General features: G+C 34.6%; 9 protein-coding genes and 3 long non-coding RNA genes across 28 annotated transcripts in view; 8 read left to right on the top strand and 4 right to left on the bottom strand.

Moving 5' to 3' along the window:
- The window catches only part of LOC145059220 (uncharacterized), an 8,581-nt gene extending 819 nt beyond the window's left edge, over positions 1-7,762 (top strand). The window contains exon 2 of the long non-coding RNA XR_013686711.1: positions 6,644-7,762. This is a non-coding gene — a long non-coding RNA (uncharacterized LOC145059220). The remainder of the gene's footprint in view (positions 1-6,643) is intronic.
- Positions 1,035-4,310, top strand: LOC145059219 (receptor-like protein EIX2). Its single transcript, XM_079007069.1, has one exon. It carries the CDS (start codon positions 1,504-1,506, stop codon positions 4,207-4,209), a length of 2,706 nt encoding a protein of 901 aa, XP_078863195.1. The 5' UTR covers positions 1,035-1,503; the 3' UTR covers positions 4,210-4,310.
- A 26,986-nt stretch (positions 7,763-34,748) lies between the features above and the next one.
- Positions 34,749-44,195, top strand: LOC145059215 (uncharacterized). Its single transcript, XR_013686705.1, has 2 exons — positions 34,749-35,244; positions 43,077-44,195. It is a non-coding gene; the product is annotated as an uncharacterized LOC145059215 (long non-coding RNA).
- Positions 37,535-40,744, top strand: LOC145059214 (receptor-like protein EIX2). Its single transcript, XM_079007067.1, has one exon. It carries the CDS (start codon positions 37,863-37,865, stop codon positions 40,641-40,643), a length of 2,781 nt encoding a protein of 926 aa, XP_078863193.1. The 5' UTR covers positions 37,535-37,862; the 3' UTR covers positions 40,644-40,744.
- Positions 44,196-46,902: 2,707 nt separating the features above from the next.
- On the top strand, positions 46,903-48,507 carry LOC145059930 (receptor-like protein 41). Its single transcript, XM_079007690.1, has one exon. The coding sequence runs from the start codon at positions 46,903-46,905 to the stop codon at positions 48,505-48,507; it is 1,605 nt and encodes a 534-aa protein (XP_078863816.1).
- A 40-nt stretch (positions 48,508-48,547) lies between these two features.
- Positions 48,548-48,940, top strand: LOC145059929 (receptor-like protein EIX2). Its single transcript, XM_079007689.1, has one exon. The coding sequence runs from the start codon at positions 48,548-48,550 to the stop codon at positions 48,938-48,940; it is 393 nt and encodes a 130-aa protein (XP_078863815.1).
- Positions 48,941-74,492: 25,552 nt separating this feature from the next.
- LOC145059211 (uncharacterized) lies at positions 74,493-90,318 on the bottom strand. Of its 5 annotated transcripts, none has more exons than XM_079007063.1 (13): positions 89,603-90,318; positions 77,351-77,950; positions 77,160-77,267; positions 76,890-77,033; positions 76,441-76,809; positions 76,287-76,358; positions 76,115-76,198; positions 75,907-75,990; positions 75,685-75,822; positions 75,469-75,596; positions 75,343-75,401; positions 75,085-75,264; positions 74,493-74,983 (listed from the first exon to the last, which is right to left on the bottom strand). In XM_079007063.1, the coding sequence occupies exons 3-10, from the start codon at positions 77,211-77,213 to the stop codon at positions 75,480-75,482; spliced, it is 1,062 nt and encodes a 353-aa protein (XP_078863189.1). In that variant the 5' UTR covers positions 77,214-77,267; positions 77,351-77,950; positions 89,603-90,318; the 3' UTR covers positions 74,493-74,983; positions 75,085-75,264; positions 75,343-75,401; positions 75,469-75,479. The 5 variants fall into 5 exon arrangements, with proteins under 5 accessions (XP_078863189.1, XP_078863190.1, XP_078863191.1 ...); XM_079007064.1 differs by lacking the exon at positions 89,603-90,318 and adding an exon at positions 78,896-79,522 and having other exon boundaries at positions 75,343-75,397; XM_079007065.1 differs by lacking the exon at positions 89,603-90,318 and adding an exon at positions 78,896-79,522 and having other exon boundaries at positions 75,343-75,397; positions 75,474-75,596.
- On the bottom strand, positions 86,749-89,269 carry LOC145059928 (uncharacterized). Its single transcript, XM_079007688.1, has 4 exons — positions 89,099-89,269; positions 87,902-88,960; positions 87,581-87,844; positions 86,749-86,943 (listed from the first exon to the last, which is right to left on the bottom strand). The coding sequence occupies exons 1-4, from the start codon at positions 89,267-89,269 to the stop codon at positions 86,749-86,751; spliced, it is 1,689 nt and encodes a 562-aa protein (XP_078863814.1).
- Positions 90,319-113,344: 23,026 nt separating the features above from the next.
- Positions 113,345-114,625, top strand: LOC145059927 (receptor-like protein EIX2). The gene has a single exon (XM_079007687.1). It carries the CDS (start codon positions 113,345-113,347, stop codon positions 114,623-114,625), a length of 1,281 nt encoding a protein of 426 aa, XP_078863813.1.
- A 541-nt stretch (positions 114,626-115,166) lies between these two features.
- LOC145060574 (protein CHLORORESPIRATORY REDUCTION 42, chloroplastic-like) lies at positions 115,167-118,058 on the bottom strand. 3 transcript variants are annotated; one of them, XR_013686818.1, is made up of 5 exons: positions 117,808-118,058; positions 117,456-117,625; positions 116,772-116,989; positions 115,666-115,803; positions 115,167-115,586 (listed from the first exon to the last, which is right to left on the bottom strand). XR_013686818.1 is itself a non-coding variant. In XM_079008219.1 (5 exons), the coding sequence occupies exons 2-4, from the start codon at positions 117,564-117,566 to the stop codon at positions 115,933-115,935; spliced, it is 336 nt and encodes a 111-aa protein (XP_078864345.1). In that variant the 5' UTR covers positions 117,567-117,625; positions 117,808-118,058; the 3' UTR covers positions 115,167-115,586; positions 115,666-115,932. The 3 variants fall into 3 exon arrangements, 1 of the variants encoding a protein (XP_078864345.1); XM_079008219.1 differs by having other exon boundaries at positions 115,666-115,939; XR_013686817.1 differs by having other exon boundaries at positions 115,666-116,984.
- Positions 118,059-119,166: 1,108 nt separating this feature from the next.
- On the bottom strand, positions 119,167-131,403 carry LOC145059210 (uncharacterized). 11 transcript variants are annotated; one of them, XR_013686701.1, is made up of 10 exons: positions 129,371-130,093; positions 122,150-122,216; positions 121,966-121,994; positions 121,753-121,836; positions 121,531-121,592; positions 121,124-121,212; positions 120,834-121,004; positions 120,252-120,619; positions 119,697-119,846; positions 119,167-119,420 (listed from the first exon to the last, which is right to left on the bottom strand). It is a non-coding gene; the product is annotated as an uncharacterized LOC145059210 (long non-coding RNA). The 11 variants fall into 11 exon arrangements; XR_013686700.1 differs by having other exon boundaries at positions 119,167-119,846; XR_013686694.1 differs by lacking the exons at positions 119,167-119,420; positions 119,697-119,846 and adding an exon at positions 130,975-131,403 and having other exon boundaries at positions 119,929-120,619; positions 129,371-129,433.
- Positions 131,404-139,907: 8,504 nt separating this feature from the next.
- On the top strand, positions 139,908-142,958 carry LOC145059208 (receptor-like protein EIX2). The gene has a single exon (XM_079007060.1). The coding sequence runs from the start codon at positions 140,111-140,113 to the stop codon at positions 142,859-142,861; it is 2,751 nt and encodes a 916-aa protein (XP_078863186.1). The 5' UTR covers positions 139,908-140,110; the 3' UTR covers positions 142,862-142,958.
- Positions 142,959-144,179: the final 1,221 nt, after the last annotated feature.

Below are 144,179 nucleotides of genomic sequence, written 5' to 3'. Positions count from 1 at the left end.
TTGCTATTCTAATTCTACATCACTTTTAGATACAAGGGTAAAATGGCCATTTGCTCTTATTTGAACGGTTTATTCAGTGCAAAATACAAAAACAATTAGTCTAATTTTATCCAAAAACATTCTCTGAAGACACATCATTTATCACTCAGCACTTAGGCCCGTAGAGGCTGATTATTATTATTATTATTATTTTTTCCCCACTTTGAGTTAAACATGAGGACCAAAAGATATCAGAAAATGAAAAAAGATATGTATAAGAAAAATACAAATTTCCAAGACCTGGAAGTCTTTGAACGTCTAATTTGGGGCAAATTATTTCAATTCTTCATGTCGAATTTGTCTTATAGTTTGGTTATTATGATGCAATGGGAATTAAGTTTTGTATGCTCTAGATAAGATATACGCCTTTGAACGTCTAATATGGGGCTATTCATTTCAATCCTTCATCTTTAATGCTCCACATGATGTATAAGTTTTTGAACATATGATTTGGGGCATTTTATTTCAATTCTTTTTTTTCTAATCTGCCTTATAAAATGGTTCTATTTTAAAGGAAAATAAGGGTTTTATGGCCCACACAATGTATAAGTCTTTGAACGTTTGATTTGGGGCAGTTTATTTCAATTCTGCTTTTCTAATTTTTCTTATAGTTTTTTCTAAAAATGAGAAATAACAAAACTATTGTTGATGAATATGCCTATCCTTTGATCTTTTATTTTTTTAAGAATACATTTTTTTTTTCGAAAAATAAAAACAAAAATACCCAAATTTGTATATTTTGTAGATTATATAATTAGATATCCATATCGATATACAAAGTCTTTATTAACAGTTTGTTCATTGATGAATGTGCTTAATTATTTTTATCTTTTTCGAAAAAAAAACAAATATACCAAAATATCTTTTTATGACGTAAAAATAGACATTTATATTGATATAGGAAGTGTTTTATAACACTTTATTTCATTGATGAGTATGTTGTTTTCAGAGATGAATGTTAATTATTTATTTTTAACAAATATACGAAAATCTCTATTTTTTAGGCCTTACAATTAAACATCCATACCAAAATAAATTTTTTTTTTTTTTTAAAACTGTATTCATTGATGAATGGTGTTGATTTTTTTATTATATATTGTTTTACTTTATTAAAGAACACCAGAGTTTATTATTTTTTAGCCTTAAAATATGTTTCCATATTGATGAAAAAAGAGGAAAAAAATAATTTTGTTCCTACGCGTTCTCACGAGAATTATTGTCTTTACTTGAACCATTCTCTCTGTGTAATTTACACTGATATTTTATGCATTGTACTTTCACTTGGCTGGATAATATTTTATCTTATTTCCTAAATAAATGACCCCAAGATAGGTGTGCAGTTTGAGGCCATCCACTTGAATCCTTCATTTTCACAATTAACAGCACTATATAAAGCTGCATGGAGCATCTTTAAATTTTCATCCATACAAACAAAAAAAAATCACCAAGATTTGCATTTACATCATGAGTCCTTGTGTTTTTATAATATTCTCACTTCTTTTCTTTTGTCTTGAGACTACAACTGCCAACCAATTGGCAGCAGTGGGAGGAGGAGATGATAATGGCGGTGTGAAGAAGTGTATTGAGAAGGAGAAAGACGCTCTCCTTCATTTCAAATCTCTCCTTCAAGACCCTTCTGATCGCCTCTCTACGTGGACAGCTGAACAAGACAACTGCTGTCAATGGAGTGGAGTGACGTGCAACAACCAAACAGGTCATGTCACAGTACTTGAAATTCAGTCCTGTGGTCTTGTAGGTGAGATTAGCCATTCATTGGTTAACTTAACCTACTTGAATCTTCTTGATCTTTCCGGAAATTCTTTTCATGGAACCATTCCCACGATCATTAGTTCCTTGACTCAATTAAGGTACCTTGACCTTTCCTACAACTCTTTTTATGGAACCATTCCTTTAGAGTTCGGAAACCTCACCAACTTGGAAGGGCTTTACCTTTCATATGTTGGAAGGTGTACAGTCGAGAACCTCGAGTGGTTGTCTCCTCTGTCTCATCTGGAGGGACTTGAAATGGATGGGATTTCACTGGCCAAAACAAATCATTGGGTAGATGTTATTCTCAGTCTCCGGAAACTCTTGCGGTTAACTTTAGAGGGATGTGAGCTGTCACAGGTCATTTATCCATATTCTTCTTCATTTCTCAACTTTTCTTATTCCTCATCTATTGAATACCTTTCTCTTAGAAACAACAGTCTCACCTCATCCATGTATCGTTGGTTGTTCCCGTTGACCAGCAATAACCTTTGGATTCTTTATCTCTCTGGCAACATGTTAGATGGGATACCCAAATATCTTGGTAACCTCTGTAGTTTGGAATGGTTGGACTTCTATAACAACTCTGCTGCTGTCAAATTTCCTGATTTTCTCAACAACTTGTCTGGATGCACATCGCTTTCATTACAATGGTTGTCTGCTTCAGGAAGCCAATTTACAGGGTCATTGCCTGATGACATCCAAAAGTTCACATCCCTAACAGAATTGTCCCTCTATGAGAATCAGTTAAAAGGAACTATAAGTAAGAAACTGTGGGAACTGCCCAAGCTTGAATATCTTCATCTTTCTAAAAACTCACTCCATGGATTTCCTTCCTCAGATTACATGTCAAACTATTCTCATATAGAATCTATTTATCTGAGCTCTTGCAAGCTAGGGCCTCTCTTCCCCAAATGGATTCATAAGTTGAAAAATCTTACCAGTATTGATATTGCAAATAATGGTATTTCAGATACAATTCCTCTTGAGTTTCGGGACTCGTGGCCTTCCCGGTTAACATTCCTGAATCTTTCTTCCAACAACATAAGTGGGAAAGTACCAGATCTGTCATCAAATTTTGACAACAATTCAGTGATAGATTTAAGCTCCAACAGCTTTAATGGTCCAATAACTAATGTCTCTTCCACTGTGGCATTACTAAATCTTTCCAGAAACAAATTCTCTGGAGGAATCTCCTTCTTATGCCAGGTTGTCCATGGTTTTTTAGTTATTCTTGACCTCTCTCATAACTTTCTAAGTGGACAAATTCCAGACTGTTTGTGGCATTTCAAAGAACTAAAAGTTCTTAATTTAGAACACAATAATCTGTCTGGAAGTCTTCCTGCCTCTCTTGGATCTATGATTAAGCTCGAGGCATTGGATCTGTACAAGAACGATTTCTCTGAAGAATTTCCTTTGTCTGTTAAGAATTGCACGAGCTTAAAATCATTGAATTTGGGGGCCAACAAGTTTTCTGGTAATTTGCCTGTTTGGATTGGGGAAAGCTTATCTGGGTTGTATGTTCTTATGTTAAGATCAAACAACTTCTTTGGAACCATCCCTTTACAATTATGCCAATTAGCAAGTCTTCAAATTCTAGACTTGTCGGTTAACCATTTCCATGGAAGCATCCCCTCATGTTTGAGTAATCTTACGATCATGGTGCAACAAGGATTCTCTCAACTACAGAATTTAGATCCTAACAATCCATTAATAAGATATTCTTATAATGTTGACCATGTGATGATCCAGTGGCAAGGAACCGAACGTGAATTCATCAGAAGTAATATGAAGTTGTTGAGGAGCATCGACCTCTCAAGCAACAACTTAACAGGGGAAATCCCATATCAGATTACCAATCTTGATCAACTGATTGCACTCAACTTATCTAAAAACGCTCTACTTGGAAAGATTCCATGGAAAATCGGTCAGATGAAAAACCTTTTAACTTTGGATTTATCTAGAAACAAGTTTTCAGGAGAAATACCATCAAGCATGTCTCAAATGACCTTATTGAGTTACCTAGACGTCTCAGATAATAGTTTGTCAGGGAGAATCCCATCCAGCACACAACTTCAGACCTTTGACCCTTCAAGATACGAAGGGAACTTAGGGCTTTGTGGACCTCCCCTTACCAAAAAATGTCCTGGAGATGAAGAATTAGGAATACAACACATCATTGGTGAAAGTGAGGGTGATGGTGAAGGTGTAGACGAACTTGATGTATGGTTCTATATTGGTGGGGCCATTGGTTTCACTATTGGATTTTGGATAGCATGTGGTGCTTTCCTTCTCAACCGTCGTGGAAGATTTTCTTTTTTTATGTTTCTTGATAGCTTCGAAGATTGGGTTTATGTGAAGGTTGTGGTGTTCATTGCAAATTTGCAAAAAAGACAAACATAAATAGTCATGTAAATCCATGTTTCATTTTTGTATTTGGCATGGGTTTTTAAGTCCCAGTTATCAATAAAATTGCCACCAACACCACGGGTGGCCATTTTCTAGTGTTGTGTGAAATAAGGCATCATGAAAAGTTTATATTTTCTATTTATATTTAAGAAAGTTCAAAAAAAAAAAAAAACATTAAGGAAATAATAAAAAGGGAAAATGACTTATGACAGTAACCATCTATCACATTTGTTCACATTTGGTCATCTTTTTTGTACACGTTTGACTATTAAACTTACCTAACATATTCGAAAGGTACCATTATGAACGGTAATTAAAGGTTATTTCAGTTTCCAACGACTTCTCCGGTGCCGGTTAAACTTGTGACAGTAATGAAGTTTTGTAGTTGTACACATACAATCAATTACTTTTTTATCCATATTTGACAAATAAACTTAGGTTAATGAAGAAATTTTGTAGGAAATATATTCCTCAAAGGATTATCCATCCATATACGTTGCTTTTCTTCAAGACTATATAATAATATACACCATATATGTTTCAAAAGGCCTTATTTGTTCATCAGTAAATCAATGTTGAATCTCATTACTAGAAATTGCCCGTTCCTCACTTTGTGCGGGGTAATTTCCAATTGGGGTTGTGAAACTCATAATTTCCAAATTTTCTATTAGTTAGGGACCATTTTTCTAATTTTTTTTAACATGTGAACCATTTGCTTTTGAAAAAAATTCTGCACATGGACTTTAATAATCATGTTTCTACTTGGAAAACTCGATCCAGAAGCATAGCATAGAATTACATTATGGTACTCGTCGAGTAGTAGCGGGTTTGGATGCGGGGGTTTAATGATCTACTCGCCAAGTTCATTATGGTACTCGACGAGTAGATGCTGGCAGATGAAACCCTAGGTTCCAGGGCCTTGCACCCTATTTAAAGGGGTCATTAGCCTCCCTTGGCCTCCCCTTTACAACTTTATACCTCCTTAAAACCTTTATTCGAGTGTGAGTGTGTTCTTGGTGATTTTGAAGCTTGAAGGAGGGATTTGGTGAAGGGATCTCTTGGGGAATCAAGCTAGAAGAAGCAAAGGCTCGTGGGGATTCTAGATCTACTCCTGTGGAGCACTTTCTGAAGGTATTAAGCTGTCTCTTAGCTCATTTCCACCCAAAACCCTCTTGTGTTTGGATTCTAAGAAAGGGCTTTTGTGTTTAAGCCAAGATCTGAAGTTGTAACTTCAGATCTGAACTCCTTTTGGCCTTAAGATGCATAAAGTTAACAGTTGAGCTTAGCATGTACCTTCCCTCAAGTGTATGACCCCATTCCAAGTTTAGATTTGCTATTTTAGGGCCTTAAAGCCTTACATGCACGTAAAGTTTGCAACTTTACGTGGAAAGCATGCCTTAGGAGCCTAGATCTGTAGTTTGGAAGCTTTGCATGGCTCGAAAAGGGTCTTTATGGATTGGGATCTGAAAGGACTCGGCAAGTCACAGGGGGTGACTCGGCGAGTCATTTGAAGGCAGGCATGGACTTGGCGAGTTGGAAGAACAACTCGGCGAGCCCGATGAATTTTGCCTAGAACTCGGCGAGTTGGATGAACAACTCGGCGAGTCGGATGAAGGTTACCTAGAACTCGGCGAGTTAAAGGAACAACTCGGCGAGTCAAGTAAGATTTCCCCAATGGTTGGATGTTCGTAGACGTGTCACGTGTCGAGTGTCAAGCAAGGGAACTCGACGAATGACCTTAGATTATCATTCAAACTGTATGAACTCGACGAGTCGTCTCGGTGACTCGGCGAGTAGATGTTATTCTGGGGAAACTCGGCGAGTTACTAGTCGTACTCGGCGAGTTAGGGTCAACATGGACCGTTGACTTGACCTTGACTGAAGTTGACCAGGATGGACTTTGGGAAATGACTGGAAACTGTATGACACTTTGTAGGCAGTTGCGTGGAGCAGCCTGTGGGGTACATTTGGTCGCAAAGTGTCAGTTCAGCATTCGTGACAGGTGAGTCTTCTCACCATACCTATGGGTCTAAGGCACCAAGGCCGGCCCATTATGTGACTGTGACATGTGTGTTAGATATTCTGTGTTTTGTTATGCGTTTGCATGTTTTGTATGAAGACCCCGGGGGAAGCCCATGTTATTGGATGTAAGACCATGAGGGGTAGCCCATGGCAGTCCTAGGTGAAGACCATGTGGGGTAGCCCATGGCATTAGATGTAAGGCCATGTGGGGGAGCCCATGGCAGTCCTAGGTAAAGACCATGTGGGGTAGCCCATGGCATTCTCTCAGGTTTCGTGTATGAATGGCTTACGTGATATGTGTGTGACTTTTATAGCTAACAGGATATGTGATATATGGTTTGTGTGTGTGTGGTATGCTCTAGGAAACTCACTAAGCATTTCGCTTACAGGTTGTTGATTGTTTCAGGTACTTTAGAGCCGAAGGGCAAAGGCAAGGCGTGATGACGTGACGTGCACTCTACCTCTCTTTTTGTGTGATGGGACTATCTGATGTTTTCAAAGTACATTGAAATTGTAATAATTGTGATTTGGGGAAAAACAAATGGTTTGGAAAATTATGAATTATGGGAATTGTTTGAGTAATTAAAAACGAAAAAAATTTCTTGATAAAAAATCATGTCGTTTCAATGAAAGGGATGAAGGTGATGATGAGGATGGGAAACAATCTAAAAATGAAGATCAAGTGGATGCCATAATGGATGAGGAGAACAATATAAAAGATGTTGATATGGACATGGCAGACTTCTGTCTAAATGTTGAAAGTGATGTTGAAGGAGCATGTATTGATGATGTTCATGGTCATGAACCTGAAGATATGGAAGTGATCAACAATGAGGAGTTCGAATCATTGGATGAAAGATCAGACCAAGAAAGAGAAAGTGGGAATTAATAGGAATACCTTGCAGGCATGCAATTGCAACTCTGAATGAAATGAGCAAAGACCCTGAGGCTGAGCTTGACATTTACAAGTGGGTACACAAGGTGTATTGGCTAGAGACATGGCAAAAAGCTTATTCATTTAAGGTGGAACCAATTAAAGGGAGACCCATGTTGCCTAAAAGTAATTGTCCAACAAAGCTAATCCCTTCACATCGCACTCAAGTGGGAAGGCCTAAGAAAAAAAGAAGACAAAGTGAGGGTGAAAGGTTAAGCAAAAGGCAAAAGGCAAGTCAAGGTGATGGAGTCAATGAGATGCAAGGAGAACCTTCCCAAGGGCCAACAAATGATGGAGTGCAGAAGCTATCAAGGAAACATATCAGTGTTACTTGTAGCAAATGCAAGAATAAGGGACACAACTCTAGGACCTGTAAAGGGCAATGTGGGAATCAATCCAAGAAGTGAGTTTGGTTGTTTGTTGTGGTGCAATGACTATTTAGTTGTTTGTTGTTAAGAACTGTTTGTTTTTGAAAACTTTAGTTATGTTTTGATAATGTGGTTATGTATGGTGCATAGACACTTGTATGCTTAATTTGGTAATTGTTTTTGGTTCCACTCATGTGGTTAATGAAATGTGCATTTTGGTCAATTTATGACATGTATTTTGGTAATGTACTTTTGTTACATTTTGGTAATGTACTTTTGTTACATTTGCTTAATTTGGTAATTGTTTTTGGTTCACACCTATTGCACTGTTCCTGTAACATATTCATACTTCTTACCGGTCCATTACACCTTTCCTCCAACGTATTTATGTTTCTTAGAATACCAGGTATGATGGTTTTACTCCTAACACACATAAGCAGATCAACCCACCTGATAAACCCGTAAACAGAATCCTTAGTAGGGCACGCATAAAACCTCTTTCTTGGATTCAGTGGCGTCCAAGACGTTCTTACCAAAGCGAGTTTTCCACAAAAACAAACCACAATTGTTCGATTGTAGATCAGGAAGGAGAAAGGACCATGAAACCAAAAAACACGTGGTTTGGACCAAAACCCGGAAAAAATGCATACCATAGGGACCATTTTTGCAATTTTGTCTTTTTTTTTTTTTTTTTTTTTTTTATTTATTGCTATGACCACAAATTTCTTGCAGAATTATCACTCTAACACATTTAACGAGTTTCATAGTTAACTTGGTTAATTTTTTTGCAAAATCGGTCCTAAAAAGTTTAAATTTGGTCCCAAAGGTTTGCAAAAAATTACACATGGTTTTTTAATTTTATTTTTCGTTTTTTGTATACTTTATTTATTTTTGTTTTTTTTTAATAAATATATATGCATTTTTTATTTTCTTTTTTTTATATACTTTAATTATTTTCATTTTTAAACTTTATTTTTCAACAATTTTATTTTTTACCTTTTTACCTTTTGTTTTCTATTTTAGTTATTTATGGTTTTTCTAATGTTTTTATTTATTTTGATTTATGTAAATGAACTTGAATCAATATAAATTAGTATAACAATTTTTTTTATAGAGACTGACTATTATTATTATTTTTTTGTTATTTCTTTTAGTCTATTATCAAATTGAAAAATGTTATCTTGAATTTAAACTATTGATATCACATATAGAAATATGATTTAATTTGCAAGTTATATAACATACTAAAACACTAATTCTCTATAAACAAGGTAATTTTTTTTTTTAATTCTCATTTTTTCGTAACATTAATATAATAATACTAAAGAAAAAAAAACAAAAATAAAATATGTTGGATCGAAATTACAAATATAAACATAAATGTTTTATTTACTTGAATAAAAATAAAAAAAATTACAAAAACTATAAATTATCAAAATTGTAATATACTCTAATATACTAATACATTTAACATTTTTTGAAAAAGTTCAATAAAAAATTAAAAATACAAAAAAATAAAAACAAATAATTGGAAAACAAACAAGAAAAAAAAATTAAAATAAATAAAAAGATGAAAAAATTAAAATATAATACGAAACGAAATATGAAAAAAACTAACAAAAAAAATCTAATATACTCTATATACACACTAAAAATGAAAATAAATAAAGTATATATATAAAAAGAAAATAAAAAATGTATATATATTTTTAAGAAAACCGAAAATAAATAAAGTATGAAAAAACAAAAAAATAAACTTAAAAAACAATATGGTGTAATGGTTTTCAAATCTTAGGAATCAAATTTGAACTTTTTAGGACTGATTTTGCAAAAAAAAAAAATTAACCAAGTTAACCATGAAACTCGTTAAGTGGACTAAAGTAATAATTCTGCGAGAAAATTATAGTCATAGCAATAATAAAAAAATATTAGGGCTTTTTCCAAATACGCCTTAAAAATTTAGGACTTTTATAATATTAGTCCATTTATATTTAAGAAAGTTAAAAAAAAAAAAAAAAAAAGAAGCATAATAATAAAAAGGGAAAACGACTTACCTAACTATCTAGGACTTTTATAATATTAGTCCATTTATATTTAAGAAAGTTAAAAAAAAAAAAAAGAAAAAGAAGCATAATAATAAAAAGGGAAAACGACTTATGACAGTAACCATCTATCACATTTGTTCACATTTGGTCATGTTTTTTGTACACGTTTGACTATTAAACTTACCTAACATATTCAAAAGGTGCCATTACGAACAGTAATTAAAGGTTATTCCAGTTTCCAACGACTTCTCCGGTGCCGGTTAAACTTGTGACAAAACTTGTGACAATAATGAAGTTTTGTAGTTGTACACATACAGTCAATTACTTTTTTTATCCATATTTGACAAATAAACTTAGGTTAATGAAGAAATTTTGTAGGAAATATATTCCTCAAAGGATTATCCATCCATATACGTTGCTTTTCTTCAAGACTATATAATAATATACACCATATATGTTTCAAAAGGCCTTATTTGTTCATCAGTAAATCAATGTTAAATCTCATTACTAGAAATTGCCCGTTCCTCACTTTGTGCGGGGTAATTTCCAATTGGAGTTGTGAACCTCATAATTTCCAAATTTTCTATTAGTTAGGGACCATTTTTCTAATTTTTTTTAACATGTGAACCATTTGCTTTTGAAAAAAATTCTGCACATCGACTTAAATAATCATGTTTCTACTTGGAAAACTCGATCCAGAAGCATAGCATAGAATTACATTTCTTAAGGCAATGTATTTTGAAAAATCTACCGAAATGAGAAAATATTTCAAAATACAATGTTGTAATCAGAAAAAAATGATAATATGATGTTAAAATAAATAAACTAATGGAACAAATGTGTTGTATTTTACTGAATACAAAATCATTAGCATATAAAGAAAAAATCTATATCAGTGTATGTCTGAAGTCCAAAAATGAATTTGCAGTGAGTATGTTATATTGCACTTTGAAGATAGTTGGTTAAACTCTGGTTGGACAAAAGTTAATTGTCACCCCTCAACTAAACCTTTTTTTTTTGTTTTGTTCAAAGGTACCATGCATTTTGAATTTAAAACATAGTTCAAAGTCAAAGAGAATATGCTGGAAATAGCATGTACTTCCATTGACTTTATTTTAGCATCCTGGTTTCATGTTTTCTTTTTGAAGCATGTTTTCTTATTAAAAACAATTTTTTTTCCCTAATTAAAACACACACATACACACAGGCCACAGAACACTACCCCCATGTATGTACTTTCATCTTCATCATTTGCTATTAATGTCACTTGTTAAGTAATTTTTTTAGTCACCTTTATCTAATAAGCCTCTTAAACAAAAAATAATATATATTTTGATATAACTAAGAGCAGTGCATCCAAGTTTCTTTAGTCAGCTGATGTTTAGGAAGAAGATGAAAAAAGGAACAAATCCTAAAAGAGTGAAACAAAACCTTCATCTCTTAAAAAATTATCAGCAAGAACAAAATATGGTATACCTGGAAGAAGAAAATATGTCAGTTGTGCTATTTCAAGAAGAATCAAATAAAATAAATAGATTAACATTTGAAGATGGATAAAGATCAAAAAACAGAGGGCCATTCAAGAACCAAAACCAAATTTTTTCCCTAAATCGATTGTCCAGTGATGAAAGTTAGGAGGTTGCTATGAACTAATTTGAAAAAAATGTTCTCAAATGGTATCATTAATAGGAGCACAACAGAAGACTGATATGTAGTTGGACATAACATTTTGTGATCAATTACTCAAAACAAGATCATATATTAAGGTCAGAAGAAACATGAAGAATTAGAAATCAAGATCAAACACATGAAACAAATTTATTCTTAGCAATCAGTATTCACTTCTTTCAGACATTTCATCAAACACTTGGAAGGCGGACCGACCTTTTGAAGATAATTCTTTCTTTTCATTCAGATGACACTGACTAGCGATGCAAACCTGCAATGGAGTTCAAGAATAAAAGGAATGAAATAGAGAAATTGGGCTAGAAAACGATGTAGACGAAGTTGTGGATGAAGAAGATGGGAAGCTAGTTGATTCAGAGGACGGGGTACAAGTCATTAAGCCTAATAATCCTTATATTAGTGTTAGCTCCTCTAATGACGTTGAAGTTGAAGAAAGGGAGACATGTTTGATGATGCTTTTTAGGAAGTTGGAACTTTAGAAAAAGGTTAAAAAGGTAATATCACAAGGGTGCTCAACTATTGTTGATGGTTTAAAGGAATTTTACAACTTCAGACACCGTTTGGGAATGGTCAATTACTCAAGGCTTAGTTTGTCCATCAATTGTAAATCTACCTATCTAATAAATGAAACCTTTTGTCCACATGACATCTCTCTATATCCATCTTTCGATTATTGTAAATTGACCATAATGCCCTTCGTCTTATTTTTCTGAATATAACTCCATATTTGTTTCCTATTTACTACCAAAATATTTAATGCACAATGAATATATTTGGTATACAATCCTCTATATAAGGAATGTGTATGCAATCATTAATTTGAATTTGAATTCTGAAATAAAGTCTAATCCCAAAAAATAGGAAATTATATCGGAATTAATACATACCATAATGGTCCGTATTCATATATATTTACTATTTTCTAACTTCTAACTTGTAATCCTGGTATCCTGTAGTTCCTTTAACCGCTTCCTCACAGAAAAACAGCTTCATGCTGCTGTAGTTTCAACATCATTCGAATATCATAGGTTAGCATTAGTATTTTAGTATATTTAAGAACCATCATAGCATTCTACTTATCTTTAATTCACCCTTTCAACATTTTTGATACTTACTGTTTTGGGTGTTGTGATATCAGTTGTCTCTCCTTCCAAATTTGTTCCAAGTTCTTTATACTTCATATCCATACTTCTTCCTGATATATGTGTTTTGCTATTCCAAAATCCAATATGAAGATAACCCATTTTATTAAACGAAATCAAAAAAACAAAAGACCTTTTAATTAGCCTTGAAATCTTTTTCTTTTTAATTTATTTTCCTGCAAATTCCATTTCTTTCATGAATCCCTTTTACTTATGTTCTGAATACTTATGATGTGTCTCAATATTCAAAATCGATTATTCTAACTGAAACTTCAAATTTGTGATTATTAGTGTATTTCTTAACTGTGGAATGAAATTTTTTTTTATATACACTAATAATCACAATTTTGAAGTTTTAGGTAGAATAATCGATTTGAAAATGAACTTTATTCTAATCTACTCACATTATACATTCTGCTAACATAATATTTTCTTCTTTTATATTTTGTTACAGTGACAATGACAGAGAGAAACATCACTTTAATTAAAGACTTGGACAATATGAAGGATGATTACGATTTGATACTAGAGTGCCACCATCTACGTTCATTGTTTAGATAATCTCTATTTATTAGATTTTGTTTTACAGTTTTTCTGTTTGACAATACGGTTGTTTATTGTTTAAAACTATCCTTTTACATTGTTATAATACATTAATTTCGTATCAACAAGTCAAAGTTTGAATTATCCTTCCGCTAAAAAATAATTCTTATGTCAATATAGTTAGTAAATTGTATGAGTGGTATTTTATGAATAATTAAAGTATGTAATCGGTCCAAATGTTTAACTTGTGGCACATATGATCTTTATAACATAGTCTTATTGCAATTTTTGGAAACTGCGCCATATAACTTAACTATAATTTATCATTTAATCATGGTTCTTATCAGAAAATGCAATATCTTAATATCTAAATCCCCTATTACATTTTTATATTTATTTTATTTATAACTTTTGTTACGATTCAAAAAATAGCAATGTTCCATTTGTTTACTTACTAACACTACGATACTTATGATTAACATGAAACCATTAATGAGTAATAGAAGTGCAATTTTTTTACCTTTATGGAACTCTTTAGTTTTCCCTAATCATTTGTATCAAATCCTATGCCTTATATGTGATTTTGGCAAAAAAAAAATAATAATAATAATTAAAAAGCAAAAAAAAAAAAAAAAACATCAACATCAACACCTTTATACATTGCAAATATGATTAATAAGTATATTTTTACTTTAGAAACAATTCATACATATCATTAAATAAAATAAAAAACTAATAATTCAAAAACAGTAATGGTGAGATTTTCCCATTTTACCTTCAAGCTTTATACCCTATTTTGGAGTTCAAGTTAACAAGAGAACATAATTTAATCTCATATAAAACACATTATCGAGGTTCTTAGTTATTAGTTGAATCTTCTTGGACATATCATTTGAATCACCAATATTTGTACCTGACAGGATGTATGATTGGTATTTCAACGGATAACCAGTCATATACACAAATTATGTAAATTAACTTAATTTCTTTATATCGTCCAAACATAAAGTCTTGCTAATGTTATTTTAAGTAGCTTCACCATCGATTAATGGAGAAAATACCTAAAACAAAAATTTCTTAATAATAATTATAAATGTTTTATAAATTATTTACCCGTGGTTTCCACGGATTGTAACCTAGTGTTTCAATTAAATGAAACATTTGTAATCAGTAACACGTTTTTGGGATTGACCCACCTCTGGAATATGGAAAATCATTAATTGAAGCTTTAATTCCACTATCTTTTCTTGATTTCCATCAAATTTTTAAGACATAACTTCATTAATTATAAGTTGATGAGGATGGAACTCTTTGTATTGATGTTATGTGTCGCATCTTCTTCAAGATCCACCTATATAGTAAAAAAAATAGACAATGAATGATAATTCCTTTCGTAAAAGTAGCAAAATATTGGAATATAACAAACATTTGTCCAAAAAAAAAGGATCCACTTTGTAATATAAACATAAGGTTAATATACAAATTAGAGTTTAATTAGAGTTTTGCGTGCACCAACAATTATAATCGTTAGTGAGAGGAAGCTTTGGAGGTTGAAGACAAGTAAGAAGCATTTGTAACACTGTATCTTTTAGTTTGTTTTTTTATTTGATTTATGGTAATTAATACATGGTTTAATAAACGTGTTTTAAATTTCAAAAATGATTCTTAGGCGAAATTTCACAAAATATCAGAAATGGTCCTTATCTAAAATCTTTTCAACTTAACGACTCCATTTAACAGACATCCATCATCGGACGATTGGAGTGCAAAGTTTTATCGATAGAGACCATTCATGCAAAAAAATAGGTTTTATAATGACTTTTTGGAAATAAAATCAAAACCATAAGGACCATTTGTAGAATTTTGTCAAAATTTTTTATAGAAATGGTCTTTATGTAATAGTAAATATATAGAACTTGTCTGTATGTAGACAAAATGCAAATATTTAAGGAATGATCCCTATGTTTTTAATATGTAAAATTACGAAAATAGCTCTTGTATAATTGTAAAATTTTAGAAATGGTGCATATATAATAACAGAAAATGTAAAATTACAAAAATAGTCCTTATACATTAGTAAAATTATAAAAGTAACCACTTTTGTAATAGTTTATAATATAATTATATAAATGATCTATATTATAGTAAATAAGCATGGTTGTAAAAATCGGCCTAGACGCTGATTAATCGGCGCCTAGGCGCTAGACGACCTCCAACCGCCTATGAATAAGTGTTAGAATGTTAAGTAATTGGCCTTGGTCAATATCGGTCAAAACCAGACCAATTCGGTCCAAATTGGACAAAATCGGACCATTTAAATTTAATGGACCCACCAACTCAAAGGAGTCGGCTAGCCTAAAACTTAATTAGGTTTGGTTTTCAGAGGAGGGAGCTACGCTTTTATAGAAATGTTTTCCCTCTGTATTTTTTATCCCACCGGTGATGTAGGATACTCAATCAAAAAAATCGCACCGTCCTTCTCTTACAATAAATTGATATGTCTTCTTTCTTCTTTCGTGATGCACCATTGAAGTTGTCAAACAAAGAACTCCCAAGAATAAAAGAAATAGAAACATCGTTTGCTGTTGTCCTGGTCTTCAACCTCAAGCTTCGTCCTCGTCTTTCTCACCTTCCACTTCTTCTCCCTAGCCAGACGGTGCTCATTTATCGTCACTTGCTCAACGATTGTGCTCAAGCGACGACGACTACTACTCTGGAAATATTTCACAATCGTAGCTTGTTATCTGTTAACGATTGTGCTCAAGCGACGACGACAACTACTCTAGAAATATTTCACAATCGTAGCTTGTTATCTGTTATTGGTCTCGGGCTTACAGGAGATCAGATTGTTACTTAGGTGAAATATCAAGGTACATAATGTCTGCTTGATCTCAGATTTTTAATGTTTGCTTGATCTTGGTTAATTACATTTCTATCTATATCGATTTTTAATGTTTGCTTGATCATAGTTTTCAATTATTTGCAGGGTCTATGCTTTTAGTTCGCTATCAAGAACTATGTCGTGTTCATTCAATTGGGTTGGGAAAGTACACACTGCTTTGATATCCGTGGAAGTCGAAACACTTTATTTGAGTGCACAAATGGATAATTGTGATCGATATGGATTATGTGGTTCTTATGGTGTTTGTGACATTCGTGATAATCAAGCTTCTAACTAGCATGCCAAATTGAAAATAAAAATAAATTATGTAGTACATATTTATTATTTGTTAACTTGTTTACTTATATTCTTAGCATTAATGACATATTTATTAATTTTTAATAATTTTTTAATAATTAATGGTCCCCGATTAATCCTCACCTAACCGATTAACCCTTGACCGAGTCCACCAATTAGCCTACATTGAGCGATTTCTGCAACCTTTTAAATAAGTAACCACTTTCGTAATAGTTTATACGAAATTATAAAAATGATATATATTATATTAAATTTGTAAAAGTGGTCCATTTGTGCTTAGACTAAATTGCAAATTTGGTCCCTGTGGTTATCAAAAAAATATGGATAGAGTCCAATATCTTTTCAACTCGCTCCATTAGTCCAAAATCGAATTTTTTTTTGTGGTTTTAGTCCCTAGAAACGTTGAAATGACCTTTTTGCCCTTTTAATTTTATTTTTGAACTTTTTACTCTTTTTTTATATTTAAAAAAAATGAAAAAGAAAAAAGAAAGTAGCCCACCCACACCATATGTACCCTCATCTTTATCTCTCCTTCTCCCTCTCTCTCTCTCTCTCTCTCTCTCTCTCTCTCTCTTCCCTATCTATCCCGTTTTTTCTGCGTTGTATCCTCAATTTGGAAAATGATACCCATCGAACTCCTTCACTTCACTACTTCTTCACCTAATCAAAAACCAAAACACACTAAAATCAGAACCAACAAGAAAGCTGTGACATCCCCATTTTTCACGGTCAGAAAAGACCGATTTTGTTTATGCTTTGTTTTATAAAATCAGAGTAATATTTTAAAGATAACGGTTGCGGAATTTGTTCCCAAAACAAGACATGATAATAACTTATCAAAACATTTCTCAAAGGGAATGTATTTTTCATTTAATAATAAAACCTCAGGATGTCATGTTCCGATACAGACATATAAGCATAAACAGAACTTACATTTAATTACACAATTGATTTATATCTCTTTTAAATCTCTCTGTGAAATATGTCTTCGTATTAATACCTGTGATAAAAAGAAAACTGAGTGGGTCAGGCTTGGGAGCCTGGTGAGCATATAGGGTTTTCATCCCACAATGTTATATCATATATTTATAAATATAGAACATTCAAACTTGCACAATTTCACCATATAAAGGCAACTCTTTATCCCACCCCATCGATCCTCACAATGACACGATCTAAACTCTCGTATCTAATATTTTCCTCTTTACCTGATCCCTACTCATGGATCTAAAACTATCCTCTTCACCCGATCCATACTCACGGATCTAAAACTGACCTCCTGATCTGATCCATACTCTCGGATCAATAATTGTACCCAATCCATACTCCCGGAATAAGGACAATTATCTATACCCTAATCCTGATCTGATCCATACTCCCGGATCAATAACTATGCCCAATCCATACTCCCGGACTAAGGACAATTATCTATACCCTAATCCTGATCTGATCCATACTCCCGGATCAATAACTGTGCCCAATCCATACTCCCGGACTAAGGACAATTAACTTAGTCTTAATCCATACTCCCGGACTAATAACAAGTTTTTATCTCTTTACCTGATCCATACTCCCGGATCTAAAATTAACCTCTTGGTCTAATCCATACTCGCTGAATAACTAGATCAACAACAACAACATCGGGGCCTCTCATCTGTTTATCACACATCAACTATCTACCCATGTTCTACCCAACAAATTAGTAGATAAAAATATATATTTTTATACATAGTTTAAAACCTGTATAACATTCTCATTCAATACCTATTCCACATAACAGATGAGGCACACCCACATAACACGTATTTCATAGAGAATAAATCCGATCTATGAGATAGAAGAAAGTGAATATACATTCACACACATAACAACAAAATTATACACATAACACGTATTTCATATAAAATACTTCATAATTATGCGTTAGAAGAAAGTAACCACACACTCACTTGATCAGAAGATGATCGGACAACACTACGACTTGCAGAAGTAGTATTCTTCGGTAGATCTGGAAGATCTCCACAAAAACCGGACTCCTCGCGGGCAGAGCTTCGGCTTGGGAATTTCACTTCTCGGGATCTTCGGGGCCTCGGGACTTGCTTCGGGGCTCGGGAATGATACCGGGGCTTCGGGATAATTCTTGCACGAAAAACGATGCAAAAACGCAAGAAAAAGGGAAGAAATGAGCAAATGAATCGGCTGCACTCGACTCCCTTTTATAGGGTCTGGATCTGAGATTTACGCGGGGCTTACTCTTAGGTTACGCGGGGCGTAACTTGGATAAGCCCGGTGACTCCCCCCCTTGGATAATATCAAAAATTTATATTTAAATTTAATTTCGAAAATATTTAATAAACTTCAAAAATTTATATCTTCCTCATACGAACTCCGTTTTCGACGTTCTTTATATCCACGCGTAGGTGAGACTATGATCTACAACTTTCATTTAGACTCTGTCGGCTAATTTTGACTTTATTTTTATTATTTGTTTTTAGTAGGCCGAGACAGGAAAACTCTGTTATAAAATCATAACTTCTTCATCCGACGTCCGTTTTCGCCTATCTTTTTATCGTTTTACTACAATTAATGAGATCTTCAATTCTCATTTAAATTGTTTTGGCTAAAAACCGCTCGGTCTCAAATCGAGTATTCGGGCTGCATACCGCTAAGTCGAAACTTCGAAAAATCATAACTTCCTCATACGAAGTCAGATTTGGGCGTTCTTTTTATGCACGTTCATGGTTTAACGTATTCTACGACTTTCATTTAGATTGCTAAGGCTAAATATTGCTCTAACGTAAATTCACTTTTTACGTCGCGCTGTGCCGTGCCAGTTCTGTTGCGAAACTTCGACAGGTCATAACTTCTTCGTTATAACTCGGATTTCGGCGTTCTTTATATGTACGGAATCCTTGTAACATATACTACAACATAGTTAAGATTATTCATTCTAAATAATCTTTTATCAAAAAGTCATTTTTGACGCTTATCGTCTCTAAATTGACTAGCCCTGATCTACGGGCGTTACAAAAGCTGAGATTCCAGCCCCGACCCATTTTGTTGTCCCCAAGGGATGTACATGATGCAAATTAGGGAAGAGATGCTGGTGTTTTCCAAGGAGAATATAACAGAGGGATTCGATCGAAAAGAATATGGATCAAATGGCAATTGGCCAGAGCTCGCAACTAGTAGGTATGCAGAGGCCGAAAACGAAGATTGTTTCTACTTTAGGACCTGCATCTTGATCAGTTCCAATGGTTGAGAAGTTGTTGACAAAAAACCTAATTTTTCTATTTTGGGTTTCTTGATTATGTTCATCAAGAGTGGGGATTGCTCCAAATATTATCTCCGTTGAAGAAATCTCATTTTTACCTGATTAGGTTATGTGTGGCATCTTCAATTTGAGGATTCTTAAGGAACCAATTCTCTTCAGTTGGTTGTTGGTGTTTTGGTAACCAACAACGGGAGAGTAGAGGAGGGAATGGAGGAGGCAGAGACAGGAACAGGCTGGGGGTGGGAATCAGTTTGTTTACTTCTTACCTATTGTTATGATACATCTCATAGTTTTTTTTTGTGCTTCATATCTTAGAGATCGATTTCTACCATTTTCTGGAGAGGTTGAATAGCTACGCAAAACGTTAAAGATTGGTTTCTAGCATGGATGGTTTAGATTAACCTCCCACCGTTCCATGATATTTTGGTGTAGTCATCGATCATATTAATTGTGTTGTAAAAGGGATTTTTTAGATCTAAGAGAGAGAGAGAGAGAGAGGGGGAGATACAAGGCATGGTGGTTTTTTTTTTTTTTTTTTTTTTTTTTTTTTTTTTTTTTTTTAAAGTTACATGTAGGTGTATCTACATGTGAAGTGTTTTTTGTGTTTTGATATTTGATTAGTGGTTGTAAAGAACATGAAGAACATAGGTAAGTTTTGTAGGTTAATGTGCTTAACATAGAGAAAGCGAAGGGATGAAGACAATAATAGCGGTGGTAGGAAGGAGAAGGGGGAGGGGAGTCAAAGAGATGAAAAATGTAAAAAAGAGAGCAGGGTTACGGGTGGGTAGAATATTGGCCACTTTATTTTTTCTTTTTCTTTTTTTTAAATGTTAAAAAAATAGTAAAGAAATTCAAAAATAAAAGTAAAAGGGCAAAAAAGTCATTTCAACTTTTCTTGGGACCAAAACCACAAAAAGAATTCGATTTTGGACCAATGGTGCAAGTTAAAAAATTTTTGGATTCTATCCACATTTTTTTGATAACCACAGGTACCAAATTTGCAGTTTAGTCTTGTGCTTACAATTTGTAGGATATTATATAACATATTAATTCTGGACACGGCTTATGAATAGTTACAACTTTGCAGTTTAGTCTTGTGCTTCAGCCGATGAACAAAACATGGTTTTTAGTTTTGTCGATTTTCCATCTTTAGCTTCATGGATACGTGGCATTCGTATGACATTTTGCGATACATTGGGATTGTTGATGTTTTGGGTTGGATATCGTTTTTAAACATACAAGAAATTTGGTGACACACGAATCAGTTCCTCATATGCATCTCTCACTCCTCCGTTCACCATCTGCGCCCGATGCTCTCCCTTTTTCGTCCACCATTGAAGTCGTCATGCATCTGGCGTATCCTCAACTCCGGTAAGCTATTTGATTCCCACCCTGATAAACTAGCAACTATAGTTTTAGGTTTTGATTTTTATTACTTTCTTCCTCATGTGATTGTTATCACAGTAGGCAAAGAAGTGATTTTACATGAAATTTCCTTTAAGCACAATTTTTTTTGCACACAAACTGTTTTTTAAAATGCTTAACTTACTTCATTTCATACATCATATTTAATTGTTCCAACGGGTTTACCCCATGGTTATATAGGATACATTATGTAAGTTTCGCTTTACCAAAAGGTCATTTTGGTTATTTACTTTGTTAATTGTATTTATCATTTATATCAATCAAATTAGACAGTGGTAAGGATGAAGAAAATTGGCAACTAACTGTAGGATACAACCTTCTAGGGAAGTGCGTTCTTCATTGGAGAGTTAATTACAAAAACGACATTGACATATTTGGTTCAACATGTATATGTTTCAGTACTTTGAAAAAGATTATTAAAACATACATTTTCTTACTTTTATACTCAGTGAGTGAGTGTCTCTATAGTGAATGGGATCAGCCTCATGTCCAAATGAAACGACCCAAAAATACAACCCAAAAATTTCAAATTTTATTATAACAAAACCAAGAAACCAAGTATCACATGATAAAACCATACGTTGCGTGTTTCAAAAACCATGATAAAATACTGTGAGAAAAGCTGTATCACAACTGAATCCAAACATAACAAAAACTGAATCAACTCCCAGGACAAAAACTGAAGCTGTGGTGTGTGCGATGCCATCATCCCGAGCTCTTCCCTTTGCTTGCGGAAGTACCTGAAACCAAAACTGAAACTGTAAGCACGAAGCTTAGTGAGCTCCCCCAAACTACCACATACCATACAATACATAAAAAAGCACATACTGGGCCTTGCCCACTGCATCGGACCGTAGTCCGGAACTAGCTGCATCGGACCGAAGTCCGGAACTGACTGCATCGGACCGAAGTCCGGGACTGACTGCATCAGACCGAAGTCCGGAACTGACTGGGACCTTGTCCCCTGCATCGGACCGAAATCCGGAACTGACTGATCATAGCATAGCATAACACATATCAACTAACATAGACACATATACTGCATACTGCATCAGACCGAAGTCCGGAACATATAACACACAAACATGCTTGAATCACATAGACATCAAGCATACCGAACTACTACTTCAGACTGAAGTCCGGAACTACTACTAACTAAACGGGCCGGCATTGTGGCCGTAGAGCCGTTCCTACTGGAAGGAAACTCACCTCGTGAACTGGCTGTTGTGTGTATGGCTCTGGAAGCTAACTGCTGCTGCTCCGGTATCTCCCCGGCTACAAATCCATAAACACACTCAATCAAAAGCTAATCACTGCACTGGGGTAAAATGACTCTTTTACCCTTGGTCAAAGTCAACTCTCCCGGTCAAAGTCAACCTACAGTTGACCTGACTCGCCGAGTTGGGCCGCCAACTCGCCGAGTCTCTAGTCTCACTTCTCAACCCTACTCGTGGCTACTCGTCGAGTATGGCATCGACTCGACGAGTACCCTCTCGATTCAAGAACTCAGACAATCTGCATCCGACTCACCGAGTCATATGAACAACTCGACGAGTTGTTCTTGAGCTATGAAGATTGCCTTGAACTCGTCAAGTTATATGAACAACTCGTCGAGTCCCTCCATTACTGATTCTGCCCTCCAACTCACTGAGTCCACTCTACTACTCACAGGCTCCCACTCGACATCACTAAAAAGGGGGAAAATCGGGACTCGCGACTTGACTCGCCGAGTCACATCCATGCAGCTACTCTAAACTCGATTCTGCTTGAATCTAGCGTCTAAAACTTATAGATCTGGGTTTCCTTAGTTCGATTAACACGTAAAGATTCTATCTTTACGTGTCCAAAAGCATCCAAGAAGATTATAAGGCTCAAGATGCCTAATAAAGGCTAGATCTAGGGTTCTTATGCAAAGCAACTTCAAAAAGGTTTTAGATCCGGGCTCTACAACTCCTAAATGAACAGATCTAGGGATATCTCGACCTATTAAGGCATCCATACAACTATAAGGTTGGAAAAAGCATCAAACTAGCCCTAGAAATGATCTAATGGAGGTTTTAAGCATAAAACAGGAGGATTCCGAGAAATACCTCAATGAACTCTGATTTTGACCTTGGATCTTTGCTCTACACCACTTCTCCTTGTTCCTTTCTTCTTCTTCTTCTTCAAGCCTTCAAGAATCCACACAAAAACACTTAGATCAAACAAGGGATGGATTAGGGTTTCTCACAGCTCTCTAAGGGTGAAGGAGGCGAGTTTGGGGCACATAACATTGCTTAAATAGTGAGCAACCCGGGGATTTAGGGTTTCTTCCTGGCAGGCAGACTCGCCGAGTCCCGAATATGGACTCGCCGAGTCGCCAACTAACACGTGCTCGAAAACTCGACCCTACTCGACGAGTTAGGCCATGGACTCGCCGAGTCCCTCTATAAAACTTCTAAATAAATGCCACGGGAACAACATACCAGAGATGGGGCGTTACAATTCTCCCCCACTTGTCTCAGACTTCGTCCTCGAAGTCTGCTACGGCTGAATCTGCAAATAACTCCGGGTAGTGCTCTCTCATTTCCTCCTCAGACTCCCACGTCCACTCAGACCCCTTCCGGTGCTGCCACTGAACCTTCACTAACTGAATTGCCTTGTTCCTCAAGGTCTTCGTCTTCCGGTCCAGAATCGCGACCGGCCTCTCAATATAATTCAGGTTGCTATCAACCTGAATGTCCTCTAGGGGAACAACTGCTGACTCATCCACCAAACACTTCCTCAACTAAGGTAGTGTTTGTTTTTTGTCTGCAGATCTGTGTGGCTTCTTCTGTCTGCGCTGCGCAGACCACGCGCAGACATTAGCCTTCGCAGACTATTTGTTTTTTCGAAGACTGCAGACCTAAAAATGTCTGCGCGCCCTCTTTTTGGCGCAGATGTGGACCATAGTCTTCTAACATCTTCAGACATCTTCTAGCCTAAAAAAACATATATATCTTAATTTTTTTCAAGTTTTTTTTAATTTATATTTTTTTCCAACTTTATTAATGATATACAATTTGAAAAAAAAAATTATAAAACTTAAAAAAAAACGTTCGACTATACAAATATTATATTTTTGACAAATTTATAAATAAGATTTATTACAATACTAGTCGTTGAAGTTGTTTATATAAATATGAAAAAAATCATAATATATTCTTATATTTTTTTGCCAAATTTTGTAAAATATTATTTACTACAGTATCATCAATTTTTCGAGAAAATATTTATGGTACATTTTTAATGGATTTAATTGAAAAAATCAAAGTTTATTTCCATCCATTTATATATCAAATTATTTGATCACTAATTATAATGTTTAATTATAACTTTGCAACCAAAGTTGTTGGTTTTTAGTAAATATATACGTTAATTTATAGCATTTTTATTTTTATTTTTTATATGATAATACATAAAAATTGATCTAGATTCGTTAATTATTTATAACAAAGTCATAAAAATATTAAAAAATCATTTTGAAGTTTAAAAAAATCAGTTTATTTAGATTTCAGTTTATTTTAGTAGCTCGCAGATGTTAAAAAAACAAACAGTCTTCTTTTTTCAGACTGCAGACGTTTGGTCCACCTCTTCTACTGCAGAGGTCTACAGATGTGGTCCGCAGACTGCAGACATTTTGCCTTAGAAAAAACAAACAGCACCTAAGACACATGGAAAGTGTTGTGGATCTGGCTAAGCTCCACCGGAAGATCCAACCGATAAGCAACCCGACCCACTCGGGCCAAAACCCTGAAAGGACCAATGAACCTGGGGCCCAGCTTGCCCCTCTTCCGAAACCTGATGACACCCTTCCAGGGTGAGACCTTCAGAAGGACCATATCGCCTACCTGGAACTCCAAGTCTGAACGCCTCCTGTCGGCCTAGCTCTTCTGCCGACTCTGCGCAGTCTGCGGTCTACTACGGACCTGCTGAATCAACTCGGTCATCTTGAGCACCACCTCTGTGCTCCCAACGACTCGCTGACCGACCTCGCCCCAACAAATCGGGGTCCTACACTTCCTCCCATAAAGCATCTCAAAGGGAGGTCAATCAATGCTCGCATGATAACTGTTGTTATACGAAAATTCCGCTAACGGAAGATACGTATCCCAACTGCCACCAAAGTCTAGAACACATGCCTGGAGCATGTCCTCGAGAGTCTGAATCGTCCTCTCACTCTGCCCGTCCGTCTGAGGGTGGAAAGCGGTGCTGAAATGAAGACGAGTACCCATCTCGTCGTGAAACCGCTTCCAGAATCTGGATGAAAAACGGACATCTCGGTCTGACACCACCGATACCGGCACTCCATGACGTGCCACGATCTCACGCACATAGATATCAGCTAACTTTTCTGCCGATATACTCTCCTGGATCGGGATAAAATGAGCACTCTTCGTCAACTGATCCACTACTACCCATATCGAATCTACTCCTCGTGCGGTCCTGGGAAGCTTGGTGATAAAATCCATGGTGATGTCCTCCTATTTCCACACGGGAATGTCTAACAGCTGCATCTTGCCGTGAGGCCTCTGGTGCTCCGCCTTGACCTTCCTGCAGGTCAGGCATCTCTCAACATACCAAGCGACATCCCGCTTCATGCAGGGCCACCAATAATCGGGTCGAAGATCTCTATACATCTTCATCACCCCTGGGTGGATAGAAAATCGAGACTTATGAGCCTCGTCCATCAACACCTGCCGTACTCCACCCCAGTACGGTACCCACACTCTCCCATGAAGTGTCAGCAATCCCCGACTGTCATAATCAAACGAAGCTACTCGGCCCACTATCCTCTCACACTTTTGCCTCTCCTCCTTGAGGCCCTTAACCTGAGCCTCCTTGATCCGTTCCAACAACGGAGTAATCACTGTCATCCTCAAACACAAATCTCTGATAGGGGCTGCCGACACTTTGCGGCTTAGGGCGTCGGCCACCACGTTGGCCTTCCCTGGATGGTAAAGGATCTCAAAATCATAATCCTTCAGCACATCCAACCACCTCCTCTGCCTCATGTTTAGACTCGGCTGATCCATAAGGTACCTCAAACTCTTGTGATCCGTGTAGATAGTACAATGGACCCCATAAAGATAATGTCTCCAAATCTTGAGGGCAAACACAACCGCCCCCAGCTCTAAATCATGGGTAGGATAGTTAGCATCGTGAGGCTTCAACTGCCTCGAGGCGTAAGCTATCACATGACCTCGCTGCATCAACACTGCTCCCATACCTGTGATTGAGGCATCACAGTAGACTACGAAGTCCTCTGCTCCCTCTGGCAAGGTAAGGATCGGAGCCTCGCACAATCTCTGTCTGAGGGTCTCGAACGCTGCCTGCTGCTCGGGCCCCCAACGAAATACCACCGACTTCTTGGTCAGTCGGGTGAGCGGCACTGCTATCTTGGAGAAATCCTGAATGAACCTCCGGTAATACCCTGCCAACCCTAGGAAGCTCCGAATCTCAAACGGAGACTTCGGGACCTCCCACTGCATCACGGCCTCTATCTTGGCCGAATCCACTAAAATACCCTTCTGGTTGACGAGGTGTCCAAGGAACTACACCTCGCGTAACCAGAACTCACACTTGGAGAACTTTGCGAAAAGTCTCTCCCTCCTCAAAACTTCCAGCACCTCCCTCAGGTGCTCCTCGTGTTGCTCCTGCGTCTTGGAATACACCAAGATAATCATCTATGAATACTATCACTGACCGATCCAGCATCGGCCTGCACACGCGATTCATGAGGTCCATGAACGCGGCTGGAGCATTGGTGAGCCGAAATGGCATCACCACAAACTCATAATGACCATACCTGGTCCTGAAAGCAGTCTTCTGCACATCCTCATCCCTAACCTGCATCTGATGATACCCGGAGCGTAGATCGATCTTGGAGAACCAAGACGCTCCCTGAAGCTGGTCAAACAAATCATCTATCCTCAGAAGTGGGTAACGGTTCTTCACCGTTACCTTGTTCAACTCGCGGTAATCTATACACATACGATGCGACCTATCCTTCTTCCTCACAAACAGGATCGACGCTCCCCAAGGTGAACTGCTCGGCCGAATGAAACCCTTGTCTAGCAGCTCCTGCAGCTGCGTAGACAACTCCTGCATCTCAGGGGGAGCTAGACAATACGGTGCCTTGGCTATCGGAGCCGCACCAGGAATCAGGTCGATCCTAAACTCAACCTGCCTCTCAAGAGGTATTCCCGGTAAATCCTCGGCAAATACATCCGGGAAGTCTCGCACTATCGGAACATCATCAACTGTCGTCTTGCCCTTCTCCCGAGCATCCAAGACATAAGCTACATAACCCGCGCAACCCTGCTGAAAATAGCGTCTCGCTCTCGCGGCGGAACAAAAGGTTGGTCCGCGCTGTGGCCTCTCGCCCTGAATCACTAACTCTCCCCCACTAGGAGTGCGAACCCTCACTAGCTGCAACTCACAATCAATCACCGCCCCATTGGGGCTCAGCCAATCCATGCCTACTATAACCTTATTCCCTTGCAGGGGAATAGGAACCAGGTCCACCGAAAACTGCTCGTCGAACAACTGAAGAGAACACCCTCTATGCACTCTGGCGACCCTCACGATCCTGTCATCTGCTATCTCAACCTCTAGTGGACAATCCAGCTCCCCTGGAGCTCTACTAAATCTCTTGCTAAGCGCAAGCGATACAAATGATCGGGTAGCCCCCGAATCGAATAATACCATAGCAGAAATGCCGTTCACAGAGAACGACCCTATATAAAACATATAATCATAAGCAATAATCAAACAATAATAATATAGAGATGAAGGGAAGATACATACCCGTCACCACATCAGGAGTCGCCCGCGCCTCCTCTGCTGTCATCTGAAACGCCCTACTCTTCGCCACTGGCGCCTCGGCTCGGCCCTGCCGGCCATCTGTAATCCTCAAAGTAGCAGGGGCAGGTGCAGCCACCTTCCCTACTGCAGCTAAACTCGGACACTGGGACTTTTTATGTCCCCTCTGATTGCACTGAAGGCAAATCAGATCTGATGCTGCAACGGCAGTAGCAGTGGCCGTACAATCCCTGCTCAAATGCCCAGTCCGACTGCACTTGTAGCAGCCGGAACTCCCTGCCTTGCACACCCCCTTGTGCAATCTCCCACACTTGCCACATCGACCGTGGCTCTGCTGACTCCTGGACCTGTGATCAGATACCTTGGGCTTTTTGCCCGAGCTGCCTGTACCCGAAACCGCCTCCGGTTTCCTCTTCTTCTCCATCTCGAGATCAATCTCCCTCTCTCGAGCCCTAGCAATCATGTCATCCAGCGTTTTACAGATGGACCGGCTCACAAACTGGCGGATATCGCTCCGCAACATCTCATGATAACGGGCCTTCTTCATCTCCTCATCGGCCGCATACTGGGGAACAAGAAGAGCCCTCTCCCTGAACTTGGCGGTGATCTCCGCCACGGTCTCTGTAGTCTGAGTGAGGTCCTGAAACTCTCTGGCTAACTGCTGCACCTCAATAACTGGTGCAAACTCCGCCCTAAACCTGGTAGAGAAATCAGCCCAGGTCATGGCATCCAATGCTGCATCATCTCCAATGGTATGTCCGACCTCCTCCCACCAATCCCGTGCCCTGTCCTTCAGAAGACAGGACGCCAATCTAACCTTGTCCCCCTCGGGACACCTACTCGTGCGGAACGCGTTGGCCACATCCGCCAACCATCTAGTACTCGCTATGGGGTCCCGCGCCCCATGATAGTCTGGAGCTCCACATGCCCTGAACTCCCTGAACGTAAGTGTGCGCGACCCCATCATGGCCGCCACCTCGGCACGGAAGGTGCCCAACCTCTCATCCATCGGCTCTAGGATACCCTCCTTGATCGAACCGAAGATCACAGGAGTCTGCTCTAAAATGATACGAGTAATCTTTGAAGAAAGAAACTCTCGGGTCTGCTCATCCATGCGCTCGTCCCCCGAGCCTGATCCTGATCCCTCCCCGACACCTCCACTGCCGGCTGCTGGCCTCGAACGCAAAACCACCATTCTGAAACACATCATAGCAACATCAGAAAACTGAAATATCTCAAGGGATCATTGATACTACTACTAGCTTCCTGGTCTCGTCTCGGCCTTCCTTAATTCGAGTATGGATCCTCTGCTTTTAGTAGTACGGGCCCATACTACCTTCCACATCTATCCATACTTTCCTCAAGAACTGCCTTGACTCCACCAAGTCACTTCTACTACTACTGATCTCTGCTACTCTCATCCTAGGCTTGCCCTAGGGAAATCTCTGACTCCACTCAAACCAGTCCTCAGCTGCTGAAGGCCTCCTTGTAATGCTAACTAGCCATCACCTGAATACCATCACATGTAATGAGGCTCGGATAATCCTTCGAGTAAAAGGCTCGTCCCTACAACGGTTAGACTCAAACGAGAGCTGCGCAATAGGTCCAACTCCAATACTCTGAGATTATTCAACCCTGATCACACGTGACGTGGCGTATTCATCTAACGGCTAACTCTCATCACCAAGAGTTCTACAAAGCACGAAGCAAGCAGCATTCGGACACCGGAAACTACTCAAGAAAATCTACTCTCATATCGAGAAACTGTACTAGCGTACAATGCTAAGCTCGCGCTACCAGGCATAACCTAAACAGGTTATCCTACTGCTGTCTACTAAATACTAGCATGCAATTCTCATAAAGCTGAAACACATATAGCAGGCACATAAGGCATCCTCCTAGATCCTTAGTCCTATACTAGCATGCTGTTCTACTGTAACTGGAACAATTAATGATAATAATAAAACTTGTATGGGTAATTTGGGAGTACTTACTTGAGCTCGGCTGATCGCATGCACCACACCCTTATCTTGTTTTAAAAATTCTTTTCTTTCTAAGTGCTTTTCAAAATTCCATTTGAAAACATTTTTCTTTTTTGAAAATCTTTTTATCTTTCCCTTAGTTTGAGTTCAGATACACCCGGAGGTGTATCCGAATCCCTCAAACCAAGGCTCTGATACCAACTTGAAACGACCCAAAAGTACAACCCAAAAATTTCAAATTTTATTATAACAAAACCAAGAAACCAAGTATCACATGATAAAACCATACGCTGCGTGTTTCAAAAACCATGATAAAATACTATGAGAAAAGCTGTATCACAACTGAATCCAAACATAGCAAAAACTGAATCAACTCCCAGGACAAAAACTGAAGCTGTGGTGTGTGCGATGCCATCATCCCGAGCTCTTCCCTTTGCTTGCGGAAGTACCTGAAACTGTAAGCATGAAGCTTAGTGAGCTACCCCAAACTACCATATACCATACAATACATAAAAAAGCACATACTGGGCCTTGCCCACTGCATCGGACCGCAATCCGGAACTAGCTGCATCGGACCGAAGTCCGGAACTGACTGCATCGGACCGAAGTCTAAAACTGACTGCATCGGACCGAAGTCCGGAACTGACTGGGACCTTGTCCCCTGCATCGGACCGAAGTCCGGAACTGACTGATCATAGCATAGCATAACACATATCAACTAACATAGACACATATACTGCATACTGCATCAGACCAAAGTCCGGAACATATAACACACAAACATGCTTGAATCACATAAACATCAAGCATACCGAACTACTGCTTCAGACTGAAGTCCGGAACTACTACTAACTAAACAGGCCGACATTGTGGCCGTAGAGCCGTTCCTACTGGAAGGAAACTCACCTCGTGAACTGGCTGCTGTGTGTATGGATCTGGAAGCTAACTGCTGCTGCTCCGGTATCTCCCCAGCTACAAATACATAAACACACTCAATCAAAAGCTAATCACTGCACTGGGGTAAAATGACTCTTTTACCCTTGGTCAAAGTCAACTCTCCCGGTCAAAGTCAACCTACAGTTGACCTGACTCGCCGAGTTGGGCCGCCAACTCGCCGAGTCTCTAGTCTCACTTCTCAACCCTACTCGTGGCTACTCGTCGAGTATGGCATCGACTCGACGAGTACCCTCTCGATTCAAGAACTCAGACAATCTGCATCCGACTCGCCGAGTCATATGAACAACTCGACGAGTTGTTCTTGAGCTATGAAGATTGCCTTGAACTCGTCAAGTTGTATGAACAACTCGTCGAGTCCCTCCATTACTGAGTCTGCCTTCCAACTCACTGAGTCCACTCTACTACTCACAGGCTCCCACTCGACATCACTAAAAAGGGGGAAAATCGGGACTCGCGACTTGACTCGCCGAGTCGTTCCTCCGACTCGCCGAGTCACATCCATGCAGCTACTCTAAACTCGATTTTGCTTGAATCCAGTGTCTAAAACTTATAGATCTGGGCTTCCTTAGTTCGATTAACACGTAAAGATTCTATCTTTACGTGTCCAAAAGCATCCAAGAAGATTATAAGGCTCAAGAAGCCTAATAAAGGCTAGATCTAGGGTTCTTATGCAAAGCAACTACAAAAAGGCAATAAATCCGGGCTCTACAACTCCTAAATGAACATATCTAGGGATATCTCGACCTATTAAGGCATCCATACAACTATAAGGTTGGAAAAAGCATCAAACTAGCCCTAGAAATGATCTAATGGAGGTTTTAAGCATAAAACAGGAGGATTCCGAGAAATACCTCAATGAACTCTAATTTTGACCTTGGATCTTTGCTCTACACCACTTCTCCTTGTTCCTTTCTTCTTCTTCTTCTTCAAGCCTTCAAGAATCCACACAAAAACACTTAGATCAAACAAGGGATGGATTAGGGTTTCTCACAGCTCTCTGAGGGTGAAGGAGGCGAGTTTGGGGCACATAACATTGCTTAAATAGTGAGCAGCCCGGGGATTTAGGGTTTCTTCCTGGCAGGCAGACTCGCCGAGTCGCCGACTAACACGTGCTCGAAAACTCGACCCTACTCGACGAGTCAGGCCATGGACTCGCCGAGTCCCTCTATAAAACTTCTAAATAAATGCCACGGGAACAACATACCAGAGATGGGGCGTTACACCAAATGGGACCCTGGCCCTATAACCATAAATATATCTAATTTGTTCACATTTATATAGGTTTTGTTAATACTTGATCACTCAAAACGAAATCAAACTATAAGAACTCTCTAATTGGAAAAAAGTAGAGTTAGAAACCCATAGATGCAGATTCCAAACCATAAAGACTATTCCTAGTTTACTAAAGTTAGGAGTAAACTTGATGTAAACGTATTGTATTATTGATCATTAACATAATACATGAGAGATAGATTTCATGTCTCCCGGTGGATTGACGACCATCCGGACACCCAACCTAACCTAATCAGCTTTAGAGTAGGCGGTAACCACAACGTTTGCATCTCCATATGCATGAATAGTGGTGTCATGCGACGGTGTGAGTCGAAGTCTAAAACTGTTGGTGCCCCAAAGATACCTTAGAATCCGTTTAACAGTAGACCAGTGTTTGGTTGTTGGAGAACGCACGAACTGACAATCTGTATAAATGATGTCAGGTCTGTATAATGTAACATATTGGAGAACACCAACAACTTAACGATTGTAAACAGGATTCTCATAGAGAGGAGTATCGCCGAGGGAAAAAGTGCACCAGTTGGAAGTGGAGTGCTGACTGGTTTAGTGTCCGCAAGGCATGTATGTTGTAAAATATCCAACACATATTGTTGTTGAGATTGAAAAAGATTAGTGCCACAATATGCAACCGAAACACCAAGAAAGTAGGATAGAGCTCCCATGTCTTGAAGAGCAAAAGTTTGACTGAGACTGCAAACTACTTAATCAATAACACCTAGATTGTTTCCTACAATTAATAATGATATTGTCAATGTAAACCAACATAAAAATCCGTGTTCCCTTAGTTGAAAATATAAAAAGAGAGGGATCAGTGTGAGATCCTTTAAGCCATGATTGTGGACAGCTCTAGACAATCGTTGAAACTAGGCTCGTGGGGCTTGTTTCAGCCCATACAAGGTGTGACAATCAGAAACATTTCCACCTACAACCGTCACTAGAGAAAAATGGTAGCAATAGAGTTTTCATATTTTGGGAAAATATGGTAAGACTAGGCGAATGCCCGCGCGTTGCGCAGAAGCATCTATATAACTGAAATCTTTACAAATATATGTTTTTTTAATATAACAATATTGTTGTTGAATTTGATATAATAATTTGTATACCAAGTTGATATAATATATTGATTATTTTGAATTATATGATAATGTATACATCTATTAAAACTGCATAATCTCAATCTTTTGAACTACATCTACACACGGGTTATTCATGAATAAAATTAAATATAATATATGGTTTAATGTTATTTATAGTTGTTGTTATTCTTAATTAATTTTTTAAAATTTATTTGCTTAACATTTCAATTTCTATCATTGTAATTATTTAAAACATCAAACAATTTTTTTTAAAGATAACAATATAATCATTATATAGAGTTATTTTTAACTATTGTTATTGTAAGTTATTTTAAGTTACTTATTTAAAAACTTTTAACGATTATAAAAATATATTTAGAAAATATTTTAGTTAAATTTATATTACAATTTAGTTTTTGCATTTATCACTATAATTTATCACTTTTAACTATTAACAAAATATTCTTTCGGTTTTTTTAAGTGAAACTGAAATTTATATTGAAGTTAACCATGTAATGTTATATTCAAATTAACAAATTAAGTATTTTGTCCAAACTGTTCAAAAGTTGTAGCTTTAAACTCATAATGGTTTACATACAACAACATATTAAATTTAATAAATTTAGTATAAAATGTTAAAAGTTAAAGACGTAACTTTATAAGTAGAAGTAAAAATATTATTTTAATATTGAAATTTAGTTTATTTATGATTACACTTTAGGTTTGATACTTATTTAACCTTATTAACCAACTTATAATCATTATTAGAAATACACTAAAATTTATCACTTTTAACTTTCTACAAAATATTCTATAGATTGTTTAAGTTAAACTAAAATTTATATTTAAGTTGATCCTGTAAGGTTATATTTAAATTAATAATTTAAGTATTTTATATAAATTGTTCAAAAGTTGTAGCTTTAAAATGATAATGGTTTACATATAACAACATATTAGACCTAATAAATTAAGTATAATATGTTAAAAGTTAAAAACATAACTTTATAAATAGAAGAAAATATATTCTTTTAATATTGAAATTTAATATATATATATATATATATATATATATATATATATATATATATTAAACTTTAGGTTTTATATTTATTTAACCTTATTAACCAATTTATAATCATTATTAGAAAGAAATTGAAAAGTCATGAGAGTTTCAAATGAATGTGGTGAAAGGAAAAATGAATGGGGGTTTCAAATGCATGAGATTCAAGAAAAAATGCTAGCTTTATAAGTATGTATGATACACTATAATTTTTAAGTAAGAAAAATATTAACAGGGTAAAAAGTGATTGACCAAAAAGTTATATCGCTAGAAATAATGGTTAGTGTATTTAGAAAGTACACAATAGCGTGATCCCAATGATATAAACTTTGTAGAAATCTGACTCCGATTAGAGGAGTTATGATTTTGTAAATGGTAAAAATCCGTTGCATTGTTAACATAATTAACGTCAAAATAATATAAATAAATCGGTTAAGTTTTGACTAAACCCACTAAAAGGAAGATCATAGTACTCCGAGAGATAAATACTCTGAAATGAAAAATCTCAAAAATGGAGTCCCTATAAAAAGATGCGATTTTTGGAAAAATATAAAATATTGGTTAAAAATAAATGTTAAAATTTTACAACACAACCTTAAGGAAAGTTGTAGTACCCAAGGAAAGCTACATAATATATAAAGAGGGTAAGAAAAACGATTCATAAAAGGAAGATATGAATTTTTATAGAAAACATAGTGATGCACGCGAAGTGCGCGTCATGCTCGATGTGCACGTCTGACACCCAGATTCGTCGAGATTGGAGTGACGTGGACCACTAGAAGTGTGACATGTGGCAAGCTTTGGATGGAGCCACGAGTTGTGTGAACAATGTGCATGAAGTGTGCAACACATATATACACTATGAATAGAGGTGCTCACTTTCTTATTAAAAATGATTTAAAATATAACAAAATATTAGAGCAAAACAATCTTTTTAAGAGTAGTAGGGACCAAAGATGTAGTAAAATAAAAGAGTAGGGACGTCCGAGTTAGAAAAAGAAGATATAGATCAACAGCATAGATTACCCACACCTGAGGTATCATTCGTATAATTTACCCAAGTTTTTACTACTTCATCCTCGTGCTTCTTTTAACCCTACTTTTCTTTTTAGTTTTTACAGCCTTTGCTTCGTCTCCTTTTCTCCGTCTTCGTCGTTCCTCCCTCGATCTCTTCCATCAGGTAAGTTGTTGGACCATCTCAACTACTCATTCTCGATCATCTCTATTCTCTTTTTTGTTCCATCAATCTCGATTTTTCTTTTCCTTTTCTTTTCTGTTAAATGATGTTTCCCTGTTTCTTTTTCTTTTCATTAAATTTGTTTAGTTTTGACGTTGAACGGTGCCTTTTTGTTTCAATTGAGAAAAACTTTAATTGATTCCCAAAATTAAAGTTGTTTCTGGGTTTATGTTTATGTTGGAACTTTTGTAAATGGTATCATAAATCTGTTTAGGAGATTAAATCTGCATAGGATTGGAAGAATTGTCTCAATTAGACATAAATAGAAGTTGTTTAATAACTGAAGGGGAATATTAGAGGCATGAATCCTTGTTAAATTGGGGTTTAATTCAATATTTGTGAGTATAACAACTCCTTTGCATTCTGATTTGTTGTTTGGAGAAACGATCCTTTGAAAAAGGTTTTGCTCTATCTGTAGGAAAAAATTCACATGGTATTTCCTTATTATGTTGACTAATTAGGTCTTGTACAACATCCTGTTCTCATCTTTTTCAACTCCTTCAAAAACTACAAGACCAGGACAGTTATTGTAGTTTTTCTCACATCACAGTGATTTTTAGTTTCAAATTACAGTAGTTCTCAAATAAACAATTTGATTCTACATCACTTTTAGATAGAAGGGTAAAATGGTCATTTTCTCTTATTCGAATGGTTCATTCAGTCCAAAATACAAAAATAATTAGTCTTATTTTATCCAAAAAAGATATGTACATAGGGGTGCAAACGAGCCGAGCCGAGCCTGAGCTTGGCTCAAGCTCGTCAAGAATTATACAAGCTCGGCTTGGGCTCGGGCTCGGCTCGTTTGTCGTTTGATGTGCCTAAATAAGCTTAAGCTTGGCTCAAGCTCGTTTACTAATACCCGAAATCCATAATTTTCCAAATATGTTTTTATTTTAATATAAGAAAATAATAATAAATTATATTATATAAAGGCTCGTTTAGGCTCGTGAGCCTAATCGAGCTTAGTGACATAGGCTCAAGCTCGAGCTCGTTTAATAAACGAGCTTAATATTAAGCTCGAGCTCGGCTCGGGCTCGTTTAAAACCGGTTTCGAGTCGGTCTTTTAACAAGCCGATCCCGAGTAGCTTGGCTCGTTTGCACCCCTATATGTATAGGAAAAATACAAATTTCCAAGACCTGAATGTCTTGGAACGTCTAATTTGGGGCAAATTATTTCAATTATTCATGTCTAATTTGTCTTATATTTTGGTCATGATCCCATTGGGATTAAGTTCTTTATGCTCCAGACAAGATATACGCATTTGAACATCTAATATGGAGCTATTCATTCAATTCTTCATCTTTAATGCTCCACATGATCTATAAGTCTTTGAACGTATGATTTGGGGCAATTTATTTCCAGTCTTTTTTTTTTTTTTTTTTTTTTCTAACCTGTCTTATAAAATGGTTCTACTTTGAAGGAAAATAAGGATTTTATGCCCCACACGATGTATAAGTCTTTGAACGTGTGATTTGGAGCAGTTTATTTCAAATCTTCTTTTCTAATTTGTCTTATAGTTTGGTTCTATTTCAAAGAAAAATATGGATTTTATGCTCTACACGAATTACAACTCACAAGGCGTGTCTACAAAATGGAAAGATAATTCTTGTGAAAATTGGCAAAAACATTTTTTTTTTTATATTGTCATCTTTTTAGAGCATAAAAATAATAAATTTTAGTATATTTTTCTTTTGAAAAGAATATAGTTGTAAAAAGGAGAAATAATAAACCATTTGTTGATGAATATGCCTATCCGCTGTTATTTTTTATCTTTTAAACTTGTATTTTTTTTCTTTCGAAAAATGAAAACCAAAATACCAAAATTATATATATTTGTATGTTATACAATAAGACATCCATATAGATATACAAAGTCTTTATTAGCAGTTTGTTCATCGATGAACATGATGTTTTCATTGATGAATGTTACTTTTTTTTTTTTTTACCTATCAGGGCATTGGTTTTTTTGAAAAATAAAAACAAATATACAAAATCTTTTTTTATGACGTAAAAATAGACATCTATATTGATATAGGAAGTGTTTTTTAGCACTTTATTTCATTGGTGAATATGTTGTTTTCGAGGGTGAATGTTAATTATTTGTTTTTAACAAATATACCAAAACATATATGTTTTTAGGCCTTACAATTAAACATCCATAGCGATATAAAAAACAAATTTTTTTAACAATGTATTCATTGATGAATGGTGTTGAATTTTCATTATTTAGTGTTTTATTTTATTAAAAAAATGAGAATTTATTATTTTTTAGACTTAAAAAATGTTTCCATATTGAGGGAAAAAAAGGTAAAAAAAAAAGAATTTTGTTCCTACCATTCTCAAGAGAAATATTTTATGCATTGTAATTTCACTATGCTGGATAATATTTTATCTTATTTCCTAAATAAATGACCCCAAGATAGGTGTGCAGTTTGAGGCCATCCACTTGAATCCTTCATTTTCACAGTTGGCAGCACTATATAAAGCTGCATGGGGCATCTTCAAATTTTCATCAATACAAACAAAAAAAAAATCACCAATTAAGATTTGCATTTACACCATGCATCCTTGTGTTTTTATAATATTCTCACTTCTCTTCTCATGTCTTGAGACTACAACTGCCAACCAATTGGCAGCAGTGGGAGGAGGAGATGATGATAATGTTGTTGGGAAGAAGTGTTTTGAGAAGGAGAAAGATGGTCTCCTTCATTTCAAATCTCTCCTTCAAGACCCTTCTGATTCTCTCTCTACGTGGACAGCTGAACAAGACAACTGCTGTGAATGGAGTGGAGTGACGTGCAACAACCAAACAGGTCATGTCACAGAGCTTGATCTGATGTCCTTTGGTCTTGTAGGTGAGATTAGCCATTCATTGGTTAATTTAACCTACTTGAATTATCTTGATCTTTCTGAAAATTCTTTTCATGGAACCATTCCCACAATCATTGGTTCGTTGACTCAATTAAGGTACCTTGACCTTGGTTTCAATAATCTTAATGGAACCATTCCCAGGTCCATTGGTTCCTTGACTGAATTAATAGGGCTTGACCTTTCTTTTAACTCTCTTTATGGAACCATTCCTCCAGAGTTCGGAAACCTCACCAACTTGGAAGGGCTTTACCTTTCATATGTTGGAAGGTGTACAGTCGAGAACCTCGAGTGGTTGTCTCCTCTGTCTCATCTGGAGGGACTTGAAATGGATGGGATTTCACTGGCCAAAACAAATCATTGGGTAGATGTTATTCTCAGTCTCCGGAAACTCTTGCGGTTAACTTTAGAGGGATGTGAGCTGTCACAGGTCATTTATCCATATTCTTCTTCATTTCTCAACTTTTCTTATTCCTCATCTATTGAATACCTTTCTCTTAGAAACAACAGTCTCACCTCATCCATGTATCGTTGGTTGTTCCCGTTGACCAGCAATAACCTTTGGATTCTTTCTCTCTCTGGCAACATGTTAGATGGGATACCCAAATATCTTGGTAACCTCTGTAATTTGGTAAGTTTGAGCTTTGATAGGAACTCTGCCGCTGTCAAATTTCCTGATTTTCTCAACAACTTGTCTGGATGCACATCGCTTTCATTACAATGGTTGTCTGCTTCAGGAAGCCAATTTACAGGGTCATTGCCTGATGACATCCAAAAGTTCACATCCCTAACAGAATTGTCCCTCTATGAGAATCAGTTAAAAGGAACTATAAGTAAGAAACTGTGGGAACTGCCCAAGCTTGAATATCTTCATCTTTCTAAAAACTCACTCCATGGATTTCCTTCCTCAGATTACATGTCAAACTATTCTCATATAGAATCTATTTATCTGAGCTCTTGCAAGCTAGGGCCTCTCTTCCCCAAATGGATTCATAAGTTGAAAAATCTTACCAGTATTGATATTGCAAATAATGGTATTTCAGATACAATTCCTCTTGAGTTTCGGGACTCGTGGCCTTCCCGGTTAACATTCCTGAATCTTTCTTCCAACAACATAAGTGGGAAAGTACCAGATCTGTCATCAAATTTTGACAACAATTCAGTGATAGATTTAAGCTCCAACAGCTTTAATGGTCCAATAACTAATGTCTCTTCCACTGTGGCATTACTAAATCTTTCCAGAAACAAATTCTCTGGAGGAATCTCCTTCTTATGCCAGGTTGTCCATGGTTTTTTAGTTATTCTTGACCTCTCTCATAACTTTCTAAGTGGACAAATTCCAGACTGTTTGTGGCATTTCAAAGAACTAAAAGTTCTTAATTTAGAACACAATAATCTGTCTGGAAGTCTTCCTGCCTCTCTTGGATCTATGATTAAGCTCGAGGCATTGGATCTGTACAAGAACGATTTCTCTGAAGAATTTCCTTTGTCTGTTAAGAATTGCACGAGCTTAAAATCATTGAATTTGGGGGCCAACAAGTTTTCTGGTAATTTGCCTGTTTGGATTGGGGAAAGCTTATCTGGGTTGTATGTTCTTATGTTAAGATCAAACAACTTCTTTGGAACCATCCCTTTACAATTATGCCAATTAGCAAGTCTTCAAATTCTAGACTTGTCGGTTAACCATTTCCATGGAAGCATCCCCTCATGTTTGAGTAATCTTACGATCATGGTGCAACAAGGATTCTCTCAACTACAGAATTTAGATCCTAACAATCCATTAATAAGATATTCTTATAATGTTGACCATGTGATGATCCAGTGGCAAGGAACCGAACGTGAATTCATCAGAAGTAATATGAAGTTGTTGAGGAGCATCGACCTCTCAAGCAACAACTTAACAGGGGAAATCCCATATCAGATTACCAATCTTGATCAACTGATTGCACTCAACTTATCTAAAAACGCTCTACTTGGAAAGATTCCATGGAAAATCGGTCAGATGAAAAACCTTTTAACTTTGGATTTATCTAGAAACAAGTTTTCAGGAGAAATACCATCAAGCATGTCTCAAATGACCTTATTGAGTTACCTAGACGTCTCAGATAATAGTTTGTCAGGGAGAATCCCATCCAGCACACAACTTCAGACCTTTGACCCTTCAAGATACGAAGGGAACTTAGGGCTTTGTGGACCTCCCCTTACCAAAAAATGTCCTGGAGATGAAGAATTAGGAATACAACACATCATTGGTGAAAGTGAGGGTGATGGTGAAGGTGTAGACGAACTTGATGTATGGTTCTATATTGGTGGGGCCATTGGTTTCACTATTGGATTTTGGATAGCATGTGGTGCTTTCCTTCTCAACCGTCGTGGAAGATTTTCTTTTTTTATGTTTCTTGATAGCTTCGAAGATTGGGTTTATGTGAAGGTTGTGGTGTTCATTGCAAATTTGCAAAAAAGACAAACATAAATAGTCATGTAAATCCATGTTTCATTTTTGTATTTGGCATGGGTTTTTAAGTCCCAGTTATCAATAAAATTGCCACCAACACCACGGGTGGCCATTTTCTAGTGTTGTGTGAAATAAGGCATCATGAAAAGTTTATATTTTCTATTTATATTTAAGAAAGTTCAAAAAAAAAAAAAACATTAAGGAAATAATAAAAAGGGAAAATGACTTATGACAGTAACCATCTATCACATTTGTTCACATTTGGTCATCTTTTTTGTACACGTTTGACTATTAAACTTACCTAACATATTCGAAAGGTACCATTATGAACGGTAATTAAAGGTTATTTCAGTTTCCAACGACTTCTCCGGTGCCGGTTAAACTTGTGACAGTAATGAAGTTTTGTAGTTGTACACATACAATCAATTACTTTTTTATCCATATTTGACAAATAAACTTAGGTTAATGAAGAAATTTTGTAGGAAATATATTCCTCAAAGGATTATCCATCCATATACGTTGCTTTTCTTCAAGACTATATAATAATATACACCATATATGTTTCAAAAGGCCTTATTTGTTCATCAGTAAATCAATGTTGAATCTCATTACTAGAAATTGCCCGTTCCTCACTTTGTGCGGGGTAATTTCCAATTGGGGTTGTGAAACTCATAATTTCCAAATTTTCTATTAGTTAGGGACCATTTTTCTAATTTTTTTTAACATGTGAACCATTTGCTTTTGAAAAAAATTCTGCACATGGACTTTAATAATCATGTTTCTACTTGGAAAACTCGATCCAGAAGCATAGCATAGAATTACATTATGGTACTCGTCGAGTAGTAGCGGGTTTGGATGCGGGGGTTTAATGATCTACTCGCCAAGTTCATTATGGTACTCGACGAGTAGATGCTGGCAGATGAAACCCTAGGTTCCAGGGCCTTGCACCCTATTTAAAGGGGTCATTAGCCTCCCTTGGCCTCCCCTTTACAACTTTATACCTCCTTAAAACCTTTATTCGAGTGTGAGTGTGTTCTTGGTGATTTTGAAGCTTGAAGGAGGGATTTGGTGAAGGGATCTCTTGGGGAATCAAGCTAGAAGAAGCAAAGGCTCGTGGGGATTCTAGATCTACTCCTGTGGAGCACTTTCTGAAGGTATTAAGCTGTCTCTTAGCTCATTTCCACCCAAAACCCTCTTGTGTTTGGATTCTAAGAAAGGGCTTTTGTGTTTAAGCCAAGATCTGAAGTTGTAACTTCAGATCTGAACTCCTTTTGGCCTTAAGATGCATAAAGTTAACAGTTGAGCTTAGCATGTACCTTCCCTCAAGTGTATGACCCCATTCCAAGTTTAGATTTGCTATTTTAGGGCCTTAAAGCCTTACATGCACGTAAAGTTTGCAACTTTACGTGGAAAGCATGCCTTAGGAGCCTAGATCTGTAGTTTGGAAGCTTTGCATGGCTCGAAAAGGGTCTTTATGGATTGGGATCTGAAAGGACTCGGCAAGTCACAGGGGGTGACTCGGCGAGTCATTTGAAGGCAGGCATGGACTTGGCGAGTTGGAAGAACAACTCGGCGAGCCCGATGAATTTTGCCTAGAACTCGGCGAGTTGGATGAACAACTCGGCGAGTCGGATGAAGGTTACCTAGAACTCGGCGAGTTAAAGGAACAACTCGGCGAGTCAAGTAAGATTTCCCCAATGGTTGGATGTTCGTAGACGTGTCACGTGTCGAGTGTCAAGCAAGGGAACTCGACGAATGACCTTAGATTATCATTCAAACTGTATGAACTCGACGAGTCGTCTCGGTGACTCGGCGAGTAGATGTTATTCTGGGGAAACTCGGCGAGTTACTAGTCGTACTCGGCGAGTTAGGGTCAACATGGACCGTTGACTTGACCTTGACTGAAGTTGACCAGGATGGACTTTGGGAAATGACTGGAAACTGTATGACACTTTGTAGGCAGTTGCGTGGAGCAGCCTGTGGGGTACATTTGGTCGCAAAGTGTCAGTTCAGCATTCGTGACAGGTGAGTCTTCTCACCATACCTATGGGTCTAAGGCACCAAGGCCGGCCCATTATGTGACTGTGACATGTGTGTTAGATATTCTGTGTTTTGTTATGCGTTTGCATGTTTTGTATGAAGACCCCGGGGGAAGCCCATGTTATTGGATGTAAGACCATGAGGGGTAGCCCATGGCAGTCCTAGGTGAAGACCATGTGGGGTAGCCCATGGCATTAGATGTAAGGCCATGTGGGGGAGCCCATGGCAGTCCTAGGTAAAGACCATGTGGGGTAGCCCATGGCATTCTCTCAGGTTTCGTGTATGAATGGCTTACGTGATATGTGTGTGACTTTTATAGCTAACAGGATATGTGATATATGGTTTGTGTGTGTGTGGTATGCTCTAGGAAACTCACTAAGCATTTCGCTTACAGGTTGTTGATTGTTTCAGGTACTTTAGAGCCGAAGGGCAAAGGCAAGGCGTGATGACGTGACGTGCACTCTACCTCTCTTTTTGTGTGATGGGACTATCTGATGTTTTCAAAGTACATTGAAATTGTAATAATTGTGATTTGGGGAAAAACAAATGGTTTGGAAAATTATGAATTATGGGAATTGTTTGAGTAATTAAAAACGAAAAAAATTTCTTGATAAAAAATCATGTCGTTTCAATGAAAGGGATGAAGGTGATGATGAGGATGGGAAACAATCTAAAAATGAAGATCAAGTGGATGCCATAATGGATGAGGAGAACAATATAAAAGATGTTGATATGGACATGGCAGACTTCTGTCTAAATGTTGAAAGTGATGTTGAAGGAGCATGTATTGATGATGTTCATGGTCATGAACCTGAAGATATGGAAGTGATCAACAATGAGGAGTTCGAATCATTGGATGAAAGATCAGACCAAGAAAGAGAAAGTGGGAATTAATAGGAATACCTTGCAGGCATGCAATTGCAACTCTGAATGAAATGAGCAAAGACCCTGAGGCTGAGCTTGACATTTACAAGTGGGTACACAAGGTGTATTGGCTAGAGACATGGCAAAAAGCTTATTCATTTAAGGTGGAACCAATTAAAGGGAGACCCATGTTGCCTAAAAGTAATTGTCCAACAAAGCTAATCCCTTCACATCGCACTCAAGTGGGAAGGCCTAAGAAAAAAAGAAGACAAAGTGAGGGTGAAAGGTTAAGCAAAAGGCAAAAGGCAAGTCAAGGTGATGGAGTCAATGAGATGCAAGGAGAACCTTCCCAAGGGCCAACAAATGATGGAGTGCAGAAGCTATCAAGGAAACATATCAGTGTTACTTGTAGCAAATGCAAGAATAAGGGACACAACTCTAGGACCTGTAAAGGGCAATGTGGGAATCAATCCAAGAAGTGAGTTTGGTTGTTTGTTGTGGTGCAATGACTATTTAGTTGTTTGTTGTTAAGAACTGTTTGTTTTTGAAAACTTTAGTTATGTTTTGATAATGTGGTTATGTATGGTGCATAGACACTTGTATGCTTAATTTGGTAATTGTTTTTGGTTCCACTCATGTGGTTAATGAAATGTGCATTTTGGTCAATTTATGACATGTATTTTGGTAATGTACTTTTGTTACATTTTGGTAATGTACTTTTGTTACATTTGCTTAATTTGGTAATTGTTTTTGGTTCACACCTATTGCACTGTTCCTGTAACATATTCATACTTCTTACCGGTCCATTACACCTTTCCTCCAACGTATTTATGTTTCTTAGAATACCAGGTATGATGGTTTTACTCCTAACACACATAAGCAGATCAACCCACCTGATAAACCCGTAAACAGAATCCTTAGTAGGGCACGCATAAAACCTCCTTCTTGGATTCAGTGGCGTCCAAGACGTTCTTACCAAAGCGAGTTTTCCACAAAAACAAACCACAATTGTTCGATTGCAGATCAGGAAGGAGAAAGGACCATGAAACCAAAAAACACGTGGTTTGGACCAAAACCCGGAAAAAATGCATACCATAGGGACCATTTTTGCAATTTTGTCTTTTTTTTTTTTTTTTTTTTATTTATTGCTATGACCACAAATTTCTTGCAGAATTATCACTCTAACACATTTAACGAGTTTCATAGTTAACTTGGTTAATTTTTTTGCAAAATCGGTCCTAAAAAGTTTAAATTTGGTCCCAAAGGTTTGCAAAAAATTACACATGGTTTTTTAATTTTATTTTTCGTTTTTTGTATACTTTATTTATTTTTGTTTTTTTTTAATAAATATATATGCATTTTTTATTTTCTTTTTTTTATATACTTTAATTATTTTCATTTTTAAACTTTATTTTTCAACAATTTTATTTTTTACCTTTTTACCTTTTGTTTTCTATTTTAGTTATTTATGGTTTTTCTAATGTTTTTATTTATTTTGATTTATGTAAATGAACTTGAATCAATATAAATTAGTATAACAATTTTTTTTATAGAGACTGACTATTATTATTATTTTTTTGTTATTTCTTTTAGTCTATTATCAAATTGAAAAATGTTATCTTGAATTTAAACTATTGATATCACATATAGAAATATGATTTAATTTGCAAGTTATATAACATACTAAAACACTAATTCTCTATAAACAAGGTAATTTTTTTTTTTTAATTCTCATTTTTTCGTAACATTAATATAATAATACTAAAGAAAAAAAAACAAAAATAAAATATGTTGGATCGAAATTACAAATATAAACATAAATGTTTTATTTACTTGAATAAAAATAAAAAAAATTACAAAAACTATAAATTATCAAAATTGTAATATACTCTAATATACTAATACATTTAACATTTTTTGAAAAAGTTCAATAAAAAATTAAAAATACAAAAAAATAAAAACAAATAATTGGAAAACAAACAAGAAAAAAAAATTAAAATAAATAAAAAGATGAAAAAATTAAAATATAATACGAAACGAAATATGAAAAAAACTAACAAAAAAAATCTAATATACTCTATATACACACTAAAAATGAAAATAAATAAAGTATATATATAAAAAGAAAATAAAAAATGTATATATATTTTTAAGAAAACCGAAAATAAATAAAGTATGAAAAAACAAAAAAATAAACTTAAAAAACAATATGGTGTAATGGTTTTCAAATCTTAGGAATCAAATTTGAACTTTTTAGGACTGATTTTGCAAAAAAAAAAAATTAACCAAGTTAACCATGAAACTCGTTAAGTGGACTAAAGTAATAATTCTGCGAGAAAATTATAGTCATAGCAATAATAAAAAAATATTAGGGCTTTTTCCAAATACGCCTTAAAAATTTAGGACTTTTATAATATTAGTCCATTTATATTTAAGAAAGTTAAAAAAAAAAAAAAAAAAGAAGCATAATAATAAAAAGGGAAAACGACTTACCTAACTATCTAGGACTTTTATAATATTAGTCCATTTATATTTAAGAAAGTTAAAAAAAAAAAAAAAAAAAAAAGAAGCATAATAATAAAAAGGGAAAACGACTTATGACAGTAACCATCTATCACATTTGTTCACATTTGGTCATGTTTTTTGTACACGTTTGACTATTAAACTTACCTAACATATTCAAAAGGTGCCATTACGAACAGTAATTAAAGGTTATTCCAGTTTCCAACGACTTCTCCGGTGCCGGTTAAACTTGTGACAAAACTTGTGACAGTAATGAAGTTTTGTAGTTGTACACATACAGTCAATTACTTTTTTTATCCATATTTGACAAATAAACTTAGGTTAATGAAGAAATTTTGTAGGAAATATATTCCTCAAAGGATTATCCATCCATATACGTTGCTTTTCTTCAAGACTATATAATAATATACACCATATATGTTTCAAAAGGCCTTATTTGTTCATCAGTAAATCAATGTTAAATCTCATTACTAGAAATTGCCCGTTCCTCACTTTGTGCGGGGTAATTTCCAATTGGAGTTGTGAACCTCATAATTTCCAAATTTTCTATTAGTTAGGGACCATTTTTCTAATTTTTTTTAACATGTGAACCATTTGCTTTTGAAAAAAATTCTGCACATCGACTTAAATAATCATGTTTCTACTTGGAAAACTCGATCCAGAAGCATAGCATAGAATTACATTTCTTGATCTTTCCGGAAATTCTTTTCATGGAACCATTCCCACGATCATTAGTTCCTTGACTCAATTAAGGTACCTTGACCTTTCCTACAACTCTTTTTATGGAACCATTCCTTTAGAGTTCGGAAACCTCACCAACTTGGAATGGCTTTCCCTTTCATATGTTGGAATGTGTAGACTTGAGAACCTGGAGTGGTTGTCTCCTCTATCTCATTTGGAGGTACTTGAAATGGATGGGATTTCACTGGCCAAAACAAATCATTGGGTAGATGTTATTCTCAGTCTCCGGAAACTCTTGCGGTTAACTTTAGAGGGATGTGAGCTGTCACAGGTCATTTATCCATATTCTTCTTCATTTCTCAACTTTTCTTATTCCTCATCTATTGAATACCTTTCTCTTAGAAACAACAGTCTCACCTCATCCATGTATCGTTGGTTGTTCCCGTTGACCAGCAATAACCTTTGGATTCTTTATCTCTCTGGCAACATGTTAGATGGGATACCCAAATATCTTGGTAACCTCTGTAGTTTGGAATGGTTGGACTTCTATAACAACTCTGCTGCTGTCAAATTTCCTGATTTTCTCAACAACTTGTCTGGATGCACATCGCTTTCATTACAATGGTTGTCTGCTTCAGGAAGCCAATTTACAGGGTCATTGCCTGATGACATCCAAAAGTTCACATCCCTAACAGAATTGTCCCTCTATGAGAATCAGTTAAAAGGAACTATAAGTAAGAAACTGTGGGAACTGCCCAAGCTTGAATATCTTCATCTTTCTAAAAACTCACTCCATGGATTTCCTTCCTCAGATTACATGTCAAACTATTCTCATATAGAATCTATTTATCTGAGCTCTTGCAAGCTAGGGCCTCTCTTCCCCAAATGGATTCATAAGTTGAAAAATCTTACCAGTATTGATATTGCAAATAATGGTATTTCAGATACAATTCCTCTTGAGTTTCGGGACTCGTGGCCTTCCCGGTTAACATTCCTGAATCTTTCTTCCAACAACATAAGCGGGAAAGTACCAGATCTGTCATCAATATTTCACAACAATTCAGTGATAGATTTAAGCTCCAACAGCTTTAATGGTCCAATAACTAATGTCTCTTCCACTCTGCAATTACTAAATCTTTCCAGAAACAAATTCTCTGGAGGAATCTCCTTCTTATGCCAGGTTGTCTATGGTTTTTTAGTTATTCTTGACCTCTCTCATAACTTTCTAAGTGGACAAATTCCAGACTGTTTGTGGCATTTCAAAGAACTACAAGTTCTTAATTTAGAACACAATAATCTTTCTGGAAGGCTTCCTGCCTCTCTTGGATCTATGATTAAGCTAGAGGCATTGGATTTATACAAGAATGATTTCTCCGAAGAATTTCCTTTGTCTGTTAAGAACTGCACGGGCTTAAAGTCATTGAATTTGGGGGCCAACAAGTTTTCTGGAAGAATCCCCTCATGTTTGAGTAATCTTACGATCATGGTGCAACAAGGATTCTCTCAACTACAGAATTTAGATCCTGACGATATATTAATAAGATATTCTTATAATGTTGACCATGTGATGATCCAGTGGCAAGGAACTGAACGTGAATTCATCAGAAGTAATATGAAGTTGTTGAGGAGCATCGACCTCTCAAGCAACAACTTAACAGGGGAAATCCCGTATCAGATTACCAATCTTGATGAACTTATCAAAGAACGCTCTACTTGGAAAGATTCCATGGAAAATGGGTCAGATGAAAAACCTTTTAATTTTGGATTTATCTAGAAACAAATTTTCAGGAGAAATACCATCAAGCATATCTCAAATGACCTTATTGAGTTACCTAGACGTGTCATGTAATAACTTGTCAGGGAGAATCCCATCCAGCACACAACTTCAGACCTTTGACCATTCAAGATACGAAGGGAACTTAGGGCTTTGTGGACCTCCCCTTACCAAACAATGTCATGGAAATGAAGAATCGGGAATACAACACATCATTGGTGAAAGTGAGGGTGAAGGTATAGACGAACTTCATGTATGGTTCTATATTGGTGGGGCCATTGGTTTCATTGTTGGATTTTGGATAGCATGTGGTGCTTTGCTTCTCAACCGTCGTGGAAGATTTGCTTTTTTTATGTTTCTTGATAGCTTCGAAGATTGGGTTTATGTGAAGGTTGTGGTGTTCATTGCAAATTTGCAAAAAAGACGAACATAGATAGTCATGTAAAACCATGTTTCATTTTTGTATTTGGCATGGGTTTTTAAGTCCCAGTTATCAATAAATTATCACCAACACCACAGGTGGCCATTTTCCAGTGTTGTGTGAAATAAGGCATCATGAAAAGTTTATATTTTCTATTTATATTTAAGAAAAATGGGAGCACAACAGAAGACTGATATGTAGTTGGGCAGAATTAAAACAAATGATCTTGAATCAATTTCGATAAACAATAAGAAAAATGAAACAGTGAGGTCAGAAGAAAAATGAAGAATTAGAAATTAAGATCAAACACATGAACCATATAACCATATTATTCTCAGCAATCAAATTCTTGAATCAATGTTCATTTCTTTCAGATATTTCATCGAACACTTGGAAGGATGACCGACCTTTTGAAGATAATTCTTTGTTTTCATTCAAATGTAACCGACTAGAGATATAAACCTGCAATGGAGTTCAAGAATAAAAGGAAAGAAATAGAGAAATTGGGCTAGAAAACAATGTAGATGAAGTCGTGGATAGTTTCTAATCCGAAATCGAGTGCATCAGAAGATCTTACTGCCGAAAAAAGGTGCTAGCCAAAAAAAGAAAAAAAAAAAAAAGTTGACCAAAAGCATTGTGGGTGAAGAAGATGGGAAGCTAGTTGATTCAGCCATTCAGGGGACGGGGTGGCTAATTTAGTTAAAAAAAATTCATGCTCAAGGTACAAGTCATTAAGCCTAATAATCTTTATATTAACTAGGAGAAGCCCATGCTCTGCATGGGTGAATAAGGTTTTGACTTTAATTGAGTTTTGAATTGGCAAAATGGATAAAACACAAAGAAATGTGACCAAAGTTAACGGAGTTGGAAAATTGGTGGCCAAGTATAAAAGAAAAAAAAAAGGGGCAGTTTTGGAAAAAGCTATAAAAATGTGGCAAAACCCAGAAACTAATAACATCTTAGGCAAAAATATAAATATTATAAAAGTTTGGGGCCAAATTTAGAAATTTAGAAGTTTACTGTTCCTTCAATCTCACGGGATATATATATATATATATATATATATATATATATATATATATATATATATATATATATATATATATATATATATAAAACCCATGGATCCACGGTTAAAAAATTAAATTAACTTTGGTACTTGAAAAACATAATTATTACCATGTTAATAAATAAGAAATTGTTTTAAGATACATGGGACATTATGCATGTGCTTTTTCATTCACAGGATTTTTATTTATAATTTTGAAGCTTAGCCTCCACAATATTAACATATAAGAGGTTTATATAATAGGTATTCACAAATACCATTATATGGTCGTGTTAAAATTTTATAGTTAAATTTTAAGTCTCTAAAATCATTATTAGACATTAAAATAATATATGAAAAAGAAAAAAATAAAGGCTTAATTATTATGGGATAGAACTTAAAATTTTGTAAGAGAGATGCATAAAGAATAATATTTAACTAAATAGCAGTGTATATAAATTAAACGATCCTTGTAGGAAAATAATTAATCAAACAGAGGTCTTAAATGATCCCTGTAAAAAAGTAATGTTTAAATAGAAAAAAATTAAAGAATGATTCGATATTTGACATAAAAATAAAAGTACATTGCTATTTTGTTAAAATTAACTTTTGATGGAGTTAAGATTATATCGAGTTTTGAAATTTACTATTTTCTAAATATTAACTTTTGTTTCTAATATAGCATCTACCTTTGAGTTTTTGAAAAATTAGTTTCATGAATGGGAAATTATGTAGTTCAGAACTTTATGTAGTAAAAAGTGCAAGACAGATAACATTAAAAGAGAACACATAAATTTTCAAGTCTTTTTGTATTCCAATCCACACACAATACTATGGTAGGTCTTAATACCATTAAATAAAGCAACATGTGATAAAGTACTAAGCTCTAACCAAATAATCTTCAAAGTATATTGTTGTAATAAGGAAATGAAAGTACATTGCCATAATAAGAGGACAATAGAAGATACATTGCTAGTTTATGCATTTTACTGGGGAAAAAACAACCCAGGATGCTTTCTCAACATGACACGTGGCAAAAGAGGTGATAGTAGGATGTTATATTGTACAAATCAAGCACATTTTTAGAAAAATAAATTTAAATTCCATTTTTTAGTAATAGAAACCAAACAAACAGACATATCCAGTATCAATATGAAAAAAAAAGATTAAGTAAAAAAGAAAACTTATTTTCACTTTAGTAACTATTTAGGAATAACTAATTACCCCATTACCAAACTCTCAACCAAAAATGTGTCTAAAAGAGTGATTAATCAATGATTTAGAAAATGATCGTAATGATAGTTCCATTTCCTGTCTCCTGTCTCCTGTTTGTGTTAGTATCCCAATTGCTATCATAAAAGAAGATTTACCATGTCCAAAAAGTTTAACCAATTTTTAGGACAAATACACGGTTCAACCATAACTAAAGACTAAAAATACAAGCCTATTACCTGTAATTCCTTAGATAAGACGAAAAAAAGCTCCTTTTGCAGCTCCACCCTGTTTTCAAGTCGTCTAGTTTATGTTGCTTTCTCTTAGTTTCTTTATGGTCCACTCCATCGCCCCTTTAAACAAAATCAACTTGATCCATTTATCTCAAATGATAATAACAAAACAGAAGATGAAACTTGGATGCGAAAAAATTTAGTAGAAAAAAAATCCCATCTGACCAGAGCATGTTGAATAAAATGATGATTATCAACCTTTGGGCAATATTATTTTGATTGTAAGATTGAAAAGAGGAAACCGTGGAGGTAAAACCATGGGATGTAAAAAAAAAATGAAGTTTGTTTATATACAACAGTAAAAAAGGTTTGATTTCTTCACTTTTAGAAGGAAAAAAAAAAAGCTTTTCGCCAAACCAATTAAAACCACATGTCCAATTAACACAAAATCTTTGTTAATTAATCAAAAAAGTAATTTGAATAAAAAACAAAGCTCATGTATAACATATCATTATGCATACCAACTTTGGAAGTATCTGCATGTTACATTACTTATAAGAAATCACATTAGCAAAAAAAATCATGCTCAAGATTGCTGAACCTGAATAGTAACTGGAAATTATAAAGCTCACCATTAATAGAAGAAAAAAAAATTGAAATCAAAACACAAAGTGAAATTGAAACCCATTCATTAAAAAACAAACACCATATCCACAAAACATATATGACATAAGCATTTTCCCCTCATCGATGTTGTGTAACTAAGTAAAATTTTGAAAAATTCAAACCCGATGCTTACCGGAGGGGATTAGGGTTCACAGTCGGAGCGCATATAAGCATGATTCTTGGCAGTTTCGTGAAAGCATAAGGCTTGACTTTGGGAATCTTGCCTCGGATGTCCAAGTATGCAGGTAGGTGCAACCGGAACCCAAAACGATGAATCTTGGCTCGTGCGTTTTCTTGGTGGGAAGTCCGGTTACCGGAGGAACAACCTAATCACCGACGATGGAAAAGTGGTATATCTGTTGTTGCAGGGAGAATACATGGCTGAGGCGGAAGTATATTTGCTTTCTTCTAGAACTGACTGTTGGCGAGAGAGAAGGATGTAGGAGAGAGCTGTGTACTCCAGAGTTTAATCGACGCATCACATAGGGAATAGAAAACGGTAAGATGCATCAGTGGAATGCATAATACAAATATAAAAATTAAGAGAGGAATTAGGATTCCTGATTTATTGGGATAACAACTAAGTTTTAAATTAAGATCCCTAACTTTTTTGGGATGAAATCCGTTAACAAAGGAAGGAAGATGAGCGGTAAAACAAATTTTGGGTAATGACACGTGGCAAAATGAAGTCTAAAAAAATGACAAGTGGCACATAAGAGAGGTTTTTATTAAACATGGATATATATATATATATATATATATATATATATATATATATATATATATATATTAGTTTATAACCCGTGGAAACCATGGTTTTTATTTTTATAATTATTGTATAGACAAAAAAAATAAAATAAATTATAAACAAAAAAAATAACATAACTTTGATCGTAAGAAATTTAAGAAAAATTAGTTTTTAAAATAAAGATATATTATAAAAAAATAAGGAATTATAAAAGAAAAATTAACAAAGTTTTATTAACAATAATAATAAAACATGTTATGAGAACTAATATTTTACAAATAACTTATAAATTTCTAAAAACTTCTTTATAAACAATGTTAGAAGTTTTATTTGTAACTCTACCATTTTTTTAGATTGTTTATTATCTAAATATAATTTTTTTAATTTCCGTCGTTCTTTAGCTGAAGTGGAATCCATGGTATATTCTATCATCTTTATATGAAAATAATAAATAATTAGTATTTAATATACAAAATTGTATGTTAAATAAAAAGTTATGTATAAAGTTATAATTATAAAAAATGTTATAAAACAAATATAAAATATGATTAATAGTTTAAAAGTATTTGTAAAAAAGATAATGATCGTATTTTACATTTAAGTTTTGAATTAATGAAAAAATGGATTTGAAAATGCAATGCCAATGCAATGGTCACCATCAATTGGTGCCACATGTGAGTTTGAATGAACATCAACGGGGAACCAAAATAAAATATGTAACTTATTTTCAAAGAACAAATAAATAAAATTTTAAATTTGTTACTTTTTAAATAAAGAATTAAAAATAATAATGAAAGTATTAAAGGATTTAATAAACAATCTATATATATATCTTAATCTTAGTGAAAAAACAAACGTAAAGTAAGTGATGAGAGGATTTATTTGCTAACGTAAACCCCAATAAAAATTGAACTCACCCGACTTTTTATTTAATTCCTCAAAAAAAAATGTATATATCATTCGTATGCTAATGTTCTTTGTTTTAAATAACATAAAAGCTACCCAAAAGCTCTTATCTTCAAACTGCAGAAGACTATACAGTAAAGTAAGTGATGAGAGGATTTTCAAAAGCAAATAAAGAAATCATACCAACGGTGAGTCGTGCAACAGTGACAGATGAGATTTGAAGAGTCGTAGAGGGTAGTAACGCCGTATGAGTTTACCGGCTGAGCTTGATGGTAGGCTGACAGACGGAGGCAAAAAGTGTAGCCGATTGTAAAGAGTCGCTGACAGCTGAAGAAGACGGTGAAAGTAAAGAGTCGGGACTAAGAACGGAGAGGGATTAGAGCATCATCAACGTATTTTAGCAAAAGGTTTTTGGTTTTTTGGATCTAGGGTTTTAACTTTCTTTAAATACTTGTCGATTTTTAAAAACATTCACTCCTCACAGGATGGATTTTTCTTCATATATGGTTTCCTAATTTGAAGCCTGAAAATGGGGATTGATTAAAACAAATTGATTTGAAATGATACTTCAAATAAAATTGGAATACAAAAGATGGTTTTTATTGATTCTGAATCCAAGCTTGAATACAACACCTAGGTTTGCCAGTTGTTCTTTCCTAACACACTTTTCTTAGCCCATATCCCAAAGACTGCTGTAAATCACTTAGTAATGCAACGTATTTAAGAAAGGAATCAATGACAATCAAACATGGGGACTATCTAATAAAATATATAGTTTAGTGTTTATACATCCACACTTATATAAATATATTGAAATTATAACAAATTTATGTTGATGGGGGATTTTAGTAACTTTATTTTCTGATAAATTCATACTAAAACTTTTAGGAAGTTGTTTTGTTGCATGTTTAAGTGATTAAGACTTATATAGATTTAACAACATAAGTTTTTAACTGTGTATATATAAAACATCATTTCTATTCTAAAAAATTTGTCATAATCTTCACCTTGAAGAAAAAATTTGCAAATGCAATCACCATATATACACAAATATAGAATTTAATAATATGCCCTTTACGATTTCTAATATGTTTTCTTCTTTTTCTGGAACTAAAGGATTCCGAATACACAAGTTAATGTTATACTTTATATAGAATTCAACACCTTCAAAGGATTCGGAATTCAAGCTTTGGATTAGTCCTTTTATTGTTTAAATCAATAAAAACCATTATTTCATATTCCAATTATTCATTTTTAAATCAGGGGCATAATTGTCATTTTCTTAGAGTGTAAGTGAAATTTTTTTATTTTCCAATGCAATATCTTAGAGAGCAGATTACATTTTCTAGTGTTAAGGTATATTTTGTCCCATTTATTATTTTTATTTTCTATTTTTTATTTTTTTTACTTAATGTGTTTATATATCAATATTTTTAAGACAATAATTGGATTTGTTTGATATGAGGAACCACAATTATTAATTGAAAAGTATACATTGGAAAAGAAATTTTCCAAGCTACGATTGGTTTGTCCTATTTGCTCTTAATTTAATGAATTAATCCTTTTCTTTTATGTTCGATTATGTTGATTGTTAATTTGTTTTATGTGGAAATATTTAGGGCTTTTTTTCTCATTAAAAGCTGAACGGATAAATCATGTCATACATGTTGCATAAACAAATACTGTTTCTTTTATATTAAGTGAATGTCTGAATATGAGTAAATGACCATATTAACCTTGTTGAGCAATGAAACAATTTTCTAATATTACAGGCTCTCTGGATGTGAAGCAAAATGAAGCCATTGAAGTTGCTGCTAATAAATTGGCACGTAGAAAAGGTGTTATTGATGAAAATCTAAAATTAGAACATGAGTTGAAGGTAAGTGATGTGCCTTTTGTAACCTTTGGATTAACATTAGCCCATGATTAAATGACCATTTTACCCTTTAGGTTGTTGAGGATGAGAGGTCTATTTTCATGTCATCCTTAGTCTGGCTATTGGCTGAATATGGGATTTTGCCTCGTTTTACAAATGTTGAAGGTCTTTCAGATAGCATAATGGTATGATATGAATTGTATTAAATTTGATTATAAAAACTATACCATTAAAACATCAATATAATTTTCTTGAATAAATGATTTAGGTGGTTGTAATTCGTAAGCATTTTACCCAACAATGAAGATCTAAAAAAGGAATAAATTTTCTTATTTATTAAATTGCATGCCATTGTTTAGAAAATAAATTAATAACCTTTTTTTATTGTTAAAATTGTAGAAAATAGCAATATAATTTCTTGAACATGATAGAAATATGATTGTAGTTTATGAAAATTAGGAAACACATTATTAAGAAACAAACAAATAAAATAAGGTAATATCACTAGCAGCCATGAATCTATAAAATAATCTGATAACACGAAGCTTCATAGTGAACAGGTCCTTCAAGACATCAAGATCATGGATGAGAGTAAAATCAGCAGCATCCATGAATCTGTAAAATAAGGTAATATTATAAATACATAACAAAAATAAAATTGAACATAAATGTTCCTATGATTATTGATTCTGAAAAAAAGTAGTGACATAATCTGACCTCTATGATTATCAATTCAGAAAAAAGGAGGATGAAACTCAAGAATTTACTGAGAAATGTCAAATTAGTTTAAAGTTTTTATCATTTGAATAGATGTTTAAAAGGTATGAAAATGTAACCAGATGGATTGAAATGTATGAATATTTTTAAAAAAAGGTAGTGTCATAATTTCACTTCTATGATTGTCGTTTCAGAAAAAAAAGGATGATGGAAGTGAATAGTTATGTATATTGACCTGATGGATTGAAATGTATCAATGTAGATCCAGGGGTGCGGAAGAATTATAGTCTGAAAGCTTTGAAGACATCCTAAAAGAAGAAAACAATTATAGGGATCAATATTTACACTATTTATAGGTATAATTGATAGGTTTATATGTATAATGATAAAACAATCGGCCATTCTTTGCTGATTTATAGGGATTTCAGAATGCAGGTAAAATTTGATTTATTATAACTGATTTGCTGATTTTTTGGAGTTGATATGATGATTTGAAGATGTAAAGCAAAGAATCGGCGGAAAAATTCAGCAAATCGTATTTGTGGTAGTGAATCTTGGAATTAAAGAGGTTTAATAGGTGGAAATTGGAATATCATAGCTGGTTTTTAGGGATATCATATATGTATTATCTATATTAAAAAGCATGTAGATTTGTAACAATTAAATTGATTTACTGAATTTTAGGATGTGGTTATGAATTGAAATCGTATTTTTGTATTTAGAGGTTGAATTTTTGAAGTTTAATAGGCATACACGTGACAAGTAAAGAATGTGACACATGGCAGTTTTATATGAAAGCTATTTATGTATTAAAAAGGGAGATATATATATATATATATATATATATATATATATATATATATATATACTAGGCGAATGCCCGCGCGTTGCGCAGAAACACCTATATAGTTGAAGTCTTTACAAATATATGATTTTTTAAATATAACAATAACGATGTAGTTAAATTTGATATAATAATTTGTATATACTAAATTGATATAATATATTGATTATTTTGAATTATATGATAATATATACATTTATTATAACTTCTTAATCTCAATCGTTTGAATGACTTCTACCCGCGAGTTACACATGAATAAAATTAAATATAATATATGATTTTATTTTATTTATAGTTGTTTTTATTGTTAATTAATTTTTTAAAATTTATTTGCTTAATTTTTTAATTTCTATCATTATAATTATTTAAAACATCAAACATTGTTTTTTTATTTTAAAGCTAACAGTATAATCATTTATATAGGGTTGTTTTTAACTATTGTTATTGTAAGTTATTTTAAGCTACTTATTTGGAAACTATTAACGATTATAAAAATATATTTAAGAAATGTTTTAGTTAAATTGAAATTACAATTTAGTTTTTGCTTTTATCACTACAATTTATCACTTTTAACTATTTATAAAATATTCTTTAGTTTTTTAATATGGAAATGAAATTTATATTTTTGAGTTGACATTGTAATGCGTAGAAACACCTATATAGTTGAAGTCTTTACAAATATGTATTTTTTAAAATATAACACTAACATTGTTGTTAAATTTGATATAATGATTCGTATATTAATTTGATATAATATATTGACTATTTTGAATTATATGATAATATATAAATCTATTATAACGTCATAATCTCAATCGTTTGAATGACTTCTACTCGCGAGTTACACATCAATAAAATTAAATATTATATATGGTTTAATATTATTTATAGTTGTTATTTTTAACTAATTTTTTAAAATGTATTTGCTTAATGTTTGAATTTCTATCATTATAATTATTTAAAACATCAAACATTATTTTTTGATTTTAAAGGTAACAATATAATAATTTATATAGAGTTATTTTCAACTATTGTTATTATAAGTTATTTTAAGCTACTTATTTGAAATTTTTTAACGACTATATAAATATATTTAGGAAATATTTTAGCTAAACTGATATTACAATTTAGTTTTTGCATTTATCACTATAATTTATCACTTTTAACTATTTACAAAATATTATTTGGTTTTTTTAGTGGAACTGAAATTTATATTTAAGTTGACACTGTAATGTTATATTTAAATTAACAATTTAAGTATTTTGTCCAAACTGTTCAAAAATTGTAGCTTTAAACTGATAATGGTTTACATGCAACAACATTTTAAATCTAATAAATTAAATATAATATGTTAAAATCTAAAGACATAACTTTATAAATAGAAGTAAAGATATTATTTAAAAATTGAAATTTAGTCTATTTATGATTACACTTTAGGTTTGATATTTATTTAATCTTATTAACCAACTTACAATCATTATTAGAAAGACACTACAATTTATCACTTTTAATTATTTATAAAATAATCTTTGGGTTGTTTAAGTTAAATAAAATTTATATTTAAGTTGAGCCTATAATGTTATATTTTAATTAATAATTTAAGTATTTTATACAAATTTTTCAAAAATTATACCTTTAAAATGATAATGGTTTACATTCAACAATATATTAAAACTAACAAATTAAGTATAATATGTTAAAAGTTAAAAAACATAATTTTATAAGTAGAATTAAAGATATTATTTTAATATTGAAATTTAGTTTATATATGAATACACTTTAGATTTGATATTTATTTAACCTAATTACCAAATTATAATTATTATTATAAAGAAATTGAAAAGTCATGGGAGTTTCAAATGAATGTGGTGAAAGGAAAAAAGAATGGGGGTTTCAAATGCATGAGATTCAACAAAAAATGCTAACTTTATAAGTATGAATGATGATATATATATATATATATATATATATATATATATGTGTGTGTGTGTGTGTGTGTGTGTGTGTTAGAACAATGTTCTTTTAGGATCGTATGATTCTAAGCAGGATATTAAATAAGAACGTAACAAAGAACACAAGTATGGCACTGAATATGTCGTATGATTAATGTGATAACACCTTATAAGAGCTCGATAAAGAACTTCAATCTGTAGAGGTGTTTAGGGTTACAAGAATCTACGTGATTAACCACAGTTGTTAATATACGCATACATGCATGCATATATATACTATAACCCTAACAGCTAATCTAGATAACAACGAAACTAATCTAGATAGACACGGATGGACAGGCCCAATCCGGATACAAAATATATGGCCCAAGACGCAACACAAATAGACTCAACAATCTATATATATATATATATATATATATATATATATATATATATATATATATATATATATATATACCCTAATAAATAAAGATCATTTTGCCAAATGTCAACTTCTTATTGAATTTGCCACATGTCATTTTCTTAGAATTTTAAATTATTTTTTTTCCACTTGTCATTTTTGTATTTTTTTCATTTTTATTGAACTCCCACCTATTAAATGTCACCTCATAGTAATTAATGTGAATTAATGTATATAGTAAACCTTCCATTTATGAGTTCTTATTTCTATTTAATGAATTTCATTTGTGAATTTATATTAATTAGTGTTATCAATATAGATTAATTAAGACAAATTACATAAATGGTCCATGTGGTTTATTCTATTTATTGTATTTATTTCAAAAGTTTACTTTAAAAAATACTTAATTTTTACACATTCATATTCTGCATATTTTTTAAACATGAAAATATTTTTTATTAGTATAGATTGAATTATTTATTCATCATTTCATTTATATTTATTTCAAAATTTTATTTTAGAAAATATTTAATGTCTACACCTTATATTTAACTTTTTTGATCAACCCGTGTAATACACGGGTTTCACACCTTATATATATATATATATATATATATATATATATATATAATTTTAGCTCTTCTAGTAACGTTGAAGTTGAAGAAAGGGAGACATGTTTAACCATGTTTTTTAGTTGTTAGGGAAGTTAGAAATTTAGGAGAAAATGACAAAAATAGTCATTTACACTAATTATATTACAAAATAGCCAAAAAAACCGAAGTTGGAAAAATAACCACGAAATTCGCAGATGGAATAGTCTCATCTGCGAAATGGGCTTTCCATCTGTGAATGTACAAGCAGCTAAAGCACAACTGTGCTTTAGCTGCTTGTACATTCGCAGGTGGTTTATTTTTTAAAAAAAAATTTCTCTATATATATTGAATTTGTAGGGTAAAATCACAGATGGAATAGCCCCATCTGCGATTTACTCTGATTCCATCTGTGAAATTGCGGTTATTTTTTAATTATTATTATTATATATTTTTTAGTTTGACTATGAAATCAATTGGTTTGACTACGAAATAATGTTGCTATATAAAAAGTTTTCTAGAAAATTATCAGTTTGGTTGTTATTTGTTTAGGAAATTTCTCTAAAGTTCGCTCTAAAAAATGATCGAATATTTGGTTTGTCTTGTAACCGGTGGGAGATGGCAAGTTAATGGAACTAATCTGGAATACGTATGTCCATAGGGAGGTATTTCTGAATTTGCTTTGATATTTTCTGAGTATATTAGTTATAGTGATTTTGTATCTTTGGTGAGAAGCAAAATTGGTTTGTTAGACAAATATAGAATTAGTATTCATTTCCATCATCCTGAATTAAATTATTATATAGCTATAGTTGAAGAGATAGATGTTAGAATGTTGATAAACGTAATCAAATGTAGTGGAGGAAGGGCTGTGAAAGTGTTTGTGGTGGTTGATGAAGTTGATGAGGTTAATGGGGGTGGTCAAACTGGAAATCAACTTGTTGGTAATTTATGCAGTTATAAAGGGAGCAATGATCCGATAGGCACTTTCAATACTCCTAGTGTACCTCAGTTTCACAGTGTTGCTGAAAATGTTAATGTTAGTTATTCACCTATTCACTATGTGGATCCTGAGAATTACAAGTCTGTTGGTGATGATGATGTTGGTACATATCTTAATGATGTGGGTGGTCGTTGTGATGATGTTGCCGAACAAGAAGTTAAAGTTATGAATAGGCGTGTGGTAGATAAAAGTAAAAAGAAAAAAAATTCAAGTCAAAAAAATGAAAAAAAGCATGTTTACGATTATGTTGATGTTGGTGATGTATGTTTAGATATAACCGAGCTACAAAGCAATTCCGATAGAGATGAGTTGGGTGATGAAGTTAAAGCTAAGTTTCCCGATAACCTTTTTCACGGTATGCCCCCTGTACTAGCATGCCCAATTGATATTAATGAAGATATCCCAACACAGATGGTAGACATGAATCTTCAAAAGATTGAATGTGAGAGTATATTTAAGAACAAAGAACTTTTAAAGTAGTGTATTGGTAAAAAATGTCTTTGAGAAGGTTTCCAGACGAGGACAAGTAGATCCACCAAATCAAGGTATGAAGTTGTGTGTGTTTCGAAAAATTGTTCTTGGTTACTAAGAGCAAAATCAATTAAAAATTTTGATGGACTTTTCCAAGTGAATAAATTTGTTGATGTACACACATGTTCTTCAACATTTTTGCAACCTAATCATCGACAAGCAAAGAAATATGTTTTGGGTGAATATGTTGCTGATGTTTTGGCTGAAGACTATAGTAGAGTTTATCGGGGAAAAGATATTGTTAATGATATGAATGCTCAATTGAATATCAATATCTCATACCATCAGGCATGGCGTGCGAAGCAATATGCATTGTTGTTGTTAAGGGGTACGAAAGAGGATTCTTTTACCAAACTTCCGGCGTATTGTCACAATCTGGTCAAACATAATCTGGGTACGGTGACACATATTAAAACAGATGCTGATGACCGATTTGAGTTTTTGTACGTCGCATTCGGTTGCTCGGTTAGTATTATAATATTTTATTAATTTTTTAATTTTTATTTTGGTGTATTTGAATAGATATACAATGTATTGTAGGTACGCGCTTTTTTCAATTTTTGTAAACCGACCCTAGTAGTAGATGGAGCTCACCTAAAGGGCGAGTTCAAAGGTACGATGTTACTTGCAGTTACTAAGGACGTACAAAACCAAATATTACCGGTTGCATATGGTATATACAAAAATGAGTGTACCGATTCTTGGACATGGTTTTTTCAAAAACTACGTGATTACATAGGAAATATGCAGAAGCTTACAATTATATCTGATAGGTCTCTATCTATAGCAACATCCGTTGCCAACATTTTTCCTCACGCTCATCATGGAATATGTGGTGTCCATTTGTATTTCAACATAGTATCTAGATTCGGCAAGAGTAAGACGGTTAAAGGAATTTTTGGGAGGCGTGTAGGGCGTACACAGTTGATGCTTTTGATGCTGCCATGGATGTTATGAAAAAGACAAAAGAACCAGTATGGGAGTACTTAAAAAGTATAAATCCAGAAACTTGGTCAAGGGCACATTTTAAAGGGAACCGGTACAATCTTATGTCGTCTAACAGTGCGGAGTCTATAAATGCATTATCTAGACATGCACGTAAGGTGCCAATACTTATGTTGATCGATTTTTTTCGTGCTACAATGCAACAATGGTGATTTCAAAGACGTAACTTTGCAGGTATTAAGTAAATTTTTAATATTAATGTTTTATTAATTTTGATGTTATTGATCTTAACTTCTTCATTTTGGCTGTTTTTTTAGCGGAAGCAACAACAATACTTACCCCTTGGGCTGATGAAATTGTAAAAGAAAACAAGAAAACTTTTACTAAATTGGATGTTCGCATGATCTCAAATATGAAATGTGAGGTCAAAAAGGGGGCACAAAATGTGATTGTTGATTTCCAACATATGACATGTACATGTAGGCATTGGCAACTTGATGGGATACCTTGTGGTCATGTCATAAGATGTTTAACAGTCAACAATTACCAAGACTGCTCGAGGTATGCATTAAATGCTTACTTTACCAAAACACTGAGGAAAACATATGAGGAATCAATAAACCCTCTGCCAAAGCCATCCGAATGGGAGATCCCCGATGATTTGATGATTGTTAAGCCACCTATAATGGATAAATGTCAGCCAGGCCAAGAAACACAGACCGCATTCCATCCCAAGGCGAGGGTCCAATTATAAAAGAGTGTTCTACATGTGGTGAACTAGGACACACGAGAAATAATTGTACTAGAAGGGCGTCCGGTAGTGGAGCACATCACATAATTTCTACTGCAGAAATGACATTTAATATTGGTGGTTCAGCGAGTTGCTCACAAACCTATAACGCTGATTTTGATATAAAACAACCTTGAAATGAAGAGTAATGACGAGTTGTTAACTTATTATGTATTGTAATATTTTATTAAATCTTACAAGACATTGTTATGCTTTCATATTTTAGTTTAGTTTATTGATTATAACAATTAATGAAGCCTTTATATTATAAAATATAGTTTGCAGATTTTTTTAACAATTACAACATGTTATTTAAAAAAAACAAAAAACGATCCTTTTCCAACCTAATCTGTATCATGATAATATTACAACAATTTTGTAACTAAATTTTAAACTCAGGGTACTGCAATGGGTACTTCTCTTTCTCCATTGTTATATATTCATTCCTAATTCTCATTTTGTCTTCCAAACGATCCTTTTTTACCATAATGTGTATCAACTGCTCATCCTTCTCAGCAAGCCATTTTTCAGTCGTTTTGATTGCCTTCTTACTCTTTTTTATCCAATCTTTATGCTCTTTGATTTTGTTTTTATTGAGGTCTATCCATTCTTGAGCTTGTTTGCATTCCGATGCAATATCATTAGCACGTTGAGTGAGAAGTCGGGATGACTCTTTGTCCTCTTCTTGTTGTTGTTCAGCCTTCTTCAATTCTTCAAAATTTTCATGTGACATATATGGCCCGGCTGAAGAGGGTGTAAAAAAAAGGTCTACCGAATCACAGTAGTAACAATCTACTTCGTTGCATGAGCAAACTTCGAATTTGTGTGAGGAACTCATAATAAAGTCGACATTGTAATAAACTTGTGCTATAAGTGGTATTTATACATACTAGACAGTAATGACAAGTCCAACTTTGAAATGACTAGACAGTAATGACAAGTCACTGCAGTAACCTGCAAATCGTAGTGGAACCCTTAAGTGACAAGACATAAATGACAGTTTGACATGATAAATCACTGCATAAAGCTGAAAATTGTAGTCCAAGTGCAACCATTTCATAGTCAAAGTTTCAATTCATAGTCCTGTATTTATTTATATAAATAGATGTTTAAGATCTAAAAACCAAACACCCAAATTCTTGTTAGTAATGTATTCTAATGTATTGTGAAAACTAATGCAATGGGCATTTATTAATTCAAATTAATCATAGGAGATGCATCCAATACATACGAAATACATGAAAATAACCTAGTACTCACATAATAAACTAAAATAGATTTTAAACAAACGGGATATATTTCAAAATATTCCAAGGGGCTTCAAACTGGAATTCCAACCCGTCACTTAATGACTTGTATTCCTCCTTAGCAGCTTCCAAGATGACCTCCTCAGTAGCATTTAAACGGGTGTCGTCAATTTTGATATAAAGATCGTTGAATAATAGAACTTCGGTTTTCATTTCATACCATCTTGCTAAGATGTCTAGTTCGTCACGATCGTTTCTTGTAGCCATTCAGTTTTCAGCGTTGAAAATATTGGTTAAACGGCTCCAAAACATTGGATCTTTCAACTTGCTTGTCTCGTACACATGAATATAAGCACGTGTAAGAACCAAGAACTCTTCATTGCTCCATGATATAGAACTCATTTTGATTGAAACAAAGAGAGTGGAATCTAAAAAACAATATTTGAACAGCTGTATTGGTTGTTTAGTAAACTATTTATTTAACTTAATGTCAATTTATAGTAGTTTCTACACAAAATCGCAGTCCAATCTTCTAATATGTCTGCAATTCATAGTCAAAATTAACTGACGAATGCAGTGTACTATACTTATAACACAACAGATCACTGTTCGAGTTGACAAGTCATCCCCCGTCGAATGACAACACAATACATTGCTACTTGAATTGACAAGCCATTGCACCGGGAAAATAAGGAGTCGTTATAAATAGTTTTTAATATCCATTGTAATTGTATCGTATTACTTCCCCCCTTGCAATTATAGACTCACCACATATATGGAGGAACGAAGAGGAGGTCGTTTTGGTTCAAGCTTGGGTTATAACTGTAGAGGAGGATTTTCCATCGGGTCCCCCACAAGTTCGCGCTGGATCATTTTGGTCTCTTGTCTGTCATTTGTTTCACCATTTAATGGGGCGTACTTAATATCGAAGAAGAATAGATGTCAAAGCGAAGTTTCTGGATTTGAAAATAAAGGTGAAACAATTTCAACGTATTTATAACGAGTTGGATAATGAACATGCAAATACGGATGAAGACATTCTGCGGCAGGTGGCTTTGGAACTATACCGTTTTGAATATGATGGTAGTGAGTTTACCCACTTAAATGCATGGAATCTTTTAAAGAATGTCCCTTACTTTTAATATGCATGTTGATTAAGTTAATTGTTTTTCGTTATTTAAGTTGCTTGTTGTTGTATGTGTGTTTTGTTACTATTTAATAAATGTCCATTTCTTTTAATGTATGTTGTTTCCTCAATCGCCAATACATAATACGACATAAAATAAATAACTAATACATAATACGACATAAAATATAAACGGGGTACATAAATAACTAATACATAATACGACATAAAATATAAACAGGGTAAAAATATAAACAGGGTACAGGAATAACTAATACATAACACGACACTAAAATAAAAACGGGGTATATAAAAAACTAATACATAATACTACATAAAATATAAAGGTGCTACATGAATAACTACTACATTGAGGGAGGTAACAGGACCATCGTTTCATTTGGTATTTCCCAAAGCACATGTGATGGTATAGTATTCACCAACTCAGATCCATATGCAAGTCGATACACAAAATTAGTGAACTTGTAATCAACCATTCTGTGAATGGCTTCAGATGTACGGGTTCTTAGACATGCTATAGCGTGGCCACATGGTATACCGCTTTTTTTCCATTTACCACAACTACATACCCTTCGTTCAAGTTGTACGTTGGTGGTGGCAAAATTGTCATCGACTTCAAATGTATCCCCATACAAACGTCTTGCCTTCCAACTATAAGACTTGTTGACACGTTTTTGAACCTTACTCTCAACATAAGGGGTCAACCCACCAGACAACCTCCCTATAAAATTTGAAAATTTTAGAAAAATAATAGCACAATAAAAAAACTAAATATAACAATCTCGCTAACCCGCCACTTCAGCCCGTTCACCATACTTTGATTGTATCGACGTAGTGATTAACTCAATTATCGTTGTTATAGGAAACTCACGTGTGGATATAATTTGCAAAATTTTAGGGACGTCAATCGATTTAACATTGTAACGTACTTTTGGGAAAAATGCTCGTGTCCATTTTGAAATCGGTATATCGTCAAGCCAGTAAATTGGACTCCTAAGCAAGGTGCAGAAAGGTGGTTTCCTACATGTACTTTGCAACCTTTCCAAACACAAGTAAAAATCATCAACGCTATATGCATTGCATGACTTTCAAAACAATGATTCGACTTCCGTATTGTTATGTCCGACAGACTCACGTATTTTTCGAGCTACATCTTTAGGACAATATCCATGATAGGAATCCGGGTAGGCACTTTGAACACCAAAGTCTATTTTATCACATAGGTTGCTTATGAAACCAACCTCTATGTCCTCACCTAAACAATCTTTTAACCTCATCATGAACCATCTCCATGATTCTTCACACTCTAAGGTTCCCAAACCAACTGCTAAGAGTAGGGGTTCATGATTTCCATCTAAAGCCACTGTGAAGTACATTGTTGTCAGATAGCTCCCAAGAAGGGGTAAATAACCCACATATATCAATAGTATCATGCACCTAAGGAATGTACGAATCTACATAAAAACGAACATATATTAGTGATAAGTAAAAAGTAAACGAGATACATGACCATGAAATATTATATAACTCAATAACAGAAATATGTTATACCACACAACCTAAAGCCACAAAACAGAATTGAAAGCGGTTGGTATCGATTTTCTTAATGGCTGTGAAGGTATTAGGATTTGTTCTTTGAAGGTTAGGACAAATACCATAAAAGCCACAATATTTTCACACGTTTTTGAGAAAAGCCCTATTCTTATTTTTTGGTTGGCTCTAGCCACAAATTTGACATAAAGTTACCACTCTAGCCCATTTAACGATTTTCATGGTTAACTCTGTTAATTTTTTTGCAAAATCAGTCCTAAAAGTTCAATTTTGGTCCCTGTAGTTTGCAAAAATTTACACAACATATATTTTTTAATTTCTTTATTTTCGTTTATTTTTTTTATTTTTTAATCAAAGCTAAATTTGCTTTTATATTTTTTAATTTTTTTTATATTTTTCGTTCTTATTTCCTTTTTTTTGTTTTTTTTATTTTTTAACTTGTTTTTTTTTGTTTTTATATTCATTTATTTTTCATATTTTTTTATAATTTTTTTTCGTTTTTTTGTTTTTTCTTTATTTTCTTTTTTTCATATTTTTTAGAAAACTAAAAAAAAACTGAAACACCAAAAATGTAATATACTCTAATATATTCATACACTTTACACTTTCTAAAAAATTATCAAAAGAAATTATCAAATTGACGAAAAACAAAACATAACAAAAATACGAAAAAAACAAATAAAAATACGAAACAAATATGAAAATATAAAAAAAATATATTCATACACTTTAAAATTTTTGATAAATATCAAAAGAAATTTTCAAATTGAAGAAAAACAAAACATAAATTTATTTTATAAAAAAAAAAAAAAAAAACCGATAAAAAAACGAAAAAAATGAAAATAAAGAAAAAACAAAAAAAATATACAAAATATGAAAAATAAATGAATATAAAAAAGAAAAAGAAAAAGAAAAAAAAAGTTAAAAAATAATAAAATATATATAAAAAAACCAAAAACAAAAGAACGAAAAATATAAAAAAAATTATAAAATATATAAAAGCAAGTTTAGCTTTGATTAAAAATAAATAAATAAATAATTAAAAATAAAGAAGCTAAAAAACATAAAACCGAGTTTTGGACATGTTGTGTAAATTTTTGCAAACTACAGGGACCAAATTTGAACTTTTTGGACTGATTTTGAAAAAAATTTAACAGAGTTAACCATGAAAATAGTTAAATGGACTAGAGTGGTAACTTTATGTCCAATTTGTGGCTAGAGCCAACCAAAATAAAATAATAGGGCTTTTCTCAAAAATGTGTAAAAATATGGTGGCTTTTATGGTATTTGCCCTTGAAGGTTATGCAAGAATATTGGTAGCTGAGAAAAGCTTCTTTCGGTGTAAGTACTCATTTTCAAAACCAATGAAAGTGTTTTACAATCATCACACAAATGCAATATCACACAAATGCAATTATAAATAGAAATTATTGTATCTCTACTGTTCAAAATTCATAGTTTAACTTTTTAAATTCATAGTCAAACCAGTTCATTTCATAGTCCAAAATCACTGACCGACATGACAATACTACATAATGTACTTGTCTGCAGTTCATAGTTCAACTTTTTAAATTCATAGTCAAACCAGTTCATTTCATAGTCAAAAATCACTGACTGACATGACAATACTACAGAATGTACTGGTCTACAGTTCATAGTTCAATTTTTAAATTCATTGTCAAACCAGTTCATTTCATAGTCAAACATCATATATTGACAAGAAAAGACAAGACAACACAATGTACTTGTCTGCATTTCATAATTCAACTTTTTGAATTCATAGTCAAAAAGAATTGTCTGTAATATGATTTCTTCTATAAATGGGTGTCAGTCATTATGAAAAATTTAACTGAGAAAGTAACTCCTATTTAAAAGAAAAATAAGGCTAATGGCATACTGCAATTGCGGAGGTGAACGTATCGTTAGGATTTCGGGTACAGCTAAAAACCCAGGAAGATTGTTTTACGCTTGCCCATATTTGGTATCATGTTCTTAACATCATTCATATTTAAACCCTCGTGTTTACATGACAAAAATTCTTACTGTCAATGTTAAATTTAACAGGGACCAAACTGCGGGTTTATCAATTGGGTTGATGAAGAGAACACTACTAGAAAAACAGCATTTTACGACGCTCATTGCGCGTCGTAAAGGGCTCAGACGACGCGCAAATGCGCGTCAAGGAAGGCCCTGTCATAAAGAGACACGACGTGCATTTACGACGCGCAATTACGACACGCAATGCGTATCAAGAAAGGCCCTGTCATAAAGGAAGACGACATGCATTCGCGTGTCGTAACCTTACGACGCGCGTGTTAATGACACACAATGCGTATCAAGAAAGCCCCTGTCAAGAAAGGCCATGTCATAAATGAAGATGACACACATTTTTGCGTATCATAATTTTAAATGTTTAAAAAAAATATTATTTATAGATTTACTAATTTTCAAATTAAATTTATATTTAATGTATCAAAATAGAAAATAAAATATCATATAGAAAAAATACAATCCATTGCATAAAATTTAATGTCATACAAATTATCATATACAAAAAATACAATCCATTGCATAAAATACAATCCCTAACTATCTAACCTATAAAAAGCCACATTTCCAATGTAAAATAGTGAAACTAGTATAAGCTTTTTTGCAGGGTCAACATTTAGTGGTTTGGCTCTTGTCCATCCCATTATTCTTCCAAAGTGTATAAGTAATAATGCAGTTGCCATTTGCTGAAACATTTCCAAAATAAAGTTAAACAACAACTTATAATAATAGTTTACTGGTTAAATTGATGTAATGATGAAAGTACAAGTGTGTTTCTATATTTGGCACATAATAGTTTACTGGTAAATGTATTTCATGTTACTTATAAGGTAAGGAGAGTCATGGAAAATGCATACTCCATGACAAATGCTTTGTTTATGAAAACCATGGCCATTGATGCAATTCCATATGATAATGTAGCAAATAAACTACATGGTGGATAAGCATATGTTATAAGAAGCCTCAATATTCCAAAGAAACAAACAGATAACACACAAAACAGTAAAAATCTTGCAATAGAAAAAAATGATAACACACAAAGAAACAAACAGATAACACACAAACAAATAGAGTCCCAAGCCTAGATTTTTTTGAAAAAAATCCATCATCTGCCAAATTAAGCAATCCAGTAAACATTTCATGACAAAGGCTCTTCTTATAAATCTATCTCCCAACATTTTAATTCAATTTTGTAATTTCTTTAAATGGGTCTCATAAGTGGTAATTTTGTAAATATTTACAAATATAAAGCTTAAAAGCAGGTTTTCAGTGGAGATTACCTATAGTAGAAACTTGGTATCCTGATGCTTTGAAAAGTTTATTGAATCGGAATGACAAATATGGAACTTGCCCTAGCTGAGTAATGCACATGATCCATCTTGAGTAGCCATTTGTGGGGCAAAGCTGTTAAAAGAATATATTATATAATTTAACAGATTTCTTAGTTATAAGCTTTTTTCTCAATTACATAAAAGAAAAATGATTAATATACCTGGGGTTTACTTTTGCATCTTTACCTTCTTTTCTTTTTTCCTTTCTCGCCTTTGACGCTTCTTTTCCTCCTCTTGTTGTTGTTTTAAGATCCGGTCATCAATATCTGTTTTTTATATAACAACATCAGCTACCAAGTCTTCACCAACTGGGGAGGGTATTCACGTCTTTTGCACTGACTGAATCCCTATCCCTTTCTTTCACCTTTTTGGGTGGGACAGAATTGTAATTTTTTATTTTTTCTCTCCTTTACATTTGTTACTAAATCATGATCCAATTTATTCATACCTTGCTCAGTGAAGGTTCCAGGATCTTTCCACTTTTTTAGGTTTTCAAATCGTTGCACATACAGTAAACCAACTTGGGAAATTTCCAAAGTAATGACATTTTTTAACTTTCAAAAGGGTAAATATATCATATATTAGGGATAAAGTTGTTAAATAAGATTGGTGGAATGAAAATAACCTCAATCATTGCATTAACACAAGGATCATCAAAGATCTCAAGGCTACAATCGACAAAATAATTAATCTGGAAATGATTAGTGTAATGAATTAAAATATATAGAGAATCTTGAATTATATAAAGCAAATATAAACATGCATCCTTTTAACAAGTTGCAAACAGGGTAAATTGCAGGTAATAGCAACATACTTTACTGGCGTTACTAATATGGGTAATGAAATTTACTTTTTACCCATAATAGCAATGTACTTAAATTTTGTTACTAATATGAGCAGTGTACTTTATTTCTTACATACTATTGCTATTATTGTTTAAAAAATGTAAGTACGTTGTTATTATGGATAACAATTTGGAAACATGCTGCTATTATGTGTAGAAAATGTGAAATGTGATGCTATTAGGGTTACATATGTCTATTATAGGTAAAAAAATGTAACTATGTTGCTAAAATGGAAAATAAAGTGAATGTACATTGATATTATAGGTAAATAGAAAATACATTGCCTATATTAGGAAAAGAAGTAAAGTACGTTGATATTTCCTGCAATTTGCCAGTGTGAATATGAACCACAACAATGAAGATTGAAGAGACCTATGGTTTTTTTGGTTGTATTGATTTTTTGATATAATTATGTATTCTTTACAACCAGAATAATTAAAAGTTTAAAACAAGAAAAAGACAAACATACCCCAAATTCGGCACTGACTAAAGATTGTATGAAATCCATTAGTTGAAGCTTTTCCCATTCGGAATGCAGGAAAGGGTCATCCTTACGTGGTGGGTGCTTCCAAGGGGCACCAAATCGTATTTTATCTTTTACAATTTTGCCCTTTTGGGCATCAAGAGCAAACTTTTGCAAGATTGATAGTGCATTATCCATTGCAGGATTGACAAATGTAACCTATAAATAGGGACAAGAATTGACATAATATTCTAAAAAAATAGATAAACAACAAACTGACATGGATCATTTAGTATCTATGAATTTCTGAAGCATAATACTTACTTGCAAATATGCTAGATACGTATCTATAATTTCCTTGAATGTACTTTCTTTATCGTCCATGAGCCTGCATGCCATGATTAATTGACACATAACAAGATAAGAAAAAATAAATCAACATTACTTCATATATTGTATAATGTATATATTACATACGCCTGGTAGAAATTGCTCTGTTTTAGCGCATATATCTCAAAAAAATGACATAGACTTGGCCCAAGCACCTCAACAATTAAATCCCACTAGATATTAAACAAACAAAATGTGTAAGTTCAGATTTTAAATGCATCCAGAACCAAAGATTTATATAAATATAGCACAGAAATTTGTTAGAAAAATATCAATATGAACTCACCTCTGGCATTTAGCCCTTATGCAAATGACCAACAAAAAGGACAAGTATGAACTGTGGTGTAGCTTAACAAGCAATCAAACCTGGAGTGTGAACTAATTCAGATCAACATTATAACCAATAAAGGAAATGCAACAATACAACATGTTCATCACACAAAAGCAACTGATAGACCTATAAATACACCTTTTTCTAATGAATGTGAACGGATTCAGATCTAAAACAAAAAAGAAACAAAATTAAAAGAAAAACAAAAAGATTCAAGCAGAAACAACTAAATCTTTGAGTACTCCATGAATCCTTATGAGTGTGAATTGATTCAGATCTGGACCTCGAAGCAACAATATCACTATAAAAACGAAGAAATTTCAATCTAAAACAGAATTCATGATAGCGACAACAAACTAAAAACCTTTTTCTTGTAACCACAAATTGATGAACAGGTGGTTGTCGAGCTGCTTGTAGTTGTAGTGGCCGATTGGAAGAATCCATCCCAATCACGAACACTATCCATCAAAAAGATCTTCTAGTTTAAAGAGGAGAGATTTAGGGTTGTAGTTAGTGACTGCGAGAGGGATTTAGGGTTTCCTTCGGTTACCCCCTTCACATCTTCGAAAATCTTCATATGGTGGAGGATAGAGACGAGAGAAAATCTAGGGGATGAGGAGAGAAGAGAAAGTGGAGGCGTCGATTAGGGGTCGCTGAACTGGTAGCTTCGATTGACGAGGATATCTCCTTCATTATGGCACGGTTGATGAGTCGTAAATGTTAGAATGGAATTGGGTTTCGAAGCTCTGGAAGAAACCGTAACAAGTGAAGAAGCTTAAACTCTATTCTACAAAGCGGTTTCAAAGTTCCAAGAAGTGGAGGCTTCAAAGTTCCAAGAAGATGCGCTGCTGCAATGGTTGATTTTAACCTAGATACAGTAAGAAAGTAGAACACGTCAAAGGAGTAGGGGTCGATTTTTTTTCATCTAGGCTTCCGGTGTATAAAATAGCGATTTGCTAGCAAATTAAACACAAAATAGGTTCATTAGAAGCGATCTGAAAGAGATGAGACGAGGTCAGAGGTGATTTGAGGTAGATTCGGTAGTGGTGGAGGCGGATTAGGGTTTACAGAGAAAAGCAGAAGGAGAGAGTGAAGGTTGTCGGTTGGTGCCTTGATCGACGTCGATAATTAGGGCAAGAGGGAAAGGAAGAAAAAGGGAGGCGGGCTTTTTAATTTTTTTGGATATCACCCCCCCCCCCCCCCAGCTATTAAGAGTGCGCGTTTCCATTAAAATTTATAAAGCGACGTCTTCAGACGACACACAGTTTATCATAGGCACCCTCCGTGTTTTTTTTTACACTAATTTAGGGGCACGCAAAAATGCGCGTCCAAAATCCTTAAAATTTTTAGAGAGATGACGCTATTTTTAGGTCACACACTTTTGCGTATTGTAAATCGATGCGTATCATAAATTGCGCGTCGTAAAAGGTTGTTTTTCTAGTAGTGGAATGACCAATCATCTATGGTAATAGCTAAAGTAGCTAACTCTAATAAGCTCTTTCAATCAGAAAATAAGAAGTTAAAGATAGCGTTGGTTTGTAGTTGGGTGTTGTTCTTGGCAGTTCTTGTTTACAAGTTGTAAGCTTTTTAATATTGTTTTTATGGTTTTGAAGTTGTTAGGTCAATAAATTGTTGTATTTGTACTTATGTTTAGAACAGTGTACTTGTAACATTAAAACAAATGTTGTAGTCGTTCTTATGTTGTAAGTATTGATAAGTTATTAGTAGGTCATTAATTTGTTGTAATTGTCGTAACGTTAAAACTAAAAATAAACTAATAATCAAATCCAACATTAATTTAGATATACAAATATATAATCTAACTACATAGGACCAAGACTCGACCCCCAATAAATTTTTGTCATCCGTTGACGAAACTCTAAAGCTGCGTTCTTTGGGTCAATAAGAACACGTGTTGGTTGACCTGAAACGAATTGCTCCATAAACATACAAACAAAAACACCGCAATCTCCCAAATGACTACTTTGTTGGGGAACATTTTCTTCATAAATGAATTGCATATTCAGTGGAATCCTTGGGATGTTCCTCCGGGCCCAATAGTTAATCTTGTCCAAATAATTTGCCACCCGACATTCAAATTTGGTAAAGATTCCTTCAGATTTGAATTTTTCATAAGCCCTTCTACCAAGACTGTCATAAATATGCACTTCCATTGACGCTAATCGTAGTTCCCCAAATAGCTAATGATTAGGGGATGAATGAATCGACAATAGGACCTGTATAAGGATCAGAAAATAAAATTATGTTTCTTTACATCACAATACAAAAACATAACAAAAATAACGATAATATTTTCAATATAAAATATTAAGTTTACCGTATTGACATCCCACCAAACAACCATGAAGTTGGGGTATGTAGCAATACCAGCCATAAACGCCCTCCAATCCTGCCCTTGTTCCAAAGCATGAGAAACAAAAAAATTTGGAGGCATTATTGTATGTCGGTCGCCCTCAAATCGTCTCTCCATCAATAGTCTGTACCAAATGGTTATATGCTGCACAAAATCATGATACTTTTGTTATTGACTAAAAAACAATTTACTTTTAAAATAATAAATTAACAATTAATTTACCGATGACTCCAACCATCTGTCGTGTGTATGCCCAAACAATGAGCTCCAAAAATCTCTATCTAACATGAAATTAAACAAACGATGTTGGACATCATATGAATGAAATAAATAATTTTGGATGACAACCTCACCGCCTGCTACGTAAGGTTGTAGGCGCAATATGGAGAATTCGTGAGCAACACCAAAAGCTGGAGGAGGAACGGGGCTTGTTGATTTGATATCAACCTTCTTTTTTGCTTCGGTGTCGTGTGCAACTAAAAACAATATTCAAATGTTTAAATCTCTATCTTTCAGATAATTCACATAAACATAAAATTATGAGTTTATAAATAAAACGAATACCTCAGTGTAAGGAGGGCACAAATATTGTGATGGTTTTCGAGTTCTCGGTTTATCGGTTGTAACTTCTTTGCCATCAACACCATACTCATCAAAATAATCTACAATTCCCGTAATTATTACTTCATCCTCGTCCGGCACCTAATTTAATAAGCAATAATCTCTAATTAAAAAAATGTTTCAATCTACTAAAAACAAAATATAAATTAATGTAAGTATAAGAACCTCTTTAGCTTCATTATAATCATTTACATCAAATACATCATCATCAAATTTGTTCCCCGCATTGTCATTCCTCTCTTCCAACTCCTACATTAAAAATAAAACTTTATACTTAATAACGAAAGACACATAATTTAATAAGCAATAATCTCTAATTAAAAAAATGTTTCAATCTACTAAAAAAAATATAAATTAATGTAAGTATAAGAACCTCTTTAACTTCACTATAATCATTTACATCAAACACATCATCATCAAATTTGTTCCCCGCATTGTCATTCCTTTCCTCCAACACCTATATTAAAAATAAAACTTTATACTTAATAACGAAAGACACATTAAAAAGTAATTATTAAAATCGTAAAGGTAATATCTATAACAACCTTGTCGTCTTCAATATCACCAAAAATATTTTCAGTTGTATTGTTTTTATTCATCACTTCATCTTGTACAACCTATATTTTCAAATATAAAATATGAACACAGGTATTCATATATGTTAATAAAATTAAAAGAATAGTGTAGCGTGTAACTAACACGTTCATCATATTTTCCTTGGAATACTACAGGCTCCTCAAAACTTATGTCCTTCCAAAAATCTTCATTATTGACTTCTTCAACAAAAACCTCTGTAGGTTGTCGGTTCATAAACACATGCTGCTCCGGTGCATGTAGCCGTTTCAACACCTCGTCTAGGTTGTGTTTTCCACTGCCCCTACCTCTACCATGAGAGCGACCACTGGACGACATACTAGACGAAGATTCGTCTTGTCTCCTAAAATGGTCCCGTACTGGGGATGAAACTGGTTTCCGTTCACCATATACATACTCTTGAAATGACATGTAATAACAAGATGTCATCTCACCATCACTCGGTAACATGTTTTGTCTTGCTGGTTGCCCCTCCTAAAAAATTAAACATATTAAAAATGCATATAAAAGTAAAATAATCAAGCTTATTAATAATAAACGAAAAAATTATAAACCTGTATCTTTGAAAAAATCTTGTTCACGTCAACCATTTCAATTTTTTTGTTCCACCCCATCGTTTCATCCGAGGCATGTCTTGTTTTTTTTCTCGCTACAAATCCACATGCACGAACAGCCGGAAACATCTCATATATCCATATCTACAATTTTTTTACAATTACAGTAATAAAAGTTAAAATTAAAATAAAAAACATAACAATAAAACAATTTAAATATAAGAAAGTTTTTATATCCTTATTGGAGCCGTAAATCCTGAGACGGAGTACTTTAAAGTTTGACGACGCTCTGGAAGTGATAAATAATAATTTATTTTGTTCCATGTATCCTCAATGTCAACATAAGTAAAATCTCAAAGATAGCTACCCCAAGCGAAACTAACAAAACAAAAAAACAATATTGGTTTTAATATAAATTATAACTTTAATAAAATAAAACTTTTAACGTAAACAAAATATACCTGTTCCAGAGATCCAAATTCTCAGCCAAAAAAATCAATCTTATGGCACCCAATCATTAATTTCTTTTCCCAAAAAACCTTCACACAAAATGTATATCAAACATACTCTAACTGCATCAACGTCGTCAACTTCTAAGAATGTTCGATTTAAAATTAAACGTTTCAGGTCGTTGATTTTCACCGAACGATTGGTATGGTCCGGAAATAGCCGCTCACACAATAAACATCTTCTTTTACTAGTTACTAATTTTTCTGACACTTTTTTCGCGATGTTTTTTTTGGATACTCCCCAAAATTGAAGCCGGTTATCAAACAAAACTCTTCCGGCCCATAAACCATTTCCGTATTGCCTACTCTAAAATATAACCGTTTTATTCAATCCGGAGATAAAACAGGGTCCGGCCGGATCTGATGAAGGAACATTTTATGGAACAACAATCCGTCCCCTTGTAAACGAGGGACATCCATCAAATAACCAAATACGGTATCTCTAAAAATGGCATGTCTGACACCATCTAAAACTTCAAATACTTCCCATATATTACCGTCCGAGCCTTTTAAATTTACAATTGCTTTCATATTGAAAAAACTAAAATCATGCTGCAAAAAAAACACAAAAACAAATTAGAGAACTAAAAAATATTTTGTTTTTAAAATATATGATTATTAATTGCAATAAGTACATAAACAATAATAATTTTAGTAATGCAAATACAAATTCTTAATTAATAATTTATATATTTACGATAAAAAACAATAACATACACATATATAAACAATTTTCCAAGTTATACAACAGATATATTTACGATAAAAAAAACAATATCATACACAAATATATAAACATTTTGTTAAACAAATTTTCAACTTAAACGACAAATATATAAACATTTTTATCTTTCTAAGTATATAAACTAACATTTTATAACCATATAAACAAACAATTTTTCAAATAAAACGACAACCAAATTAACAATTTTGCAAGTTATACGACAAATATATACAAATTTTCAACTTATACAACAAATACAAACAATTTCTAACAATACTATAAAAAAAATTATACTTCAAAAACAAATATATTTGTATACAAATGTTATACTTATACGACAAATATATATACACACGACTATTTTGCACATACTGTAATTTAACTATTTTTCACTTTATATAAACAATTATACGATAAGAATATACAATTTTTCAAGTTATATAACAACTAAACAAACAACAAAAATAACAAACTGTAAACATTATTCTAACAATTTATTTAACTAATAACTTAAAAAAATGAGCATATTCTAACCATTTTATTAAATGTAAAACCACCCGATGCACACTCTATGCAGTCTCTACTTGTACATTCAAACAACCACTAACAAAATAGCATTTAAAGTTCAAGTATACTAAAGAAATATTAAAACTATCAAACACAACAAAATTACTCTTTCACAAACATTATAATTTCTATTTTTTTTACACTAAATAATACAATAAATAATAAAATAATAAAGAGTTAAAACATTAAAAGAGTTAAAATCTAACCATATTTGCGGGATTGCTGACATAATCCTCCATTTTCTTCAAAAAATAGCCAAAATCGCGAAAATAGCCCCGAGATAGAGAGAGTTTTTGTGTAGAGAAGAGTGAAGAATGGAGAAAAAAACGTTTATATAGGGAAAATGAGGGAATTTCGCAGATGCTTTGCTAATTTCGCAGATGGAAAGCCCATTTCGCAGATGAGACTATTCCATCTGCGAAATTCGTGGTTATTTTTGCAACTTCGGTTTTTTTTGGCTATTTTTGTAATGTAATTAGTGTAAATGGCTATTTTTGTCATTTTCTCATTTAGAAGAGGTTAAAATGGTAATATCTCATGGGTGCTCAACAATTGTAGAAAAAAATGTTGCAATCAACACTTGTTGATGGTTTAAAGGAATTTACAATTTAAGACAAGACAATATATGTTATGTATTAGTGTATTTTTTTTCATTTGGTAAAAAGTTTAGTAATTTCTTTTTTAGTTTAATATTTATTTTTACATGAAAAGTTGTATTCGGTTCAACTGGTAAACCGAACAGAATAAATCGGACCTTATTTATTTTGGTTATGATTAATTTTATGGTTTAAAAACACGGATAAAACCAAACCAACTAAACTAAAAACCGAAAAAACGACAGAATACCCCTATATACATATATGGTAATAGTAAAAGAAAACCATTACTGAACATCAAATCATTATATTATACAATTTATACGATTAATAGTACATATAATTATTATGAATGATCAAAAATATAAAATTTGTGATTACTTTACAAAAATAATATTGCATTTAACTAGTATCATTCAACTATCAATTGATGTGGATCACATATTAAAATAAAATCTTGTAACCATTCAATTGAACAATATCTTTTTAAACCAACTATATTAAAAATTAGAAAAATTAACATTCTAGAAACAATTTTGTCATGTTGATATGCTCACGTATCATAATACAATTTAATTTATAGCTTCAAGATATCATTATATATATATATATATATATATATATATATATATATATATATATATATATATATATATATATATATATATATATTAGATTTTGATCAAATCCCGCCAAATAGAATGTTTATTTATGAGTTATTACATTCCACTAAATCCAATGATATTACAAAAGACAATGCATTAGTCTCTCATAGCAACTAGACAAAATTTGAATACCATACTAAGATATTTGAAACATTGGGGAATAAAAATTTGAATATGAGGCTCAAATATAATTGAAAGTCAAAATAGTAATTGTATAAAATTGTTTAATATTTAGGTTGTGTTTGACGTGCTAACTTATTTTTCGATATTTTTTAGTTATAATGTTTGACAAGACAATAACTTATAAGCTATCTTTTTAAAAAGGTATTTAAACTAGTTTTTTAGAAGTTTTTTTTTTAACTTTTTTAAAATATACCCTTAATTAATTATAAAATAAAATATTTTTTAAATGATCTTTTATATTATTTGATATATTTCAACTAACTTATCAACTATTTTTCCCAACCATCGTTTTTTATCAGCTGAATTTTCAATTATCAAATACATTTTTATATAACAACTACCAATTAGTTTTTCAGCTAACACCAACATAGCCTTAGACTTCTACATCTTAAAAATATAATAATTACAATAAAAATGAGACAAGTAGAACACTTTAGGGGGTGTTTGGAAGTGCTTTTTGAACTAGAAAAATGTTTTTAGATAAAAGTGTTTATTTGCTTAGTGGTAAAATGAGTTTTTTAAAAAGTGTTTGGATAAGCTTTTATAGTAAAAAAAGTCAATAAATCAATAAGTCAAAAAGTGTTTGGCTTAAAAAGTGCTTTTTGAAGTTATTTTGGTTGAAAAACCATAAGTAGTTTCAAAAAACTACGTTTTATATGTTTATTAAAAAGTGTTTATTGAAGCTTATGGAAAAACTATTTTGAAAAGTACTTTTGAGTTTGCCAAACATTTTTTTAACTTATTAGTTTTTCAAAAAGCCAAATAAACAAATAAGCACTTTTCAAACACAATCGCAAACACCCCCTTAGAGACAAAACCTACAGATTGTACAAACCAGATCGACAATTTGTATAACTTACTCTTGAAAAAAATATTGAAACCATGTATACCTAAAAATTGAAGCTTACATGATTCAAAATTGAAGGCCTATATACCTTAAAATTTAATTAATTTTTAAAGCCTATATACCTTAAAATTTTGTATAACTTACTCTCGACAAAAAAAATATTGAAGGCCTATGTACCTTAAAAATATAATTAATTTTCTTTTATTGAAGGCCTATATACCTCAAATTTAAAGTTTACACGATTCGAATACAAATCAAATTTGGTTTAAAATATATCATATCAAATGATCACCGTTATATTGCCTTAGTTATTTTATTATCTAAAAAAATAATTTTAAAAATAAGTTAATTTATCAGTTTCATTTTCTCAACTCAAAATTCATCATCAAATATACAGGGGTAACTTTTCGGAAGTCCAACAATATGAAATGGTCCTGGTTAATTGGGAAATTATAGAAACTCAGGAAGGAAAAAAAAAAAAAAAAAAAAAACTCATGCTATGCGATGGGGTCAGTTTTTTTTTTTACTTCATCCAAACTTCAAAATAGTTTGTCATACAAAAATCCAGATTCTCACTCAAACTTTTAACAAGCCCAATAAATAAATTTGTAAAATCATTTGAACAATAGAAAAAACTAAAACCCCAATTCAAGAAGAAAGTTACTTGGCAACAGTCTCTTTCAATTTTTATTCATCAACAAAATGTAAGGTGATAATACATAAAGATGTGCAAAAACTTTTGATATAAAATTTGAATCCCATATAAATGATTACTCCTTATTTGTTAGAGAATTTCAAAATACTTTTGTTGTGCTTCTTGTCTATGTGGATGATATTATTTTAACCGGTAATAATGAAGCTGAATTAAATAATGTTAAAAATTTCCATAAATCTCAGTTCTTAATCAAAGACTTAGGTGATTTGAAATACTTCTTAGGTATTCAAGTGTTAAGAACTGAGAATGACATTTGTCTTAATCAAAGAAAATATTGCATGGAATTACTTCATGAATTTGGAATGCTTGTTTGTAAACCAGTTAAAACTCCACTTGAACCTAATTTGGTCATTAAAAGAGAGTATGATTTGGAAAAGTCTGATTATCTCTAAATATTATTAAAAGAGAACCCTTAATTCACCAATGAAGCAATCAATGCCCTTGATTGTATTTCAATAATATGATTTTCACCATTAGATCGAATTGATGACATCATCTTCTCAAAATAGAATTCAAACATTTAATTGTAGAATCTTTAAATTTACCAATTACATTTCAAACACAATTACATTAAATTATAGAATCTTTAATTATAGAATCTATTCATATTTAATTATAGAATCTATTCATACTTTCGAAAATATATTTCACAATTCAGGCATAATTACATTTAATTATAAAATCTTTAAAATCAGCAATTATGTTATCAATTAAAGCATATCATTCTATTTATATATGAGACATCGGTTTCTTCATAAATCAGGACAAAAACATGAATAACCGCTCTCATCTTTCTCCTTTATTTTTTTCTCTTAAACTAGAATTTCCTAATCTTCTTCTTCCTTATGTCAATGGTTGTGCTTTAATTGATGCTTTGCGTGTTCATAACAGAATGTAGCACCATAAGGTGGTTCCTTTTTCTCATGTATTCTTAGAATTTGTGTATTGTTTCTTCCTTGCATCTCCAATTATCACACCTCTGTTTTGGCTTCACACAAATCTCTACAAACTGAAGCAAGCATCTCCTTCAAGACATCTTTTGACGATCTATGTCATCATTAACCCTAATTTATATTGTTGATAATTTAATTTTATTTTTTATAGTTTTTGGCTTCAAAATTTAAACCTGATTAGTTTTTTCTTTTTAAAAAAACTCATTAAATAAGCATATCAATAATTATGTTATCTTTAATATATATTAAAACAAAAATCTTATGATATCATCTGAAACAATCTGGGTCATTGATTGCATTTCAATCTTATGTTTTCTACCCTTAGATCAAATTGGTGACATCATCTTTCCCAAATGGAATGTATTAAATTCTAATAAAAGTTTTCCAATTGTCAAACAAAATTAACTTAAATCCATTAAAATAGAATGTATTTAATTTTAATAAAATTTCCCCTATTTTAAAAGATAGTATATCTGCATTTAATAAAATTCTAAAGTAACAAATCAGTATAATTTTTCCCCAATTTTAAAAGATATACTAGCATTTGTTACTTTAGAATTTTATTTTGGCTAAATTTAATGTATTTTAAAAGATAGAATTTTACTGTATTTAATAAAATTCTAAAGTAACAAATCAAAATAAAAAATATTAAATATGGGATGATCATGGATTTAGAATTTCAAACCAAAATAAAATTCTAAAATAACAAATGCTAAATTTAAAAGATAAACACTTGTAATGCAAAATACATATTATACTTCCCGAATAAGTAACCAAAAACTAACATCATCCCCAAATAAATTACATATTAACTAACATCAACAAATTATGATTATAGTGTCTTGATTTTTAATTATACATTATAGAGAGTCGGTTAATATGTAGTCATTATTTTTATATTCATACCGGTTTTGAACTACAAAAACTATATTCAAATAATAAAAATAAAATGTAACATATACGATGGTAATAATGCAAAAATAACCTTCAAATTTGCTTTGATACAAAAAAAAAGTCTAAAACTTATTTCTATAAGCAACAAGAAATAACAATGAACTTTCAAAAAGAAATGAGAAATTGCAACGAACTTTTAAAAACTATTAAGAATGTATAATATAGGATGATAATAATGCTTAAAAACACCGAGTTTGGTCTGATGCGAAAAAAGTAATTTTATATGAAAGTAGGATTGCAGTAATACTAAAAGAACCTATATGTTTTTTATCTGATGCAAAAGTGGTCGAAACATACTTCTAAATTGACAAGAAATAGCAATGAACTTTTAATTCATCTTGAATAACCATTTAATAGCTATATGTGAAAGATATGAATACTCAGCAGTTAAGACCATAGACCTTACTCAAACGTCTGCAAATCTCTTGAAGTAAGCATTCATTTTTCCATTATTTTATCATTGTCATAAAATAAAAATAAAAAAATCATCATTTGTTTAAATTGTTTAATTCGTCTCATAATAAAAAGGAAGTTGTGTGCCAATTACGTATTTTGACATTTTCAATAAGTCATGGGCAATATCTAAATCGAGCAAGCATAAATGATTTTTTATTTCTTTGTTAGAGTTTTTTTATATTTAATATTGTATGTGTGTGTGTGTGGGGGGGGGGGGGGGGGGGAGGGGGGGTTATGTGGTTCATTTTAAATAAACATAAATAAGTTGCTATTTTTTAAAATAGACAATTTTATTTCGCAATATAACCATAAAATAACAATGTATTTTGAAAGTACATTGTCAAACGTTGGATTATACTTGCGTAGACCCGTTTTTACGCATTGTTAATTATATGTAGCTGTTTTCGGCGTCACAAGTAAAAAAGGTTTGAAGGTACTTTGTGGCGATGAAGGTCGTTCAACTAATAAAACAAAAAATGTTGTCTACAAAGAGGTCCTTCAACGACTATATATATATATATATATATATATATATATATATATATATATATATATATATATATATATATATATATACCAAACTCAGTGTATATTATACACATTTCAATAATATCAATAACCCTGATTTTTTTATAATTATTCTGCAATATCTATATACATTTATATTTTATTTATGCGTTCCCCGCGTTTAACGTGGGTCATAATCTAGTTTAGTTAATATAACCGAATATCAAAAACTTATAGGTAAGTTGATTTATCTAACTATAACTCAAACTGATATATCTTATGTTGTTCAGCTGTTGAGTCAATACATGCATAAACAATATAATTCTCATGTTAATATTGCTTTCATATTATTGAGATATTTGAAAAATAGTCCAGGTTTGGGTATACATTTGACTAAGTCTAGTTGTTTTGATTTGGTTGGGTTTGTTGATGAAGACTGGGCAAAATGCTTGTTCAATCGAAGGTCTGTAACAGGATATCTCGTTTACTTGGGAGGATCACTTGTGTCTTGGAAGAGCAAGAAACTGAGTATTGTTTCTCGCTCCTCCACTGAATTTGAATACAGGGCTTTAGGTAGCCTAACTTGTGAATTAATTTGGATTTTAAAAGTACTACATGATTTGGGTATTAAACCTGATTTGCCTGTGGATATTTTTTGTAATAATGAATCGGCAATTAAATTAGCTTGAAATCCAGTTTTTCATGAAAAAACAAAACATTTTGAAATTGACCTTCATTTTGTCAGGGAAAAAAATTGAAAATGGAGTTTTAAAAGTAAATAAAATTGTGTCTTCAAATCAAAATGCAGATATACTAACTAAGTCTCTTGGAAGTTTCAACATGAGTTTATTTTGAGTCGTCATAATATGATTGATATTTTTAAAAAAATTGATTAAATCTATTTTCTCAAATTAATGTTTAGTTTGAGGGGGCATGCTAAAAAGAGTATTAATAAAAGTTCCAAACTGAAACATTAATTTATTAATTATAGGGTTGAAATTGTATTATTGGTATATTTGTGGGGGTGTGTCTTGTAAACTGTATGCAGGAAATGGTTGAACACGCGGGTTGCTGGGTCATACCCGATGGTCAAACGTTTCAGAGTGTATCTTGTGTTAGCTAGATTCATTTAGAAGAATGAAGATATTTTTTCGATCATTCTTTTCCTTCACTATTTACTCTCACTTTCAGTTTAGGGTTTCAATCTTAGGGTTTGTTCATACATCGTCTTTGTACTTGTGTTATGATATGAGTGTGAGTGATTTCATGTAGTGAGTTTTGAAATTCTCTAACAAATAAGGAGTAATCATTTATGCTTTGTTTAAAACCAAAACTAGAAAGAGAAGAACAGAACTTCTAATTCCACTTCCTAGGAGCCTGTTTGAGACCATAAAGAGATTTTAATAACCTACAAACTCTGATATCATCTTTTGAATGATATCCTTCAGGTTGACACATATATACACATTCAGACAAATTTCCATATAAAAAGGCATTATTAATATCCAGCTGAAAAAGAGGCCACAAATTATAGAAAGCTAATGAAATAACCACACAAACTGTTACTATTTTGGCTACAGGAGAAAAAGTATCCTCATAATCTATACCTTCCCTTTGATTATAGCCTTTAGCTACAAGCCTGGCTTTATACCTTTCTATATCACCATTGGATTTATATTTTATTTTATAAATCCAACGACATCTTACTGCTTTTCTTCCTTTTGGAAGGTTAGTAATTTCCCAAGTATTGTTTCTATAGAGGGCTTCCATTTCCTCATTCATAGCCTTGATCCAATTTGGATCGGAAGCTGCTTCACTATAATTTTTTGGTTCAACAGTTTTATTAAGACTAGAAATAAAAAAAAAAGTTTCATTATTAAGAGCTGAATAGTTTATAGTTCTTTCAATTCCATATTTATGTTTACCCTCTACAACATAATCACTAAGTCTAACTGGCATGTGAACACTTTGTGCAGATCTAGTGACCCTAGTTGACAAACTATCAGATGGATTAGAATTTGTTGAATTATTTTCCTCAGTCAATGTAGAAGAACTTGGAAACATCTCATCAGAAGGAGGCACATATGCCTCACCAGTCCGGTTGCTGACGTTAGGGGGACAAGTCTCATCCAGGTCATGGTCTGCAGTAGCACCATCCATCTGATGGTTACTTCTCAAGTTATCTACCCTAGTTTATCTACAATAAAACTAGAATCTAATGACTCATCATAGGAAAACAAATCATTTGAACTCACAGGGACAACTGTTTTATCAGTCAAAGATGAAGTTTTAAGCTTGAAAGGAAACACAAATTCATAAAATTTCACATCACTGGAAACAAAAACAAAATTGGAATCAAGACTAAGAACTTTATAACCCTTTTTATCAGAAGAGTAACCAAGAAAAATACATTTATCAGCTCTTTTAGAAAATTTTATCAGAATTATTTAATTTAATGGCAAAACACAAACATCCAAACACTCTAAGTTTATCAAAAACAGGTGCACTTTTATAAACAAGTTCATAGGGAGAACAACCATTTAAGACAAAAGTAGGTGTTCTATTAATCAAAAAAACTGCAGTTAAAATAGCATCTCCCCAGTAATGAATGGGTAAACCAGATTGAATAATTAAAGACCTAGCATCATTTAAAATATGTCTGTGTTTTCTCTCCACAACTCCATTCTGTTGTGGAGTATGAACACAAGATGTCTGATGTAAAATTCCTTTTGACTCAATTAACTATCTCATTTTATTGTTTAAAAATTCAGTACCATTATCAGATCTAACAACCTTGATTTTAACACAAAAATGATTGAGGAAAATATTAAAGAAAATAAGAACACAATCATAAACTTCATCTTTAGACCTTAAGAGATAAACCCAAGTTGCCCTAGTAAAGTCGTCCACAATAGTCAAAAAATATCTAAATTCGTATGTAGTTGTCACTCTATAGGGACCCCAGACATCCAAATGAATTAACTCACCAAGTTTAGAACTAGCATGTTGACTAACTGGAAAGGGTTCTCTAGTTTGTTTAGCTTTATGACAAACATCACAAGGTGGAAGAGTTTCATTTCCAATTTTAAGCTTAAGTTTTAATGAACTCAAGGCTTGATCAGATGGATGACCAAGTCTATTGTGCCAAGTTAGTTTAGACACACAACAAGCAGAAGAAGAAATAGAAGAACCAGATAGATTACCTGAAGGTACACTATTAATGTAATAGAGACCTCCAGACTCTCTACCATTCCCCACCATCACCTTTGACTGTAAATCCTGAATTTTGCAATTATGTTCATTAAAAACAACTTCATAATTACTATCTTTGCAAACCTTATGAACATGTAACAAATTAAAATTGAAATCAGGAACAACAAATACATCAAATAGTCTTAAAGAATTAGACATATTCATATTACCGATTTTTTCAATTTTAGCTGAAGTACCATTAGGATGACTAACTAACAGATCTAACTTAGACACATCCACAGTGTCATGAAGTAGTGACTCAGAAGCAATCATATGTTGATTAGCTCCTGATTCAACTATCCATTTTTTGCAATTAACAGAAGCATTAAATGCTTTAAACAAACAAGTACCTGCCATATTTTCACTAATAGAGGCTTCTTCATGTACTTGCTTATCATCAATAAGTTGTAAAAGTTTGAAATATTGATCCTTAGTAAGTTGATGAAACTCAGAATCTCCAAAAGAATCAGAAAAATTATTAGCACTAACACTTCCAGAAGAAGTGGTAGTTGAATTTGTGGAAAAGTTTTTAAAAAAATTATTATGATTATTATTTTCATTTCTTGACTTAAAATCCATAGGATATCCAATTATTTTGTAACACTTTTCTATTGTGTGACCTTTAATACCATAATTCTTACATTGAACAATTTGAGCTTTATTTCTATTTATATTTTGTTTATTATTAAACCTGCTATTAAAAGCAGACGATTGGGATTTAGTCACAGACTGAGATGTCTGAAAAGAAGACAAAGAACCATTTCTTTGAAGTGATTCTTCTCTTGACACAATAGAAAAGGCAGTTTTCACATTAGGTAAAGGATGATCCATTAATAAAATGTTACTTTTGACTTGATTGTATGAGTCATCAAGTCCAGACAACAACTGCATAAGTTTCATGAGATTAGAGTGATCATTCAGTTTAATAGAAGCATCACATGTACATTCAGTTAAACTAGTAAGACCATCAAACTCTTTCCATAATGAATCAAGCTTATTGAAGTAATCTGAAAGAGAAATACCATTTTGTTTAAGAGAATTAATATGTTGGTGAATATCAAAAACAACAAATCCATCAGACTTATTGTAGGTTTCAAAAAGATTTTCCCAAATATCCTCTGCTACTTCAGAATAAGCTTGACTCTGATAAATGGAGTCAGAAATAGAAGATAACATCCAAGAACAAACAACAACATTAGCCCTATCCCATTTAGTTTTCTTTCACTCATCAACACTACTCTTTTTAAAGGAATCATCGAAAAAACCTAATTTATTTCTTGCCTTAAGGGCCCTAGAAATGGAACTTCTCCATAATCTAAAGTTTTCATTACTGGTTGTTGTAATAATAGAAGTAACTGCATTATCAGAAGGGTGAATATAGAGAGGATCATCAAAATTAATTTGATCATCATTCCCACTTCCACCAGGTGGATCAGTAGAACCACCAGCCATAGAAGCAAATCAAAAAACAGGATCAACAAGAAAACAATCAAGAAAACTTGCCCCTGTACTGATCTTGTGTCCAGATGGTCACCACGTATGTTGGGGCCCAAGACAATCAGTACAAAGGAAACACAAAAAGTTTCACAAAAAAAACAGTGTACACAGACCAGTAAGACTTTCAAACATATAAACAACAAAGTGGAAAGAAACAGAGTACACAGAATACACACAAGAAAAATAAATGAAACCAACAAGAACAATAACTGATTTACTCAAGACACCAGGATCTCCCAGAACAGATATATAAGGAAAATAGAGAGAAAGGAATAAGAAACCCCTCACAGTGCTTTGAGACAAAGTAAGACGGAATCGACTCTCCTTGTCCGTTCCCAACTAGGGTTTATCGGTGATGAAATCCGCCCCCTAGTGAGTTATTTCAGACAGGAGATTAATCGATTAGGTTTTTCAATTCGGAGAGACTGTCAATCGAAGGGGCTGTAGCGCAGACAACGAAATAGCCACAAACCAGCACAGCAAACCTGCAAGATTACAAACAATATCGCAGTACCAGGATCCAAAAAAAATAGAAATACGATTTCAATTTGATTCACAGATAAACCCTAAATCAAATTGAACACCAAGAATAACACAGTTAATGAAGTAAACGATTGGAGTCCAGAAGAACCCAAACCTTTAGACTAATCAAACAAATTTGATAATCAAATAAAAAACGAATCAAAGAAGAAGATTCAGAAATTACCAGTACGATCGAGATCGAAATGAACAGAACTTGACGATCGTTAAAGAATCAACAAAGGAGCCTAAGCTTTGATACCATGTAAAAAAACGTAATCAACACCATATCTTCCTAACATCATCCTTCCATTTATAATGAAACAAATGGTTTACATCAACAGGTTACAAACCAAAACTCACTACATGAAATCACTCACACTCATATCATAACACAAGTACAAAGACGATGTATGAACAAACCCTAAGATTGAAACCCTAAACTGAAAGTGAGAGTAAACAGTGAAGGAAAAGAATGATCGAAAAAATATCTTGATTCTTCTAAATGAATCCAGCTAACACAAGATATACTTTGAAACGTTTGACCATCGGGTATGACCCAGCAACCCGTGTGACCCAGCAACCCGCATGTTCAACCTTTTCCTGCATATAGTTTACAAGACACACCCTCACAAATATACCAATAATACAATTTCAACCCTATAATTAATAAATTAATGTTTTAGTTTGGAACTTTTATTAATACTCTTTTTAACAGAAGAGTTACATTGTATAAGTAATTCGTTGGTTACTTGAAAGTTGAACAACCTGAAAGAAAAAGGAAAAATCCATCAAGATTTAGTAGATTATTATATAACAATTCAACACTTAAATGCAAGAAGTAGCAATGTACTTTTATTGATCGCGTTATTGAAGAATCCAACCTTCACTTTTCCTTATTACAACATTATATTTTGGAAATACAGTACTATTTCTTGTATTTAGTCCAAAAAATTGAAATAGTATTTTGGAAAACTAGAATGTTTTAATAAGAAAAGATAATGAAAATGGCAGGTTATAATAAAAAAATGAAACTATAAAAAATGAGATGCAAAGTCAGTTAAGATGCTTAAACTTGGGGGTAATTAGGTAATTTTATATTTATCTAAATCATCATTACCTGGGTCATGCCTTTTGATAAACCATTGCCAACTTTAACTTCTTTGACAACATTTGAGAACGCTTTCGTAAATTTGTCGGTGAAATTTGGTTGCCAGCTGACTTTATAGTAGAAGAAAGTCTAAATTGACCATAATACCCTTGTTTCAAAATTGTATGAATTCTTTCGGAAACATATTAGATTAAAGGGATCACACATGAGTAGAATAGTATAAGATTACATGAGCTTTAAAACCATACAATTAACATAAAATGTTGATAATTTGATTCCTAAAATCTTTTTCTCTAATACAAGTAGGATAATATTATATTACATCAACTTAGAAATGAATACATGTATCTCATTTTGAAGAAAATCAATAGGAACTTCATTTGATACATAAATCAAAGTAGCTTTTACCTTAAAATTAGAAGAGAAGATCCAAAACATCCATCAATCATATAATCCAAAAAGAAGGTAGGTCAAAGGATGTTATCTAAAAAGAAGGTAGGTCAAGGATGTTACCCGGAGAGTAAAGTTGCCGAAAAACACAAGAAACTTTTCAGATTTGTAAAAACACTGAAAAAAAATGTTAATGAAGTAATTGTGTTCACCTGAATTTGTCAGGTTTTCATTTTCACAAACACTTAGACTGCACAATCAATGTTTCTTTATCAGATATGCTTAGTGAGAAGAAAAATTTCACAAGAGGATTTACTAATTACTCCCCCTTCAGAACTCATATAAAGATATTTTCTCATACTATTTGTAACAACTCCAACAAAACAGAATGGAATGGGACATGATTTGTTTGGATCCATATAATATCCTCCAAGCAATGGTTTTGCAAATTCAGTCTACATTCAAATTAAAAATATAATAGATTTTATAAAGAAGATTAGTTAGCTCTTCTAGGTAACTCCATTCATGATGGATGTTATTCATCCATCCAAAGAGACGATCAACTATCGTCGGACCTCTTCTTAGGTAACTCCATTCATGTTTTTCACATGGAAATTGACATGATATAAAGAAATTAAAACACGGTGGTCGTCATGTCGACTCAAATAATGACTTTTTCTGAGTTGAGTTACTTCACCGACTTCCTCTTCGCCCCACGTCAATGCCAACGAAGCAAATCACAATACCAGTGGTTTTTTTTCTGGAGTGGAAAGGGTTTGAGGCTTTTTACAGTGACAGGGTAGAGTTAATTTTAGTTTTCAGGTAGGGTTCCTGATTCTCCAATGAATCGAGTAGCTTCGATCACCGTGCTCGTGGTCATTCATCGAGACTTTTATCGTTGGTGGTGTTGGGTGTTCTTCAAAGGCGGTGGTATGTGTATTCACTGAACACCATTTAATTCAATTAAACACATTTTACCTAAAAATTTGAATTTTTTTTTTGTTGGGTTTGCAAGATTGATGTTGGTTTGAAAGAGGGAGTTGTTGCATTAAAAGAATTTGTGTCAAAGGGTGTGGATGAGAGTGCTAGAAGCTTCAACACAGACCAAAAATACAAACACATCAAGATTTGTGTAGTAAACTGATATGGTGTCTCTGTTTGGGAACTTCTCAATTTAGCCAAATACTTGAAATATAATAAGATTTATAGGAAACAAAATTAAAACTATGGATCATTAGGGTAAAACATTTATTTAGTTTTATTACAACAATTTAATACTTGTACGTGTAACATCCAGATTCCCAGGTACTTTATTTATTCATTTATTTTGGAGATTTCGGAGGAACTCGGCGAGTTGATGCTTAGACTCGCCGAGTAGAGTCGCGAATTCTATCCGGGTTAATGACCGGACTCGGCGAGTCGACTAGTGGACTCGGCGAGTCTGCGCTGTTTAATGAAGCCTTAATTCCCGGGGATTGAGACCTATTTAAAGGGGCTTATAGCCACCATTTGCGGCTACCAAACCCCTGAGTGAATCCCAAAGCGATCTAGAGCGTTTTTGAGGAAGAAGAGGCCATTTTTGATACTTGTGTGGGTGTTTTTGCAAGAAGAAGGTGACCAAGGCAAGAGGGAGCTGAAGAGGGTGCTATTTCGTGGATTTCAGAGCCTAGAGACTTCATATTGAGGTATATATTCGATCCTTCTTCAGTTTTGGTGTTAATCTTTGAGAGTTAGAGTTTCTAGCCCCTTTAGAGTATGATTTATGGAGCAATTGGTCCCTTCTGGTGTTGAGGCTTCAGATCTGGATCCAAAGAGGTCCAGAGACCTTAACTTCTTGATCTTTATGGGTGACATTGGGAGATATGAGCTTAGGGTGACATATTGAGGCCATTTCTTCAAATAGAGCCATTGGGTCTTTGCATGGGCATCAAGATCCAGACTTTACGTGTTTATATTGCTTAAGGTGGCCATATCTATGGGTTAGAGGAACGAATTTGACCTCAGGAGGTCATTTGAGTTTGAGCATGGCATGAACTTGCCGAGTCCCAAGAACAGACTCGACGAGTAGGGCTAGGGTTTCCCGTAGCTCACTCAGTAGGTAACTTACCGAGTTGGGGGAATGACTCGGTGAGTCAGAGGGAAATAGAGGATCGCAGTTCAAGGCGGAACTCGCCGAGTTTATAATGGGACTCGACAAGTTGAGTCGAGGTGGCCCCACGATTCATGCCAGGTGCAACTCGTTGAGCAGGGGAAAGACTCGACGTGTCATGCGAGAATAGAGAGATAGTGGACACGTGTAGACTCACCGAGTCGCCCAAGTGCACTCGAAGAGTCGGGTCAAAGTTTGACCGTTGACTTTTGTTGACTTTTAGTGTTTGGACAACAATGGAGTCTTTGAGTCAAGAAAGGGGTAAAATGATCTTTTACCCTTCTAAGGGTGCCAAGAGAGGGTTGAGTCTAGTCTCGAGAGTTATATTTATGAGAGTATTTACTTTATGTGATTAGGCGGAGGCTAGACCATATTTCTACCGAGTCAGAGATTTACCGAGACATCTGAGGTGAGTCTTCTCACTATACTTTACCTAGAGCAGTAACAAAGTTATGTGACAGAGTTATTGTATGCTATCTATGTGATGTGTGGCACTGCATTATTTCTATGTGATTTATGCTGTGTGTATATCAGATTTAGGACCGGAAGGTCCACAGAGCTAGGACCAGAGGGTCCACAGAGTTAGGTCCCAAGGGCCCACAGAGTTATAGCCTCGAGTGGCTAATATGTGTTATATGTGGTATTTTTAGAATTATGTGCCAGTGTATTTGTCTGCTATTTATGTGTTGAGATTTATTGTGATATGTGATATGCATGATTCAGAGTTATCAGAGTTAGGACCTTTGGGTCCATAGAGTTAGGGCCATTGGGTCCCTAGAGAGTTGGGACTGGAGGGTCCCATTGTGACACACTGACCAGAGGGTCAACAGAGTTGTAGCCATGAGTGGCTAATATGTGTTAGAGTGGTATTTTGGGGAACTCACTAAGCTTTGTGCTTATAGTGTTTTGTGTTATATGTTTTAGGTTTTCTCAGGATCACAGGACGGCACCGGCTCGATTGTACACACTAGAGGAAGCGTCTGTGTTGAGGATCCTGGTTTATTAATTGATTGAACACAAGAGTCGTGTATTGTAATTTAAATAAATATGAGATTTTTATGAAAAGTGTTAAAGAGATAAGCGAATTTAAATGAAAAAATTGTTTTGAAAATTTTGGTGTTATAAGTTGGTATCAGAGCCTTGGTTTGAGGGATTCGAATGCACCTTCGGGTAAATCTGGACTCAAACTGAGGAAGTAAGAAAAGTTTTCAAAGAAATGATTTTTTAAAAGTTAATAAGAGTTCAAAGAGAAAGCGAGAAAGAGCAGTGTGTACAATCAACCAGAGCCCGAACGGTGATTTCCCAAAATACCCTTACTTTTGTGTTATGAGATATTTATGATGCATTTTATGAGATATTATGCATACTAGAGACAGGCTAGGTACTTCATATCTTAGGACTAGAGTGGCCTGATTTGTGATGCCTTAGCCTAGGAGTTGCTGTTATATGTGATGTGCTTTTAAGTATGTGATGAGTGAGAGCATTCAGTTGGAATTCTTTTAGGGGATTTGAGTAGAGGAGTAATCTAGGAGAGATGCCTGGATGAGTACCATGGTGCTTATCGAAAGAATAGTTAGAACCCGCGAGGGGTAGAGTTGTAGAGTTCGGTGGTACTTTCGAGGATGAGCAGAGAAAGCAGAGTTATCACCCAGAGTGAGTTCTATGTGCTCTTCGATGTCCGAATGCTGCTTGCTTTGTGCTTTGTGGAACTCTCAATGATGGGAGTCAGCTACCAAGTGAATATGACGATATTCAGGAGGTAGATGGCTGGCATCATTAGGAGCTCTTCAGCAGCTGATGGCGGAGAAAGGGGAGGACCAAGGAAGAGCCTAGGGAGTAACCTTAGCCAGATGAGTGTGCTGGCGGAGTAGAGCATTTCGCTGAGGAGCGAGCACGCGTGACGGAATTGGTGAACGAGAAGGTTGAGCAGCTACTTAGGAGCTCTGGGATGGTCCGTGTGGAAAGTATGGGTAGATGTGGCAGGTACTATGGGCCCGTACTACCGAAAGCAGAGGACCCATACTCGATATAGGGAGTATTCTAAAGGTTCTAAGTAGCAAATTGAGGAGTGATGTTATGGTTCGAGTACCATACATCGAAGCAGATTGAAGAGTGACGTTATGGTTCGTGAACCATGCATCGGAGCAGATTCAGGAGTGATGTTATGGTTCGAGTACCATACATCAGAGCAGATTGAGGAGGAATGTTATGGTTCGTGTACCATGCATCAGATCAGATTGAGGAGTGATGTTATCGTTCGAGTACCATACATCAGAGTAGATTGAGGAGTGATGTTATGGTTCGTGTGCCATGCATCGGAGCAGATTGAGGAGTGATGTTATGGTTCGAGTACCATACATCGGAGCATATTGAGGAGTGATGTTATGGTTCAGGTACCATACATCGGGGCAGATTGAGAAATAATGTTAGGGTTCGAGAGCAGATTGAGTGGTGATGTTATGGTTCGAGTACCATACATCAGAGCAGATTGGGAAGTGATGTCATGGTTCGAGTACCATGCATCTTAGCAGATTGAGGGGTGATGTTATAGTTTGAGCACCATATATTGTAGCAGATTGAGAAGAGATGTCATGGGCTGAGTACCATGGTTCTTAGCAAATGATGCTTGTAATTCTCCGGTTGTCCGGTCAGGATTGATTGGTGGAATTTGGACGCTATGAGGTTTTAGGCCTGAGGGCCATGATTGAGTCCGAAGATGCATCCCATGAGAGGGAGGTCGAGAGCACTTCAGAGTATTTTGGTAAGATGTCAAATGTAGTCGCAAGACTCAGGGATTAGTAGAGAGGGCATTTATGGGAGATTGCGGTCTGAGTGAGCAATCAGCCGATGGAGGAGATGTCACCTTCTGTGACCTGATGGGTGATAATTATGTTTCTTGTGGGAAAAAGGAGAGGCGTGAGATTTCAATTTTTGGTTTAGGAGTAAACCCTACGGGTTGACATCAATGACGATTCTTCCACCAGAGTATCAGGCAGCATGTCTGCCGCGAGGAAGTGATCTACCATGATCAGGTAGTCAGTGGTGACTGAGATGGTTAAGGACCACATTACACCCTAATTGAGTATAGTAGGGCGTGTGGTAGTGGTATCAGCGGGTAATCCAGATGAGTATACCAGAACAGTGGCTCTTCTGTCTTTGATAGGTATTGAGTATGGTGGTGGAGTCCCTGTTCTTATGATGATTTAAGTGTTGGAGCGAGGGTTGAGAAGTCGAGGATGAGGAGTATGATGATTTATTGTTTCAGTCTAAGAGTCAGTGATAGTACTGGACAGTTGAGATGTTCGGTATTGGGATGGTATGAGACTTCGAATGGCTAGAGGCAGTCGTGATAAGAAGTTCCTGAGGATTTCCTCAGAGATATAGGGTATTTGAGGTTTCTTTATCTCTACGTGGGGAGATCATTGGGTGTTGTGTGGCACCTACCAAGCATAGGTGTGATGTTTATGGTGGAAACCGTCTATGGGGTAGATTGTTGATACGTCAATTGGTGATGGTTCGAACCCTAAGTGGGGGAGAACCGGGTATTTTATTGAGGGAACTAGAGATTTGTGCAAGAGCTAATAAGGGTTGAATTCAGAGACCTGCGGCTCGAATTCATGAGACCAGGGTCATTGGTGATCAAGGAGAGGTGCAGAGCGAGTTAATGCACGTGGTACGTGTCTGAGAAAGGATGAGTGTCTCCACGGTAGGTGGTCAATGGTCAGGAATCTGGTGGAGGTCAGGTCCGTTTCAAGTGGAAGGCTCGTAAGGACTGTATGGGCAGTTGAGAACTTCTGAGTCGAAGTATGGATTGCATATGCCCCTTTTGGGGTAGATAGAAGATGATTGAGCAGCCGACTCCCGGGCGGGTATGTGTATTCTTGCTTGAATTTTGAGCAGTAGAGGAAAGGGTTTCGGAGGATCATCAGTGTGTATTGAAGAGATAGCACTTTCTCTGTATTCCAATTGAGTGTTTGGATACACCAAAGTTGCACATTGGGTAAAATGAAGAATTAATTATGGGGTTCAGAGGAAATGTATTGTTGTATATGTATGGTGCTGGGAGTAGGAGATTAGTGGTTGAGGCAGGATATTGTGATGTTCTGTAATGGTGTTCTGTGGTACCCAGGTATAATATCCCGATTTCTGAGTTATTTAGAATCTTGAGTTTGAAGCGACTAGTGGTGTATCATGTATCTATGGTTCCAGCGGGAGACCTTCGAGTATTGGCGTCAAGAGGGATTATTTCAGAAACTGGATCTCCGCAGAGGTAGGTATTTTGTTACGACGATTGCCGCCAGAGTCTGTGATGCACATTCGGGTCGATTATGTGTAGCTATCTATGATAGTCTGTGGAGCATGAGTTAGTGGACGTAGTGTGGTGTTGTGATGCTACGGGGAGTCGTAGTGCTCACAAGTCAAAGAGAGGGAGTTGTGATACTACGGGAAGCCGTAGTATTCATTAGTCAAAGGGTGTTGTGATACTGCGGGGAGCCGTAGTACTCACTAGTCAGAGGGTGTTGTGATACTGCGGGGAGCCATAGTACTCACTAGTCAGAGGGTGTTGTGATACTGCGGGGAGCCGTAGTACTCACTAGTCAGAGGGTGCTATGATACTGCGGGGAGCCGTAGTACTCACTAGTTAGAGGGTGTTGTGATACTACGGGGAGCCGTAGTACTCACTAGTCATCGAGAGGTTATCATGATGTTGCGAGGAGCCATAGTACTCACTAGACGGCAAGAGAGTGTGATGATGGAGTGTTCTTCGATCAATATATGATACAGAAGAGTTTTAGGCTTGAGTAGCCCTAGTATTGAGTTTTTGGAGCCTGGTGGTTGAACCAGGGGTGAGATTGGGGTCTCCGTCTCTGTCAGGAATCATTATATTATGTTTTGAGTTGTGATTGTCGCAACATGAGGGAATTGGGATAGTGGTCACGGGGAGGAAGTTAGTGAGATATTTTGGATCATGTTTTGGGTGACCTTTGGAGGTTCAGCTGTGGAGTCAAAAGATGACCTGGTGCTCAATATCGAAGAGGGTTATGAGAAATGAGCTAGAGCTTATCATGGTGATGTTTGAGGAAACTTCAGAGCGAGCGAACGATTCAGACGCTCGAGGACATGCTTCGGGCATGTGTATTAGATTTTGGAGGGAGTTGGGACACATATTTACCCTTGGCTGAGTTTTCCTATAACAACAGCCATCATTCGAGCATTGGTATGCCACCCTTTAAGCTGTTGTATGGGAGGAGGTGTCGGACTCCTATTTGTTGGGAGAGGTAGGGCGACGTGTGATGGGTAGTACAGAGATTGTGCTTCAGACGACCGAGCAAATTCAGCAGGTCAGACAGAGGCCCAGAGCCATCAGAAGAGTTATGCGGCTAGACGACGGTCACAGCTCGAGTTCCAGGTCGGTGACTTCATACTCCTGAAGGTATCTCCTTGGAAAGGAGTGATCCGGTTCAGGAAGAGGGGCAAGTTGGGACCCCGTTATATTGGTCCATTCAGAGTGGTTGCAAGAGTAGGCAGGGTAGCATACCGGTTGGAGCTACCTGCAGAGTTGAGCCAGATTCATGACACTTTTCACGTTTCATAGATGAGGAAGTGTATAGCCGATGAGTCGGCAGTGGTACCATTAGAGGATATTCAGGTGGATGCGAGCCTAATGTAACGACCAAAATTTCAAAACAATTAAAACTTTTCAAAAACCACTCATTTTAATAACGTTGTTACAAAAAGGTTTTCAATACATTATTTAACAGAGTATTTTTTTCCCAGGTTCAAATCATAAAACACCAACGCGGGGAACGATACGATCACGCCTTTGCCTTGCCACAGACTCCTGAGAACCTGAAACATAAAACCACAACTGTAAGCCCAAAAGCTTAGTGAGATACCCCTAAAAATACCAACCACAAATACGCCCTTCCAGGCCACGACCTTCCAGTCCAAAACATATCGCCTTCCGGCCCATAACATATTGCCTTCCGGCCCATAACACATCGCCTTTCGGCCCATAACATAACAGCGTACATAACATAACAGAACATAGAACAACCTTACATATCGGGTCAAACCCCAGACCAAGCAACTGTGCACATAACATATAATCATTCAACAGATCACAGTCAACAATTGATCAGCAGATCACATAACATATCATTACCCTAACCAAGATACCGGCCTAACCGGTCACTAGCATAACATCACCCTAAGAATCAGTCAACATACTAATTACACACATACGCCTTTCCAGGCCATGACCTTCCGGTCCACATCGCAATGCCTTCCGACCCACAACATGTAATGCCTTCCGGCCCACAACATATAATGCCTTCCGGCCCATATTCCGCAATATCATAACAACAGACACTACCCGGATTTCCATCCGATAAAGGGTCAGCCTTGGTGCCGTAAACCCCGTTGATATAGTGAGGATAACTCACCTCGAAACTGCCGACGGAACAGATAACCCGAGCTGCTCCGATCACTGATACTATCTCCACCTCTGGACAGCCACCAATGCACTGTACTCAAACAATAATCAACAATTACCAAAATACCCCTGGAACCCACTAGTCAACCCTTGGTCAAAGACAAGGTCAAAGTCAACCCCTGACTGACCCTACTCGCCGAGTTCCCATACTCAGAACTTCACTCAATCCGCGACCTAACTCGCCGAGTCACCCCGACACTTGCCGAGTCCCACAACTTCTGAGTCCTCTCGCACACAACTCACCGAGTCATCCCTTGACTCACCGATTCTCGACTCAACCAGAGAATATCGGAACTCTTCGACAAGACTCGCCGAGTCTATGGCTATCTTCAACCTACTCGCCGAGTTGTTCATACAACTCGCCGAGTTCCAGGCCATCTTCATCCAACTCGCCGAGTTGTTCTTCCAACTCGCCGAGTCCCAGCTCGTCTTCAAGCAACTCGTCGAGTACACCCATGTGACTCGCCGAGTACCACCGGTCTAAATCTATACAGAAGCACTCCAGGCCATGCAATTGCTCTAAAACATAGATCTAGCCTCCTACAACTCATCCATCACGTAAAGTGGCAAACTTTATGTGAATCCATAGAGATCTAAGCCATTTGCACATTGGCTAGGGTTTGGGACATGTAAGCTTCACTAAACACTCCAACACAGGGACTTTCATGCTCTCTGATTCTTCTCCATTCCAGATCTGAGGTAGCAACCTCAGATCTAACCTCTAGACTTCCAATTACATCCATAGGCAAGTTCCCACAAACCCCAAAATGAAGAAACAACATAACAATAGCCCAAGAACGAGATATTACCTCCAATGGACGCCCAATCTGCAATGAAATTCGAATTCAAGCAAAGCCCCTTGATCCAAGCCTTCAATCTCTCAAAATTCCTTCAATAATCATCTCCTTCAAGCTCCCAATTGAGATATGATCACTCACACACGAAGGCTAAGGGTTTCTGGACTTGGAGATGAATAAAGAGGCTGAGAGTGGGCTGTTATGTTCTTTATATAGGGCTCAACCCCGGGAATTAGGGTTTTCTCCACTCAGGGCCTACTTGCCGAGTCCTCCTTACCGACTCGCCGAGTCGGCTACTTAACACGCGACCCAGTCGCGAGTCTACTCGCCGAGTCCATCCATGGACTCGCCGAGTCACTCTTCCACAACTTACTCTTTTAGCCCTTCAACTCAACTCTTGATATTTCGGGATGTTACACCTGAACTATGTTGAGAGACCGGTTATGATTCTGGATCGGAAGATCAAGGTTCTGAGGAACAAGGAAGTGACCCTGGTGCAGGTCCAGTGGCAACATCGGAAAGGGTTCGAGCTGACTTGGGAGTCGGAGCGAGAGATGCGTGAGCAGTATCTAGAGCTGTTTGCAGAGTAAGACTTCGAGGACGAAGTCTGATTCTAGTGGGGGAGAATTGTAACATCCGGATTCCCAGGTACTTTATTTATTCATTTATTTTGGAGATTTTGGAGGGACTCGGCGAGTTGATTCTTAGACTCGCCCAGTAGAGTCGCAAATTCTATCCGGGTTAATGACCGGACTCAGCGAGTCAACTAGTGGACTCGGCGAGTCCGCGCTGTTTAATGAAGCCCTAATTCCTGGGGATTGAGACCTATTTAAAGGGGCTTATAGCCACCATTTGCAGCTACCAAACCCCTAAGTGAAACCCAAAGCAATCTAGAGCGTTTTTGAGGAAGAAGAGGCCATTTTTGATACTTGTGTGGGTGTTTTTGCAAGAAGAAGGTGACCAAGGCAAGAGGGAGCTGAAGAGGGTGCTATTTCGTGGATTTCAGAGCCTAGAGACTTCATATTGAGGTATATATTCGATCCTTCTTCAGTTTTGGTGTTAATCTTTGAGAGTTAGAGTTTCTAGCCCCTTTAGAGTATGATTTATGGAGCAATTGGTCCCTTCTGGTGTTGAGGCTTCGGATTTGGATCCCAAGAGGTCCAGAGACCTTAACTTCTTGATCTTTATGGGTGACATTGGGAGATATGAGCTTAGGGTGACATATTGAGGCCATTTCTTCAAATAGAGCCATTGGTTCTTTGCATGGGCATCAAGATCCAGACTTTACGTGTTTATATTGCTTAAGGAGGCCAGATCTATGGGTTAGAGGAACGGATCTGACCTCAGGAGGTCATTTGAGTTTGAGCATGGCATGAACTCGCCGAGTCCTAAGAACAGACTCGACGAGTAGGGTTAGGGTTTCCCGTAGTTCAGTCAGTGGGTAACTTACCGAGTTGGGGGAATGACTCGGTGAGTCAGAAGGAAACAGAGGATCGTAGTTCAAGGCGGAAGGTCCACAGAGCTAGGACCAGAGGCTCCACAGAGTTAGGTCCCACGGGCCCACAGAGTTATAGCCTCGAGTGGCTAATATGTGTTATATGTGGTATTTTTAGAATTATGTGCCAGTGTATTTGTATGCTATTTATGTGTTGAGATTTATTGTGATATGTGATATGCATGATTCAGAGTTATTAGAGTTAGGACCTTTGGGTCCATAGAGTTAGGGCCAGAGGGTCCCCAGAGGGTTGGGACTGGAGGGTCCCACTAAGACACACTGACCAGAGGGTCAACAGAGTTATAGCCATGAGTGGCTAATAATATGTGTTAGAGTGGTATTTTGGGTAACTCGCTAAGCTTCGTGCTTATAGTGTTTTGTGTTATATGTTTTAGGTTTTCTCAGGATCACGGGACGACACCGGCTTGATTGTACACACCAGAGGAAGTGTCTATTTTGAGGATCCTGGTTTATTAATTGATTGAACACAAGAGTCATGTATTGTAATTTAAATAAAAATGAGATTTTTATGAAAAGTGTTAAAGAGATAAGCGAATTTAAATGAAAATTTTGTTTTGAAAATTTTGGTGTTACAGTACACCACATTTTGATTCATCACTAAATACATATTTTGGGTGAAGATTTTGAAGTAATTTTCTGTTTCGTATTCTTGCAAAAATAATAGTAATAGGAAAGATGGTGGAGATAGGGATGAAGAAAGGGCCATGGACGCCTGAAGAAGAGGAGATTTTGGAAATCCAATGTATGTTGGTCAAACGCAGTGTAAGTTATTCTTTCTTATTGTAATGCCATTTTTAACAAGGCTCTGATTCCAGTTTGGGTGTGCTGGATTTTTTAACAATTTTTTAATAAGAAGGGAATAGATGCTAAGTTTGTAAAGAGAAACTCATTAATCAATAAGTGTTTTGGAGTGGGTATAATAATTACATAGATAGAAACTATTCAAGCCAGCCTATGTCATCCTTTGGTCTGTGTGGTTGCTTTCCCTGTTGGTCTCATGCCTGCGGTACTGTTGACCATCGTCGACCTGACACTCTGTCACTTACAGGTTTCATGACTCTATTTTGTATGAACACTCAAGTATAACAAAACATGGATTTATTGATAAAAGAGTTCCCAAAACGGGAGTACTCTTACAATATTTTACATCTTTTCCCTTCTAAAGGAGATTTTACTCACAAGACATTGAATTGAAAATTTACAGGATAGAGAGTGTTTTTCTTGCACTCGTTGTTGTGATGATCTCTAATGAAAACATAACTCTCAATTTATAGATACATTGAGAGGGTCTGATAATTGCCTATTACGTCAGGCATGACGTTTCTATCCACTCACGATTACATTATTGTGAACAACTAGAAAAGCTTTTAATAATATAGGAGGCGTTATTTTCTTGAGTGGTGGGGGCCATTTGACACATGAAGCATCTTTCTTTAAGATGATGAAGATTTGTCATCTTCAAAGCAGGGACCCTCTTTTGTCGTGGAGTCGCTGCAATTGCAATAGTTACAATGATGATCTTCAAACAACTACTCTGCATGCCTACAAAAGATTTTTCTTGTAGTGGTAGATGCATTAAAGTTGTTGTTCATGAACTGTTCTCCGAATTTGGATGCTCGTTCAAGGTCTTCGTTACTGGTGTTGCCATAGCTCCAGCTAGTGATTATACAATGTGAATTTGTATAATTAACTTTTTTCTTTGATCTTGAGATTATCTCAATGATCTTTTCAGAAATTCTTCTAAGGCCGTTGATACGATTTTGGTTAAGGATTTCTTCGAACGGGAGATCTTTGTCTTCCGTGGGTCGAGATTGTTCGATGTCTTTTTTAGCTTTTGCTAAGAAAATTTTTAGATAGTGATAAGGGTCAAGTGTTGCTTCTTGAATCCATTCTGGAAGAGAGGAGATGACTCTGATGTAAATTGGATCATCTCTTGCTTTGAGAACTTTCTTCCGGAAATTCTTAATGGTTTCTATCATACTGGTTGGGAAGAACTTTAATTCTTGCAAATTGCAACTTGGATAGATGTTGTCTATTAATCCTGCTGAAAAGTCTTGTTGGATTAATCTTGGATCTGCTCCTTCAAGGAAGTTGTACAGACTTTTGGTTTTCTTATCTGTTGTGAAAAATCTTTCGTGGATAAGATCTTCTGGGCATGCCGCTCTAGCTTTACTCCAGATTGTTCTGAAATCTTCAAAGGAGATTGTAGGGTTGTTGACTTCATATTCGACGTCATTTGGGATATCAAACTTTGGTCTCTGTGTTGTTCTTTGATCTTCTGGACTTTTGGCTTTAGAAGAGGTTTTTTGATTTGATTGGCTTCGTCATTGAAGGTGGCAAAACTAAGTCGTGCACCTGTTTCATTTCTGAACTTCTTGCATGTTACTTTATCGACCTTGTAGAAGGTTTATGTAATTCCCCAGTATGTATGTATTCCGGCGTGTGGCCCTTTGTAGATTACATAGAATCTTTCGACTTCTTTGTAAAGAGCCTTTTTGTAATCTGGTTTAAGCTCCTGCATAGTTTTATTAGTATGTGACAAAATTGTCATTTTACAGATTCCTTTAGTACAAGGGTTGGAACTAACCAACAAGCTAGTTTTTCCATCTGGAAGAGGTGTCTCCTTTATTATGCTTTTAAGCAAAGCATCAACTTTCAACGAATTTGTAGTTTCTTTACCAGGTGTCGTTTGCACTGGAATAGCCTTTGTTTCTAAGCTTTTGCTTTCCGGTACGTCGGTGACCGTTGTTACTTTTTCATACAAGTTGACTTTTTGTTCGATTGCTGATAGCTCTATGAGGAGCATTTGTTTCTTCATCCTCAAGGATTTGAGTTCTTCCATTTTGTAATTTTTCTATAACTCTTTTATCATCCCCCTCTCTTCTTTGTGAGTGAAGTTTGTAAGGAAAATGTCGTGGGGATCATATCCTTTTATAGGGCTCGAGAGGAGCAAGTGAGATCATGGATGATGTAAGACATACCTGAAGTCACGGGTGAGACAGTCTACCAGCACATTTTTATCTCCTGCAATATATTCTACAGTAAAAGTATATCGAGAGAACCATTCTTGCCAACGTATTAGTTGCCCTAATTTGTTGTCTCCTGTAATCTTAGTTCGGAGAAAATAAGTAAAATTTTTATTATCTGTACGAACCAAGAATTTTACCGGTGTTAAATATACAGAGAATTTTGTAATAACTCTTTTTACAACGAGTAATTCTTTTTCATTGCTATGATAGTTTTCTCGGCTGCTTTGAAACTGCCAGAGGTGTACTTGCAAATTTGTTCTTCGTTTTTGGAATTTTTGGCCTTTAAAACTCCTCCCCAAAATTCATCAGAAACACCAGTTTCAATAATTAAACTGTCTTCAATGTTCAGAAGATAGAGCTTTGGAAAATTGATTAAAATTTTCTTTATCTATTTGATGTAATTTGTATCAGTATTTGACCAATTCCAAATGACATCTTCTTTTAATTTTTCCTGTAAGGGTTTTCTCATGGCTGCAAGTTTTTCAATATATGTTTCAGCATAAGTTAAAACACCAAGAAATCTTTGTAGTTGTTTTTTGTCTTCTAAAACATTTGGAAAATCATGTAAATGTTCAAGAATATGTTTTTGAGGACAATGAGTGCCTTCATTTATTTCTAAACCCAAAAAGTTAATTTTTGCTTTGAAAAGATGAGCTTTCTTTTGTGAAAGTATTATTCCATATTTTAAAATGGTTGTGAGAACCTAGGTAACATGAACATAGTGTTCTTGTTCATTTTTGCTAAAGACCATGATGTCATCAACGTATACAGTACAGAAACTTTCAAGACCTCGAAGGGCATTCTGCATGTGTCTTTGAAAAATACTAGGAGCTTGTTTAAGCCCAAAGGGTAGTACCTTCCATTGAAAGAGCCCATCGGGACATGTAAAAGTAGTGAGTAGTTGTGATTCTTCATCAAGTAGGACTTGCTAGAAACCAGATTTGCAGTCGAAACTTGAATAATTTTTTTTTCCCCGTAGTAGAGTTAAGAACTCATGCATATTAGGGAGATTATGGGAATCTCCAATGGTTGCATCATTGATTGCCTTGTAGTTGACAACCATGCGTTTCTTTCCTCTTCTTTTCTCTGCTTCTTTGTTAACAAGAAAAGCAAGGGACATATGAGGAGATTTTGATTCTTTGATTAACCTCATATCAAGTAATTCTTTGATTTGTTTGGAGAATTCTTCTCTATCTTGTGGAGAGTAAACCATAGGCTTTTCACTGACAATTGTTTTAGGATTAATGAGCTTGATTGAAGCCTTCAACCATCCTTTGGTTTTTTCTGGATCAATAGGATTTTCAGAACAAACTTTTTCAAGAAGATCTTCTATCTGTTTGAAAAGGGTGGTTTGGACAGAAAAAATCCTTTCTCCAATAATTCCTTCTTGGGTTATATTGGTACCCGAAATTTGTTTTTCTTTAGAACCCTTTTCCTGGGTTTCAAGAAAACATGGTTTTCCTTTACTAAAAGCTTCAGTAACCTTTTTTACAATTACCATATCGTTGTTAAGATGAAAGGCAATTCTATCTATCCATTGTATAAATGGTCCATAGACTTGACGGAAGTTGTTGCCAATTACAACATCAATTCTTGAGTCTTGTTGATAAATACTGGGAACGTTGAAATGTTCACCTGCAAGCTCGAGATTAATGTTTGTGCAAACTTTATTAATTTTTATAGTGTCACCATTTGCAATGGTAGCGATAATTTCTTTGGGAGCATTTTCCCATAGTTCGTCTGGAATGATGAACTTGCTTGCAAGACATAAGGATGCACCTGTGTCTACAAAGCAGTGTACCCTAAATTTCTTATATCCTTTGAAGTTAAGGAAAGCAGAAACATAAATAGAGTTTGGATTAGTGAGATTCATAAGAGAATCATTATTTTTCTGGAGGTTTGCACAAAAATGGTTAACTTCTCCCTTCTTAAAAGGTGGAGTCTGTTTAAGGCTAATCTGAGTCATCAGTAGTTGATTCATCTTCTTCTGAGGATGACGAGGAATTAGTATTAACATGTAAAATGAAAACATGTTGTGTACCATCGTATTCTTCTTCAAGAGCTTCATAGCCTCCGTTATTAGCAGTTTGTAATACCTTGACCTTGTCAGGGTACTTTTTCCTATTTGGACATTCATTAGCGTAGCGTCCTTCTTCGTTGCAGATCCAACACCTGCATTTTTTCTTTCCTTGTGGGCAGGAAGTATTCTTTTTAGGTGTTTCTTTCGAAGATTTTTTGAAGTATTTTCCTGGAGAAAATCTTCTCTTTTTCTTCTTCCAAAAAGATTTGTATTTTTTGTTTTTCTCTTTATACTTCTTCTTAGTATAATTTTTCCTTCCGATATCAAAATCTTTGAAATCAGACAGAATGTTACAACAATCTTTGCTTATAGTTGTAAGCTTTTGTTGTTTATATCTATCTTGACATATCTTGTCAATTTCTTCTTTTGTAATTTTTGTCGCATAAGAAAGACTGGTTTGCTGAATCTCTCCAATGGCTTCTCTTTTCCATCTTTTAGTACAGATTTCTCCAATGATTGGTATTTCCATAAGATAAGCAGATATCCATTATGAATATTCACTTCTTTGTGGAATATCATAAAGATATGATTCATATCTACATGTGTATTTGTCAAGGAGACAAATATCATGTAACTGGAGTTTTGTCATTGAGACTCTTGCTATGTCGACTTTCTTACTTATAGTGAAGTCTTTATTGGAGACATAATCTAGTCCTAAGAAGGTAGCGTAAATGACATTTATAAGACTATCAAAAAGGTCTAATCCATGTAATTCTTCATTACAATTATTATTTCTAAGGAATTTTTGCACAATTCCATCAGTCTTGTGTTCTAAAAGTAGGAGAGCATTTTTTGCATTTCCAAATTCATCTAGGTTTGTTTGTAAAATTAGTGAAATCTCAGTAACCCATTTTTCTATAACTCTTTCTCTGAGTTTTAAGTCTTGGATACAATCAATATTGAGGACATTGATCGTATTGGGTCCTTTACCACTATTTGGAATACCATTGTGGACAGGCATTTTGAACTCATACTTCTTTTTCTTCTCTCTCTCGCCTCTGTTTGCGGCCATATATGAAGATTCTGCTTCCATTTCTTTGTTGCTGTCTGAGTATTCGAACTTGAAAACGTTTATGTTAGGATTGTCTTCCTGTTCTGATTCAGTATCAGGTTCATTTACTTTGGCTACTTTAAAGTATTGATCAAAAAGTTGTGGCTCTTTTTGATATAGTTCTTCGCATTCTTTGGTTTCCAAGGATAAAAGTTGAATGAGTTTTTGGTCAGGTTTATCATAGTCTTCATACTGAAGATTAAAGAAATATTTCTAGAGTTGCTCAGAGACTTTTTCTTCCATTTTTTCTCCTTCCTAAAGATATCAATCTTCTGGGAGTCTTTTGAGCTACCTAAGTCTGGGTTTCCAATACTAGGATTGGGAGATAAGTAATTCTTAAGACCTGAATATTTTCCAGGTTTGGTTTTTTGCTCTATAATGGAAATATTCTTGATGTGTTCAATAATATCTTTATTACAAGGGCAATAATCAATATTTTCATATAACTCTTTAGTAATGTCTGCAATAATTTTTGCAGATGCTACTTCTAATTGGGTAGTGGTTACGTATTTATTGATTGTTAAGTCAAAGTTTATGATCAGCCTAGCTATTTTTTCTTCAAGGAGGTTGATCGATCTATTGAGCTCGGCTAGCGAGGTCATCCTATCAGTTGTTTTAACTGGTCTTGTATATTAGTGATCTTAAGGTTGGTTTCCTTAAGAGTGTCTTCAGTATTTGCCTTTTTGGCAACTTCTTCCACAAACTGATTATTTTTTAAAGAGTTCTCTAGGAGGATAGAATGTTTTTCAATAGATTGGGTTAATTTAATAGTCAACCTATTTTGTTTTTCGATTGTTTCGAGTAATTTTTCAAAATCTTTTTTGACAAAATCATTTTTAAGGGAAGCTAAATCACTTTTAAATTGATTAAAAGGTTTTTTATTTTTTGAAATATTTGTAGAAATATCTTTTGAAACACCAAGGTAATGGCTTATTTTTGAAGTCTTTAAAAGACATCTTGCAATGATCTGGTTGAGATTATTGCAATGATTTACAATTGTTTGAATACCAGGTTTTCCAGAAGTAGAGAAAACATATTCTTTCTTTTCAGTATTGTCGTCAAGAGTTTTAATTTTGACTGTTTTACCTTTTTTATAAAAATGAGGAAAATCTATATTATTACTCATTTATAATCTCAGTGATTTGTTTCATATTCTGACGTAGACTATCAATTTTTAAAGACATGTTTCTTATTAAGTTACTATCTTTTCTTTCTGAGCTTTCTCCTACGTGGAGTGAATCCATAGAAATTATTGGTCTAAGAGTTTCTCCTAGAGCTTTTTTATTTCTAGCTATGTTTAAAACCCAAGAGTTTTCATGAGGATTTATGTCGCAAAATTGCTTATCTTTGACATGGCCAATTTGTGAGAAGACGTCGTCAAGTTTGATGTACTCATCTTTCTTGTAGTCTATGCTATTGTGACTATTGGTCAAGGCATATCCTATGAGATAGGTTATTGTAAATGGTTTATCACCTGGACTCATAAGGTCACTTCTCTCAAAGTGATGTATAAAAGATAAGGTTTTATCTATATTTGCAGATTTCAAATCCAGAGCAAACTTTGGATAGACTGAAAACATAAACTTTTGGTAAGCAAGGTTTCCTTTAGCAACACCTAGGATGCAGTCCTTTTGGTTAGTGATTCTGTTGTCAATTAAGGCCATTTTTATGGGAGAATTTATTCCTGCTTGGAATTGAGATTTTATCAAAATTTTTACAGCTCCGATATGGACCATTCTTATTTTTGATCTAATCTCAACTGGAATACTTTTCAAGTTATTGTTTATTTGCTCTTTAGTCAAAAGGGGTAGGAAAACAACTTCTATTGTGCCTTTTATGTCTACAGACATTTCTTTAGTACTAACAAAGTAGAAAATTTCATTTTTCCTCTTAAGAGGGTTTAAAATACTAAGTTTAGAAGGAACATTTTTGAAAATGTTTTCTTTCTTTATTTTTAAATCTGTTTTCTTAACTCGAGAGAGAAGGTCTTGTTTTATTAAAAGGTTTGCATGAAAGCCGTCTTCATCCTCAACATAAGTTAGGATTTGTTTTTCTTCTGAATTATTCGAATTGTTAAAAATTTCTTTATTCATTTTAACAAATGTTAACAAGTTAAAATCCTTTTTCTGAGTTCTGAAACTGAGTTTAAAGCTTTATCAAGTTGTTCTTGATGTATTTTTTGCCTATGAAGGAGATACTTACGTATAGTAACCATGGTTGGTATATATTCGTGAGTATGTTTATTTTGTGCTTGTAGAATTCTGAAATTTATATGCACTAAATCTTTCTTATTATTGAAAATCATTTCTTTATGATGAGAAATTTCAACCTCGATATTATGAATTTCTTCAAAAACTTCACTGTAAAGTGTTTTATTATATTGTAATGCCATTTAACAAGTGTTTAGAGTCTAGACCACTTTTTACTAGAACGACAGAGGGTATAATTTTATTACAATTATTACAACCAATTTGGATTATAACAACATGAATCTAAAATATAAGTGGAAATGATATTGTATATATTTTCCTTGATTTGTTTTTTGGGACGACCGGAATTTGATGAATAATATTTATTCCATACATTTGCCGACATCTCACATTTTATTTTTCTTTTTACAATTTTGGACTCACCTTTTAATTTTTATAACAAGTTTGGTCTTTTATTTTTATTTTATGGTCCCTTATTTTTTTTTTCCTTTTATAGTTTTGGCCAAGATTTTTAATATTAGTTATGAATTTGGTCCCTTACTTTTTCCTTTATGGTCTTTACCTTTTCTTTTTTGCATTTTAGCCCTTATTTTTAATGTTTAGGGATAATGACTTGAAATGGTAATCAACTTTGATTTTTGTACACATTTAGTCACCAAACTATATATATATATATATATATATATATGTGTGTGTGTGTGTGTGTGTGTGTGAGAGAGAGAGAGAGAGAGAGAGAGTTTGATTTACGTGTGAATCTTTTGAGATCTTTCACAAAGTACTAATGCCACACCCCCGAACCAGACTGCGGAAACGTCTGGGGGCTTGAGCGTGACTTCATTGTTGTAGTATCATTACAGAGTATATAATTGAAACATAACATCATCATCATCACACATTAAATATAACAACATTCATTGTTTACATCGAGTATTGCAATTGAATACTACATGCCAAATAGCTAAAGTATGATGAAACAAAATATAACTAAACATCCGTTAGTTTGTTCAGTCAAACCTTCTTCAATGGTTTCCTGATAATACAAGTTAATTTAAAAATGTCAACATAAAATATTGGTGAGTTCATAAACATGTTTGTGAAAATGATTTGTATAACTTTGAAACCACCAGAAAATCCTATATTTTTTGAAAACAGTTTAGTATGTTTGTGTCAGATCTTGTATTAATGCGTGTGTGTTATTTTTTATGAGAATGTATCATGATATTACTGATATGATAAGGAGAATGTAAAGAGAATACATCCAGACAACCCGATATTGTCCGTAAACGAGAATGCTGTCATACCAACCCCGAGGTTTAGTACCCGTACGAGTATGTTTCTAACATTTAACATTTCGACAAACTTAAAGAGTGAGGGTTTACGGCCTATTACTTTGTCAGCGCGTTCACTTCGACCCCCATGGTCTATTCTTCTCCATTTCCATCACTGTCCCGCGATGTCTTCGTCGTTCTCGCCTCGGTCTTCCATCAGGTGTGTTGCAGGACCATCTCAGGTAGTCCTTCTCGATCATCTCTATTCTCTTCACTGTTCTTTCAATCTTGATTTTTCTTCTACATTCTTTGTTTGAATGATGTTTCTCTGTTTATTTATTTATTTAAAATTTGAGTATTGACGTTGAACGGTGTGTTTTTGTTTCAATTGGAATTTTTTTAATTGATTCCATAAATTAGAGTTGTATTTTGGGTTTATTCCATGAAATCTGTTTAGGATATTAATTATTGCTTAGGATAGAAAGAATTATGTCAATTTGACATAAACATAAGTTGTTTAATAACCGAAAGGGAATATGAGATGCATGAACCCTTGTTAAATTGGGGTTTAGTTCAATGTTTGTGAATATAACCACTCGTTTGCATTCTGATTTGTTGTTTTGGGGAAACGATCCTTTGAAAAAGGTTTTGCTCTATCTGTAGGGAAAGAATTCATATGATATTTCTTAATTATGTTGACAAATGGTAAGATTACACTGCAAGTTTGCTTTAACAAAGGTCTTCTACAGCATCCTGTGCTCATCGCTTCTCAACTTCTTTAAAAACTACAAAGACCAGGACAGTTATGGTAGTTTTTGACATATTTAAGTCTCATGGTCGTATGTATCAAAGTGATTTTTAGTTTTAAATTACAATATGATGGCAAAAGAAACCTCTAGTTTGGATCGTCAAACCATGAGAATTTAGATTAGTCTTCCAAGATCACCGTCTAACTGTCTGCGAAAAGGTTAGAATAGCATGTAAATAAAACATCCTCCCAAGTACAGGGAATAAATTTCAGGAAAATCTTACAATTTTCCAGTAAATATGTATGAAAAGAAAGACACAAACATTAGCACTTCCACCCCACGTTTCCTACACTTGTGGAAACCCAAATAACTACTTTACTACTTTGACAACTTCAAACAAATAAAACTAAAATAGAAAACAACAAAAATGCTGTGAAATAAAAACGTTAACTTCATGCAGTCAAATATTTGGATACTCTAACTGGGACCGGTGCCTTCCTATCACAATAGTTCTCAAACAAACAAATATTTGGGGCTCGTGGCCTTCCCGGTTAACATTCCTGAATCTTTCTTCCAACAACATAAGTGGGAAAGTACCAGATCTGTCATCAATATTTCACAACAATTCAGTGATAGATTTAAGCTCCAACAACTTTGATGGTCTAATGACTAATGTCTCTTCCACTGTGGCATTTCTAAATCTTTCCAGAAACAAATTTTCTGGAGCAATCTCCTTTTTATGTGAGGTTGTCCATGGCTTTTTAGTTATTCTTGACCTCTCCCATAACTTTCTAAGCGGACAACTTCCAGATTGTTTGTGGCATTTCAAAGAACTACAGGTTCTTAATTTAGAACACAATAATCTGTCTGGAAGGCTTCCTGCCTCTGTTGGATCTATGATTAAGCTCGAGGCATTGGATTTATACAAGAACGATTTCTCTGAAGAATTTCCTTTGTCTGTTAAGAATTGCACGAGCTTGAAATCTTTGAATTTGGGGGCCAACAAGTTTTCTGGTAATTTACCTGTTTGGATTGGGGAAAGCTTATCTGGGTTGTATGTTCTTACGTTAAGATCAAACAACTTCTCTGGAAGCATCCCTTTACAATTATGCCAATTAGCAAGTCTTCAAATTCTAGACTTGTCGATGAACCATTTCCATGGAACCATCCCTTCATGTTTGAGTAATCTTACGATCATGGTGCAACAAGGATTCTCTCAACTACAGAATTTAGATCCTAACAGTCCATTAATAAGATATTCTTATAATGTTGACCATGTGATGATCCAGTGGCAAGGAACCGAACGTGAATTCATCAGAAGTAATATGAAGTTGTTGAGGAGCATCGACCTGTCAAGCAACAACTTAACAGGGGAAATCCCATGTCAGATCACCAATCTTGATGAACTGATTGCACTCAACTTATCAAAGAACGCTCTACTTGGAAAGATTCCATGGAAAATCGGTCAGATGAAAAACCTTTTAACTTTGGATTTATCTAGAAACAAGTTTTCAGGAGAAATACCATTAAGCATGTCTCAAATGACTTGGCTAAATTACCTAGACGTCTCAGATAATAGCTTGTCAGGGAGAATCCCATCCAGCACACAACTTCAGTCCTTTGATTCTTCAAGATACGAAGGGAACATAGGGCTATTTGGACCTCCTCTTACCAAAAAATGTCCTGGAGATGAAGAATCGGGAATACAACACATCATTGGTGAAAGTGAGGGTGAAGGTATAGACGAACTTGATGTATGGTTCTATATTGGTGGGGCCATTGGTTTCATTGTTGGATTTTGGATAGCATGTGGTTCTTTGCTTCTCAACCGTCGTGGAAGATTTGCTTTTTTTATGTTTCTTGATAGCTTCGAAGATTGGGTTTATGTGAAGATTGTGGTGTTCATTGCTAATTTGCAAAAAAGACGAACATGGATAGTCATGTAAAACCATGTTCATTTTTGTATTTGGCATTGGTTTTTAATCAATAAAATCGTCACCAACACCACGGGTGGCCATTTTCTAGTGTTGTGTGAAATAAGGCATCATAAAAAGTTCATATTTTCTAATTATATTTAAGAAAGTTTTATTTTTTATTTTTTTAACAAAAAAAAATTAATAATAACCATTAAGGGTATATAATAAAAAGGGAAAATGTCTTATGAGGTAACCATCTATCGCATTTGTTCACATTTGGTCAGTTTTTATTTTTGTACACGTGTGACCATTAAACTTACTTAAAGTATTAAAAAAAGTACCATTATGATCTGTAATTAAAGGTTACCTCGGTTTCCGACGACTTCACCGTCGACAATTAAACTTGTGAGAGTAATGAAGTTTTGCAGTTGTACACATTTAATCAGTTATTTTTTTTATACACATTTGACAAATATACTTAGGACGGACAAATTTTCTAGGAAATATAGTGCTAGAAGGATTATCCATCCATATACCTTTCTTTTCTTTATGAATATATAATAATATACACTTTATGGTTCCAAAGGGCTTATCTGTTCATTAGTAAATCAATGTTCAAGTCATCGAATCACATTGTTACATTAAATTATACCTTACCTAAGTTAAATGTTAAATCCCATTACTTAGTATTAACAACCAACAATTACCTGTAAAATTTAACTGTACTCTATATGTATTCTATCTATAGTATTACAACCATCACATAAAAGAATCTAATACACCATATATTAGCATCTAATACACCATAAACAACCGTACTTGATGTCACATCCCCCATTCCTGCAATCCATTCCTGATTGCATTCCAGCCCATTCCCGGTTGTGCATTCCAGCCTTATTCATCACCCAATTCCACTCCATGGATGCTGCTGTGGAACACCTGGATCGCCATTCCAACTGAAAAGAACTCTTCAATTTCTGCAAAGCTTTTACTACAACATAAAGAAATAATTTTTACTTCATAAGAATCCTTTTCAAAGCTTCAAATTCCAAGAAATGTTTTAAAAGTACCTTAATCAATTGAAGTATTGGCCTCGGCTCTAACAATTTCAAAGATCTCTATGCTCTCTATGACAATGATTATGGTATGACTGGTATGACTACCTTTTACAAGCTGCAAAATTATTGTCAAACTCCTGCTAACATGGACTGTTAGCACAAGAGCACTATTAATATCTCCACTCATTTTTACAATATTAATCTCTTGAAACATGTTATCACCATTTATAATGATGTTAAAAACTCATTGTCCCTCCCGTGTGAGTTGTGACCGAAGGATCAATCTCTACAAATTACAAAGTAGTTGATAAAATTTTCAAAGAATAATGTCTAAAAAACAAAAAGAAAAATTGAAAGTACGATGCTATAAATGGTAAATTCGGGAAAAAAATACAATGCCTTAATAAAATCTTGCACACAAGGTGCGTTAAACAAGATAACATCGGTGGCATGCTATAGTTATGCTGATAATATTCCTTATTTCTTATATATCAAATGTGTATTCTTATTTTTTTACTTTAATCAAAAACTATAATCTTGAGGATGTGTCTATGATCTTCCATCAAAGTAATACTCTTAAGTATAGTGTAGAAATGGAAATATCAAAATCAGTTGTTTACTTTGAACACAACCTTCAAAAATTTTTGCTATAATATAGATCAACTTTTGTTCATGAAATTAATAAGTTTCTCTTTAAACGCACCATTGTCTCTGTTAGTGTATATTAATTAAAGATATCCTTCACCCTTTTAACTGGTTCCAAATTTATTAAGCATATATGATATTTACTAAAAATAGGTATGAAATGAAACCAAATAACTAGTTAATAAGAACATCACAATAGGAGCTTTTTCATGTAAAAAAACTCAAGAAAATTGAAGAAGTTATTGGATGATCTTTTTCAAAGAGCTTGTTAATTAACAAGCTTTCAATGATTTGGTGGATCCATGAGTTTTCAACCAATTGTATATAGACAACATATACAAGGTCCCCACAAATAACAAACTAAAATAACGTTTCTATTGTGGAGATAAAATGAGCTTTTTCATTTAAAGTTTTATAATGAAAAAATTCCACCAAAAAGCTCTCTTGTTATAGATGTTCGGTAAAAAATTTACCTGCCAACATCATCGGCTTTAACTAAAACAGAATTAACTCTGAGACAAGGCAAAGAAGTTGTTGTCTTCAACATTTTAGGAGCTTCCACTATGATGGTTGTTGACCCAATCTTTAGTGATTCAAATGCTTTTGATGTGAGCCCTGTTTCTGCTGGTGGCTCTTTTGATGAACACATGATTCTATGAACAAAACTCCGATTATTTTGGATGCTCCTGCACTATTCAAGAAACCATAGCTATCATTCAGTTCTAGAATGTTGAAATCTACAGTCAAATTTTAGTAATGCACTAAGATAAACAAAGTTAATTACAAGGGGTCTATACCACATTACCAACAACAATCTCCATTTTAACAATTTTAACATTAATCAAACCGGATAAGGATATCAAAGTTAGTGGCAGATGTAACACCAATCTCATTATCCATTGAAAATCATTAGAATGAGAATACTCTTGTTCGTAATCAATATAATCAATTATTATTATCTAGCAGATATGTAGATTCATACCAATCTCGGTTTGGCATCAATTTGTTTGTTTCAATTAATTATTTCAATTTATAAAAAGACAGGTTATATTCAAACCATAGTGAAAACATGTAGCTAAAACCCAAAATTTTCAACTGGTTATGTAAAATGATGCTAAGAAAATCAAAAAATTAGGAACAAAGTTAAGAATGAACACCTTCTTTCTCTCAGAAAATCCAATTGAAGAAATGTTGCTAAAGGAGAGGGGATTTGAAGCTGAGGAGATCGGAATCGTTATTGAAATGTGCAGAGATGAAGCAGACGCCATGGGAAATAGTTACGGAAGGTTCTCTGATGAAGGCTGGAGATGAGGGTGAGGAACTTGAGCTGCAAAGAACGAACCAGACGAAGAAACGTAAGTTTCATGCATATACAGTTCTCAATGTACTCCAATAAACGGAAATCAAATGACCAAATATGCAATAGAATGAACAGTTTGAACACGGAATTAACTCTATCAATTGCTAATGTATTGTCACATTAATTAAACAACTTAATAGAAAGAACACCTGGTTGTTCAATACTGAAGACCCGGCGAATTTAAATCTGAAATCAATTTTGAATCGGCGATGAAGAGACACTGAATTAGTTGGATTGACGATGAGTTTTGAAGAGGTGCTCGCCAGTGAAGAGAGGCGACGGAGTATGTCGATCGATTGAGCGATCGAGTGTGTTTGTGTGTGTGTGTGAGAGAGAGAGAGAGAGAGAGAGTGATCAATTTTGCAGTTGATGTTGTCGTTCATCGATGCTTTGATAAGTAAGCCGCTTGACCAGAAAAGAGTGAAGGCGATCTACAGGGGCAAAATGGGAAAAATACAAATGAACGGTCAATTCAATTTTGACGTTGCGTCAAATGAACATCCAGTGTTTTGTTAAACATTTTGGTCGATGCAAAGGCTAAAATTTGTTAATAATTGTAAAAATACAAATTTTAATTGGAAATATTATCTAGTACACCTAATTAAGCGTATTAGATTTCTTCATTTGTGTGTATTAAATTAATTTAGCCTTTTATAATACGGTTTTCATTACAACCGTATTAGATGAGGGTGTATTGTATTACCTGTTTTCCAATAGTGAGAATAAACCTACTTAAGTGTATGTCTGAGGTCCATAAATGAATTTGCAGTGAGTATGTTATATTGCCCTTTGAAGATGAGTTGGTTAAACTCTGGTTGGACAAAAGTTAATTGTCACCCCTCAAACGATCACAACATAAATGTCTAATGTTAAAATCCAACCTTTTTATTTTGTCCTTTACAATTAAACCTTTTTTTTTGTTCAAAGGTACCATGCATTTTGAATTTAAAACATAGTTCAAAGTCAAAGAGAATATGCTGGAAATAGCATGTACTTCCGTTGACTTTATTTTAGCATCCTGGTTTCATGTTTTCTTTTTGAAGCATGTTTTTCTTATTAAAAACAATTTATTTTTTTTCCCTAATTAAAACACACACATACACACAGGCCACAGAACACTACCCCATGTATGTACTTTCATCTTCATCTTTTGCTATTAATGTCACTTGTTAAGTAATTTTTTTAGTCAGCTTTACCTAATAAGTACATATCAAACCAGTATATTAGACGAATACAGTATCGTGTTTATGTAATAAGCCTCTTAAACAAAAAATAATATATGTTTTGATATAACTAAGAGCAGTGCATCCAAGTTTCTTAATTTAGCAGCTGATGGTTACCTGATATACATATCCACTTTAGGTTCTTGAAGATGGATAAAGATCAAGAAACAGAGGGCAATTCAAGAACCAAAACCAAATTTTTTCCCTAAATCGATTTTCCAGTGATGAAAGTTTGGAGGTTGCGATGAAGTATTTTGAAAAAGATGCTCTCAAATGGTATCATTAATAGGAGCACAACAGAAGACTGATATGTAGTTGGACATAACATTTTGTGATCAATTACTCAAAACAAGATCATATATTAAGGTCAGAAGAAAAATGAAGAACTAGAAATCAAGATCAAACACATGAAACAAATTTATTCTTAGCAATCAGTATTCACTTCTTTCAGACATTTCATCAAACACTTGGAAGGCGGACCGACCTTTTGAAGATAATTCTTTCTTTTCATTCACATGACACTGACTAGCGATGCAAACCTGTCATGGAAGAAAGGGAGACATGTTTGATGATGCTTTTTAGGAAGTTAGAAATTTAGAAAAAAGGTTAAAAAGGTAATATCACAAGGGTGCTCAACAATTGTAGAATAGAATGTTGCAACCAACCAACATTGTTGATGGTTTAAAGGAATTTTACAACTTCAGACACCGTTTGGGAATGGTCAATTACTCAAGGCTTAGTATGTCCATCAATTGCAAATGTTTCAATTAATTGAAACATTTGTAATCAGTATCACGTTTTTGGGATTGACCCACCTCTGGAATATGGAAAATCATTAATTGAAGCTTTAATTCCACTATCTTTTCTTGATTTCCATCAAATTTTTAAGACATAACTTCATTATAAGTTGATGAGGATGTAATCTTTGTATTGATGTTATGTGTGGCATCTTCTTCAAGATCCACCTATACAGTAAAAAAAAAAAAAAAAGACAATGAATGATAATTCCTTTCGTAAAAGTAGCAAAATATTGGAATATAACAAACATTTGTCCAAAAAAAAAAAGGATCCACTTTGTAATATAAACATAAAGTTAATAATATACAAACTAGAGAAGAATCCCCCTGTTGGGGGGGTTGAAGGATATCCCTTGTAAAGTATGTTGTTGAACTGTTAAAGTACTTGGTTTAACTTTTTATAATAAGTGTTACTATACACCACAGCACACTACTCAAGTACACTAAGAACATAAATCATACATGATTACATGAGTTACCAGACACTTCTCCAAGACCATCAAATCATATCCCATATTGTTGTCTGTAAATTCACGAAATTGAGGTGAAAACATAAGAACAAAGAAAGCTTACGACTTGTATCCTATATTCGGAAGTAACAATCTGAAGTCTCAACATAAAATGCATACATATATGACTACTTGTCCCCCCACCTACTGAGAATAAAACATAAGCAGAACAAAGGTGGTGTGGAGGAGCATAGGTTAATCATTTTCCCTGAAACAACGAACCAAGAGCAAAGTTAAATTAAATATCGAGATGGGCACAAAATAAGTTTACTTAAAACTACAAACATAATACACACCTTTAACTGACATTCTATGAAACATTATCAACAGGTACAAGTCTAACTATTATAACCATCAATTAGCTGACCCAAAAAAACCTCTTAGAACGAAATCATAATACCATTTATAATTTCAGTGGTAGATGCTGCTGACCTGTCAAGTCGAGATATTGAAAATATCAAGAGACGAATTGCTGATGTGCTTCAACCTTCTGCTCATTTTTTATAATTTCAGAGGGATTTGGTCAAAACTATGCTCATTTTTTAATCGATGATTTCATTTTTTTATAATTTCAGTGGTGTATGAGCAGAAGTTTGACTTTGAAACATGTTTTTTTTTTCTGAATTCTAATTGTTTGAACACTTACCGGTCTTGGTCTTGGTCTTGCTTTCCAATACGACCATCCAAAGTCAAATGTAAACCACTAAAACGGTATATGAAACATCATGATTAAGAAAGATTGTGCTGTTGATGCTGAAAAGTAATCTTACCGGTTCTTCGAAAATTTTCACCGAGCACTTGATGTGCATCTTCAAACCTGTCAGATTTGAACATCAAAAACAATGTAATAAGGCCCAAAATTAGTTTTTTCACAGAGCAGGTTTATCCAAAATTAAAAGAGGAAATGTCATGATTGATTAAATAGGAAACACCTACCAAGAACGTTCACATGGAACTGATGAATAACAGAAGAAAGCAGCGATGGTTACTGAAGCTTTTGGTACATAGCCCAACAGAAGTTCCTTCTGTTACATAAGCAATATTTTCAAACATCCGATAGGAATGAAATAATTGGAAAATCCAGAAAAAAAGTTCTACCCTGGTCATCTGATAGGGCAGAAACTGAACTTGTATATCTATTAATATGCTTATTAAAGTTTTACCGGTGTAGATTGCGATTGTTGGTGATAAAATCAAAAATTTTCAAGCATAAGTGGAATATAATAATATTTAGCAAATAATATAGGTAGTAGTAATGAATCATCCTAAAATTCTTTCCGACTTCTATTACTTATACCGATACCAATCAACCTCTGATGAAAAAAATGCCCCACAATACTCACCCATACAGGAACAATTCCCACAATCATAATAAACATCCAAGGTAGAGTTGAATAATAGATTCCTGTATCACAAAATGTTTATAATTCTTATATTAACATAAATTCATGAGAAACCAAAGGGTGTTAAAATGTCTAACTTGCAGAGGCAAGGAAGAAAGAGAGAAATTTTGAAACTGAATATGGACAGAAATCAATATCAAATACAAAGGACAGACAACATACCTAGAAATTCAAACTACAATTGAGTGTAGTCGGCTAAAGGCGGATACAAAGGCGAACCGTTTGTTGGCGACTAAAACGTCAAACCTAGAATGCAAACTTAAACACATAGAGTTGGAAAGGAAGCAACAATAAAGAGCATACGTAGATGTGAATTGTGATATAGTATTTCAAAAATCAATAATATTTGTAGAGAAAGAGTTTGAATTTACATACCTTCTTAATTGGAATTGTTGGATTCCTAACTGTAAGTGCTCGAAGTTAAAGACGGTGGAAACGATATTTCGTAATCAAAGAAAGAATGCATTAATACGACGGTGGTGGGAATTTGCATATATTCACAAAGATTAGAGAAACTTTTTATGTATTGAGAGCAAGAAAGAGTTCACAATTGACTTACCTTATAAGTCGTAATTGTTTGAGTCCAAATTGTAAGTGCTTGGAGAAAAGATGGTGGTTGAGAGGCTCTGAAACGAAGAAGGAAAGGTATGTTATTTGTTGTTTTTTTGCCGTCATTTTTCAAAATGTAAATGTATGGATTCGATTATATTGTTGGTATTCTATACCTTAGAAGGTAGCTAAGGGCATGGTTTAAATGGTGTTTAAAATATGATAAATGCTTCCACCGATTGGAATGGTTGTATTAGTAGTTTATTTGACACGTTCATTTAAATATTATGTGTGACAAATTATTGAAATAAGACCATTATGTATAAAAAAATATGCCACAAGGACTAATATAATTTTAAACTAAAACATGAATAAAGTTCAAATTTAGTACTAACTGTATGTTGAAATCAACTAAAAACATAGAAAGAAAAATGATATATTTTACAAATTATAAAAATATATGGTAATTTTATTTCTTGATGAGTTTTCTAATATATAAGATAGAAAATAAATGAAGGTTGTAAGCAAAGGTGAATAAAATGAAACAAAAACAATAGAAGGAACAAAGACAAAAAGTCGACACAAAAATGTAAACAAAAAATCAAAATCAAATAAAAACAATGTTGTATATCAAACTAAATGACACGCAAGGAAACCGACAAATAATATTGCGAATTATATGTCGATTAGTTGCGAATAATAAATTCAATTATTATTATTATATTTACCAAGTTTCGTCCAAAAACCAGATCTATCCTTCTCGATTAGATCTGATTATAAGAAAGGTAGAAGAAGACTGTCCTGTTATTGGACGAATTAAACACAAGACAGAAAAATAAAACCGACCTGTTGATTGCTGACTTGATCTTGAAGCAACAGCACGGATCAGATTCCTATCCTTAAAGGTTTTTACTTCCCTTCTACTGGCTATAAGCAACAGAGTAAAACCCCAGGATTTAATGCAGCTTGATCGATATTCCAACAGCACTGGAAATCGACAAACACAAAGCGACTACTCGGAAACTAGAAGAAAAAACGCAGAGAGAGAGTGAGAGCTTTCAGATTTTCGTGAGTGTTCATGTGGCTCCTAGGGAGCTGTATTTATAAGTATTGTAACCCTAGAAGGCGTCAAACGGGCCCCCATAGGCCGGCCCCCAGAAACCCTAGGGCGACAGCTTGCACTCCAAGCAATCCGTTTCCAGATCCTTCTAGAATACCCTGACTTGGCCTCCACGAAGTCAACAGCAGTCAACCATTTGACCTGAATCGGTCAAACCGAATTGACCCGAACTCGTCAAAAATAAAAGCTCCTCAGCTCCCAGCGACCGATGCGTCGTGCGAAGTGCAAAGTGCGCCTAAATCGCGCCATTTCGCGCACTCGCGGCGTCGGCTAGTGCTAGGCTAAGCTAGGCGCGCGCGTCGGCTTGGCCCAATCCTTTGATCCACTAAAGCCTTTGAAGGCTTACCAAGGGAATAGGCTTATAAAACCTCAAAAGTTTCTTCTCCCCACCAATGTGGGATACAAAGGAAATTGCCAACTTGCAATTCCTTTATATATAAAATTCCAACAATCCCCCACCAAGTTGGTAAGTTTCCTTTCACTCAGACAGATGATGTCATTTGGGTGTCACGAAGATTAAACCCTAGTTTAATGAGAACAAACAAGAAGAGACCGATTCAATGGTATCCTTATAGGTTTAAACCATGAACCTAAATGACCTCTCTGGTTTACCCCCACACATCACAAGTCATATTTGTGTTCTCCCTGAGCGCTATTATGGCCATGCGCTATAAATCCTTTTCATGACCCTTTAGAAGATAAACCACTAATCTTCACTTGAGGCGGCACCACCTCTAGATCATATAGGCATAGTTTTACAACATATTCGTTGCTTAGATATCTCCAAAACTATGTTAAGAGTCGTAACTCGACCTTATTCTCGGCAACGACGCACTATCCTACCTCACATGGATCTATCATGAATGATAGTACCTTCTATCGTTAGTAATTTCGTTGTTACCCTTTAAACTTGAAAATTAGGAGCACTAATGTCAAGTTGGGTTTCCTTCACTAAACGATTCTATTATGGTTTTAGACCCATGACTCTCGTGGTAGATGTAACCAAATCTCTCGTCAGAGGTTTGGTAAACGGATCTGCCAAGTTCCTACTTGTCTTGACATAGACAACCTTGATGGTACCACTTTCAATTAGTTGTCTCACAAAATTGTGTCGCAGACCTACATGTCTTGACCTCCCATTATATACCGCATTATATAATTTAGACAGTGTGGCCTCACTGTCACAGTACATGGGTACTGAAGGCATCGGAATATCCCACAAACATATATCCATAAGTAGATCTCGAATCCACTCTGCCTCTTTGCCTGCTGCTGCTAAGGCAATTAGCTCTGCTTCCATCGTTGAATGAGCTATGCATGTCTGTTTCTTTCTCGCCCAAGAAATAGCACCACCAGCTAGAGTATAAATCAAACCACTTGTGGATTTTGAATCACTGGTGTGATCAATCCAGCTGGCATCAGAATAACCTTCAAGTATTCCATTAGATGACGAATATGTCAATTCAAAAGTACTTGTCCTTTTCAGGTATCCTAGTACTCTACCCACTGCCTTCCAGTGCTCCGTCCCTGGATTAATTGTATATTGACTCAATTTGCTTACAGCGAATGCGATGTCAGGTCGCGTGCAGTGAGTAGCATACATCATGCTCCCAACTGCACTAGCATATTCCAGTTGAGCCACAGCTCGACCAGAATTCACCTTAAGTTTCACACTTGAATCAAAAGGAGTGTTAAATTCCTTAATGTTCAAATGTTGAAACTTTGTCAGAATTTTCTCTATGTAATGAGATTGACTCAGAGAAATCTGACCACCTGTCCTCTTCACCTTGATACCAAGAATAGTATCTACTTCTCCAAGATCTTTCATCTTAAAGTTCGAGGATAGGTATTTCTTCGTCTCAAGAATACCTTCTAGGTGAGTGCCAATGATCAACATATCATCAACATAAAGACATATAACTACTATGTAATCAGATGTATGTTTAGAGTAAATACATCTGTCAGCACTATTGTGCTGAAAACCAAAGGCAGTCACAGTGGTGTCAAATCTCTCATGCCACTGTTTAGGAGCTTGTTTCAACCCGTACAAAGACTTAACAAGTCTACATACTTTGTTTTCTTGTCCAGGTATTACGAAACCTTCAGGTTGCTCCAGGTAAATCTCCTCTTTGAGAAAACCATTCAGAAAGGCTGTCTTCACATCCATTTGATGAATGTACAATCCTTTCAAAGCTGATATTGCTATGAGAGTTCTAATTGAACTAATTCTAGCAACTGGGGCATAGGTATCAAAGTAATCGATCCCTTCTCGCTGCCTATAGCCCTTTGCAACCAACCTTGCTTTATAGGCAGATATGGATCCGTCAGGATGATATTTCTTCTTGAATATCCATTTGGATCCTATGGGTCTTCTCCCCTTGGGTAGATCAGCTAACTCCCAAGTTCCATTACCCATAATTGAATCCATTTCGTCATTGATTGCTTCCTTCCACAGAGGAGCATCCCGAGACGTCATGGCTTCATTAAAGGTCTTAGGATCAACATCCAAATTAATTGAAAAGATGACCTCTCTCGTCACTTTCTTTTGTGTTCCTTCGACCAAATAAGAATAGAAATCTTCTCCAAAGGTTTTCTCAGTTCTAGCCCTAGTACTTCTCTTTGGTTCCTCCACAATGGGAGGAGGTGGGAGCATTTCTCGAGAGGTACTTGTAGGTGTTGTATGACTAGAGTTTCCTTCATCCTTAGAAAACTTGTCCTCAAAGAATTCCACATCTCTGGATTCCACAACAACACCTGAACCAATATCTAGTAACCGGTAAGCTTTGCTATTTTGAGCATATCCAATAAATATACTCTTATTAGCTTGTGCTCCCAATTTTGTTCGCTTAGGATCAGGAGTCCGATAATAAGCAACACACCCCCACACTTTCAAATAGTCTAGGTTAGGCTTTCTACCTTTCCACAACTCATAAGGGCTTGTAGGGATCACACGACTAGTGATCCTATTATGAACATAACAAGCAGTCAATAGTGCTTACCCCCATAGATTGTTTGGTTGACCCGATTGGTTCAACATACAGTTGACCATCTCACAAAGGGTTCGGTTCTTTCTTTCAGCCAAACCATTCTGTTGGGGAGTGTATGGTGATGTTCTCTCATGTTTGATTCCATTCTCTTCGCAGAATGTGTCAAACTCTAGGTTGAAATATTCTCCGCCTCTGTCCGAGTGAAGAATTTTGATGTGTTTTTCAAATTGATTTTCGACCTCAGCCTTATATCGTTTAAATGCATCAAAAGCTTCATCTTTTGATCTCAGCAAGTAAACATGCAAATATCTACTGAAGTCATCACAAAATGTGATGAAATACCTTTTTCCTCCTCGAGTAAGGATTCCATTTAACTCACATATATCAGAATGAATCAACTCAAGTAATGAAGTGTTTCTCTTAACTGATGGAAATGGTTTCTTAGTGAACTTTGATTTTACACATGTTTCACATTTTTCAAAATCTTTTTTGTCGTATTTTAACATACCTTTAGTTTGCATTTTTTCAATGTTTTTAACATTAGTGTGAGCTAAACGTTTATGCCATAAAGAAATTGAACAAACAATATAACCAGAAAAGTTCACTTCATTCACATTAGCAACCAATCCATCAATTACATCATTACCAACTCTCGACACACTAGCAACACTAGAAACACCACACTCAACACTAGGACTACTCACATTACCCTCATCACTAAGACATAAGCGATACATTCCCGAAGTATTGTTCGCCCACCCAACATGTCTTCTTCCTTTAGTGATCACAATTTTGCCTCTCTCAACCACCATCTTGAACCCATCCTTGTCAAACTTGTCCGCAGAAACCAAACCGTTCGAGATGGTAGGAACATGAAGAACATCTCGAAGAGTCACCCATTCACCACGTGTGAACTTCAACCGAACATCACCCTTTCCTAGAACTTCAGCTCTGTGGCCATCAGCACAGACGACAACCGTTCCTTGTGGCATGGGGTGGTAGGTGCTAAAGCTCTCTCGATGCCCACAAACATGCACTGTGGCTCCAGTGTCCACGAACCAACCTCGAGCACAGATTGCTCGAGTAAGAGAGGAGATCATGAAAATCTCTCCAAGGTTCACACTAGCCACCATGTCAGTCACCTTCTCGATTGCGTGTGCAACCGGTACTGATTTGCGATCTTTTCATTCTCTCACATAGTGCCCAATCTCTCCGCAGACGTGGCAAGGACCGGCCCTTTTTGGCTTTGAGTTAGGATTCTGATGACCCGATTTTTTGAAGCTTTTTTTCTTGGGTCCAAAGTTCTTCTTGTTCTGTCCCCCAGATTTGCCTTTGTGGCTAGGACTCCTAGCTGACACTTGATGCACACTTTGTCCAACTTTACCTCGCTTGTCCCTGATGCGAGTTTCCTCCTCAATGCGGAGGTGTTTCATCAGATCATCCAAGGAGTAGTCCTCAGACTTGTGCATCATTCTCTTAGAGAAATCTTTCCACGAAGGTGACAGTTTTGCGATGATCGCACCAACCTGAAAGAGTTCTGGAAGAGAGATGGTGAGTGCGTTCAACTTGTTGACTATGACTTGGAGTTCATGCACTTGCTCCATAATCGATTTGTCATCAACCATTTGAAACTCAAGATACTTGGACACTAGGTACTTGTTAGTACCTTCCTCATGTGCCTTGTACTTAAGTTCCAACGCATTCCATAGCTCTTTCGGATCTTTGACCGGCGAGTAAAGATCATAGAGCCGATCAGATAGGGAATTCTTGATGTGACCCACACATAATTCCTCGGATTCTCTACGTAGAATCCTTTGCTTTTCTAGTTCTGTAATGACCGCTGGGTCTACAGATTCCCCCTCCTTGGGAATTGGATCATCAAGAATTGGTGGCAGTTTTGGGTCCAACACAAAGGAGAGCTTCAAGACATGAAGCATGAACTTGACCTTTTCGGCCCAACGAGTGTAGTTCTGACCATCGAATTGGTCAAGTTTGGCAAACTCTTGGTTCATGAAGTGGAGGCTAGCAGTAGTGTCCATTAGTCTGTTGATTTATCACAAAAACTAAAAACCTTTAAGATTGTTGTATATCAAACTAAAAGACACGCAAGGAAACCGACAAATAATATTGTGATTTATATGTCGATTAGTTGCGAATAATAAATTCAATTATTATTATTATATTTACCAAGTTCCGTCCAGAAACCAGATCTATCCTTCTCGATTAGATCTGATTATAAGAAAGGTAGAAGAAGACTGTCCTGTTATTGGACGAATTAAACACAAGAAAGAAAAATAAAACCAACCTGTTGATTGCTGAATTGATCTTGAAGCAACTGTACGGATCAGATTCCTGTCCTTAAAGGTTTTTACTTTGCTTCTACTGGCTGTAAGCAACAGAGTAAAACCCCAGGATTTAATGCAGCTTGATCGATATTCCAACAGCACTGGAAATCGAGAAACACAAAGCGACTACTCGGAAACTAGAAGAAAAAACACACACAGAGAGAGAGAGAGAGAGAGTGAGAGCTTTTAGTTTTTCGTGAGTGTTCATGTGGCTCCTAGGGAGCTGTATTTATAGGTATTGTAACCCTAGAAGGCGTCAAACGGGCCCCCATAGGTCGGCCCCAGAAACCCTAGGGCGACAGCTTGCTCTCCAAGCAAGCCGCTTGGCCTCCACGAAGTGCAAAGTGCGCCTAAATCACGCCATTTCGCGCACTCGCAGCGTCGGCTAGTGCTAGGCGCGCGTGTGGGCTTGGCCCAATCCTTTGATCCACTAAAGCCTTTGAAGGCTTACCAAGGGAATAGGCTTATAAACCCTCAAAAGTTTCTTCTCCCCACCAATGTGGGATACAAAGGAAATTGCCAACTTGCAATTCCTTTATATATAAAATTCCAACAAACAATATATGACCTACCGAAATTCCAAAATACAACAGGAGCACAGGTTGTTGGTGGTGGTAATTGAGCACAGTCAAATCCATAAAGTCGAAGACATCGCTCAAAAACACAGAAGGATCAGAAGGAATAGCAATTGAATGGAAAATCACCATATAATTGAAACATTTCACAACATATCGGAATTCGTCACAGAAACATATAGAAATTCGTAGCCTTCAACATACCAGAATTTGTCACAGCAATAGATAGATATTCCTAGTCCCCTTCTTATATCATTAATGAAAATCCTGAAATAAGATTTCAGAATATCACTTACCAAATATTAGAGTAAACGCAAAAAGTTAATGGGGTGATTTTGTCATTATTAAAGTGTTTTTAACACATTTTTGACTAATATACAAAGAATAAGTCTTCAATTAGAAAATTATTCTTCATGATGCAAGAAATATTATGTTTTTTGTTATTCAACTTTTGTCACTAACATACAACACAATGCAAAAAAAAAATGTAAAAAAAAAAAAAAAAAAAAAAACAGTCCCGTGGTTCACTATGGGATCACCAGGGTATTGTTGACTCATCTTCTTCTTTTAGAATATCAAAAGTAGCATTCTTTATGATAAATGACTAACGATTTCATCTACTATTGTAAAAGCTTTAGTCTTTATGATAAATAACCAATAATATATGGGTGGTGATTCCTAGATTAAACTAATTCTTATTTAGGATGCATTCTTTTGAACGCTTTTCGAAGTTTCTTCAGGTAACTGTATCAGGTTTTTTTTTCCAGTTTATGGTTGTTTTACAACTTACTTTGGTTGTCATTTTGACCTTTTTGCCCCTGTGAGGCTGTGACTTACTTGATTTTTGTTCCAATCTTGATTGCAGTATACCCCTGCTGTTGATACACTTAGATGCAATCCAAGTTAACCACACCGGAGATTAAGATAATAACTATTTGTATAGAACTTTTAGTCTGTGGTGAAAAGAGTCATTTTGTAGTTGTTTTTTTTTTTTTTTTTTTTTTTTGAAATTGGCCATTAACTGTCACTGTGTGTGGACGTTTTGGGCCAAGATATTGAATTATTTGTTTGTCTATAGTATCCCTTCTTTCATAGTTCTTTTTATTGAAAAGAGTCATCTTGTTTGTGTATATGCAATCATTTTTTCTTTAACATATAGTAATAAATACGTATTAGTTAAACACTTTAAGCATGCCTTTAGTCGTATTATGTATCCAATTGTATTGAATCAAACCATCCTTATATTACATTAAACACTTTTGGTCTTAAATGAGTCAGACTAAACTTTCTGTTTATACTTGAATGAGTGAATTATTTGAGACTAAAATCTGTTGGAATGCAGTTTTAACATTGAAAAGAATTTGTTCTTCTTTTCTTCATATGAATTGATGATCAACAGCATTTGTATGAAAGTGTTTTGAAATGAGAGCATAGATTCTTCTCATTACAATTTGTAAATGTTTGTATATATCATACATCGGATTCTTGTCATTACAATTTGTAAATGTTTTTAAATGTTTCTATCGGCACGAAGAGCATAGATTCACGCATGTGTAATTGAAATGTCAGAACAGGTTGGGTGTGAAATAATTGATAAGTTGGGTAAACTGAAAAAGTAATGGTTTTTCTAAACATTTACAAATTGTAATGACAAGAATCTATGCTCTTATTTCAAAACATTCTCATACAAATGTTGTTGATCATCACATTTGTAGATCATCAATTCATGTGAAGAAAAGAAGAACAGATTCTTTTCAATGTTAAAACCATAGTTACCAGAAACGTCCAACTAGTGGCGTCCCACGTACCGAAACGGCATGTACCCAATCAACGTGAAATCGGTCCGGTACATGAAATATTAGCGAACCTCAATTGGATACGATCGATCCCAATCGCGATCCCAGTCGATCCTAAAAGCGAACCCAATCGATCCTAATAGCGTTCCTGGAGTCAAAATCGGGCGTACCTGGAGTCAAAATCGATTTTACTGGAGTCAAAATCGATCGTACCTGAAGTCGATTTTATTGCTTCTAATCGGATTTTATGCATCGATGACATGGCGATTTGAGTGGGAGATAAGCCGCGGTTTTCACTATCTGTTCGATTTCTCCAATCGTCGGGTTCGATTTCTCCAATCGTCAACTGTCTAGATACGATGGAACGATGTTTAGTTTTCTTAATGTTAATCACTTAATTGCACAGTGTAAATTGCAAGTCTTTGAGTTCATATATTGACCTTGTATTGGACACCCAAAATCAAACTCAATTATAGCTTTCTATCTTAAACATCTGCACTTAATTTTGTTATTTCTAATTTTATATTTTCCATTACAAATTGTGTATCCGATATTCCGATTGTGAAGAATGACATTTGGAAGAAAAAAAGAGTCTCGGCCCCAAAAAACAATCCATATTGATGATGAGGTTCAACAAACAGCCCCAAAAAACAATGTTGAGAAAGATCCATGAAAACCACTCCATGAAGAAGTTACATATGAAGAAGTTCAAGGAAACAAGAATAGTGGAGGTTCTAAACGTTGGACCAGTAACCACCGTAAAGGCAAATATACAAGCTCTTATACTCGAATCCATGTTCACTTTTTTGGACCTCCTGTGGGGAAAACAGCTGAAATCAAAAGGTGTCTAGTTCTTGTTAAAAGTAACCGTTATTATGACATTCTATATAATAGGGTGAAAGAAGCGAAAAAGAAAGGTGTTGCTGCCAAATCATTGAAGAACTCGTTGCTCTCAAAAAATTCAACTTCAAAAAGTAGGATTGAAGATTTATTTAAGATGCTCAAGACAGAGGAGGTTGAAATGAATATAGTTTGAGGCTTGTGTGCTAATGCGATTCCGTTTAATGTGCTACGGAACCCACAATTCCTTGAAATGATTCAAGCCATTAAGAAAGCACCGGAAGGTTACAAACCACCTTCATATGAAAAAGCCAGAACTTCGTTGCTTGATCAATGTGTGAGACAAGTGGGCAAAGAACTTGATCCCGTCAAAGACACGTGGTTAACACAAGGAGTATCCGTTATCTCGGATGGTTGGTCAAATGTAAAAAATGAACCACTTATAAATGTTATTGCACAAAATTCACGTGGTGCAACTTTTATGTACACAGAGACCTTTTCAGGGATTGAGAAGACGGGAGTGGAGATTGCTAAGTTTCTTGAACACGCTATAGAGGAGATTGGTCCAAGTAGTGCTATTCAAGTTGTAACCGATAATGCGGCGAATTGCAAGGCGGCTGGACGGGAAATACAGTAGGTATATAAACATATTTTTTGGTCCCCTTGTTCTGTACATTCTTTAAATTTGATTTTTAAAGACATGGCAACGCAATTTGATTGGCTGTCCGACACGTATAACGGAGGGAAGGGTATTGTCACGTTTTTTTTAAACCACACACACGCCTTAGCTTTCTTTAGAGACAACTCGAAATTGCAATTGTTAAAGGTTGCACAAACACGATTTGCATCGCATTACATATTGTTAAAAATACTAACCGAGTGTAGGGAAGCACTTGCTACTACTATTGTCGTAAACTCGTGGCGGGAATGGGTCAACAAGGCGGATGAGCACACTAGGGTACTTGCTAATGAAGTGGTAGATACAATTAAAGATGAAAATTTTTGGGATGATATTGCTCACATTTTGGCTGTCACAAAACTTATATTTTACATGGTAAAGTTTTCTGATGGTGAAGGTCCAAAAATGACAGAAATATATGAACGAATGGTATTTTAATATTTTTGTTATTAAGTATTATGATGAAGTAATTGTGGTATTTCTTTTGTTCCTGTTTTGGTAATTGGTACTTTTGTTATTAAGTATTTTATGTTTGAACTTTGAAGTGTTAAATTGTTACCTGTTAAGTAATAGTACACATATATTTTATGAAGTAATTGTGGTATTTCTTTTGTTCCTATACCCGACTATACAATACACTGTACCGGTTCGTACCGAAATGAGCCTACCCCCCCCCCCCCCCCCCTACCCGATACGCTAAATGTCGTGAACCCCGTACTGTACCGTACCTCGTTCCCCGTACCGTACCGCGTTTCTGGTAACTATGGTTAAAACTTCATTCCAACAGATTTTAGTCTTAAATAATTCACTCATTCAAGTATAAACAGAAAGTTTAGTCCGACTCTTTTTTATATTAAACAAAACAATGCTTAAGGGATAGATACTCTTACCATTTTGACAACAAAAATAGACATTTTTGCACAGCCAAACAATGAAATTTTTTAATGTAGAAAAGGATCATTATAACAGCAAACAATAACCTGACAGCAAAATAAATAGCCAAACTCCATTTATCATTTTGACAAGTTTATTGGAACATTGTGACACCAAAACTGGTTCATAATGGATCAATTTCACATCATAAAATTGATATGTCAGAACAGGGTGGGTGTGAAATAATTGATAAGTTTGGTAAACTGAAAAAGTAATGGTTTTTCTACAATTTAACGTGATTATTTTTATAGCTTCATATCAACCAATCAATCATTTAATGCAATTATGGGAATTAAAATTAGCATTATAATTTAAAAATCTATCTTTTTTAATAAAATGATTCAAGAGATTGGATGCTGTTAAAGTTTAAAAAACTATTGTCATATGGTTATTCCACTCTTTCTTAGATATGGCATCAAGAAGTTTACCAAATGCATAATTCTGATTTCTAAGTAACGATTTTACAAAGTAATAATATACAGGGGGTTGGGGGAACAGCTTTGAAAGATTTTGGCAATCAAGGTAACAGAGAAAATTAATTTTGCACTAATTCAGAAAGATTAAAAAAAACGACGCCTTACTATGTGCGTATGAGAGAGAGAGAAAGAAATTGTAAAACGGTTACTTGTTAGTGTCAGAAGTTTAATGTGGCCAAAGTCTAAACTTCAAAAATATAAGGCGAAATTATGAAATGCACAAAAGACACTGTTTTTTTTTGGAAACGGCAAATGAATTAACGGAGCCTACACGTACTTTTAAACGTGCACCCTAGGTTCAAGCTCCGCAAAGCTGGCAAACCCAGCCCCCGACGGGATTTCCAGGGAAAATTCCCCCACAAAGAGCAATTAAAGAGGATTTATGGAGTCCCAAAGATTCGAATGTCCAACCTCACCCCACTGTGGGTTATAAACCCGGTATATCACTGTTAACAAACGCTAGGACTTTTAATATATGTATATAATATGTTACTTCAGATAAAATATGGAACCAAAGCAGTGCTTATTCTTTGGGGCATGCAATTTTTTTAGAGAATTTTTTGTTTAACAGAACACAGTACCACTGTGACAGTGTGTGACAGGGTAGAGTTAATTTTAGTTTTCAGGTAGGGTTCCTGATTCTCTGACGAATCGAGTAGCTTCGATCACCGTGCTCGTGGTCATTCATCCAGACTTTTATCGTTGGTGGTGTTGGGTGTTCTTCAAAGGCGGTGGTATGTGTATTCAGTAATGAAGAAAGATGTTTAATAGGAAGGGTTCCATCATCCATGAGTATGTGCGTGAGGAGGACAGGGAAGATCACTGAAGCAACGCGATTGGAAGAAAAAACGGCAAACACCGAAGCTAACCTCCAAACCTACAGCCGATGCACAATTCCGGGTCAATTTAGTGAAAGGGAGGGACCGGAAGCGACAAGTTACCCATAATACAGTGGCAAATTCGTGATACTGTTCGTCAAGTCTACCGGAATTAATTGTATGTATTTTATAAGAAATGGCTCTTATCTAATAAAGAATTTACGGAAATAGTACTTATGTTTGAAAAAGTTATATAAATGATTCCTTATTAAAAGTGAATTTATAGAAATCGTCCATTTATTTCACAAAATTACAAAAACGGTCCCTGTATATCAGAAAATTACAAAATAATTCCTATCTGATTTAAAAAAAAAATTATAGAATTGGTTCTTTGCTAAATAAATTACAATATAACCCCTGTTTAGTAAGGAATTTAAAGAAATAGTCCTTAAATGACAACGAATTTACATATAAAAGTACATAAAAGTCCCTTCCTAATAGAGAAATAACTAAAAAGGGTCATACAGTTCACAAAATTATAGAATTAGTCCTTGTTTAATAGTGAATTTACCAACATGGTCCCCATGTTTCATAGATATTACCCTGTGTATTGGATAGATAATATAAGATTATTAAACTAACAATAGCGTGATGCCGTCGTACTATTTAGAAACAAAACTTAGATAAAACTGCAAAAATTGTCCTTATGGTATGTATTTTTTTTGGGTTTTGGTTAAAACCCTAACTTTTTGGATTGGTGGTCATTTTGAGCTAGTTTCGTTGTGTGTTTCGTCCCTCCGAAAATTAAAATAACTATAACATCCTTGGTGTATTTATTTTCCATTTTTCTTTCATTTTCTTTAAAAAGTTTATTACTTATTTATTTATTTTAGTAATTAAAAATAAAAGATGGCCAACCCCTCTCTCTCTCATACACAAGAACATATATACACACAGTTCTCTCTCTCTCTCTCTCTCTCTCTCTCTCTCTCTCTCTCTCTCTCTCTCTCTCTCTCTCAAAACCTTAAGGTTCTTTATCGAAATCTGGAGCAAATTGAACCAGAAAAACCTTAGGATTTTCGTGTGTTCATCTTCATCACGAATAAAACCTCAAACAGTTTTATCTTCCTGTTCAAGATTTGAATTTTCACACAAAAACACCAAGAACACATAGTTGGTTGTGTTCTATGAGTTCATTTTCTGATTTTGTTGTGTTTGATTCCTCCAAAAAAAAAACCAGATTAAAAGTGTGGCCGGAGGTAAGGAATGTCGGAAATATATACAAAGTATATAGTTGGTTACCATTCCAAGTCATTTGTGATCCATTATGTATTTTTTATTATGTATGTTTCTTTTTATAAGAGTTTTGGTTCAATTTTTTTAATAATTTTTCGTTAATTTTTTATAGCTTTCTTTTTATATATTCTTTAAAACTATTTTGTCAAGAATATATTTGTTTTCATGTATGTATAATTGTAAAGAATATATAAGCCTCTTCCATTTTTTTCTAGAATGTAAATTTAATACATTTTGAGAGTATATTTTGTATTTTGATAGCAATTGCCTAAAAGTTTAAAGCATTTTGATAGCAATTTAAAGACAAAAGGAACAATGAAAATGTTTTTTAATTATTTTTTGTCTTTTTACATTGATTAGGGACCAAATTCAAAACAACATCAAAATATGAGAACTTTCTAATTGGAAAAAATAGAAAAAATAGAGTTAGAAACCAATCGATGCAAATTCCAAACCATAAAGACCATTCCTAATGTGCTAATTTTAGAGACTATTGTTATAATTTACGTTTGTTCCTTTTACTTGCAGCCATTAAAATGTTTGTTTACTGAAGTTGTCTCATTCCGATCCGCATCTGCGGCAAGTAATTTTAAACAATAATTACATTTGTCCCACTTTCTTTCAATTCCATCTTCAACCTTTATCCATTCTATCTTGAAGTAATCCCAAATAGGAGCGGTACAATTACCTCTACCCTCACATCGTCTGGTTGGGTTAATCCGGTCCCTTAACTCCTTTTGATACATTTTTTTGTTGTAGGGTTTTGGTGTTGTTTGGTATTTTTGTCATGTTCGTTTTTTTGGTAGTGGAGTTTTTTTTTGCTTGTGTTGTTTTTTTTTTTTGTCTTTGTTTTTGTTTGGTTGCAAATTTTTGTTTTTTTTATGGTTGTTGTTATTCTGCCCCTGTTCTTGCTCTGATTCGTCACTTAGCATAACATGGCATGTCGATGTTTCTTCTATATAAACTTCTTCTGAATCTTCTTCGTAATCCTATATTCTCAAAATAAAACATAAAATTACTACATTGTTAAATGGTGCTGAAACAAGAAAAGTCAGATTTGATATGCTTTCGTGCGGGCTTTGTAAGTCATTCAATTTTTAACCAAATCAAGAGTTTTTATAGTCTAAAATTAGCTACAAAACCTACACATATAGGAAAAAGAATCATGTCAATTCAACTTAAAATGAGTGAGATATGCATATTTTAACAAAAAAGTCAGATTACGTTTTAGTGCTGAAACAAAATTTAAAAAAAAAAAAAAAAAAGTCTGATTTGATATGCTTCCTTGCGGGGTTTGTAACTCATTCAATTTTTACCGAATCAAGTGTTTTTATCGTCTAAAATTAGCTACAAAACGTGAATAACATGTAGAAAAAAGAATCATCTCAATCTCACTTCAAATAAATGAGATATGAACATTTTAAGAAAAAGACAGATTATGTTTTAAAGTTGAAACGGAAAAAAAAATCTGATTTCATATGCTTACTAGCGGGGCTTGTAACTTATTCAATTTTTAACCAAATCAAGAGATTTTATAGTCTAAAATTATCTATAAAACCTAAATAACATGTAAGAAAAATAATAATGTCAATCCCACTTCAAATTGGTGAGATATAAACATTTTAAGAAAAAGTCAGATTGTGATTTATTGCTGAAACAAAAAAAAGTACAATTCTTACTTGGTCATCAAAGACTTTTCCAATTCAATTAGCTGGATTGCCATCTTGATTATTAGCATCATGAACATCCGATTTTCGGTATCTTGATGATGGTATATTTGGTAATCCATTCAAATCCTACATTGTCAATATCATACATTAATAATATTACTAAACAAATTCTTAGTTTTGACAATCATACGTTCATACTACAAACTAATCTAACAAAAATCTTGCATGCATGTCTATAAACTACAAAGTACATTGTTAAATGGAACTTAAAACATGAAATACAAATATATAATCTTACTTGATCTTCATGAGCATCTATATATCGAATTATTTGAAGCTGATTGTTGAGAAGTTGATGGTTGTAGACTACTTTTTTCGCCTTTTGACATTGCCTATTGATGGTTACGAATTAAGAACTAGATCAATGATGGTGGATAATAGATGTTGAATTAAGATGAAGAGCATATGAGGATGGAATCAAGATGTGGAGATGTCGACTTAAGATGATGATGAATTGATGATCGAACAATCGAAGTCCAACATGAACAACCTACTCAACTTTTTCTTTGATATTGGTTTAGTCATGCATTTTCAAGTTGTCGCTAGGGTTCAAGCAGGATTTTTTTTGATCTGATATGCTTTGTTTGTGTAGCCGTACGTTTACTTACTATGGCCCGATTGTTTTTTAAGGCCTCCAAGAACTATTGGAAGTTCAATGGATATGGGTTATATTTAATCCGGTCCGGTTCGGTTCCCGGTTTTGGGCCGAGTCCAATGACCGGTTCCGGTTCCAAAAATCCACAAGAATATCGCTCCGGTCCTGGACCGATTGGTTTTATCCGGTTCAGGCAGGCCGGTTCTCTGGTTCAAATGCTCATCCCTATTATTATCTCTCACGCAATAAATAAATAAATACCATATAATTCAGTGAATAAATATATTTCATACAATTTGGGGTTGAGTTTTTGTTAGTTCTTATTTGAACGGTTTATTCAGTGCAAAATACAAAAACAATTAGTCTTATTTTATCCAAAAACATTCTCTGAAGACACATCATGTATCACTCAGCATTTAGGCCCATAGGGGCTGATTTTATTTTTTATTATTTTTATTTTTTTCCCACTTTGAGTTAAACATGAGGACCAAAAGATATCACAAAATGAAAAAAAAAATATATGTATAAGAAAAATACAAATTTCCAAGACCTGGAAGTCTTTGAACGTCTAATATGGGGCTAGCTATTCATTTCAATCCTTCATCTTTAATGCTCCACATGATGTATAAGTTTTTGAACGTATGATTTGGGGCAATTTATTTCAATTCTTCTTTTTCTAATCTGCCTTATAAAATGGTTCTATTTTAAAGGAAAATAAGGGTTTTATGGCCCACACGATGTATAAGTCTTTGAACGTTTGATTTGGGGCAATTTATTTCAATTCTTCTTTTTCTAATCTGCCTTATAAAATGGTTCTATTTTAAAGGAAAATAAGGGTTTTATGGCCCACACGATGTATAAGTCTTTGAACGTTTGATTTGGGGCAGTTTATTTCAATTCTGTTTTTTCTAATTTTTCTTATAGTTTTTTCTAAAAATGAGAAATAACAAAACTATTGTTGATGAATATGCCTATCCTTTGTTATCTTTTATTTTTTAAGAATACATTTTTTTTTGAAAAATAAAAACAAAAATACCCAAATTTGTATATTTTGTAGATTATATATATAATTACATATCCATATCGATATACAAAGTCGTTATTAATAGTTTGTTCATTGATGAATTTTCTTAATTATTCTTATCTTTTTCGAAAAAAAAACAAATATACCAAAATATCTTTTTATGACGTAAATATAGACATTTATATTGATATAGGAAGTGTTTTATAACACTTTATTTCATTGATGAGTATGTTGTTTTCAGAGATGAATGTTAATTATTTATTTTTAACAAATATACGAAAATCTCTAGTTTTTAGGCCTTACAATTAAACATCCATACCAAAATAAAAAATATTTTTTTTAAAACTGTATTCATTGATGAATGGTGTTGATTTTTTATTATATATTGTTTTACTTTATTAAAGAACACCAGAATTTATTATTTTTTAGCCTTAAAATATGTTCCCATATTGATGAAAAAAGAGGAAAAAAAGAATTTTGTTCCTACGTGTTCTCACGAGACTTATTGTCTTTACTTGAACCATTCTATCTCTGTGTAATTTACACTGATATTTTATGCATTGTACTTTCACTTGGCTGGATAATATTTTATCTTATTTCCTAAATAAATGACCCCAAGATAGGTGTGCAGTTTGAGGCCATCCACTTGAATCCTTCATTTTCACAGTTTGCAGCACTATATAAAGCTGCATGGAGCATCTTTAAATTTTCATCCATACAAACAAAAAAACAAATCACCAAGATTTGGATTTACATCATGAGTCCTTGTGTTTTTATAATATTCTCACTTCTCTTCCTCTGTCTTGAGACTACAACTGCCAACCAATTGGCAGCAGTGGGAGGAGGAGATGATAATTGTTTTGAGAAGGAGAAAGAGGCTCTCCTTCATTTCAAATCTCTCCTTCAAGACCCTTCTGATTGGCTCTCTACGTGGACAGCTGAACAAGACAACTGCTGTGAATGGAGTGGAGTGACGTGCAACAACCAAACAGGTCATGTCACAGAGCTTGAAATTGTGTCCTGTGGTCTTGTAGGTGAGATTAGCCATTCATTGGTTAACTTAACCTACTTGAATCTTCTTGATCTTTCTGTAAATTCTTTTCATGGAACCATTCCCGCAATCATTGGTTCATTGACTCAATTAAGGTACCTTAACCTTGGTTTCAATAATCTTAATGGAACCATTCCCAGGTCCATTGGTTCCTTGACTGAGTTATGGGTCCTTGACCTTTCCTACAACTCTTTTTATGGAACCATTCCATTAGAGTTTGGAAACCTCACCAACTTGGAAGGGCTTTACCTTTCAAATGTTGGAAGGTGTAGAGTTGAGAACCTAGACTGGTTGTCTCCTCTATCTCATTTGGAGGGACTTGGAATGGATGGGATTTCACTGGCCAAAACAAATCATTGGGTAGATGTTATTCTCAGTCTCCGGAAACTATATTTGTTAAGTTTAAAGGGGTGTGAGCTGTCACAGGTCATGTATCCATTTTCTTCATTTCTCAACTCTTCTTCCTCATCTATTGAATACCTTCATCTTGGAAACAACAATCTCACCTCGTCCATGTATCGTTGGTTGTTCTCATTAACCAGCAATATTCTCCTTTCTCTTGATCTCTCTGGCAACATGTTAGATGGGATACCCAAATATCTTGGCAACCTCTGTAGTTTGAAATATTTGTACTTCTTTAACACCTCTGCCGCTGTCAAATTTCCTGATTTTCTCAACAACTTGTCTGGATGCACATCGCTTTCATTACACTCGTTGTATGCTTCAGGAAGCCAATTTACAGGGTCATTGCCTGATGATATCCAAAAATTTACATCCCTAACATACCTGGACCTCTCTGAGAATCAGTTAAAAGGAACTGTAAGTAAGAAACCGTGGGAACTGCCCAATCTTACATATCTTGATCTTTCCAAAAACTCACTCCAAGGATTTCCTTCCTCAGATTACATGTCAAACCGTTCTCATATAGAATCTATTCATCTGAGCTCTTGCAAGCTAGGGCCTCGCTTCCCCAAATGGATTCAAAAATTGAAAAATCTCACCCTTCTTGATATTTCAAATAATGGTATTTCAGATACTATTCCTCTTGAGTTTTGGGACTCATGGCCTTCCCGGTTATTATTCCTGAATCTTTCTTCAAACAACATAAGCGGGAAAGTACCAGATCTGTCATCAAATTTTCACAACAAGTCAGCGATAGATTTAAGCTCCAACAGCTTTGATGGTCCAATAACTAATGTCTCTTCCACTGTGGAATTACTGAATCTTTCCAGAAACAAATTCTCTGGAGGAATATCCTTCTTATGCCAGGTTGTCCATGGCTTTTTAGTTATTCTTGACCTCTCCCATAACTTTCTAAGCGGACAACTTCCAGACTGTTTGTGGCATTTCAAAGAACTAAAATTTCTTAATTTAGAACACAATAATCTGTCTGGAAGGCTTCCTGCCTCTGTTGGCTCTATGATTAAGCTCGAGGCATTGGATTTATACAAGAATGATTTCTCCGAAGAATTTCCTTTGTCTGTTAAGAATTGCACGAGCTTAAAGTTATTGAATTTGGGGGCCAACAAGTTTTCTGGTAATTTGCCTGTTTGGATTGGGGAAGGCTTATCTGGGCTGTATGTTCTTACGTTAAGATCAAACAACTTCTCTGGAAGCATCCCTTTACAATTATGTCAATTAGCAAGTCTTCAAATTCTGGACCTGTCCCTGAACCATTTCCATGGAAGCATCCCTTCATGTTTGAGTAATCTTACGATCATGGTGCAACAAGGATTCTCTCAACTACAGAATTTAGATATTGGCCATATAGTAATAACATATCCATATAATGTTGACCATGTGATGATCCAGTGGCAAGGAACTGAACGTGAATTCATCAAAAGTAATATGAAGTTGTTGAGGAGCATCGACCTCTCAAGCAACAACTTAACAGGGGAAATCCCATATCAGATTACCAATCTTGATCAACTGATTGCACTCAACTTATCAAAGAACACTCTACTTGGAAAGATTCCATGGAACATCAGTCAGATGAAAAATCTTTTAACTTTGGATTTATCTAGAAACAAGTTTTCAGGAGAAATACCATCAAGCATGTCTCAAATGACCTTATTGAGTTACCTAGACGTCTCAGATAATAGCTTGTCAGGGAGAATCCCATCCAGCACACAACTTCAGTCCTTTGACCATTCAAGATACGAAGGTAACTTAGGGCTATGCGGACCTCCCCTTACCAAAAAATGTCCTGGAGATGAAGAATCGGGAATACAACACATCATTGGTGAAAGTGAGGGTGAAGGTATAGACGAACTTCATGTATGGTTCTATATTGGTGGGGCCATTGGTTTCATTGTTGGATTTTGGATAGCATGTGGTGCTTTGCTTCTCAACCGTCGTGGAAGATTTGCTTTTTTTATGTTTCTTGATAGCTTCGAAGATTGGGTTTATGTGAAGGTTGTGGTGTTCATTGCTAATTTGCAAAAAAGACGAACATAGATAGTCATGTAAAACCATGTTTCATTTTTGTATTTGGCATGGGTTTTTAAGTCCTATCAATAAAATTGCCACCAACACCACGGGTGGCCATTTTCTAGTGTTGTGTGAAATAAGGCATCATAAAAAGTTTATATTTTCTAATTATATTTAAGAAAGTTTTTTTTTATACAAAAAAAATTAATAATAACCATTAAGGGTATATAATAAAAAGGGAAAATGTCTTATGAGGGTAACCATCTATCACATTTGTTCACATTTGGTCAGTTTTTTGTACACGTGTGACCATTAAACTTACTTAAAGTATTAAAAAAAAGTATCATTATGATCTGTAATTAAAGGTTACCTCGGTTTCCGACGACCTCACCGTCGACAATTAAACTTGTGAGAGTAATGAAGTTTTGCAGTTGTACACATTTAATCAATTATTTATATACACATTTGACAAATATACTTAGGATGGACAAATTTTCTAGGAAATATAGTGCTAGAACGATTATCCATCCATATACCTTTCTTTTCTTTATGAGTATATAATAATATACACTTTATGTTTCCAAAGGCCTTATCTGTTCATCAGTAAATCAATGTTCATCAAATCACATTGTTACATCAAATTATACCTTACCTAAGTTAAATGTTAAATCCCATTACTTAGTATTAACAACCAGCAATTACCTGTAATTTAACTGTACTCTATATGTATCATATCTATAGTATTACAACCATCACATAAAAGAATCTAATACACCATAAACAACCGTACTTGATGTCACATCCCCCATTCCTGCAATCCATTCCTTATTGCATTCCAGCCCATTCCGGCTGTGCATTCCAGCCTTATTCATCACCCAATTCCACTCCATGGATGCGGCCGTGGAACACATGGATCGCCATTCCAACTGAAAAGAACTCTTCAATTTCTGCAAAGCTTTTACTACAACATAAAGAAATAAATTTTACTTCATAAAAATCCTTTTCAAAGCTTCAAATTCCAAGAAATGTTTTAAAAGCACCTTAATCAATTGAAGTATTGGCCTCAGCTCTAACAATTTCAAAGATCTCTATGGTCTCTATGGCACTGATTATGGTATGACTACCTTTTACAAGCTGCAAAATTATTGTCAAACTCCTCCTGCTAACGAGGACTGTTAACACAAGAGCACTATTAATATCTCCACTCATTTTTGACAATATTAATCTCTTGAAACATGTTATCACCATTTATAATGATGTTAAAAACTCATTGTCCCTCCCGTATGAGTGGTGACCGAAGGATCAATCTCTACAAATTACAATGTAGTTAATAAAATTTTCAAAG

This window comes from Lactuca serriola, chromosome 6 (assembly GCF_051521515.1).
Source record: "Lactuca serriola cultivar US96UC23 chromosome 6, Lser_US96UC23_V15, whole genome shotgun sequence".
In the NCBI taxonomy this organism is placed as follows: Eukaryota; Viridiplantae; Streptophyta; class Magnoliopsida; order Asterales; family Asteraceae; genus Lactuca; species Lactuca serriola.
This window is presented reverse-complemented; position numbering and strand designations above follow the sequence as displayed.

Excerpts from the sequence above, each read along its gene's own strand:
- LOC145059214 (XM_079007067.1), top strand. The coding sequence starts at position 37,863 with ATGCATCCTTGTGTTTTTATAATATTCTCACTTCTCTTCTCATGTCTT.
- LOC145060574 (XM_079008219.1), bottom strand. The coding sequence starts at position 117,566 with ATGGCGTCTGCTTCATCTCTGCACATTTCAATAACGATTCCGATCTCC. Across the intron at positions 116,990-117,455 it reads GATTTTCTGAGAGAAAGAAG|TGCAGGAGCATCCAAAATAA; the intron begins GTGTTCATTCTT and ends TTTCTTGAATAG.
- LOC145059927 (XM_079007687.1), top strand. The coding sequence starts at position 113,345 with ATGACTAATGTCTCTTCCACTGTGGCATTTCTAAATCTTTCCAGAAAC.
- LOC145059208 (XM_079007060.1), top strand. The coding sequence starts at position 140,111 with ATGAGTCCTTGTGTTTTTATAATATTCTCACTTCTCTTCCTCTGTCTT.
- LOC145059219 (XM_079007069.1), top strand. The coding sequence starts at position 1,504 with ATGAGTCCTTGTGTTTTTATAATATTCTCACTTCTTTTCTTTTGTCTT.
- LOC145059929 (XM_079007689.1), top strand. The coding sequence starts at position 48,548 with ATGACCTTATTGAGTTACCTAGACGTGTCATGTAATAACTTGTCAGGG.
- LOC145059211 (XM_079007063.1), bottom strand. The coding sequence starts at position 77,213 with ATGGAACAAAATAAATTATTATTTATCACTTCCAGAGCGTCGTCAAAC. Across the intron at positions 76,359-76,440 it reads AAGGAAAATATGATGAACGT|GTTGTACAAGATGAAGTGAT; the intron begins GTTAGTTACACG and ends TTGAAAATATAG. Across the intron at positions 75,597-75,684 it reads TGTGCCCTCCTTACACTGAG|TTGCACACGACACCGAAGCA; the intron begins GTATTCGTTTTA and ends TATTGTTTTTAG.
- LOC145059928 (XM_079007688.1), bottom strand. The coding sequence starts at position 89,269 with ATGGCTGGTGGTTCTACTGATCCACCTGGTGGAAGTGGGAATGATGAT. Across the intron at positions 87,845-87,901 it reads ATTTGTTACATGTTCATAAG|GATTTACAGTCAAAGGTGAT; the intron begins GTTTGCAAAGAT and ends TGCAAAATTCAG. Across the intron at positions 86,944-87,580 it reads AAACTAGAGAACCCTTTCCA|GGTTATAAAGTTCTTAGTCT; the intron begins GTTAGTCAACAT and ends TCTGATAAAAAG.
- LOC145059930 (XM_079007690.1), top strand. The coding sequence starts at position 46,903 with ATGTGTAGACTTGAGAACCTGGAGTGGTTGTCTCCTCTATCTCATTTG.